Genomic DNA, 117,403 nt, shown 5'->3' with positions numbered 1-117,403 from the left:
ATTGCGTTTCCTACACATTTTTAAAGAGTGAGTTATACAGCACAGCTAAGAAGTTGCCTTAAGCACAATAATGATGTAATTGTCTAATTATATGCCCTCCTACTACTTATCAGCACTTAATCCACTGCCCTTTACATTAAGCACCAATTCCTATTACAAATGAACGCTATATAGAGTTCAGTGGTGTCTGTTTCCAAACTCTGTAGCACTTGAACCAATCATTATGTATTCTTGAACCAATCATTATGTATTCTTGAATCGATCATTATGTATTCTTTTTTTAAAGATTTATTATTTATTATATGTAAGTACACTATAGCTGTCTTCAGACACACCAGAAGAGGGCATCAGATCCCCTTACAGATGGTTGTGAGCCACCATGTGGTTGCTGGGAATTGAACTCAGGACCTCCGGAAGAGCAGTCAGTGCTCTTAACCACTGAGCCGTCTCTCCAGCCCCTCATTATGTATTCTTGAATCAAGCATTATGTATTCTTTGGTCTCTGGCTTTTTAAGGTCAACCATCATGTCACAAGGTCTTACTTACAGTTTGTCTCAGGTATTTGCTGGATAAACAACCACACACATACACTCTCCCTTCCTCCTCCCCTTCCTCTCCCTTCCTCCTCCCCTTTCTCTCCCTCTCCCCCTCTCTCTGTCCTAAGTCTTCCTGTGTTGCCTTGGCCCATCTGGAAATCGGTGTGTATATCAGGATGCCTCCAACTTGTCTGCCTCTACCTCCTGAGTTCCTTCTCCTCTCTACAGTATGTACCCCTTGGGAGAAGCATCCAGACTGTGTATTCCCTGTTAGATTTCCTTTGCTTAGATTGGTGTCTGGTACAGAGTGAGCTCTCAGTAGTTCAGTATTTATTGGTTATTAGACTAGTTGATTCCAGACCAAAAAATGGATCTATCTGCAACTCAGAGAAGTAGGTGGACAGAAAATATCAAGATAACAGCCCACCCACCTTGTTGTAAATATGTAGTTAAGTGTGTTTTGATGTGTGCTTTTCATGTTGTGTGTAGATATCAACAGCATCCTGTTCAGCCTTAAAAATGGTGGATGACAGACAGCTCCATTATTTGAAAAATGGATAAATGTGAAGGACATTATACTAATGAAACAAGCCAGGCCTGGAAAGAGGACACATGACTCATTTGTGCAATCTAAAAGTATTGAACTCAAGTAGAATAAGGGTTACCAGAGACTTGGGGTATAAGAGAGACATTGATCAAAGTGTACAGTGTTGGTTGGGTGAGAAGAGTAAATTTTAGTGATCTAGTCAACATAATGGTGAGTATAATTAACATGTGAATATTTACATCTATAATTTGAAATACAGTTTTGGATTTTTTATTTTATGCAGATTTATTATATTTTCATCAAAATTTCCAAAACTTTATTTTGACACAGCCATAAGCAATTCCTCAATTACTGAACACACTCCCCCATTGCGATGACCTCCAGGGAACGCTCTATGTTAACTAAGCAGGAAATGCATGGTCCCTGAATATAGCAGGTGCTTGTCCCGCTGATGATGAATACATTGAGATAGTTTATCATGGGAATAACTTTCAAGTATTTAGAGTAGCATATTTTCCTGTAGTTAGTGTGCACTTCGACACCCGATGTTTTCTTTTTAATTCATTTCAATATGCCTTATAAGGTCTTCTCTTAAATTTTTTATAGCCCAGAAATTATTCAGAAATGATGCTGATTTTCCACATATTTGGAATTTTTCTCAAAGAGTCGTGTTTCTGGTTTCTTATTTAATTCCATTTCTGTTAAAAGCATACTTTAAGTAAAATCAATTTTACTAAATGTAGGTGTGCCTTATAGCTTAGCATTTGATCTAACAGGGATTTCCTTTCCTCTCCTCTCCTCTCCTCTCCTCTCCTCTCCTCTCCTCTCCTCTCCTCTCCTCTCCTCTCCTCTCCTCTCCTCTCCTCTCCTCTCCCTTCCCTTCCCTTCCTCTTTCTTTCTTTCTTTCTTTCTTTCTTTCTTTCTTTCTTTCTTTCTTTCTTTCTTCCTTCCTTCCTTCCTTCCTTTCTTCCTTTCTTCCTTTCTTCCTTTCTTCCTTTCTTTCTTTCTTTTGAGACAGGGTTTCTCTGGGTAGCCCTGGCTGTCTTGGTAACCAGGCTTGGCAAACTCAGAGATCTGCTTGCTTCTGCCTCTCAAGTGCTGGGATTAAAGGCATATACTACCATGCCCAGCCAACTAATAAAACATGTTTCTTGTGTACTTGAAAACACAGATTCAGTGGTCAGCACCTATCAGTTAAGGTGATTGCATAATAGGTCTTCTAGAGCCTTTCTGACTTTGTGCTCAGAGTTTTAATCATTTACTGAGAGTGACATAAGGTTAAAATTTTCATTTAAATTTTCTTTTTCTTAAATTTTCAGATTTTGTTTAATGTATCATTTTTCATCGCTAGATGATTTTATATTTGTAATCATCATATCATTGCATATTCCTGATATTAAACATTTTATTGTTATGAAGTGTGTGTGTGTGTGTGTGTGTATCCACGTGTCAATGGGTAGGTAAACATGTAGAGGTCAGAAGACATCTTTGGACATCAGCCTCATGGACTGAACAAATACTGGATTTCACCCTCTTCACTATGAGACAGCCATTGTTGGACTATTCTGACCATAACCTGTAAGCAGTCTAATAACTCCTCTTTTTCTTTTTAGAGAATACTTTACTAGTTTTTGTAATCAAACCCACGTAGATAAGACCTTACATATTTAATACAGTGTGTTACCCCTGTACAAATGGAAAAAACTTAAGTTCAACATTTCTAGACCAATATGGCTGTTAATTTCTGTACAGTGCCAACTCAACACAGTAAACGGGGATACTTTTTTCCAAAGTTGACAGCACAGCTAAAGTTTCAAAAAATTCAAATTATATATCTGTATATATATATATATTTATATTTATATAAAAAGACCAATAATAGCAGTGTTATGCATCAACAGCAGCAACAGCTTTTCCAGGTTCTGCAGTCATCTGAACAAAACTGTAGAGACATCCAGCACACTCCATTAAAAAAAAAAAAGTAAAAAAACCAAAACCCGAGAAAACAGCACAGTTCTGTTACTCTTGTGGTACCTGGCACCATTTTTTTTTTAAATTAGCTTCTCAATCATCATCTAGAAAGAAAACATTCTGAGCAACATCATTAAAAACAGCTCTGATAAAGCACGGTCACTACTACGTATCATAAAGCAGGTACAAGCTATTTTACATCCACAGAGGTATGATACAGTACTGTCCTACATCTATAATACTAGAGGATACAATTTAAAAGGCATTATTTGAGACTTGATTCTACTTTTCCAGCAGAGGGCCCAAAGGATGATGTGACACAGCTTTGTAAAGAAACATACTCTAGACAGGATTTCCTTTCACTAGTGGCACAGTTCTAAGGATTCATTCTCTCCATGAATGTCAGCTAAAACCGTTATTAAAAAAATGAAATATCCCTAAAACAAAACCGTATAACCACCGGATTCACATGAAGATGACCTAGTGGAGACAAGCTGGACCTCACCTTACCAACAAGCTATCAAATCTGTTATGTTTAAACAGTGAGACCTCCAAGGAAGGAGATGCCAAGTAGTGCTTCAAAGCTTCGGACCACAATCAAACACAGCATCCTTTTCAACAGAAGCAGAAGCTCATCTGAATATGCTCAAGGATGCTGACATCAACATTTAATCATCTCCTCACTCATCCAGGAAGAAGGGGAGATCAGTTACTACTGTACTTTATTGTGTTCAACCAAATCACCATGTTATAAAAATAGCAAGCTGCCATAATAAAAAATAAGGCTCCTCTATCCAGCACCAGATAGCATCATTTTACTTTCAAGCCTAGAAATTGCACACTTGTATATAAACGAACCGAAGATGAGGATTGAGAGTTCATCTTGGTGGATTTTTCCTTTGATGAATATGAAGTGTCCTTCCTTATCTTTTTTGATGACTTTTAGTTGAAAATTGATTTTATCTGATATTAGAATGGCAACTCCAGCTTGCTTCTTCCGACCATTTGCTTGGAAAGTTGTTTTCCAGCCTTTCACTCTGAGGTAGTGTCTGTCTTTGTCTCTGAGGTGTGTTTCCTGTAGGCAGCAGAATGCAGGGTCCTCATTGCGTATCCAGTTTGTTAATCTATGTCTCTTTATTGGGGAGTTGAGGCCATTGATGTTGAGAGATATTAAGGAATAGTGATTATTGCTTCCTGTTATATTCATATTTGGATGTGAGGTTATGTTTGTGTGCTTTTCTTCTCTTTGTTTTGTTGCCAAGATGATTAGTTTCTTGCTTCTTCTAGGGTATAGCTTGCCTCCTTATGTTGGGCTTTACCCTTTATTATCCTTTGTAGTGCTGGATTTGTAGAAAGATATGTGTAAATTTGGTTTTGTCATGGAATATCTTGGTTTCTCCATCTATGTTAATTGAGAGTTTTGCAGGATACAGTAACCTGGGCTGGCATTTGTGTTCTCTTAGGGTCTGTATGACATCTGTCCAGGATCTTCTGGCCTTCATAGTTTCTGGCGAAAAGTCTGGTATGATTCTGATAGGTCTGCCTTTATATGTTACTTGACCTTTTTCCCTTACTGCTTTTAATATTCTTTCTTTATTTTGTGCGTTTGGTGTTTTGACAATTATGTGACGGGAGGTGTTTCTTTTCTGGTCCAATCTATTTGGAGTTCTGTAGGCTTCTTGTATGCCTATGGGTATCTCTTTTTTTTAGGTTAGGGAAGTTTTCTTCTATGATTTTGTTGAAGATATTTACTGGTCCTTTGAGCTGGGAGTCTTCACTCTCTTCTATACCTATTATCCTTAGGTTTGGTCTTCTCATTGAGTCCTGGATTTCCTGTATGTTTTGGACCAGTAGCTTTTTCTGCTTTACATTATCTTTGACAGTTGAGTCAATGATTTCTATGGAATCTTCTGCTCCCGAGATTCTCTCTTCCATCTCTTGTATTCTGTTGGTGAAGCTTGTATCTACAGCTCCTTGTCTTTTCTTTTGATTTTCTATGTCCAGGGTTGTTTCCATGTGTTCTTTCTTGATTGCTTCTATTTCCATTTTTAATTCCTTCAGCTGTTTGATTGTGTTTTCCTGGAATTGTTTCAGGGATTTTTGTGTCTCCTCTCTATGGGTTTCTACTTGTTTATTTATGTTTTCCTGGAATTCTTTCAGGCATTTTTGCAATTCCTCTCTGTAGGCTTCTACTTGTTCTCTAAGGGAGTTCTCCACGTCTTTCTTGAAGTCCTCCAGCATCATGATCAAATACGATTTTGAAACTAGATCTTGCTTTTCTGGTGTGTTTGGATATTCCATGTTTATTTTGGTGGGAGAATTGGGCTCCGATGATGCCATGTAGTCTTGGTTTCTGTTGCTTGGGTTCCTGCGCTTGCCTCTCGCCATCAGATTATCTCTAGTGTTACTTTGTTCTGCTATTTCTGACCGTGGCTAGACTGTCCTATAAGCCTGTGTGTCAGGAGTGCTGTAGACCTGTTTTCCTGTTTTCTTTCAGCCAGTTATGGGGACAGAGTGTTCTGCTTTCGGGCGTGTAGTTTTTCCTCTCTACAGGTCTTCAGCTGTTCCTGTGGGCCTGTGTCTTGAGTTCACCAGGCAGGTTTCTTGCAGGGGAAAAGTTGGTCCTACCTGTGGTTCCAAGGCTCAAGTTTGCTCGTGGGGTACTGCCTAAGTCCTCTCCGCGTCGGCAGCAACCGGGAAGATCTGCGCTGCTCTTTCCGGGAGCCTCCGTGCACCAGGGTTCCAGATGACGTTTGGTGTTTTCCTCTGGCGTCCGAGATGTGTGTGCAGAGAGCAGTCTCTTCTGGTTTCCCAGGCGTGTCTGCCTCTCTGAAGGTTTAGCTCTCCCTCCCACGGGATTTGGGTGCAGAGAACTGTTTATCCGGTCTGTTTCCTTCAGGTTCCGGCGGTGTCTCAGGCTCAGGGGTCCTGCCGCTCCTGGGCCCTCCCCTACGGGAACCCAGAGGCCTTATGCAGTTGCCTCTTGGGCCAGGGATGTGGGCAGGGGTGGGCAGTGTTGGTGGTCTCCTCCGCTCTGCAGCCTCAGGAGTGCCCACCTGACCAGGCGGTCGGGTCTCTCTCCCACGGGGTTTGGGAGCAGAGAGCTGCTGCGGGCCGGGATCCGCGGGTGTGGGACTTCCCTAATAACTCCTCTTTTAGTGTATATTCATTCTACAGGTTCTCTAGAGAATGGCGAGCTACTTATAGAGCACAAACAGTTGATTATAGCATTATTATTCCTTCTGGGAGTTTCTCTGATCAGAACATTTATTACTTCTCATTAAATGTAGTTACTGTTACAATTTTAATAACACTTGTCGCTTAAATTTTTATTACTTCTGTATGCTATGTTTTCATCTTTTCCTGATGCCTTTAATGCTTTTTTGTGTGTCAAGTAATTATAGTGTTAAGATTATATTTTCTGGGGGGTGGTGGTGGGGCAGACCTTTAATTCCAGCACTTGAGAGGCAGAGACAGGCAGGCCTGGTCTACATAGTGAGTTCCAGGATAGTCAGGGGTACATAGAAAAACTCTGTCTCAAAAAACAAAAACAAATAAAAATTATATTTTTTCAGTTGTCATTTTAATCTTTTCAAGCAACACAAAATTTGCCTGTGTTTTACAAGATGCACTATAACTTTTAGTTGCTTACTTTTTCCTAACATAAAATTGTATATATTTATGGCACAGGTGATGCTTTGATACCTGTCCACATGAGCAATGTTCAAAGTAGGCTCAAAGCATTCCATCTTCTCAGATATTATCACTCCTCCGCCTTGGGAATTACTTTACCACTTTAAATGGTATTTCCTCAGTTGCCGTCCCAGGCGTTAGCACATGTATCTTAGCTTATCAGAATCCACACTATAGTAGACTTAGAGTGTTAATATGAATTAAGTCCAATAAAAGTAACAATTTGTCCCAGCATAAGCTCTTTTCCTCCCACTTCTATCTCAGATCCAAGTGCAGCACTATGCATGTGGCTTCCTGTGTTTAAATATTTTAGAATAAATTTTAAAGAAAAGAGAAAATATATATCAGTGCAAACTTTTAGTCTGTCCACATACTGTTTATTTCCTGAATATTTGACTAGATCCACATCATTGCTGTCTTAAGGGGTCTTTTTTGTTTTGTTTTTGTTTGTTTTTGTTTTTAAAAGCCACAGGTGGTTCTGTGGAGGGAAACAATGTCCTAAGATGAAAGGAAAGCTTCCGTGGCCGGTGATTCCCTCAGAGGAGAGGGCAGGCAGAGGGTATGTAACCTATAACATACTAACCTACACTTATGCAAAAGGATAAGGGACATAACATTTTTTTCTTTTTTCTTTTTTCTTTTCTTTTTTTTTTTTTTTCGGAGCTGGGGACCGAACCCAGGGCCTTGCGATTGCTAGGCAAGCGCTCTACCACTGAGCTAAATCCCCAACCCCAGGGACGTAACATTTTAAGTCTGCCCAGCGCTTTCTCTTGTATTGCGGTGGTGAGTTTTAGAATTTCAGCTCTGAAGAGAGGGCAGTGACTATAAAAGGCTTGACAGGAATCCTGACCCTGACACAGATGTTTCCACAGTCCGGAGCGTCTCCCATGTGTAGCATCCTGTCTTAAAGAATCAGAGATTAGCACTCGTGGAAGCCAGTTGGAGCTGATTCAAATAGGCGTGGGACACCGTGGAGTTACCTTCTGTAGTGTTCCGCAAAGGAGTCCTACTTACAGTCCCTGAGAGTGGGTGGCAGGTTAGTTCAGGGAGAAGGACCATGAAAGGAGTCTGTTTCTCTTTGCAGACTGCAAATAGTGGAGTCAGGTGCCCTGTTAATTGAACTTTGATTTAAACACAGACACACAGACACAGACACACACACAGACACACACACACACACACACACACACACACACACCTGTGCAGAGGTGGTTTGTGAAAAGGGGGGAAAAGATGGAAGCAGATGTTTGAGGGGTGGGCAGGAGCAGGAGGGAGCTTGGTAGCTCCTTCTTAGTGCTCCATTGGAAGACGGGAAACACAGTGTAAGCCAGGAAACGAGTAACCACGCCCACCTGACTAATGTGTAGCCATGGGAGCAGTACCTCAGCCTGGAGATAGATGAAAACTCAGTCCTCTGTCACTGAATAGGAACCTGGTCTTAAATGACAGGTGAGTGGGGCCAAGAATTAGATAAGGTGAGGCACAAGTGGCCGAAAACCCCACCTGGTAACAGTTTGGTTGAGAACTAAGCATCCCCCTGCACTGGTCATTCCTGCAGCCGCCTCCAGGTCAGTTATTAGGGCTATATTCAGAATGAGAGGCGGCTGGGATCCCTTAGGGCGCGGTAAAGGTCTTTGTCTCCAATTGGTTTTTGATTGATCAATAAAGATACCATGATAAAGATGGGTGATCTTTGTAAGTGTACAACCATATGTGAAAGTAGACAGAGCTCAATATAGTACATCACAACTGGTCAAAGAACAGCAGAAAAGAGACCATGGAATGCCCTCACACAAATGAGACATCTGTATCACACCCCTTCTTACAAGACTCAGGGAACATCGTAGAAGTGACAGTATGGCATAAAGATTGGAAGAGCCACAGGTTAGGGTAGAACAGACCAAACAGCGTCTCCCAGATTTAGCAAGACCAATGCATTCATGAAAAAAAAAATGCACTCATGAACTTAGAGCAGCCATGTTTGCCTACACAAGATCAAGCCAGTCAATATTCTAGCTGCAAACCTTAACTGGGAAGCTATTGACAGCTTGGCTTTTCAGGTAGAGTCAGTTTTCCTTGAGGGCATGGCTCCTGGGAGGTAGACCACATTCTAATGGATGTCCCTACAGCCAGGAGTATATGAGCAATACAAATTAGACTCAGTGGGTTATTTAAGAAAGAAAAAGCACATGAAGTTGGGAGTAGGTAGAGGGATGGAGATGAATATGGAAAGAGCTAAGGGGAAGAGTGGGGATAAATATGACCAAAATACATTTTATATGTTCAAATTAATGAAGATATTATATTAATAAAAGTAACTTTAAGCACACTTGGTGTTAATAATTAGATAGGGGAGTTAGGCATTGGAGGATAGAAAATAAACCTTGCTGTCCTAGAAGTGCTGCATGTGGGCTCTGCTCTTCTATGTACTAGGTTCATCCAGTTCAAATTAAACTTCATTTAAAAGCAAAGCCATTCGTAAATGATTCAAGACCAAACACACTATCCCTAACACCTAGGACAGTGAAAATTGAATCAAGGTCTCTTAAAGAACAATAATTAGTTTCCCACTCATTGGGCTAAAGGATCTTTATTATTTGTTTTAAAGAGTAAAGTCAGTTTATTTCTAACAACTGACCTCTTCTGGAGAAAAGGGAAGACAAGAACTAAGAAGATGAAGATTCTGCTGGTGGATCTTTCATTTTCTCTGGTTTGTGATGACCAGGGACCTCTTCATCTATCATAACCCTTCATAGCACTACCTATCTGTGACGGGAAAGGCTGGGGATGGGAAGAATTCTATGTGTTTTTACACGAATTCTGGCATTTTTCTAGGTATCAGGTTTTGTAAGAATATATATATTCACCAAGAAATACAGCTTCCACCTCTATATTCTTTCTCCATCAGCAGGTAATCCAGGTGTAAAGCTAAGCCTAGGAACAGCGGGGCACAAAGTGATTGACAAAATTCCACTAGCAGGGACAAACTCTATGCCTAAACGGCTGGTGCTCCACTTAGCCGCTCACTCTGATTACACTTATGGCACCTCGGAGCCCCACCCACTACACAGCCTGGTCTCCAGAACTCCGGCTGGCTCAGACTGGAGTAGAGCTGCACTCTGAGCTCGCTCTGCAGGCTGGCTCTGACGGGTCTTGGAGAAACTCGAAGCCCCGCCTCCTAGGCTCAGACCTCGCACCGATTTAACTGGGAGTGGGACACCTCCAGGCTCCGCCTTTCGACCTCCGTTTCCTGTTCTGACTGGATCTGTGTATCCGAAGCCACGCCCCTCATCCTCGAAGGCTCCGCCTCCCGAGCGCCGTTTGGCCTTCGGCTTTAGAGCATCTCCAGGCCCCGCCTCCTGAGTGCCTCCTCTTCCTCACCTCAGCTCTGACCGCAGCGGAGTTTCGCAACCCAGCCCCGCCCCGTACCCGGGCACCCGCTGCCCACTGGGCACTGCAGGGCCCTCGGGGACTGGCTTCCGCGGGCGTCATGACGGCTGCCGTGTTCTTTGGTTGCGCCTTCATCGCCTTCGGGCCCGCGCTCTCCCTTTACGTCTTCACCATCGCCACTGATCCTTTGCGAGTCATCTTCCTCATCGCCGGGTGAGGTTAAGCCGAGTCCCGGACACCGCGGGTTCCCTCCCTCTCCTGGATTCCCACGAGCCCGGGATCCCCATCTCCCAGCGGCTCCAGCTTGTGGGATCGTCCAAGGGCTAAGAGAACCCGAGGCTCTTCTGTTCCTGGGAGGGTCTGAGAAGAGCAGGCCCGTAGGCTACGCGGGCGCCCCTTGGCTTCTGTGGGCTAAGTGTGGGAACTAGTAGATGCATTTGTGTATGGACCCTTTGTCTTTCCGTAGGAATCTCTCATTTCACCCAGTGCTCAGCGGCAGCGAAGAGTCGTTCTCGCTCTCTGCCGTTGAAGTCACCTGGGGATCAGATACCTATTCCCTGGCCCCCACCTCCACATCAATCCTCGGACTCAGAATGTCTGTGCAGGCTACTCAGTCTCAGGTTTTCTTTGTAGACACCCTGGGTATTGACTGGGGTGCAGTCCAGGATGAAAGCCCAAATAATACAAATATTCTGACCAGGTATGTCCTCCCAGGAGCTTGGTAAATATCAAACTCTGCCGGTGAATGCTGATCTTGGTCTCTTTGCACCTGCCAGAAGTTTGCAACTTCTGAACTTCCCACTATATTAATGCAGGCTTTAGGTATTTGTTTTCTTTCAGAAAAAGACACTGAGACTTGATGCCCCAGAGTGTGGGGAAGCCTGGTGGGGTGGGTGTTGTAGGGACAGGGGAGATGACATCCTCTTGGAGACAGGGTGGGGGTGGGTATGGGATGGGGAGCAATGGGGGTTAGGGGAGCAGATCAGGAGGGGGATGAAGCCTGGACTGTAAAAAAGGATTAAAAATAAAAATAAATAAATTTTAAAAAGCAGTATCTAACCAGTAAATGTATATTTTCTGGAGATTTTAAAGGATATGAGATTTGCAACCGACACTGGCTGTATATTTCTATAGCACACAGAGGTAAAGCATCTCTTAGGAAAAGTAGAAAAACCAAGCTCCTTTTAGTCAGCCCTTGGCAGATAGTATCCTAGTGTCACACATCAGGGTCACTGAATTGCTCTTGTTAAGCACACCTGACATTCCTCTTGGATGGACTATTTGTCTCACTAGGAGAAAAAGTTCAGGCCCAAAACACCACTTTATGAGAATTGTTTACTAAAAATAATTTGTAACTCAAGCAGGTTTTGATTTAAAGTCATTATTAAGCCTGTGCATTGCTAACTTGTGATCTTCTTTTTTTCTTATGCGTTCCAGTGCCTTCTTCTGGTTGGTGTCTCTGCTGCTTTCGTCTGTTTTCTGGTTCCTAGTGAGAGTCATCACTGACAACAGAGATGGACCAGTACAGAATTACCTGCTCATCTTTGGAGTGTTGCTCTCTGTCTGTATCCAAGAGCTGTTCAGGCTTGCATATTATAGGCTGTTAAAGTAAGTTAAGTGTTTGCTTTATATTCCCAGTTAAACTTGAATAATTTGTTGATTGCTACATTTTTAGTCTGAAAATACCAAGTGTTGAAACTTACAATCTGGTTTGCCTGCCTGCTCTCCCCCTCCTCCTTCTCTTTCCCTCCTCCGTCCTCCCAAACGTGTTTCTTGAGAACTTTCCCAGTGACAGACACTTGGTAGAAACTGAGGCACAAAGGTGATTAAGAGACAGAAACTCTGCCTGGTGGAGCTTATAATGGGAGGAAACAGGCAAGAAATGAGTGAACAGAAAAAATTTGTTATTGAGGAAAAATAACCCAGGGAAATAATTACTGGAACAATAAAGAGCTTTCTTCCCATTGGAACTCCATGTTTCCCTCCTACCGCCTCAAGGAAATTATTCTTATGGAGATTACACCTTGCATTATTTTGACTAGTACTGGGAAACAGAGGCTCATTTAAAATATAGTTTCAAGTCTGCAAATACATTTAAAAAAGCCTGAGTCATGAGCTTTTATTTTTGGGGTTAGGATGTAAGTGAATATATTTGATTTTATTTCTTATGCCATACTTTATTTATGCATCTATTTACTTGCCTAAAACACAACTGTCATTGCTTAACATTTATCCTCTGTAACTGCTGTGTTGTCTAAAACTGCTATATGACACCTGAAATATATGGATTTTTTAAAAAAACTTGGATTGAAAATTTTGCAACCTAATTCAGTTTTTATATAATAGCGATACAATAACTATTTTAGGAAAATACAGAAAAGTAAAAATCTAAGATAATCACTGCTACAGAGTGTATGTTTCTTTGTTTCTTTTACTACACCCATCCCTAGCACACCAGAGTCTTTGTGAGAGCTAGGGGAGAGCTCTACTACTGACCTATACACTCTACCCTACAAAGGGGTTTTTGTATAAAGAAGAGTCTCTCTGTTTTTTAAAATTTTGTAAAATGGTGTATTTAGGGGCTGGAGATGTAGCCTTGGGTTCCTAGCTACATAGTGATTTTGAAACCAGCCTAATTACATAAACCATCTCAAAAAACCAAAATAAAAAAAGAAACCAAAAGAATAAAAAGCCCAAATATCTTAAATATATAATTTCAAGAGTTGAGAACACTTCTTCATGTCATGTTACAGAGTTCCTGAGGAAATGTTATGATACTGACAGTTTGCTGTTAACACTAGGAAGTGAGAACGCACAAAACAGTTTCTGTGTTCCCAATGAACAGAATCGATGACAGGCTGTGTGGGATTCTCCTTCTCACTGCTAAAACTCTCTTGTTATATTTGTTACCAGATTCTAAGAACAAAACTTAAAGGTTCCAAGTTTTAAACCTTGTAAAACTACTTATAAATCACTTTCTTATCTATCTATCTATCTATCTATCTATCTATCTATCTATCTATCTATCTATCTATCTGTCACTGGCCTGGAACTTGATATCAAACTCAAATTTAGAGATCTATCTGCCAGTGCTTCTGAAATGCTGGGATTAAAGGCTGCACTATCACAACTGGCTCATTTACTCATTTTCAAGCATATATACATACATACATACATATATATATATAGAGAGAGAGAGAGACAGAGGCAGAGACACAGAGAGACAGAGAGAGACACAGAGACAGAAAGAGGCAGAGAGACAGAGAGAGATTGAAAATATATTCAATATTCATATATATATGGGAGATTATCAAGAGATTTGTATATAAAATAAATACAAAATTTTAGTTATTTTGTTATTGTTTGCTTTATTTTATTTTGAAACATAATCTCACATATCCCTAAATGACCTTCAACTCAGTATGTAGCTGAGAATAACCTTGAATTTCAGGCCTTCTTGCTTCCACCTCACAAGTGTTAGGATTTCAGTCACTTGCCACATGCCTGGGAACTTAATTCCTGATTGTAGGAAAGATGTGACCCAGATATTTGTGTGGCTGTCTTCACATTTCTCTGGAGTGGCAACCACTAAACTGTCCAATTTTTCCCAATAAAACAAATCTAGAGGAATGCTGTTAGTTTATGTTTATATAGTTTAATCATTAAATTTGGGAGGATTCTGTGCTTCTGAATGGGCAACACTGAAATAGCTATTTTTATAGTTCTTCTCACCTGCTTTTGTTTCAGCAAAAACTGATTCCAAAGTACTTTAATAAGCACACTTTACAGTAAATATAATTTAAATATCCCTTCAGCTGGCTTTTAAATGGCTGCAGAAGTTTTGGGTAACAGGTTTTAGTAACAGAGACAGTAATATAACGAACCACACCTAGCATTCCTAAAGTCTTCAGAGTGATGGTTGGGGACATAGGCAGACTTGGTAGGTTTGTGACCTGACAGTAACAGGAGTGTAGGTATGATCACTCTGGATTGATTTCTTTTATCCTATTCTAAAAACAGCATTTTATCATATAGCGTATTATAAAAAATGAAACTGCTTACGATCCTGAATCCTAATTCGGAATATGAAACAAAAATATAAAATATTTTAAAATCAGAAGACTGTATGATTAAGTACCAGCATGAAAATTTAACCATTCAGTGTATCAGCTACCTGCTTTAAGGGGGCAGCCTATAGGTGTCACACTGGGAAAATATGTGCTTGGTATGTGTAAGACATGGGTTCAGTTCCTGAGTCAAAAGAAAAAAGAATGCTACTAGAAGGGTGAGATTATAGATTGGACCAGAAAAGAAACACCTCCCGTCACATAATTGTCAAAACACCAAACGCACAAAATAAAGAAAGAATATTAAAAGCAGTAAGGGAAAAAGGTCAAGTAACATATAAAGGCAGACCTATCAGAATCACACCAGACTTTTCACCAGAAACTATGAAGGCCAGAAGATCCTGGACAGATGTCATACAGACCCTAAGAGAACACAAATGCCAGCCCAGGTTACTGTATCCTGCAAAACTCTCAATTAACATAGATGGAGAAACTAAGATATTCCATGACAAAACCAAATTTGCACAATATCTTTCTACAAATCCAGCACTACAAAGGATAATAAAGGGTAAAGCCCAACATAAGGAGGCAAGCTATACCCTAGAAGAAGCAAGAAACTAATCGTCTTGGCAACAAAACAAAGAGAAGAAAAGCACACAAACATAACCTCACATCCAAATATGAATATAACAGGAAGCAATAATCACTATTCCTTAATATCTCTCAACATCAATGGCCTCAACTCCCCAATAAAAAGACATAGATTAACAAACTGGATACGCAATGAGGACCCTGCATTCTGCTGCCTACAGGAAACACACCTCAGAGACAAAGACAGACACTACCTCAGAGTGAAAGGCTGGAAAACAACTTTCCAAGCAAATGGTCAGAAGAAGCAAGCTGGAGTAGCCATTCTAATATTAAATAAAATCAATTTTCAATTAAAAGTCATCAAAAAAGATAAGGAAGGACACTTCATATTCATCAAAGGAAAAATCCACCAAGATAAACTCTCAATCCTCATCTTCGATTGGTTTATATACAAGTGTGCAATTTCTAGGCTTGAAAGTAAAATGATGCTATCTGGTGCTGGATAGAGGAGCCTTATTTTTTATTATGGCAGCTTGCTATTTTTGTAACATGGTGATTTGGTTGAACACAATAAAGTACAGTAGTAACTGATCTCCCCCTCTTCCTGGATGAGTGAGGAGATGATTAAATGTTGATGTCAGCATCCATGAGCATATTCAGATGAGCTTCTGCTTCTGTTGAAAAGGATGCTGTGTTTGATTGTGGTCCGAAGCTTTGAAGCACTACTTGGCATCTCCTTCCTTGGAGGTCTCACTGTTTAAACATAACAGATTTGATAGCTTGTTGGTAAGGTGAGGTCCAGCTTGTCTCCACTAGGTCATCTTCATGTGAATCCGGTGGTTATACGGTTTTGTTCTAGGGATATTTCATTTTTTTAATAACGGTTTTAGCTGACATTCATGGAGAGAATGAATCCTTAGAACTGTGCCACTAGTGAAAGGAAATCCTGTCTAGAGTATGTTTCTTTACAAAGCTGTGTCACACCATCCTTTGGGTCCTCTGCTGGAAAAGTAGAATCAAGTCTCAAATAATGCCTTTTAAATTGTATCCTCTAGTATTATAGATGTAGGACAGTACTGTATCATACCTCTGTGGATGTAAAATAGCTTGTACCTGCTTTATGATACATAGTAGTGACCGTGCTTTATCAGAGCTGTTTTTAATGATGTTGCTCAGAATGTTTTCTTTCCAGATGATGATTGAGAAGCTAATTTAAAAAAAAATGGTGCCAGGTACCACAAGAGTAACAGAACTGTGCTGTTTTCTCGGGTTTTGTTTTTTTACTTTTTTTTTTTTTAATGGAGTATGCTGGATGTCTCTACAGTTTTGTTCAGATGACTGCAGAACCTGGAAAAGCTGTTGCTGCTGTTGATGCATAACACTGCTATTATTGGTCTTTTTATATAAATATAAATATATATATATACAGATATATAATTTGAATTTTTTGAAACTTTAGCTGTGCTGTCAACTTTGGAAAAAAGTATCCCCGTTTACTGTGTTGAGTTGGCACTGTACAGAAATTAACAGCCATATTGGTCTAGAAATGTTGAACTTAAGTTTTTTCCATTTGTACAGGGGTAACACACTGTATTAAATATGTAAGGTCTTATATACGTGGGTTTGATTACAAAAACTAATAAAGTATTCTCTAAATTAAAAAAAAAAGAAATCAATGAAAAAAATATTTTTGTAGGTTTAAATATTTTTTCATTTTTATTTATACTGTGGCATATATAGTAGATCACAGAACTCTGAGAAACAATATATTAACTTTTTCAACAACTAGTTTAGCAATTCAGCCAACACACATTGATATTAAAGTGCACATGTTAAATATGTATAATGAATAATGAGAAAATATTGGAATAATTATTTGTTAAACTATTTAGACAAATTATCTGTATATTTATATCATGTTTCAATATTTTAATTCTGTTCAAAGTTTTCCCATAGAAACTGCTATTTACATTGTATGTTCTTTTTTTCTTTTTTACTACCTATAAATCACTTTATTTTTTTTATCTTTATTAAAAAAAAAAAAAAGGAAAGACAAACCAAACAGACACGAACATAAGAAAGATATTTATAGGAAAGAGATGGGGTAGAAAGGGGCAGCAGGGAGATGAGACAAGATGCTTGCGTCAGAATATTTGGTGTATTATGTGTATGTGTGAAATTGTCAGAAAACAAATTTAATGAATAAAAACAAACGGGGTTGTGAAACCCCACCTAGAATCGTGTTGCAGAGAGATGGGAAAGGGAAGACAAACTACTCCTGTTGGCATGCCGTAGATGCTCCTGGAATGTTGAGTACATGAATAAAAACAAAACAAGAGAAAAAAAATAAAAAAAAAGAAGGGTGAGATTAATTTTGGATTTTCAGTGTGAAAGAGGGGAAGAGGAATGAGAGTAAGTATAGCCACAGAGGAAAATATAACAGAATGCCAATACAGTGGAGACAGAGACCTAAGACTTTGGGAAGTACAAAATTCAGAGAGGTAGATCCCTCAGGGTAATGAAATAAACATTCATTGGGCTCAAAAATTAGATCACTGATTTTATTCATATTAAACTCAATCCCTCTTGGCTTGCTGCTATTATTTTTAATTTTTCCTTTTATGGAAACATCAGCTAGATGGAGTTGGCGGAAATCTCACTTAAGTTCATTTTTTGAAAATGTGCTCAATCTGGGTGTGGTGGCACTTGCTTTTAATCCCAGCCTTTGGGAGGCAGAAGAAGGCAGACCTTATTGAATTTGAGATCAGTCTGGTCTCCATATTTAGTTATGGGACATCCAGGTCTAAGTAGAGAGACCCTGTCTCAAACAAAACAAACAACAGTAACAAAAGAGTATTGGGTCTGACTTAAATGGACTCTGGATTGAGAGTATAGCCTGATCTGAAGCCACATTAATATCTAGTTTTGAAGGGTCCTGTGACCTCCTTTCTATACTGCTTTTTTAAAAAGTAAAAACAGCAAAAAATATGTGTTTTTTTTTCTTTTAGAAAAGCCAATGAGGGTTTGAAAAGCATAAACCCTGAGGAGACAGCACCCTCGATGCGACTGTTGGCCTATGGTAAGTTAGACCCTGTGGTGTCATGATGAAAAATAATAAACGTGTTGGAGAGATGGCTCAGCAGTTAAGAGCACCTACTGCTCTTGCAGAGGACCTGAGTTCAGTTCCCAGCACCCACCCAGTGGCTCACAACCACCTCTAAGTCTATCTCTAAGGGATACAACACCTGCAGAGCCTGCACATGGTACACAAAAACTCATGCAGGCACCAGTGTGCATGTCTACACACACACACACACACACACACACACACACACACACGTAAGCATAGGTATGTAGCAGAGACACACACACACTCCCTCACTCACTGGATCTAGGCCTCTAGGTAGAGTTAGCCCAGTCTGTGTGCAGTCAGTTACTCCCTCACAGTTTGGCTATAATAAACCAAAGCCAGGCCTTCAGCACACAGTCCTCTTCTTCCTCTCTAGTCCCTTCTGTGCCTCTCCCCTGCTCATTATCTTCTCATGCTGTTCTGCACTTCCCTTACTCCTACTTTCTCACGCAGCCTCCCAGAGCTGACTGATGCTTCAGCAACAGTAGGTGGTGTTTCCTTCCCTTCTTCCTTCCAGTCCAAAGAACCAAATCCTCCTCACCCTTCCAGCAGCACCCTTCCTTTCTTCTGCTGTGGTAGCTAAGCCATGCCTTACACATGCTGAGAAAGCTGACCCTGTCCCCTGCAGTGAAGTAGGATTCCCCATGTCCCTGAAAATGAGATTTGAACTGAACTCATAACAGGAAAAGGGTTTACCGGTGTTTTTCTTCCTCTTTAGTTTCTGGCTTGGGCTTTGGAATCATGAGTGGAGTGTTTTCCTTTGTGAACACCCTGTCTAATGCCTTGGGGCCAGGCACAGTGGGCATTCATGGTGATTCTCCTCAGTTCTTCCTTAATTCAGGTATGTGTCATAGCTGTGCCCGTGCAGGGTTCTGCTCTAAAGGATCATTTACATTGGCTTCAGAATTCAACTGAATGATAATTTCTGTTAAACCGTTTTTAAAAAAAGATTTATTTTTTATTTATCTATTTATTTAATGTATATGAGTACTGCACTCAGACACACCAGAAGAGGGCACCACATCCCATTGCAGATGGTTGAGAGCCACCAGGTAGTTGCTGGGAATTGAACTCAGGACCTCTGGAAGAATAGCCAGTGCTTTTAAATGCTGAGCCATTTCTCCAGCCCTGTGTTAAGCCTTTTAAAGGTAAGATATTCTTAGGCACTCTAAGCGAAGGACCTATAAGTGGGGACAGGGGTTTGACTGGAATGCTTTAAGAATATTACAAGAGCTTATCGTGCATAAGAATTTATATATATGTGTGTGTGTGTGTGTGTGTGTGTGTGTGTGTGTGTGTAAAACATTAGCAGCTAACTTTTATGAGCTACCTTTTCTTTGCTTTGAGATTTTATATTATTTTTAATATAAGCCTGTAAGCCCCTGTTTTTCTTCTTGTTCAGTGCTAGGGACTCAGTATAAGACCCAAGCCCTAAATTCTAATCTTTGATTTATCTATAGCTTATTGCTATTTACAGGTAGGCAGTATGATATGATCTTTCAATTTAGAATGAAAAATAGTAAACAAATTGATGCATTAAAAATGACCAACTCTTTTCACATTACTTTTCATTCTCTAGCTGCTACAAATTATAGTACAATGACAAGTTTGTTTTATAATCAGAATATTATTTTATGTTTAGATCAATAGCAGTTTTATCATTGAAATAAGGGAACTCATATACCCATTTTTTATTCAATTAAATCAACGTTCACCCCCAGGCTAAAGGTCATTAGGAAACTTACCATCTTTAGGGAAATATGACCAAAAAATAAAGAGGTTCAGTAGCCTTTAATAGAATACAAAGGTTATATAGAGAAATGACCAATTTTTAAAAGCTGCAGTAGCTTAGAGCCATCTGTCTGCCATGCTGTCCCTGAGCCTGGTGACAGTCCTCAACCATTCTGTTTCCTTGATAGTTCCAATCTCAGCCTCTCCTGTGGACATCAGTGCTGTCAGCCTCTCAAGTGAATCCATTCTCCGTGCAGCCAGCAAGTTAATCTTCCCCGTTTGAAAGGTCTTGACTTTCTGAGGCCTACAGCATCCAGTTCAGACCCTGAGACTCCAGCTCGGACTTAAGGGAAAGTGTGTTAATAGGTCATGCTTAATGTTGCCTCCAACAGAGCAGCCTACCTTTGTAAATATTTCTAAACTGGGATATTTATGACATATAATTTAAGTGATAATCATGTCAAGTTTGTATAAAAGAATCAAATGTCGTTTTAATGGCTAATGTCTGTTAGAATCTAATAGAAATTAATAAGACAGCCTCTGTGTTACTTGTAAATTTTCTTATTCTTTACATCATTGTAGGAGCCCATTTCCTTCCATCCTCCTTTATTACTACAGATTTTTGTCCTCTAGATGGTGCTAACTCCCTTCAGCTGTTTTCAAGGCCAGCCTAAAATGAATCCCTAGGATAAGTAGATTTGTACCTAAAATGGTAATTAGAATAAGTAAGGAGTATGGGGTTGTTAATTAGCATCTCCATCTATGTCTCCCATAGTTAATAATGCACAACCCATGTGATACCTGTATATACATGGATTTTTATGTTACAGACAGGCATAGTTTATGAAGTACCCATATAGTATACTTACATGTATCTTACACATAAGTATAAGTTAGTTCCTTGTTATCTGTGGTTGTGGAGCAGGACAGCAGTAATTACACTCATTGCTCTTTCTTGGAAATGTTTTGTAGAGAAGGAAATATGGGATTGCGGTCCCAAGTTCAAGTCATATCCTGGATCATTAATTTAGTATTTGGTGAGAAGTGCTTTTGAATGTTTAAGTATGCAGTCTACAAATAATTATTAACAATTTCTTCATACCTTTTGACTGTAAAGACATACACCTAAGTACACAAAGCATAGTATAAATGTTACAGTGAGGAAGAGTAGTGTGACGCACAGACACTGTGCAGTTCTTTGCCTATGTCATATGTGCCTTTGATTAGTGTCATTAAGAAATGAAACTAGGCCTAGTATTATAACTATAACAAGACCTCTTATTGCTGAGCTATCTCTTTGCCCCATGTTTTTCTGTTCTCAATAAGAATAGAATAAAGCAAACTTTAGCATCAGAGTTTCTGAAGGACTTTTAGGATTTTGTATGTCGGGTTTAACGAGAAGGGTTTGCAATGGGAAGGGAAGGCAGATGCTGTTACAGGTTTTCACTCTAGCTGGGATTCCGTCTGTTAATAAGTGTCAAAGCAGTGTGCATGAGTGTAGATATTTGTATGAGGCAGGATAGTTTAGATATTCAGGCCCCCATTTCTTACCAGTTGTAGATGGAATAAATACTTCACAATGTTTTGCTATAGTAAATTTAGCTCCTGGTCAGTATTGGAATATTGAGACAAAAGCCCCATTTCTCAAAGTCCCTACAGTTTAGGATTAGACACCGGTCTACTCTACACCCAGTTGAGATGAGCAGTGTGAAAAGTTTGAAAGAGAGGTCAATATGGGGCACTAGGGAAAGGATCAGTCATGGGGATCCAGGGATCCCCAAGTACATCTTGAGAGCACTGACAAGAGCCTTCCATTTGAAGAGAAGACTTGAGGTGTGAGGGCAAAGCTGTGCATAGTTAAACTGTCAGTGTGTGGTCCTGATTGGTCAGGGTCTCCGTTCTGGTCCTGCAAGATGGTCTGAAGATGTCCTATGACTTGAGGGGATAAGCAAGTTCTCATGAGATAATTGCCCCTGATTCAGGAAAGCATGGGAATTTCCCCAAGCTGGGAAGTGCTCTCGCCAGTCAGCTCTTCTGTTCCTAGGATCCCAGATGAATGCACACTTAGGATGATGACTGAAGACGTTTAGGTGCCTTTGGGGGTCTGGAACAGGACATGTAAAGGCAGAAAGTAAGCTGCTTCAGTTACTCTTATCTTTATGCCTTTAACTTTGAAGGGCAATGAGTTAGGTTAGGGCTCCCTAGTTTTTAAGACAGACTCTTCTTGAATGATTATCATGCCCACTACAGGGGAAAACAGGTATCCAACAAGAATGGAGACACACGAGGTGGAGGCAGATATATTCATTCAGTTATCTGAGTAAGGAGTCCGTGCTTTTTTTTTTTTTTTTTTTTTTAAAGCAAAAACCAGTTTCTAAGTATCTGTTATATGGTGCTATAAAGCCAGCCAGAATGTAGGGGTGTTAGTAACATTACACTAATAAAACAGAAAGCTGAAGGTGGGGTAGCTGATCCTAACATGGCAATAGCCTCAGGGCTCAGACTCACCCATGTGAACAGGGCACTGAGAAAATCCTTGTTGGATAATGAAGGAAAGGAAGAAAAGAAATGTGGTAATAAGACAGGGTGAGAGGAAGGAAAATCTACAAGAGTAGAGAGAAATGGGTTTTACTCCATAGCCAAGTACCCAAGAATCTGGATAAACACGGTGACCTACGTTTACTTTCCTACCTGACACTATAGCTAAGGACCCAAGTCTGCAGAGTGGAGTGGGTCCATGTTAGAAGTGAAGGATGTGGAAATACAGAGTTAAACAACTTGTGTAAATCCACACAAGTGGGATTCTAAACCAGAGTTATCTGACTTTAAAGATACATACCCAGAATATTCATACTTGGCTGTCTCCACTCTCAGTAAATGTGTATCGAGTGCAACAAGAGTCGGAAGCCAGATGTAGTGGTTTATACCTGTAATGCCCATACTTGGGAGGCTGGGGCAGTGAGATTGCCATGAGCTCAATGCAGGTTGGTCTTGGGAACAGGATTCTTAAAAACAAATTTATGAAAACTATGGAGAAGAGTATGTATGTATCAGGGCAATATTTACTGAAAATGACATTGTGCTGGATCTTAAATTTTTTATTACATTTATGTGTGTGTGCATTTATGGATGTTCAAGGACAACTTATGAAAGTTGGTTTTCTCCTTCAAAAAAGAATATTCAGGTATGAAACATTGGCAGCAAACACCTTTACCTATTGAGCCATCCTCTAGACCCTGTGTTTCATCTTACAGCAAGTAGTAGGTGTGCTAGAATGGGGAGGGATGTATGTCTATGTATGTATATGTATACATATGTGTGCATGCATTCATAGATATATACATACACACTTACATACAAAGAAGGAGGGGAGGGGATGATATGATAGGGGAAAGAAGGAGAGAAGTCTTGTTTTTTGTTTCTTTGTATTTGAGAGTACTGTGTAGCCCAGGCTAGCCACAATCTTATTATGTACCTAAGGATGACTTTGAACTTCTAAGACACCTACTTCTGTTTCTATTCTCCCAATTGCTGCACAACTATGCCTGGCTTGAGTTCAGTGTTTCTGACATAAAGATACAGTTGAAGATTCATAGAGGATCTGCTGTTAAAGTCATTTGAGTCTAGACTGTACAGGGCCTTGAATGCTAGTCTGAGATGAGATGTCATGACAATGGAGGCAAAGTCAGTCCATCAGACTTCTTTTTTTTTAAAGATTTATTTATTCATTTATTATATATAAGTACACTGTAGTTGTCTTCAGATACACCAGAAGAGGAAATCGGATCTGTTTACAGATGGTAGTGAGCCACCATGTGGTTGCTGGGAATTGAACTCAGGACCTCTGGAAGAGCAGTCGGGTGCTTTTAACCGCTGAGCCATCTCTCCAGCCCATCAGACTTCTTGGTTCTTTTTTTTTTTTTTTTCGGAGCTGGGGATCGAACCCAGGGCCTTGTGCTTCCTAGGTAAGCGCTCTACCACTGAGCTAAATCCCCAGCCCAACCCCATCAGACTTCTTAATAGGAAGGATCAAGACATTCAGAATGTCTAGAATTTGGAAACAAGATCAGGGCCCATGAGGTCCAGAGGATACTTGTTGGAAGCTTGCAGGATAACACTGTTTTGGATAAGAACAGGTTGAAAAATGTCACCTGTAAGAGCATTTCCCAGGTAGCTGGGCTCTAGCTAACCCTGGGAGCACGTTTAGCCGATCTTAGCAGCCATGGCAGTGCCCAGAGAGAAGGGCAAGCAGAGGCTGCCAGCCAGATGCCAAATGCCTGTGACAGTGACTTCCCTTGACATTTGATTGACAGCTAGAAACACTATGATTTAAAAAGAATTCCCATTGTGTCAGGTTTTGCCTTGGTCTTTTTGACTCAGGTATATTTAAAAAAGCAAACGTAGCCCCTGGACTTCTTAAGTGGTCTCAGTGTCACACCATTGGCAGGCATCTGTCCTTAGGAACTGTCCTCTTCAGAATGATGGCTGGACTTGAATTAAATCCTTTTGGTATGGTCTGCCAGAGCCTGGCATGAAGACACTGTCACAGAGATGTGACAGCTTCCTGTCCTGTAGGCACAACAGTTATGTCTTTTAATGTTGTTTTGTGGTTGTCTTACTGCATGTGAATAACATACATGTTCACAGTGTGTTTGCTCTCAGTCAGCCCCGTGTTCCTGAGATGGTCCATGCCGAGGGTCATACACAGTAGCTCACTTTGTGAGCACACAGTGTTTTACTTATCCGTTGTGGTAAGGGTGGGCATTCTTCGTTATGGCTGCAGTGCTGGTGTAAATATTCTTGTATCTCCTCGTGCACACTTACGAGAATGCCTGCTTCTCGGGATTCTGAAACTTGACCATGCATCGGTTCTCTAGGAACCAGCTGTATTGAGGCTGGAGATATAGCTTAGTGCTTAAGAGCACTGGCTGTGCTTTTGGAGGACCCAGGTTCAATTTCCTGGACCCACAAATCAGCTCACAACTATCTATAATTCCATTCCCACAGATCCTGTGCCTTTGCCAGGCCTCTTCCGTCATTAGTCATATTCGCAGACACATATATAAGCAAACCACTTATATATATTTTTTAAATAGATTTTATACTAACCTCATTGCATACCTTAGGGATCTTCTTTGAAAACCAAATCCAAGTTGGCTTCTTGTCAAACAGGCCATATTCTAGAGGAATACCAGCCACAAAGGCTGGACCCCACTTCCAGCGAGACATGCGTCTTTGAGAGTTCACTTGGAGTTCTTCTCAAAGCCAGTTCTGTGCAGTGGTGGTCAGATTCTGTGACTGCAGCCAGGGGCCCCTCAGAGCTGGTAAACAGTAGTGGCGTTCGACTGGCCTTGGGGCCTGCTGTCTGCAGGCCTGGCCACTGACTGCTGACTTGTCTTTCAGCTTTCATGACGCTGGTTATCATAATGCTGCACGTGTTCTGGGGCATCGTGTTTTTTGACGGCTGTGAGAAGAATAAGTGGTACATCCTCCTCACAGTTCTCCTGACCCACCTGCTGGTGTCCACCCAGGTGAGTGTGGCGCTGTTTTCCCGGTGCTTACAGAGCTCAAGTGCAGACATCTGAGTGCTGGATTCCACCCCAGAGGAGGTACAGGCTCATGGGGACATGAGCACAAACCAGGAAAGCCCTGGAAGTGGACAGTGGGTCCTGCCAGTTGTAGTAGAGTGACAGTCACTGTCAATATGGGGTCTGTATCATTAGAGATTTTCCCATGCCTGTCCTTTAGTGGATGTATGGCCAAGCCTAAAATAGCTGGCATTGTGCTTGTGTTATGAAGCGTATCTGAAACAATTTTCCTTCATGACAAACCCCTTAAGATACAAATTTTAGTAAGTTTAAATGGTTACATGAAAATTACTTGAATTTGGCTGGTTAATCACTTCCCTCTTGTTGTTGTTGTGGATGCTGTAAAGCTTTCCTAACTGTTTATGTGCATGGTCTTTCCCCATATGTCTAAGTTTTGAGGCAGGGACCCAACTGACAGTTGGTGTGAGTATTCTGAGTGCTTGATACGAATTGCTAAAACATGCTCTGTAGGATGGTGACCCTTTCCACTGTCTGACCAGTAGCAGAAGTGTGGGTTCCACTCCTCCCTGACATCATAACAGTGCCAGTTCACAAAGTATAGTTTAAAACATGTGTCAGACTTATTTTTAAAGCAGTGTGTAGTGACCTGGATTTGACTGGTAATATGTCATTCAGATACATGACAGTTGTTAAACTGACCCTGCCATGACCCTTTGCACACTTTCCACACAGCACTGAAAGGTTTCCTTGGGCCAGGAGGTGGGTCAGCAAGTAAGAGTGCTTTAGACAAACTTGATGACTCGAGTTTGAGCCACAGAGTTCATTATGGAAGGTCAGATCCAATTCCCAAAAACTGTCCCCTGATCTCCACAGCTGCATCTTGACATGTGCATTTCATACTGCACAAATGATAATAATAACAAAACAACATTTTAAAAATGTCTCTACTGATGGACCCTTCCTCCTGCTTCTCCTGTCTGTCCATTTAGAGCTCCCTATCGTACTCTCTCCACTGGTCTTCTTGTCCTCCAATCCAACTAAGATGCAACCCCTTTGCCTCCTCCATGGTTATCCGTGCAGTATCTGTGGATACTAGAGTTGTCTTTAATGTGACGGCATCTTTGTAAAGCCAAGCAAGGACTTGTGTATCTTGCCGAGCCTGGGTTACAGAGTGAGATCCTATCTTAAAATACAAAATGAGGGAAGTGTTGTGTGTGGGGTAATCTGACACACACCTGGAAAGGACTGCGTTGACTGCTGCCCTAAGAGCACACTAGCCGGGAGCGGTCACCTCAGTCAGGAAAGGCAGGGAGGACTGGGATGTAAGAGCGGTGAAGCATGAGAAATGGCCGGATTCAGGAAACAGGAATCAACAGTGGAGCCATCAGTGCTTCCTGCAAGGTGGATGAAGCCTAGGAGAGGAAGAGGAGGCAGGGATGTGTTCAAGGTTTTTGGCCAGAAATACAAGAGCCAGTCTTCACATCCTCCTCCCGTTGAGTCCATCAGTTAGCCCCATGAGCTCATCTGATCTGCTTTTAGTCTGCACCACACCTGCCTAGATCACCACGTACTCTTCTCCTCAGCAGTGCAGGCTCCTCCTAACTCATCTCCTGACTCACCAGTCCCTCTCATCCTTTTTATGCAGTTTAAAGATCAAAGCCAATCATCATTATCCCAATCTAAACCCTCTACAAGACCCTGTATCACACACAGTAACATTCACATTGCTTAGCTGCTGGTTTCACAGTTGCCTGACCTCATCTGCTCGTCCATTCCTAAACTGTAATCCTTGTAAAAAAAATTATTAGGCACCAGATCTCAGTACAGATAGTTGTGACCCACCATGCGGTACCCAGCATGTAGTTGCCAGGGATTGAACTCAGGACCCCAGGGAAGATCAGCCAGTTCCCTTAACCACCTCTCCAGTCCTCTAAACTGTATTCCTGCTGGCTCTAGTGCTCACCTGTATCCAGCTCTGTCCTCACCTTTGCTCCTCCCATGGCCAGCCTGCACAGGGCTAGTTCATTCCCACTCTTATCTGTCTCAGGTTAAGTGCCACTTCCTCAGGGCCTCCATCATCCCTTAAGTAAATCACCTTGTTCTCATCCTAGCATTTGTCACAACTGCCACTATTCTGTCTTAGCATCAATCATGAATTGCAGTTAATTTATTTCATTATCATTACTTATGAGGTATATAAGTCCCATCACGGCGAAGCCTTGTCCTCAGTGATTTCGGTCACAGCGCCCTTTGGCACTCTGTCAGTCATGCTTTGGTGTTGGACATTGAATCCATAATAAACATGTGCTCTGCCAAGAGTTATGTTGCTGTTGGTGTTTATAATGAATAAACTTGTGGAATCCATAGACATTGCACAGCCAAAATCTGACTCTGTTTCCTCATGTTCCTTTGAATACTAATGGTTCATATTAAAGTAACCTAGGTGTACCTGACTTTCTTGTAAACTCTTAGAGCCAACTTAACACAGAAATGGATATAAGTTAGGCATATGCTCCATGTGCTTCCTGTTAAGTATCCCATTGGGTTCTGGCTAACAGCTGTCTTCTGGGTTGCCATTTGAGTCAATCAAAATGCAAGTTCACAGACCACTGTCTGCTTAGTAGATTGTTCTGTGCCTTTCTGAGACAGAGATGACATCCATCTCCTGTTTGTGAGACAGTCCAGCTATTGGAAGCATTGTGTATCTTCCTCTATCTCTGTTTATTCCACGTGTTTAAGGAACTTGTGCTTTTACCCAAACTGATTTATTTTTCCCTTGCAGACTTTACTAAGTCCTCACTATGAAGTGAATCTGGTGACAGCATATATAATCATGGTGCTCATGGGCATCTGGGCATTCTGTGTTGCTGGAGGCAGCCGCCGAAGCCTGAAACTCTGTCTGCTCTGCCAAGACAAGGACTTTCTTCTTTACAACCAGCGCTCCAGATAACCTCTGACGGTCAGCACCTCCAAACAGCAGCCTGTGTGCCAGAGGAAGGGCAGCTGGGCTCTGTTCTAAAATGACCCTTTTCTTCTGGAGCTTTGGAGCAGCAGAGCTTCTAGCCTGCAACTGTCCTGTGCTTTCATGCAGCAGCCTCTGGAAGAGCTGCAGTGTGGCCTGCAGCCTGGCTGCACATTTGAGGCATCTGGGGAAACAAAGCCTGATGCTTCTGGGCCTCCCCTCCAGACTCGAGTATCCCAGATGTGCAATACAGCTGAGTCACTGGGGTCCAATGGGAAGTTTCAGAGAACCCAAAGGCTGTTCTGTATTTGTCTCCTAAGCCAACCTCTGCTGAGCAAGTAAATTTCTGAAAACCTGGGTAGCCCTTGTCTTCTTATGCACTGACGTCACAGACTAAAGGGCTGTTCTGTCTGTGGATGGGTTTGCTGTCCTTCACCAGCATCATAGGCTGTGCCTTTAAATGCAGTAACCTACACCGACATTATAACTTAGCCACGGTAAGGTCCATAGATAACCTGTAGTTTTCTTGCTACTTTTTCCATTTTAAATTTTTCTTCCTCAGGTACTAAATTATTTATTTGAGTGTAAATCCAGGCTCTGAGGATTGGTTATATGCTGATTTCCTTGGAAGAAATTGGCAGTGCAATTTCTATGCATTCCAAAAGTTTATTCATTATATAATACTAATAGCAACATAGCCTCCTCAGTTTAAGCTGCTGTGTGTGCTGTCTGAAGCTGGCCTCGTCAAGGTAAAGCTCACCACTTTTTATCTCTGAGAAGCTGGGTAGGGAGATGAACCATATACCTCTGGAAGATCTTCTCTGGACTTTGTGAGAATGTAGCTCAACCACAAAGTAGTGTGACAATGACACTTCTCATTTCCTCCTGTGACACCAAACAGTGCCCTAATGGTACATGGTAAAATTGGCGATCGTCATTAAGCTGTCAGATTTCAAGCTGGCGTGTAACTTTTCATCTTCAGGGTTTGTCTGGGTTCTCCTTTCAGCGACACAAACAGCATTCTCTTTATAGGACTGTCAGAGGGCTTTGTTAGTCTTCCAGAGCAGTCCTCTGGCTTCCTCTGTAAGAGGAAATGCTACTGAGTTGTGAGCCTACTGTGGAAACTGTTCCCAGTCCAAGTGTTCTAGGAACTTAGAGTGTGAAGAAGAAATTTACCTCTACATGGAAGTGATGCCTTGGTGAACCCAGCACACATATGCACTTCCGTAAGAACCAGGGGCAGCAGAGAGAGGGCTTGACAGTGACACTGAAGATGAGCGTGACAGCACCATGGTGACAAGAAGATGGATGTGTTTGAAATGAGGATGCAGCCAATGTTTTGAGCTGACTAGAATCTTTTTTTTTTTTTTTCGGAGCTGGGGACCAAACCCAGGGCCTTGCGCTTCCTAGGCAAGCGCTCTACCACTGAGCTAAATCCCCAACCCCCGAGCTGACTAGAATCTTAACCAGGAACTAAGCCTTAATTATGAACTCCCACCATGCTTAAAATATGTGAGTGTCTCAGTGTAGAGTTGCAAGAGTAAGAAGCTTCTAGCAAGACTACAGACTTCCCGAGAAGCCACCGTGGTTACCTCCTTAAAGGCTACTTCAGCTCTAAGTCATGGCAGTGCCTTTGCTGGAGTTCGTAGATTTGTAGTTTTATATAAGAGTTTCCTTGGAGTAGAAAGACAAAGACATAGAAAGAAAAACAGCAAACTTCACTTTACAGAGCCAAAAACAAGTAGATGCCCACAGAGCTGGGATGTGTTTCTTCCTGAACATGGTATTTTCTCTTGTTAAACTAAGGAAGAAACACATATCATTGGTTATTACTGCTGTCTTATACACCTTGTATGTAGATATTTTGATAAAATGTTTGCTTGTCTGAGGTATGGAGAACCTGAGAATTTGACTGTTATTAAACTTGAGCTCTAAGCAAGTAATCTAAGCAAACCATGATATTACAAATGAGACAATTATAAAATCTCAATTAATAAAAGCTCAGATGAATGGCTGGGAAGATGGTTCACTGGTTTAGCACACATACTGTTCTTTCAGAGAACTCAAGTTCAGATCCCAGAACCTCCTTTGAGCAGCTCACCACCACTTCTAAGTACAGCTCCAGGAGCTCCAAGGCATCTGGCTCTCAACTGCAACTGTATTCACGTGCCTACACAGACCAGAGCATGCATACTCAACAACAATAGAACCATCACACATTGGAAGGGAATTTGCCTAGAGAAACTTAGTTGAGGAAATTATTGAGTAGTCCTTGGTTGCCTATAGTAGTTCTGATACTGTGAGTGTCGTTGTAGCTCAGGCAGAACTCTCTCAATAGCCTGCTTTGCACCTTACCTAGGAAGCCTGAGGGAGGAGGAGTCCTACACATACACACTGAAATGCTGCTCTTATTAATAATTGAAAAGGAGTAGCCTGGATGTTGTATGCTGTGCTTCGCACAGGTTTTCTGTGAAGAGAGAAAAGTGCACATAAAATTGACCTGGAATCTTGAACATTGTTTTAGCGCTTGTGTAACAGATATTCGTTGGCCATGTGAATATCAGGGACAGATTCAGTTGCGCTCTTATATAAGCCACGTTTATCTTTAGTTTGTTTGAACCAGTGCTCATTACTGGAGCTGCGTAAAGCCACCCGTCTGTTCTTTTGCTTGCCTAACTAGCAGTGTAGTAACAGTGACCTCTTCAGATGAAATGTGCTCAAAGGAGGTGAGGACAGTGTCTTCAGACTGCACAGAAGATGCCTTTTGTTCCCAGTAAATGTAAGTACTGTGAGAGAGGCTTTCTATACCTAGTTCTTGTTACATTAGCTTCAGCCCTGTATCAACACAGGTGTAAACAATAGATGTGAGCACTAAACCCTTGCTGGCGATTGTAGGCATGTGCCACCATGCCTAGCTAAAGGATATCATTACGATTACAATGTTTATTTTCTTAGTTTAACAGTAGGCTTTACTTTAGTCTTTTTTAATGTTTAGAGGAAATGAGCACGATCTCTGTGTATCATCTATAACGTTTTTATATGTTAAACCTTTATGACCTTCACTCTGTAGCAGCAGACCTTCCAGACCTGTGTTTTTTCCAATGGGCAGTAAAAACATTATTTAACATTTCATTCTTAATATCTCACTCATTTGGAGTAGACCATCCTTCAGTATCTGTTACTATAGTTACTGCCTTGCTTGAAACTTGGCTGTACATTCTGTTGTTTATTACTGATTAGTTATGAGACTTCCAAAGTGAAGTTCATTAGCTAATTTACAATCCATGAGGCATGTCTCATATCTCTGTATTCAGAATCAATTTGGCACAAAGATGTTCTTGAGGCTTCTTAAAGCCAAGTAAAGGGGAAAAAACCCTTAAGGATTTTGGAGTTTTACTTTGAAAACTCTCTAAGAAATTGTGAAAGAGTGAACTTACAAATCCTTACAGAGTAGTAGCTGAAGACAGAGGCAGGCAAAAACAGCATGATTTAGCTTCTACTTGGCAGCTTCAAATAGCTTAGTCTTGTCACTTTCCTCCCCTAGTGAGGAGATGAGGCAGCTAAGGGGTCATGTATGCCCTTTGCCCTCAGACAGGAGGGTCAGAAAACTGGGAGGACCTGTCATTGGAATCCATATGGTGAGAGTTGGCCCTTCTGAAGTGGGGCCGTTCCAGGTTTCTACTGATCATCTTCCTGGATGACCCAGCCTCTGGACCAATAGCTCTGAGCTACAGTACAGTATACTTTCAATACAGCTGAGGAGGTGCACACTCCTCATGTGTCAGCCCAGCGTCGGCTACCGCTTCACTGGCCCTTTCTCAATAAAGTCGTGAGTCTTGCTAGGTGTCACTTACTTGGGGTTTAGTTAGAATGGAGGTTTCCTGATGAACAGCCTCAGATGTGAGAATCTTCTACTAGAAAAATATAAATATTTTGTCTTCATCTTATCAAAAATTAGAATAGAAGAACTGTTCAGCTGACTTATTGATCTAGATTTGAGTAGAACACTTGTATTCCATTCAACACACATTTTAACATGTCCAATACTTTAAGGCTCAGTGACTTGTATATGATATTTGTTATTTAAGTATAAATCATGTAAAACTATACTTTAAAAAAGTATTTGTGTAAAATAAAAGGTGGAATGTCAGGTGCTTTCTTGGGGTTTGACTTTCACACACACTATTTAGACATGTTTAAAGGATGGAAGAAACAAGATATTATAGAGTCTTTTTGTCACTTTAGAACTTATAGTTAACCACATAGATTAAAACAGCTAAGTTTAGCCAGTCATGAAGTTCATACCTGTAATCCCAGGGCCTGTTAGGGTGAGTCACTTCAAACCAGCTTGAGCTACAGTGAGACCCTGCCTCAAAAGTCTGTAACTATTGTGTTAAGGAAATTATAGCATATGCTACTAATTATGAATAATATAGAAGACTTGAATACATATTATTTTAGATTTTAGGAGCATGACACTCACTGGGCAGTTTATATAGATACAAAATAACAGGTGCTGGCTAAGAACCATGGAGCAGGAACCCATGTGAGAGCTGGAAAGGGGAGCAGTTAGGAGGGAGGAAGGGAGGAAACCAGCGTGGGTGGTATGCTGGGAACAAGAGCAGAAGCTGTCAAATACTGCTGACTGATGAGTAAGAAGAGCAGGAGTGGATGGTATTATGTAGAGAGATGGAACTTGCTGGTGACCTTTATGGAAACAATTTCACCGTGGAGAAAAGGCTGATCACCTAAATGGAGCTGGTTCGAGAGAATGGGAGGACATGCCAGTCTCCTGGGTACAGTGCTGTAGAGGGGTGGGAGGAGAGCCTGAGGAGGATGGGGAGCCGCAGAGGCTGTAACTCTGTTGGAAATGTATTGTGATGGGAATAATTCAGTAGAAAGGGGAAAATGTTGACGTTGAAGAGAGAGGAAAACAGTTACCACATCAAAGTCCCTGGGAAGTGAGTAGAGAGGGATATATTTAGCATTAAAGGTTTATTAGATAAATACAGATGTTCAAAATCAAAAATTATGAAAAGCTAAAGGAAGAAGAAACAACATACCTAAGAACAAAAAAAGAAAATGGAACATTACTAGAGATCTAACATTAATAAAAAGAGAACACTGAGGTCAACTTAATGTCAATAAATTTAAAGTTTTAGTTGAGGGGCTGGAGACATGGCCCTTCAGTTAAGAACAGTGTACTGTTTTTCCAAAGAAACTACATTTTGTCCCCAACAATCATGCCTGGAAACTCAGATGGAACTCCAGCGTCAAAGGAATCCAGCACTTCCGCCTCATGGGCATCTGTGCTCACACGTGCTACACACAGACATATATACATGTGTATAATTACAAATAATATTTTTAAATTTTAGATTAAATGAATGAGGTGTAAGAAACACTCACAAGGCTTATTCAAAAAACAGAAAATCCGGGTTGGGAGAGGTAGCTTATTAAGATAGCACCTGCTCTCTTACGGAGGACACAGGTTCAGTTCCCAGCATTCACATATTGGTTCACAATTTTCTGTACTCCAATTCCAGGGGTTCTGACACCCTCTTCTTTCTTCTGAGGGTACTGAATGCATGTGGTACACATAAATGTATGCGAGCAAATACTCATACACAGTGAATAAAAATAAATATATATTTGACAAAAGGAAAGTATAAAAATCTGTGTCTTTCCAGACAGCTTTTTCTTGCCTTCTTTTCTATTTCCGTGTGTGTTTGGTAGGTACATGTGTTATGTGTGTGCACATGCTTGCATATTTTACGTGAGATCCATGCGTGTGAATGCTGAGGTTGGTGTCAGTAATCAGCCTTGGTTACTTTGTTCTCCCATCCTATTTATTAGACAGGGTCTCTAATCAAACACAATACTCGCTAATGTGGCTACTCTTTTTTAAAAAAATTATTTATTTATTTATCTATTTATTTTTACACTCTGGATTTTATCCCCCCCCGTCCATCCCACCCTTGAGAGTTCCTCATCCCGTACCTCCTCCCCACCTGCCCCTCTCCGAACCATGCCCCCATCTCCACGAGGATATCCCCACCCCACCAGACCTCTAAACTTTCTGTGGCCTCCAGTCTCTTGAAGATAGGAGGTGCATTTTCTCAGACTGAACCCAGACCCGGGAGTCCTCTGCTGTCTATGTGTTGGAGGCCTCATCTCAGCTGGTGTATGCTGCCTGGTTGGTGATCCAGTATCTAAGAGATCTCAGGCATCCAGGTTAATTGAGACTGCTAGTTCTCCTAGAGGGTTACCTTCCTTAGCTTCCTCCAGCTTTTCCCTAATTTAACCACAGGGGTCAGCAGCTTCTGTTCGTTGGTTGGGTGCACATATCTGCATCTGACTCTTAGTTGGGTCTTTTGGAAGGCAGTCATGGTAGATCTCTTTTCATGAATGCCCCATAACTTCAGTAATGGCGTAAGGTCTTGGGGTCTCCCCTTGAGCTGGATCCCACTTTGGGCCTGTCACTGGACCTTCTTTTCCTCAGGCTCTTCTCCATTTCCATCCCTTCATTTCTTTCAGACAGGAAGAATTGTGGGTCAGAGCTTTGACTGTGGGATAGCAACCCCATCCTTCACTTGATGCCCTGTCTTTCTGGAGAATACGGCTATTCTTGCTAAACAGCTTGCCCTGAGAGTCCCCTGTCTGTCTCCTGAGGTTGGAATTACAAGCAGGCCACCATGTCCACCTGGCATTTACATGGGTTCTGGGAATCTGAATGCCTGTCCCCACTCTTGTATACGTGCTTTAACCACTGCACAATCTTCCTAGTCCCCTTTCTTGCTTAATATTACTTTTCATTATCAGTCAAGAGCTAGAGGGGTTGGGGATTTAGCTCAGTGGTAGAGCGCTTGCCTAGCAAGCGGAAGGCCCTGGGTTCGGTCCCCAGCTCTGAAAAAAAGAAAAAAGAAAAAGAAAAAAAAAAGAGCTAGAGATCACCTGGTAAGTAGAACAACTATTCAGATGAGTTTCATGTTAAACTGTATTGGATTAGACTTTATTTAATGTTTGCTAATTATTTGTGCCAGAAATAGGGTTCCTTGGGTTTGTTGTCTGTTTGTGTCAGAAACTTGGGGTCCCTTTGGGTTACTCTTATTTTCCTGTCCTCTTGACTGTAGCCTCCATTTGTGATTATTTTAGAGACTGTCGTACAGCTTATTCTGCTGCAACACACCAATACTGGAGTTCTGTTGTTGCAGAAATGGGGGTCATGTCTTATAAGAGTGGTTTTCAAGCATCCTAATGCTTTAACCCTTTAATACAGTTCCTTGTGTTGTGGTGGCCTCCAGTCATAAAATTATCTTCTTGCTACTTCATAACTGTAATTTTGCTACTGTTATGAATCATAATGTAAATACCTGATATGCAGGATATCTGATATGTGACCCCCACAAAGGGTCAGAACCCATATGATAAAAACCACTGTCCTATAATCTTAAAATTATCAGCTTTTTAGTGAAATTCGTCCTAGGCTTTCTCTTATTTTTCTTCGTAATGGATAAGACAGAAGACTTAAAGGGGAGGGCAATTGGAGAAACCCTTTTATTCAGGTAACATGAGTCTCTGAGAAACATATTTTCCCGAAAGTCAGTAATGAGGGTAGAAGTATACACTTGCTCTACTCTTACATAGTATAGAACTTAAAGTTGTAGCTAGAGTAACAAAGCAAGAGAAGGAAAGGAAGAAATCCTGTACTTAAAAGCTCTTCAATCTGAAAACATTTTAAATAAAGTAGCAGAATAAAAAAAATCAACATACACAATCAGTACCTTTTCTACGTACCAATGGTGAACACACTTTGGAAGAAATTAGGAAAACAGTCCTATTGAGGATAGCCTAAAAAAAAATCCCTGAACCTAACCAATGGTGTGAAAGGCATCTATAATGAACACTTTAAAACCCTAGGAGGAAGTGGGGAGGAGGAGGAGGAGGAGGAGAGGAGAAGAGAAAATAAATAAATGAGCAAACCAATTAAGACAGTAGAAGGAAAGTTCCTCCATGTTCATGGATCAGAGAGTTAGCATCGTGAAGCCAGGTATGGTGGCACAGCGCTGTAATTCCAGCATTTTGGAGGCAGAGACAGGTCACTGCAAGTTTGAGGCTATCTTGGTCTATACAGCAAGTTCCAGGCAAGCCAAGGCTACAGAGTAAGATGCTTTCTTTTTAAAAATTAGTATATTACTGGAAATTATCTATAAATTCAGTGAAGTCCATTACAGTGTCACCAAATTAGAAAAATCATATGAAAGTGTTCTCCAAATTACCAAAGCAATCCTAGATAGAAAGATGGGGGTTTCACTGTGTCTGATTTCTCTTAGTGTAATTTTTTTTTTACTTATTCACTTTATGCACCACTCACTACTCTCTCCCACAATCCTTTCCCCCTCCCGCTCTCCTTCTCCTTTGAGTGGATGGAGTCCCCCTGAGTATCCCCTCCAACCCTGGCACTTTAAGTCTGTGAGACTAGGCTCTTCCTCTCCCATTGAGGCCAGACAAGGCAGCCCCGCTAATAGAACATATCTCACATACAGACAACAGCTTTTGGGATAAACCCCACTGCAGTTGTTCAGGACCCACATGAAAATCAAGCTGCACACCTGCTACACATAAGTGAGGAGGCCTAGGTCCAGCTTTTGTATGCTCTTTGGTTCAGACTCTGAAGACCCCAAGGGTCCAAGTTAGTTGACTCTGTTGCTCTTCCTGTACAGCTCCTATCCCCTTTGGGACCCAGAATACTTTCTATTCTTCCATAAGAGTCCCCAAGCACCATCCACTGTTTGGCTGTGGTGTCTGTTTCTGTCTGAGTCAGCTGCTAGGTGGAGCCTCTCAGAGGACAACTTCCTCCTGTCTACAAGCATGACAGAATATCATTAATAGTGTTAGGGATTGGTGCTTGCCCATGGGATGGGTCTCAAGTTGGGCCACTTATTGATTGGTCATTCCCTCAGTCTCTGCTCCCTCCCCCGTGACTGCATTACTTGTAGAAAGGATAAATTTTGGGTTGAAAGTTTGGTGGGCGGGTTGGTATCTCTATTGCTCCACTGGGGTTCCTGTTTGGACACAGGAGATGACCTCTTTAGGTTCCAGATCTCCAATGTGGTGAGTCACAGCTAAGGTTACCCCCATTGATTCTTGGGTTCCTCTCTTGTCCCAGGCCATGTCTCACCCTGGAGATGCCCCCCACCTCCTCACTCCATTCAGTTGCAGAGTTCCATTCACTTTCACACCATCTAGGCGTTTCTCCTGCCTTTCCCCACACCTAATCTTCCATTCCTCTCTCCATCTCCCCTCCTTTCCAGTTCCCTCCCTCCATCTGCCTCTTACTACTGTTTTATTCCCCCTTCTAAGTGAAATTCAAGCTTCCTTGCTTGGACCTTCCTTCTTGTTTGGCTTCTTTAGGTCTGTGGAGTATAACATGGTACCTCTTAATGGCTAATATCCACTTATAAGTGATACATATCATCAGTATCTTTTTGGGACTGGGTTATCTCACTCAGGATGATATTCTCAAGTTCCATCCATTTGCCTGCAAAATTCATGATGTCTTGGTTTTTAATAGCTAAATAGTATTCCATTGTGTAGATGAACCACGCTTTCTTTAGCCATTCTTCAGTTGAGGGGCATCTAGGTTGTTTGCAGTTTCTGGCTATTATGAATAAAGCTGCTATGAACATAGTTGAGCAGTTGTCCTTGAGGTATAATGGAGCATCTTTTGGGTATATGCCCAGGAGTGGTGTACCTGGGTCTTGAGGTAGGACTATTCCCAGTTTTCTGAGAAAACACCAAATTGATTTCCAAAGTGGTTATGCAAGTTTTCACTCCCACCAGCAATGGAGGAGTGTTCCCTTTGCTCCACACCCTTGCCAGCTTGTATTATTTTAGCCATTCTGCTGGGTGTGAGATGGGACCTCAGAATTGTTTTGATTTGCATTTCCCCATCACTAAGAACCTTGAACATTCCTTTACCATTCATCCATAGTAACAGGAACAGCGTGGCGCTGGCATCAGAACACTATGCCAGTAACATGCACACTGATAAAGGAAAGAGTACCCAGAATAAACCCAGAGCTGAAGCCAGCTAATTTCTGACAAAGATGTTTTGAAAAGCAAACATTGGAGAAAAAGATCCTCTTCAAATAAAGCCGAGAAAACAAAATGTCCACATATAAAAGAATGAAATTAGGATATCTCACTCTGTATAAAAATCAGTTCCAAGTGAGTCAGAGACCTATTCTCCATTCTTGGATATTCTCAAGTACGTCCTTAGGGCTTCCTTTATCTAGTTGTGCCATGAATACCTCCCACATTTTTATTCTCTTTTAGCTCCCAGTAGGAAGCATCTGACTTCAAGATCTTTCTCAAGTGTCATTTCCTGTGTGAAGCCTTACCTGGCTTTATTAGACTTAGAAAGGTAAGTGGCTTTCTCCACCATGATCCCTTACATGTTTCATTCTTAAATTGGGAGATAATTTACATTCAATAAATGATTTGTAACATATTATATGTACATAATGGCCCCCATGTACTCTTATACTCCTCTCCTGCCAAGATATAGAACATATCATTTCCCTAATGGTTGTTCTTCCTCCTTTAAGTCACTCCACACAGACACTAGTGACTCTCATACCCATCCTCAGAGATAAACTGTGCTCATTTGGGGCCATCAAGATGGCTCAGTGTCATGATGAAGGTGCTTGCCACACAAGCCTGGTGACTTGAATCCCATCCCTAGAACCCCTGTAAAAGTAGAAGTTGGACTTGTCCTCCAACTTTCACTGTGGCTTACCTGCCTCTTGCCCACATACGCTCAAATATATATACTTTTTTTTAATTTTCAAAAATGTCTTGTTCTTTTTTGAACTTTATCTAACTAGAATAACATGAACTATACTTCTGCCTCTGGATTCTTTTGCCCATCAATTTCCCAGGATTCATTTGTTTTAGTGAATATTGGTATTTGCAACTTTTTATTGCTGAATAGAATTTAGTTTTGTGTATATGCCATTATTGGGTTAGCCATCCTTCTGTTAATGGACAACATAGCATTATGTTCAGGTTACTACATGCTATAGTCAGTGGCTTTTGTCTTATGCTAGAATCCCCACTACTTATTCTACACTTAGCAGACAATTCATTAAAGTTTTGCTTTCAAATGAGATGGTATGTGAGGTAGTCAGTTGAAAACTGCTTTAACTGATACGAGGATACTATCTTCAATTCACCAGGAATTAAAAGGGAGTGGTAAGCTCCTGAACTGTATTTGTTAATGGCTCCATGGCCCTCTACAGAAAGGATTCAAATGGTTCTATGTTAGTTATGAGAAGAGACACTAAGACATGTGAGACCTGGTTTGATCAGATATGTTATATTACTTTATGTTATATTTTTCACTAGAAAAGTCTTTGTTAAAAAAAAAGTCTTTGTTTCTCCAAGTTGGCTGTCATCACTGAGTTGCTGTAGAAGCCTGAGTATGTCCTTGAGACCAAGGATACTGTGTTTGTTGTGCACATTGTAGGCAATTAAATGAGTTAATATTTGAAAGGGGTGAACTCAAATGGAAATGATGAATTTCACCTACAGTATTGAGAGGTCATAGCTGGCCAAGTGGCTAGAGATCTCACTCCCCATAGAAGGAGTCTAAGGGAGTGATATAGCCCTAGCCAAACCTCTTCTACTTGGTGACCAAGAGGAAAGAAAATGGTTTGCCATATGTGAGTCCCCTTCCCCTGATATTTATTGAATTATGTAAATGCTATAATAAAGCTTCTATTTAAAGTGTAAAATTTGTATATTCTTGACCTATATGGAGAAACCAAGATGATGAGCATGTTTACCAGCCACCTCCCATAAACTTGTATCCTTATATACATGTATATACGCACATACCACTCTGCCTCCCCAGGCAACCATTGACCTGTTTTCTGTCACTATGTTTTATTCTTTAGAATTCTCTCATATGAAATGATATCCATGTATTGACTGAGAAGCACACACTCACACTGCATGTGTGTTTACTGTTTTACTCTAGACCTGCCTTAAGAAGAGAGACAGGCCAACAAACGCAGCCTTGGGAATTTAGTTTTACTTAAATTAGAGGTAAAGATAATATCCTGGGAGCTGAGCCAGCTCCTCTGCCCACTGTAGTTGGCAATGTTGGCTCAGGCTGTACCTGAGTAGAAGTCAAAGTTTAATGCCATCAAACAGATTGGAGGCAGGAGGTTGTTAACTTTCCAGAAATCATTTAGTGCCTTCAGTCTCTGGGATCATTGCACGATCAAGGAAAGGATGCTGAATTCTATTACAAAAAAGTGCTTCCAGACCATAACGATGAATCTGGGTAGAAGTATCTGCTGGTAAGCCTGAAGGCCTGAGTTGGACTCACAAGACCAACATGGTTGGAAGGAGAAAAATGACTCCTGCAAGTTGTCCTCTGATATCTGCATGTACTCTATACCAACTTCCTGAACACAGGTATGTATACACACATATACATGCAGACGACAGACAGACAGACAGACAGACAGACAGACAGACAGACAGAGGCAGAGCCAGAGATCCAGGGAGACAGAATCAGAGAGCCAGAGACAGACAGAAAGATTGAAAGAGACAAAGAGAGAGAGAAAGAGAAACAGACACAGAGAAAGTAAGGTGCTTTCATGAAGCCTGAGGAGGGCCCCCTGGTTCTGCTGATGAAGACTGTGGTCGTCTGTCCAGCCAGATACTTGTTTCTCACTTAGGAGATGGAAGCAGTGCTCCACAGTTCCCTGGGTGATTGCATCGTGGAGTGAAAGTACACAGAAACGGTCAAGGCTGTTTAAGGCACTACAAACTGCTAGTTGGCCTACAGTCATACTGACACAATACAGTCAAATGCACAACATACAGGCAAGTGGATGTCACCTGGTAGCAAACACTTTAAGGTGAATCATTCAGTGAGCCAGGAATTTGGTCCTTGTTTGTGCTGAGTCAATAAGTAATGAAGGAGCATAAATGGAACAGGAGGTTCTCCCCATGGCACCCAGCCTCATGTCTACCTGAAACCTTTGCAACAATCAAATCTGAGTCATAAAAGCCACTATGAGCCCCTGGCTGGGTGACCTTCAGAGTGAATGGCAGCTCAGTGTTGGCCATACCCAGATCTACCCTGCAGATGGTGATAAGGATTGTGCCTTCTCTTCTTGCAGATGCCTCAGAGGTCTCCATTCCTCCTGGGAGTGAACCTTGTGGGGTTTATGACTCCCTGAAAGAGCACCATTCTCTAACATAGGACAGATCCATTGTGAATAATGCAGTCAACAGAGTTCATGTGTGCATTACTCTGCTAGAACCTGCCTCGTCAGCTGGCTGGCACCTAGAAATACCTTAGGTGAGATGACCCAACGACTTTAAGGAAATGGGAAGAGGGAGGGAGGGAAGAAGAAAGAGAGGCTGTGTTTTACTGAGGATAATCAGGTACCACCTACAGTAGATGACAGGCAGAAGCACTGGGACACCCTAGGTCCAAGTCACTCAACACTTGGACCCTCCAGGCAGTGTCAGGGTCAGGAGGGCTATGAAGCTGCTGATGCTATAAGGAACAAATAGGAGGGGAGGAGGAACCAAGGCCAAGGTCTGCTGCTAATCCGCTCATCTTAGCCTGATTTCCTTCTTCCTCCTGTCTTCTTCCCTCTATGTTGTCCTCTAAAATCTGTCTCCATCTTCATCCTCCAACCCCAAGTTGGACCACTAGACCTAATAATGCCCCCTGTGCAATAAAATATGGTACACATATAAAATATACAATAAATTTTTAAATTATATGAGAGTATAATTGAAATATCTCATTACAAGTGGGGATCACACATTGAAATGACATTATCTTAGGTCCTTTGGAGTATATAAGATTATTAAAATGTCACTAATTTCTTTATCCCCTTTTTGTGTGTATACCAGAAAGTCTAAAGCAGTGGTTCTCAGCTTTCCTAATCTTAAGACCCTTTAATACAGTTTCATATGTTGTGGTGACCCCCACACACAAAATTATTTTGTTACTACTTCATGACTGTAATTTTGCTGTTATGAATTATAATGTAAATATCTGATAGTATAAATCCCAAATAGGGTCACGACCTATAGGTTGAAAACCAGTGGTCTAAAGAGTGCTGCGTGGCAGTTATGTTATCTCTTTAGATGGTATATCAGTATATTCATAGTCTTTCTTTTCCATCCACTGTTCAAATCCACTGTGTAGCCAAGGCTGGTCTTGAGCTCTTGCTCCTCCTTACCTCAGCCACCGAAGGGTTGGTAACACAAGTAACCTATGCCTTTTTCTTCAAGGCAGCTTGGGTAGTTTTAACTGTATTCAGACAAGGGTATGATCAAGACGAGAAGGCCTTGAAGGCATTCTACCACGGGCAGCTTCCACCTGAATGCTTCTCTGGCTTAACCCAGATGAGTCTTGATTCTACAGAATGTGGGTAAGGGCTGCAGAGAGAGGAGTTGCTGCCTGAGGAAATGTCCTCCCACCGTCCTGCCTAGAGGAAGAGGAGCAAGTGCAAAGCATGAGCGTTTCAGGGAGCTCTGTGCCTTTCTCCCAACCTGTCTGCATCTCTGCAATGCAGAGCTATGCAACCGGGAAGGATGCCAAAGCAGAGACTAGAGAATGCCTGGGTTCTCAGTAAAGCAACTGTCAGTACTTCTAGTCTAAAGCTGGGGCAGCTGTCACCTCCCAGAGCATGTCACTCCTGGATAGTTCTCTAAATATCTCAAACATGATGGGACCTACCATAACCTGAATGGCACTGCCTCATCAGCAAAGTAGTATGTGAAATCTGAATTTAGAAAATAGGTTATTTGGGGGGAGGTGATAGCATGTTTTGCAAAGGATCCAAAATAAGGACATAGGCAGCCAAGAGAGGTTACTATCTACTATCTACTACTATCTACCTATTGCTTGTAGTATCGTCAGGGTAAGAAGAGACAGCCCTATCTCCTGTAGTCATAACCCTTTGGTTTGGGATACCTCCTCTCTTTCAAATCTAATATGGGTATGATACCAAAATCCATAAGAGGGTGTTAGATCGCCTGGAACTGGAGTCACAGGTGATTGTGAGCCACTGGACATGGCTGGTGGTAACCAAATCAGCTCTCTGCAAAAGCACCAAGTACTCTTGGCCTCCTGATACTTCTGTCTCAGACTCTCAATTACTAGGAAAGCAGGCATCCTGTGACTTGTTCTTCAAGCCCCAGCATATGCTGTTTCCCTCCGAAGTCCTCCTCTGTTTACTCTGGATTCCCCGGCCTCCCTAACAAGCAGCCACATGGCTCAGAGCTGCACACATCATACATCTTCATACTCCTTCATCCTAAGTGATTAAGCCCATCTATATTTTCATTTGCAGCCAGAGTCAATGAGCTGGATGCAAATGACAAGACCCTTTATTCTCGTCAGTTACTCATCACCAAGAATAATGCTTCATCCGCTGTTACCTCGGGAAAAAAATCAGTCAGATGTGAAAAATGTTTTTATTATAATCTCAAACTTTCAGTGTATATCTTCATTACAATCATTGGTACAATAAATATGGAAATGCTAAGCAGACAATTATCACAGTGGCCTATGGGCTGAGGGACAGGGACCCAGAGATACTGTTACCCCTGGTACTTCCTCAGGGCCAATCAGGAGGTCTTCAAAGAGTATAGAGAGGGAGAGGAATAGAAATATTAAGACTGTCAGTGCAGCAAATTTTAGAATGTCCATTAAAGCCATGGATATAGGATTTGCTATAATAGAAGACAGATACTAACAAAGAACAGAGAGACTCAAGTTTTCCTGTTAGAGGCAGAGGAAATATTACAGAAGCCAGTGCCTTCCTCAGGTCCCTGGTGTGTGCCCCCCGCCCACCCACGAATTGTGTAGGTCATCTCCACTTGCTATGTGCCCAGCCCTGTGCCAGCCCAGGCTCTCCCAGGCACCCACCTTGCACCTCACACAGCAGAGTTAAGGAGTGCAAGGCTGTGTATCATATACCACAGCACTGGTTTCCCTCAGTGGTGGCCAGGTGTCCCACAGAATGATTTTGAATCTGAAGAAAGCTGCATCTTCAGGAGTTAAAGGTTGACAGCGCTGATTCTTGGAGCACTCTTTCTGCCTCCCTGGCTTTGTTTCATCTCAGCCATGAGGATTGAGCGAGGACTGAATGCCTGGACCATGCTGAAGGGGAAAAGGGAAGGAGAAATGCCACTGTTTTTGCCTCCTAGCATCTCTCCTTTTCTGACCAATCCTCAGGCCAGCCATGATGACCTCGCTGTACTCTCACATAACTTGTCAGTGTATACACTTCTTTAAGACAGACTTGCTGCCCTGGACTGCTTTATGATAGCTTCTGGAGGACAATCCTGGACCAAGGTCAGGAAGCCACCTAAATTGGGTTGCTTCTTCTTGAGGCTTGCCCTCACTCTGATGACACCATCAGGCATGTTGGTCCCAAGGCTAGGGTGGCACCCAGACTCCAAGGAGTGCATGCACAGGTACTGCACACACAGCTGAGCCCCCATCTAATCACCTGTAACTTTGCCCAGTGAATTATGCTACAAAGACACAGGGCCGCCACTGTGAAACACTGTAATAGCAGAAGAGATTTTTATCAAGTCAGGAGGGAGGATAGAAGAAGAAAAAAATATATAAACCTGCTCTTCAAGAGGACATTCCATGCTGTCAAAACGAGACTAAATCAGAGAACTCCCTATGAACTGCAAGGAACTAGCAATCAGGGGCTGGTGGCTGAGACTTCTTTAGAGCCATGAACTGACTGCTCTCCACAGGGTTCTCACCTCGGTGGAAAGAACATGAAGAAGGGATTAAGCATTCCCAGAAACCATGGGACTGAGGGGAAGAACAGGGAGAATCTCAGAAACATTCTATTGGTTTCGGTACTTAAATACCAAGACCTGGTTTAGCTCTACACGGATAGCTTCCTGCTTTGATAATATGAAAATACATTTCACTAAACATTATTTAGACTTCCCCACAGCCAGAGGAGTAGACAGTCCTGACACCGAGTGGGTAGTAGGAAGATCAGACAAGGTAGAATGGACATTTGGGCAAAGGAGGCAAAACTGTCCAGTAGTCTTGATTCTGTCTGCTTCCCCTGAGTTCAAAACAGAGTAGATTATTCCAGGACAGAGGAAGTAATTCATTTCCAAATAACGGAGTGGAGTGTAAAGTGTAACTGTCCTCCTGAGGCCAAGTAGGTGATAGCATAGACTGTTTTCCCCTACACTGTATCTTGAGTCCAGTTCTGGCTCCAAAGGCAGACTCCTGGACAATGTATGCCTTCCCGTTCCCTCTGCTTCTCCTTTCTCTGTCTCCGTTTCATCCCCACTAAGGAATAAAACGTGAGCCTGCTTTGCTGTAAGGCATGGTCAATGTCTGTAACCCAAAAGATAGGACTGTAAAAATGTCCTGGTATATTATGGTTTTCATTTCTTTCTGATAATATGTACTTCCTGTCTCAGTTCTTCTCTGTAGGTGCGAGGTCAGGTTGGTGGGTCTGTCAGAGCAGAAGGAAATCCAAGGAAAACAACTGCTCCCTGAGGAAGGAAGCTGAGTTTCAAAAGTGTCACCTAAGCAAAGGGTGCATGTTGTAGTCTGGAAGGTTGGAGAATAACCTTCAGGACTCTGGAAATGTACCAGGAAGAACCAGGATGCTAGTGTTTTCCAAACCAGAATGGTCCACCAGCAAGTTAGGTTTTGTGACTCAGAATTCAGAATCTTTAGCCGTCTCACACAGCTGGAGAAGTCCACTCAAAACTCCTGCCCCCTAGTTCACTTCATCCCACTCACTGGTCATTCTGGGATGGATGTGACAGCAGAACAGGGGAGGCCCAGCTGGAAGCCTCACAAGAGTCTGGGGGAAGGGGATACAGGTGAGCTCAAGAGAACACCTTGAGGTATTTCAAGTGTCCAGAGAGCCAAAGTATGTAGTATCCAAAGCAAGGTCCTTCCTTGGATGTCTGAGACTGCCAGGGACCTCAGGCGTGGACCTCAGCCTCCTTCTTGATGGCTGGTTTATAAATGACTCCCTTGTTGTCACCTTTTTTGCTACAGGAACAATAAGAACACAAGTCTTGTTAGTCAAAAAAGAGAAAGCGAGCCAGAGAGCAGCCTGGCTCAGGTGTGGGATATAGGACTTTTACAAGTCAGATTCCTCTCTTGAGAAACTTTCCAGATCTTTGGTCTTGAGAGAGAATGGTATCACACTAAGCACTGACTAGAAGAGAACCTATTTGTTTTCTGTTCTCAAGGCATGGTCATACTAGACCTGCATTCTGAAGAAGGTCCTATTATTACCCCAACTCCACTTCAAAGTTCCAATGCCATAACTCCTAGAAACCTTCTTATTTTCCATAGCAGAAAAGACGAAATATGTCTTAGGAAAAACCAAGCACTGCAATAAAGCTATGGGCAAAAGGCATTTATAGCTAGTATGAGCAAGAGATCAGGGCTTTCTTCATTTTTCTTTACTGATTCATAGAAGAAAAACCAGATGTACAGATATTAGTGCTAAGACAAATACAAACTTATCTAAGGTCACACAGCTAATTAGTAATAGAGCCTAATTAGGAAGGGTCGCCTCCACACCTGAGCACAGTAACCCTTAAATGACCAGCATTTCATGCAAAGAACTAGGGCACTGGTGTTTGGAGAGCAGCACTCCTAGGATAGTGTCAGGTTACACAACTTTTTGCAAAGTTGTCTTGCCAGGTAGATCAATCATCATGGGCACATAAGGCATACATTCAGAATAGGAAGTCTGAATCCAAACCAACTCACCTCTTCTTCCTTTTGAAGAGCCAAACAGACACTGCCAGAACAATGGAGATCCCAAGGACACCAGCCAGGGCCACTGAAAGGATGATACCTGGTGAAGAGGCAGGGAACACATGTCATTCTCCTCCCTTCGCCTCACCTCATCCATCATAGCACTCGGGTGGGAAGCTATGTCCTAACTACACAGTTGTCCTCAGAACATTATCTGCGCCCCCCTCTGTTCTCAGCGCCTAGCCTCTGTCCTGTGTGGCTTACAGGGCACTGGGCTGCTGCACTTAAAGTGCTGTATGCAAACTGCAGTGGTTTCTAGCAGGGCTTCTCAAACTTGCACAATGTAGACTTTCCAAAAGGCCAGCCCTCAGAGACGTGTCTTGATCTACTGGACCTGGAACCCAGGAATCTGTATTTTATTTTCAACAATCTCCAGCTGATGCTGATGCTTGTGGTCTGTGAACCACACTGTGAGAAACCCTGTGCTACAGAATAAGATCTATATTTGCTCACTGGATGTAAGTTCTCTTGGAATGACTATCAATGTTGCCCCCAATTTCCATTGCAGTCCTAAACAACTAGCCCCATAGTGAAGGTCATATGGGCAGCCACCTGACCTTAACACTGGGCTTAGGTATGTTTTAACACAATGCCCTCCAATGTTAACCTACAGACTATTTTAGGTGGGATTTTTTGCATATACATCACACTCTGATTCAGTCTTTCATTAGAGAAACATTTGATTGGCAGTTCATTTTTTTAATTTGAGAGCAGCTTGAGGGGCACCAGAAGCCCAAGCGACAGCAGAGAAGCAGAGAAGATGGACTGAAAGTTTCACAGGCCCAGATCATACTGAAAATCATGGGGTCACCCAGTTGTAGCATGCACACTCAGGAGGCCACCTACCCAAACTCAGTCCTGTGTCGGTAAGCAGTCCTACTTAAAAGGGGGAGAGAAGATTGGAAGTTAATCTAGAGCCAGACCATGATGGATCTGACTGGTGCGCAGTAGTCTACCTTTTACTTTTGGTTGGTATTCCAGAAGTTATTCATATTGGGGGATGGTTATTCTTGGCTTAGGTTGATGGGGTGGGGGAAGTTCCCACCTAGGGATCCATACTGTTTCCTCTCCATCCTCTGTTCCTTTACCACAGTCACTTTCTTTGCTAGGACAAGACTTCAATTTTTAATCATGGTGGTCAAAAAGTCAAGTTGAAGATGCATAAGAATCAACCTACCTTGGCTGGTTGTTGTCTACTTCTCTGGTACTTGTACCCCCAGTACAGAGCCTGCCGTGAGCCTTCTCTTACTGCCACCTACTCTCTTACCATGGTTTGGTTCTTTTCTTTTCATTTCTGCTTGGCCTTACTGGACAAACTCCTCTATCTACCAACCTATCTTCTCTGCTTCAAGAGACTGGAGTATTACAACTTCCCCCAAGAGATCACTATTAGGGATAAGTAGGGTGAATTTAGAGTTCTGAGCAGGACCCAGCCATTGAAGGTAAAATCTCATAGCCTACTAGGGATCTCAGAAGACATAGTCCCCTGTAACTGCATCTTCCTGAGTAAATGGGAACCTAGTCACAGCTTCCCCGAGCCTACCCCCAATAGGGTCTCACTACTCTTCCCTCTTTCAGCCAGGGCCTTCATCCAGAGAAGTCTCTGTTTACACACATCTTCTTTTCTAGTGGTTTTCTGAAACTTAACAGAGTGAGTGTGTATTCACCCCCTGCCAGTCTCCCTGCCTCCCCCTGCCTCCCTGTCTCCCTGTTTATTTGTTCTACCACTGAAGTCCTGAGTGTGACAGGCAGTGGTAACCCAATCTGACACACAGAGATAGCTTACACCAGTAAAGCCCACCATAAGCCAGCCAAGACTCTAGGTGAGCCCTAGTGTGAGGTGGCAACAGAGGTAAGAATTCACCCTTGAGGCTTTCAACACACTAAGGCTTTCACAAGACCAGAGGCTGCAAGGTGAAGTTTCACTCACTTGCCTTCTCCTATCCTGTGGCCAAGTCCTGGCTGACTCAACAGGAACCAGGATACCTGTTCCTCTTCTGTACCACTCTACACCAAGTCTGCCAACCCCCTGAGATGAGCCAGACCCTGAGTGTCCTTGGCTACCTTGAGAGTAAACTGAGTAGTCAGGAGGGTGTCCTCACGGACAGGTGACTGCTCCTCTTCTGGCTACCACTATAGCTCTTAAGTAGTTCCTCTGCTCAGATAGCCTGCCAGGGGCTCCCTGGTAAACTGACCATGGGTAGCAATATATGGTTTGAGATAAACAGAGGGCAGGTTCCCACTAGGGGAGAATTTCATGCTTCTATAGCACTTACTGTGTGCTCCCACTGGCCTGAGGTTCAAGCACAGTACAATTTAGAATTTGAGTTTGCTGCTATTTTGTTTTTTTTTTTTTTCATGGCTTCTGGAGACCTTGTTTGTTTCTATCTTAAGCTCTGGTGTTTCTTCTCTAGCCCTGTGATGAAACACTTTTGTTCCTCAAACTCCAGAAACTCTTAGTGCCGAGCCAGCCATGTAAGACTGTCGCCAGCAAGCCACCTAGCTAGGTTGTCCAAGGTGGTCCATCTATTTCACAGTCACCAGAAATATGTGAAAGCCATACAGACCCAAAGAGCCAAATTCTCCTACCACATGGCTGAAGGAGGTGCCTGTGTGTTATGGTCTTGGGTTGCTGAGCAAAGCCCATGGAGAGCTAGGCTGTAGAGTGGAGCTTTTCTCCAGAGTGGCCAAGCTCGGTGGACTCTCTGTAGAAACAGTCCACCTTTCTTCGCTTGCTCTGTAGCACTTTGACAATGGCATTACTGAACCCAGTATTCCAACCCAAGTTCTCACTCCTGGGTATCCTCTTGTCAGGGATTAAATTGCCTCTCATTGGAAACAATGATGTGAGCTTAGACAGCAATGAAGACAAAGAAAGTTCCAGAGACTGTTATAGGTGAATTTTCAAATAAGACTTTTATGTTGCAAAAGCCAAAGCAGCTTGGCCATGCAGGCAAAGAACCTAAGGAACCTACGTGCCAAGGAAGAAAAACTCAGATAGCAGTGTCACCCCAACAATTCTACTTCCCATGATGCTCAAGACAGGAAGATGTGGTTAGAAATCCATCCTACCAATTTAGACAGCACCGACCAAGGTCTGCAGAGAAAAGTCATCTTGCTTAGTGAGCTTGAGGTCCACTGAAGCTAGAGCCAAAGTGCCTGCTAATTAAAGAGCCAGGGGGCTAGCCATTTCAGGGAGAAAAGTTGAGGCGATTTGAGAACTAGAGCCAGAGAGAGAAGACAGTGTTTCTCAGCAGTCTCAGCTTGGTGAGACCAACCTGTGGGTAACTAGAGTGCACGTAGCAAAGATGGTGTGGGGCAGACAGAGGTAGAGAAGGTTATGTTCAACTTAAACAAAGAAATGGGTTGTTTCCAAACAGGGATGATGACGGGTAGTTCCTAAAGAAGAACACTGAGACAGATGGGGGAAGTTGAGAGAGGCTTGCTCTCAGAGGTGACAGCCAGCTGAGGCAAACCTGGCAGAAAGGACTCCTGAGATAGTTTCTACAAGGATTCATGCTGAGAAAATAGGGGAGTGCTGCCTGTTCAGGGCCTCCATAGAGCACTGGGGAACCAGTCAGAGTGAGCAGAGATAGGGCAATATGACACGCAAAAGGAAATTGCGCACAGATACAGACAGCTGCATCGTCCAGGAAGGCAGGACACCTGGAGAAGGTCGGGTATTGCTTGACCCAAAGGCCTTGCTACCTGGACTGGCTGGCTCAGGAGCTGCATCTTCTGCCGGCATCTGGCTGCACTGAGGATGCTGGTTAACTGCTTTTGAGGTGTTCTGAAGCCTCAAGCACAAACACAGACAAGTCCACCCGAAGAGCAAGTGCTCACTTACACATCCTGGCACACCTGGAGGAACAGTCTGGTATTCTCTAGCTTTTTAAAGGATGCAATTTCTTCCTATTTCAAAGTCCAGTGAAAGCATGGACTGTTTTCATAGACGGCATGTTATGTAGGGATGATCTATACATAGACCAGTCTTCAGTGGCCTTCAATCTTACGGAATAAGCCAGGAGAGTTTAGGTTTACCAGGGGGGGTGAATAGTTAAGAACATGACATTGACTTGGAATGGTAACACGTGACTTATTGAGTGATGTTATAAGCCACAGTGCTAGTGTTCCCTTCAAATTGTACTTTGCTAAGGAAAATGTCCTCAGTGACCAAGCACACATTACTGTCTTTGGAGGGCATTTCTAACTCAGCACTGTTTTTAATCAACCATACGCAATCCAGTCAGAGAATGATTTCTGCAAAGAAATCTGCTCAGAATGCATCATTAGACAGATCATGGAGTAGCTGGATTATAAAACTGAGCTAGGAACGGAGGACTTTGTCTCCCAGATTGCAAGCATGGAGGCTACACTGCTCTGAGCCAGGTGTCATGCCAGCTCTTGTACTACGAGTGGCATTCAGTGGTCCAGGCTGTCTGGGCTTAAGTGGTGATGGGTAATAGGATGGGGAACTTATATCCCTGTCATTACAGAGCAACAAAAAGTATTGACATCGGTTGACAACTTCCTCCAGGCCTTTAAAAGTTGGTTGCAAGTTCTAGTCTTGAATTTCCCTTTCATGTGGTTTTATTTTAATATCGTTGGCAAGTTGAGAATAGAGCAAAGTTAAGACTTGAAATTCCACAACTGGCCAGGTTTATGGGTAAACCATTCTAGAGAGAAGATACTGGAGAGGAAAGGGAAAAGTAAATGGTCAATTATATTCTCTCAGCGAGCTTATAGCATACTGGGCGCAGTGCCAGGAATAAAGACTGAATGAGCCATGAGCCATCAGGCATCCTTTCCCTAAGGAGCCCATTGGGTGTGTATAATATTCTCTCTCTCTCTAGTTTTACTGTATTGTAATAAATACCTATTCAGTTATATGCCTCATACTTCAATCGAGGCAAATTAATGAGATGAAAGAGGTGGGTAAACCTCCTCCAGGGTGGTGCTCAGCGCTTCTGAGAAGGTGTGATTAAAATTGGATCTTAAAGAACTTTGAGAATGGGAGGGCCAGTGCAGACAAGAGAAATATTGTATGTGCCTGTCCTGCTTTAGGAGGCCCTGCAGTTTGGGGGGACTGAGGCTGAGAGGACAGGGATGGGGGCCCCAGAGAGCCAAGTGGGAGGATCAGCCAGGGTCCTTTTCCAGCTATTGTTCCTGCACGAAGCCTGCTCTGTGTCAGGGGCAGGAAGGACTGCACAGTGGGTTTGTTTAGTTCTGTTCTGTTCCGTTTCTGACTCCACAGTATATAACTCAGGCTGCACTAAGGAAACTCTTGGTGTGCCGGAAGGACCAGGGCTTCACTTCTTATCACTCCTGATGATTGCTGCTGACAGTTCAGACCCCTGATCCAGGTCTAGGAATCAGAAGGTAGGAATGTCTCTGATTTTTCATTGGTTACCTTGGAAGAATCGGTGCTACTTTTCCATCGAATACCTTTTATTTATAAATAGAAACTTGAAGAAACAGAAGGTCAACAACCATAGCACACAAGTTCTAGTCTCCAGAAAATTAATTAGCCATCTTAGCTGGGTGAGGTTTCTCTCTTTTGAAAGTTTTTATAAAACTATGCAGGTCTCTCTCTAAGTCAAGCAGGCTCTAATTATGTTACTCTGCAAATGGCCACTGGTTAGAGCCCCCCCCCCACTACATGTCCAGCAAGCTCGATAGTCCAGCACACGCACTCATCTGAACGCCCCTCAGCTGGCTCTAGAGTGGCATGCAGTTCCTCAGAGCAGGCCTACTAAAGACATGATTACAGAAACTTTTTGGCCTCCTTGTGCCTCTCCAGTTTCCTTTCCCCTAACAAGCTTAAAACAAGCTAGACAATATCAGTATTTGGGTCTCATTGGTCCTTAGCTTATTACCTGTCACCACTTGGATTCAGAGTTGGTGTCACTGACCAGGAAGAAATAAATCCACTTCTGGGCCCTGACCTGTGCTCTTGCCAGCATCCTCACTTAGGTTACCTGCTCTCAGGAAACCAGAAGTGGCTTTAGGTGAGTGTTCTCTCTAGTACCCCACCTTGAGGGCAAGCACAAGTTTTCCTTGGAAGAGGTGATTTTTCCAGGGCCTGCAGTTTCCCATCTAGAGTAGGGACTTTAGGGAGTCAAAAGAACCACCAGGCAAGAAAGACTCATACAAATAGGAAAGAGACAAAGGGTGACAGGGTCCTGCAGAAAGGTGCTTAGATGAAGGACTCTGTGGACTTCCCAAAGGAAGACCAGTTCTTCTTGCCACTTCTCCTAACCTTACCTAATTATATAAGAAGGGTATTCACCTTTGGGAACAAGGCTTCTCTTGGGTTGGTTTTTCAGGATCATAATGCACTAAAGACTACAGATGGCTCCGTGGTTGATTTTCCAGAGAAGTTGCGTTCAATTCCCAACACCCACATGGTGGCTCACAACCATCTGTAATTAGAGTTCCATTGACTCCAACACCCTACTCTGATCTCCTGGAGCACAAGGCATGTACATAGTACACAAACACACATGCCAGGAAAAATACCCATATACATATAAAATAAAAATCTAATTAAAATACATATCAGAGCATGTGATATTCAACTTTAGAATTCTATACTAATAGTGAGAAAACCAGTCCTAAACCTACAAAGTCATTGACCAATCCCTAGGGGATAGTGGTTCTCAATGGGGCCATTTTGATCCATCTCCCCTAGAGAACTGGCCAATGTCTAGAGACTTTTTTTTATCTCACAAATGAGAATATGCCCCTGGCATCTAGTAGGTGAGGATGGACACCTGTTAATGCCACAGGGCACAGGGAGGCACCCACTCCAAGAATTGCCCTGTCCTGTATGTCAATAGTGCCAGGGCTCAGAAACCCCACCCTAGAGCTATAGTTTAGCTAAAGTACAGGCCCCTTGCAGGCAGATTCCAAGCTTCCTTTATAAGCATATTCTAGGAAAATATATTCTAGGAAAATAGCAGAGGTGAGTTAAATGGGTCAGTCCTATTTGTTTCAATTAATTTGATTAAATCTCAGAACACACACACACACACACACACACACACACACACACACACACACACACACACACACACTTTCTCCCCTAGAGATTTTCTTTAGATTACTTTCTGTTCCTGGAAAATACTTAGACTCCTTAGCTCTCATTAACTTCCAAAGGAAATTCTGAATATAATAGACACGAGTTGTAAACAGCCTACATGGAAAAATCTGCAAAGAATTGAAACCAAATCACTGTCGTGTGCTTAAGCAGGCTCACACTATAAACCAGACCTGCCCTAGGCTGGTTGTGAGAGGCGTTGTGAATCCAGAGGCGTTGTGAATCTGTGGGCAGAGGGGTGGGAACCGAGCCTCCTAGGGGCCTCTTCTTCACCTTGCCTCAGGGAAGTAGCCTTGGCTGCCTATGTTTTGGAGGATGAGGAAGGGAAGTACTTTGGCCAAGTTTCTATAACCAGTGTCTAAGTGACCAAGTTTGCCTTGAACTATCACAGATTCTCCAAGGAGAAAGCTGAGTCTAGCTTCACAAAGCAGCAGCTCTGACCAAGCCGTGCAGGAGGGTCTGTGGCAAAGCTGCATTTGGGCTTTGATCTTAATGGCTAAAGCCAGGAATTACTTTTCAAGCTTCTGTCTAGAGCCTTCTCAATCTACTCCAGCCAGACCTTGCAGGATCTACCAAAGCACCCAGCTACAAACCTGCCTGTATGGTCCAGTCTACAAGCAGCTACTTAGACCTGAGCCCATCTAGGAAGATGGCTAATTAGCACCAGTGCCACAGTCCGTCGGTTCAAGGAGGATTACTTTTAGTTGTCATAATCAAATTCCTGCACAGTTTCTTCTGATCCTTTGTAACTGCCCCCATACTCTGACCCTGCAATGTAAAGTTAGGATTGGCAGTTATTAGTTTCCATATTTAATATGCTGGCACTGAAAGGATGTCAGAGCAAGACTCTAGCCCAGCGTCCTGTAATCAAGGAAACCCAGGTCAAAGAAGGGTATGTTTTATTCACATCATACAGTTGGGAGAAAACAGAGCAACACCTTAAATGGAGGTCTCCTGACTTCAGGGATAGTAATATATTACCCCTTTTCCAAGAATATATACAGACTACTTCAGAAAACAGCTCATACATAAGCAAAATCTTGCCTGGTCTCTGTGGACAATGGTCTTCATTTCCAGGTTTTTAAGTTAAGAACTAAAGTAGTTCCATACCAAGTATGGTGCCTCATGTCTACAACTCCAACCTCTTGAGAGATTGAGGCAAGAGAACCACAAGGTCAAGGCCAGCCTGGACTTTCACAGTCAGTTGGGAGGCAGCCTGAAATACATGAGACCTTGTCTCAAGAACACAGAGAACCGAAGTAGTTTTGCTCAACCCTAAGTACTACACAGTTCACTTAGAAGAATGGGAAAGGAGAACACTGTGCCCAGAACAGAACAAATGAGAGCATCGCAGGCATTCAAGTCATTCTCTAGAAAACCCGTGGATTGTCACTGCCTTGCACATTCCCAGGTTACAGGAAGGGCCACCCTGTTTCTGGGCTGTTTCAGATTCAGAAACTGGAAAGAAGGGGAGTGACCTGAAGCAAGCATTATCTGAGAGGAGAACACGAGACACACATCTTCAGGCATGAGGGTAACCCACAGAGATAGCCTAGAGACACAATGCTGGCCGTGTCGATGGGTCAGTTCAGAAGGGCAGATTTCTTTTTTTTTTTTTTTTTTTTTTGGTTCTTTTTTTCGGAGCTGGGGACCGAACCCAGGGCCTTGCGCTTCCTAGGTAAGCGCTCTACCACTGAGCTAAATCCCCAGCCCCAGAAGGGCAGATTTCTAATACCTTCTGGCAGCAGTCTTCATTGGCTCATGTCTAAGCTGAGCATGTGACAGTTATAATCTCACATAGTAAAGCAACAACAACAACAACAACAACAACGTCAGGTGAGAGGAGGGCATGGCCCCTCTAACAGATGAGCCTATGAATTGCTTTAAAATACCAACATCTGGCCTATTGCTCCATGAGGAGATGACGATGGTACTTCTGCAGCCCTGCACTGCTTCTGACCATCCAAGATCCCCAAACCTGGCACAGCTCAGGAAGGTGTGGTGAGAAAGTGACCTCAGAAGTTTGAAGATGGATGTGGATGGCAACAGTTCTCCTTATCCCCTCACCCCACCCTTTCAGTGTTTGACAGAGGCACTGAGCAAGTGAAATGTTAATTCTCCCTTAATAGTTACAGTTACAGACTTAGGAGGAATAATGAGCCCCTAGCAGTTGCAATAAATGAAACTATTAAGCTTTATTCAACTTGGAACTCGTTTGTTAGTGCAAGCTCAAGATAGAAAAAAAATATGGCCGTGAACCAGAGAGCTTCCTTGCATAATGGGTCCTGCTACGACATTCGATTTTGAGCTGCTGTGGCTGTGAACATGGGTTATATCCTTGACCTTATAAAGGAGCATACATGAATGTGTGTCGTGTAGCATGTAATCACCTTGCTAGACTGAGGGCAGGGTGTATGTAGCCCTTGATGCAAGAGAATCTAGGGTGAGAAGTTGAAGTCTCTCCTGGTAACAAAGGATTCCACATGTCTTAGAATAAGGGATTATTCTTAGAGCAAAGAAGTCCCTCAAAACATCTCATCTCCACCTGTGGGTGACTCCCAGACTTAATAAGGGCTCTGGTCCATGTACCTCAAGGTCATGGTCTGAACTTCTCTCCAAAGTCTTGAGGACATGGAGAACACTGAGGGGAGACTACAGTATTCCATACACCAAAGATCTTGGATGTGTTCTGGTTCCTTGGCAGCCAGGGGCTCAGCCAGTCTCCAAAGGACACTGCTTCCTTGGTAGGAAACAGACATCTGGTGCACATTGCCTCTCCCTTTCCCCAACACCTTCCTCACCTTGTCGGAAGGAGATATACACCAGCCTCTCATCAAACTTCTGGACTTGCCGGAAGTTGTTGACCATTTCTCTGGGGGAAGGATCATCCATGTGTGTGAAATACAGAGCTGTCTCCAAAGCTAGCAGCTGAGGAGAAAAATGGAAACAGGTCTCATGAGCAGATGATGCTCGCTGGACTGGCCTACTGGAGAGAGGACTTGGGGGAACCCTCTAGAATCTCCCCATGAGGTGCTTGGCAGAAAGTATTTGAAAACAATGGGAAAGCCAAAGAAGAACTTCATTCTGAGGGTCTCACTAGGTACTGCTGGGTTGGGCTGGGTGCTTCCCTGCTGTCAAGGTTACTGATGACTCCAGAGAGCCCCCCAGTGAAAGCGGAAGAGAAGGGGCTCTCCTTAGCTTCCCACCAAGACCACATTCCTTTCATGACCCTAAATTGGAACCCAACTCTTAAAGCAGTTGGGGTGTGGGTGGGCTTGTTTTTATGGTCAAATCAGAATAAAATGACAGAGGGAAGAGGCCCTCTGGTGATCAGGCTGCTGGCTCCCTGGCGTTTTCACACCCCCGTGAATATGATACAGTCTGTTTCTATGGCAGCTCCTGGGTTGGCTACTGCTGCTTCCCCACACATTTCACCTCTGATTCAGCTCATCCCCTCTCCTGTCCACCCACCAGCTGCCATTTATCAAGGCTTCTGAGCTCAGAAGCTCATAGTACAGAGCAGATGTTTGACAGTGAGGGCTGGCTAGGATGATGGGTGGGTGATTACTGTGCAGCACCGTCCACCTCCCTACACTCTTCTTCATGACTTCAAGTTGTGGGGTAGCAGGATGAGCAGTGACTCAGCTCAGAAGTCAGGTGAGAACTTCTAAGCCTGCCTTCCAACATGAGCAGCTTAGAGATGGTACCTGGCTCCCCCGCTTGCATGGCTAGATTGAGCTTAAAGGCAGGGAGCCTCTTACCTCTGCAGTACCACGGCCCATGGGTTAGCCTGGTATAATCTTCATTCTGCTCCACCAAAGGAGCCAGATTCTCTCTCCTACAAGGACAGCAAATGCCACCCAGCCGCTGAGGGGTATATTAGCAAACACAGCCTTGCAGCTCTCTTTAAAGAGCTGTGGGAAGTGCGCTCATTTTCCTAGCTTGATGTTTAGCTCCTCTTAGAGCTTAGTCTGTAATTTCTATAGCATTTCAGTAGCAGGTCCAATCTGGAGAAGTTCTGAAGAGATGCTAATGGAACTCTGAGGAAATCAAGTCTTTGATTAGAACAGCTGATGGCAGGGAACAAGATGTCATACAGATTCTAGCTTGTTACCTGCTCCTGGGAAATCTGCACAGGGTTTCGGAAAACTGTCCAGAGCACAGTAGGGTAGCAAGGAGGTGTAGTCAGGGACCCTTCATAGCGGTAATACTCGCCAGGGCTCTCAGGCAGAAGTTCTTCAATGTTGAAGCCTGGGATGAGCACTTGTTGGCCTGGGGAGACATGCTGGGTGTGAGGGCATCAGCCTAACTCCTGAGAGAAAAGGCACAGCTAGGCACGGCAGCAGAGCGTAAACCTTCAGAGTCACATCCCATGAATGTGCTCTTTTCTGGGCCACCTGACCAGTGTCCCAACATGGCCTGGCAACTTGCTGCTCTTAATGCCGTGAACACCAGTAGCACCTACCCCTTATGCTGTTATTCTCAAGATGACACAGGGATAATCACATTCTGTGTAACGGTGAACGAATAAGTAGCCAACGCTGCTTACCTTTATACTTGACGTGTTGAAGATGACTAAAGATCTTGTCATAGGACGGATTGACAGAGCCTATCTGCAACAGACATCAGACAGGTTGAGCCGGGACAGAGTAAGATAGGCTCAGTCCACATTGACAGTTGCCATCAGAGTGGATGCCTTCCCTGAGGATCTGCCTCACAAAGAAAAGTTAGGATAGTGTTCTTGACCCTTGGCATCAAATGACAGCTAGTTTTAGCTTAAGACGCCAGGTTTGATTGTCCCGGTATATAAGGTATGTTCCTGGTTATCTGATATGAGCCTGGTAGACTACAACCAGTGCATTTAACCTGAAACTTAGAAGAACTTTGAGTTCACAAAAGCCAAACCAAATAAGTTAGCACACTGGGAAATGGGAACATGTTGCCTCATTGGAGGAAAACAAAGCAAGCTGATTAGAAGTCATTCCTTTCTTAGCCCCCCACCCACACCAAGTTTTTAAGATAAAAATTTTATATATAGCCCATGCTGACCCCAAATTCTCGGCAGTCCTCCTGCCTTGACCTCTAACCTGCTAGGATGACAGGCATGTCACCACACCAGGCTCAATCCTCACTTTCCAAGATTAAATAATTCATTCCAGAATGGCGTTTGGATGCTAGGTGTTGTATGTGTGGTAGACACATGTGATGTGATGGCTCAGCATGGATCCCTATACCCCACAGGCCCTCCCCAGTGCCATACCATGCAGCAGGGCTAGAGATGGGGGCTCATATTTCTAATGTCACAAAAGGCATGTCTTGTTCAGCTGCCTTGATATAGAAAAAGCTTCCTTTGAGAAAAGAGAAGAAGCTTCATGGGGAACATACCCTGCTCTAGAGGCCAGGCAGGGCCACCCAGGAACGCTCACTACAGGCTGCTGTGCACAGAACACATGCCTGGTCCTGACACCTTCTCTGCTCAGACTTTATGTCAGAAGCCCTCTAAACACACCATACCTCAATAAGAACAGCAAGGACAGCGAGCCCTTCTGACTTGTCACTGGCACTGCCGAAGTCGGAGTACAGGTCTGAGTTATAATGGACGATGTGCAGCTGCAATAGGAGAGAAGGTACCTATGAGGGAACAAGTGACTCACGGGAACCTTCTGTTTCTGTAGAAGACTTGAACTAACCAGAAAGATGGACATCTGTCTCTCGCCTCTCCCAAAGAACTCATCCCCTACCCTTACCATCCCTCCCTAGCTTTCTCTTTTCCTCCAGTCCTTTATAATCTCAAGCCAGGGCACAACCGATCTTATTCACTGGACCTCTCATGTCTGCTAAGGCACCTGGAAAGTAGCAGAGATACAGTAGGCACGAATGGGTGGGTGGGTCTTTATGTTAACTGTTAAAAAGCTGGGCACTTTGGAGCTCTTCTCCCTTCAGTTTTTTTTTTCCTGGAGCCTGGGGTCAAGTGGTCTCCTATAACTTGGTATCTCTGTAGTTGATCTGGAAGCAGTAGGGGTGGGGAAGGAAACCAGTTGCCGGCTACAACTTAATCATAATTGATAATGCACAAAACACTGGCGTTTATCCCTCAGGCAGATGAAATCATAGCATGGCTTTTACCAACTTAGATTTGTTTGTTTGTTTGTTTGAGACAAGGTTTCTCTATATAGCGTTGACTATCTTGGAACTCACTTTGTAGACCAGGCTAGCCTCCATCTTGAAGAGATCTGCCTGTCTCTACCTCCAGAGTGCTGAGATTAAAAGGGTTCGCCACGATTGCCTGACCTTATCAGCCAGATTTTAAGTCTATAAAACAAGACTTTTTAAAGATAAATCTTCTCAAAATAAAATCCTAAACACTGACATTTTTAATCAGATCAGAAACTAATTATTAAGGCAAAGAGAAGTTTTCGAGATGTCCTAGATTTAGAAAACCTAGGCACATATTATGGTCATTGTTATTATATATTCTGTAATGTTTAAACCTGACTTTTGATCCTAAAGACCGTGTCACCTAGCCTTTGGAAGACTTTGTAGTGGGTAACTCTTCATGCAAACACGTGCACTTTTACCCCATGCCCCAGAACTATTGCATATCGAGATTTTATCTGGATATCTTTTTTTCCTAGTCACTCATCATCTCTCTCTTTAAAGGAAATTCAGCATAAGGTCTATTTTTAATGTCATTATGTGGCCTCTACTGTTTTCCATTTCATTCTTTTTCTGTGTTTGGCTGTTTTGCCCACATGCCCCCTCTTTCTGTGTACCATGTGCATGCCTAGTTCCAGTGTAAGTCGGAAGAGGCTCCTGGTTGGAGTTACAGAAGGTTATGAACTGACAGGTGAGGGCTGGGAATTGAACCAGCGTCATTTTGGGGGTGGCGGGCAGAATCTTACTGTATACCTTAAGTTGGCCTTGAGTTTGAAGTCCTCCTGCCTCAGCCTTTTGAGTGCTAGGAATTAAGGAATACAGTACCACACCTGACTTTCATGGTATTTCTTCTAAGTGATCATCTGTTAAGGCTTCTTTGGGGCTCTTAACTCACTGTCTTTCCATATAAAAGATGGCCTATCACATGGCCCACACCAGTTTGGAATGGTTTGGAGAAACAGAGAGATGTCTATTTCTCTAAATTACCCAAGATCCTTATTGCTTGACTTTGACCCTGTGATCTGCTTCTGCTTTTAATGTATTCAAACTAATTAAAAAAGAGGTAAAAATTAATCCAGGGCAGTGGGAGTTCCCTGGTGAGGGGCTTCTGAAAGACTCTTCTGTAGCCCCCAGCCCTTAGAACCACTACTTCAAAAAGATTCCATACACAGACCTGGCCAGTTAGGGGCACCTGATGCTTTTTCTTGAGTATTAGCACTCAGGACCATCAGCCTTGTCTAATGATTAGCTTAAGAGTAGAGAATGTAACAATTGGTAATATTTTAAAAGATTTTCTTATTTTTTTTCGTGTCAAACCAGGAGAGGAAGAGAGGAAGAGAGAGAGGGAGGGAGGGAGAGAGAGAGAGAGAGAGACAGAGACAGAGACAGAGACAGAGACAGAGAGACAGAGGAAGAGTGGAAGAGTGGAAGAGTGGAAGAGCGGAAGGAAGAGTGAGAGTGAGGAAGAAGAGTGAGAGAAAAAGATTTTATTTTTATTTTAGTTAGGCATAGTGGTGCATACCTTCAGTTCCCGCATTCAAGAGGCAGAAGCAGGAGGATCTCTGTGAGTTCAAGGCCAGCCTGGCCCACATAGTAAGATCCGGGTCAGTGAGGGCTACATAGTAAGATTCTGTCTCAAATGTTATAAAGATTGTGTGTGCATGTGTGTGTGTGCGTGTGTGTGTGCATGTGACTGCGGTGTCTGAGGAGGCCAGAAGAAGGCATTAGATCCCCTGGAGTTAGACTTACAGGCTGTTGTGAGCTCCCAACATGGATTCTGGAAATCAAACTCATGTTGTCTGTAAGAGCAGTATGCTGTCTTAATTGCTGAGCCATCTCCCCAGCACCCTGGAAATATTTTTAAATGCACAAACTCTCCAAGCCTACATCCTAGCTGCCACTTTGTTCTCCCAGGGGGAAGCAGAAGCCTCAACACTGCAATTAACTTGCAAGAAATTGCAGTTCTTGAGCTCCAAGGAAGGAAGGGTCTACTCCGAAATACGTGCATCTCCAATCATTCCGTTCTGCTGGGCCCGAATCACATCCCCTCCACACTCGTACCAGACCTATAATTAGCTTGAGACGTTAAGCAGTTCAGCAGTTGTGAACGGAGGAGAGAATGGTTGTGTCATTACTTACCCTGGGACCTGCTGGCCGATCAGCAGCGTTCACCTCTTCCTACTTATTTCCCTGTTTACACTCAGAGCCACATCCCCAGCTCAGACCTCTCGCCATCCCACCCCGTCATGTGCCCGTGGTACAGCAGGAACATTCTCCCTGACTTCTCACTCTCTTTCTGGGATTTTAGGTTAGAACCTCAAGGTGGCATGACACAGTGCTGTGCCCAAACCATTTTCAGAGAATCTCTAATCATCATGGTGCCCTCCACATCTTAATGCCAGTCACCCCCTAACCTATGGCAAACTGCAAGAGTAGCCCAGGTCAGAGTCCTCATATTCCCAAGTCCAATGATGAGGGAAAGGCGTTTGTAAGCACGCACGATGTGTGGAAACTGAGAAGCACGGAGGAGCAGATATGAGTAAGCAATGAGCTGTGGCAGCCAGGCACGCTGTGAGGTCTTCATCCGCACAAAGCGGGGGTTGTCTAGATGCATCCCACCAGGAATCTGCAAGGCCAGCCTTCTCAACAGCATCATACAGTGAAAGGAACAGGCAAACTCAGCGTGGCCCAACAAAGGAAGGGACAAAGACCCGGATAAGTGCAGGGGAGGGAGACCTTCCCGTGCTGTAGACAGAATAGTGGAGACAAAGGCTGTGAAGACTGCTCCATCCCAGTGGCTGTGGAAGGGGGACCCAGTGCTAGGTTCTCTCTGCCATACTGCCATTCACTCACCTCAGCAGCAAAGTGCTTCCCACTCACAGTGTGTTCAGAGCCATGGGGGTCATTGCGGTTCCCCCAGTGCAAGTGCAGCTGCTCCGCTCTGTACTGGTGAGGCTGGAGTCCCTGGATGTACATGTCTGAGTTCAGATTCAGTCTCACTGTGAGGAATAGAGAAGCAGCCTTCAGAGCCCTGGCCAGATCGCCCTGTTAGAAAGCAGGCCCACAGGCAGCCACTGCACAGGCACGGGTGGCTGCAGGAGCTAGGAGCAGACCAGAGCCATGGCACTTGGCCTCTTTCCCTAGTGCAACTCTAGTGACACCAACACCTTCACAGATCTCCCTGCAGAGCACCAACTCTAAGCCGATGGTGGGTGTTTTTACTTTTCCATGGATCAGGCTCCTGTCGGATACTGGAGCCTTCAGTGAAGAACTCTTCAGATTGGAGAATTACAGTGACAAGTGCTATTTAAGAAGCACTTACTGTACAACAGATTCTGATATACCAAGTCTGCAGATCTCTTCCAAATGACAACTCAAGGAAGTTAAAATTCTTACCCAGTCTGATGACTCACTAGTACCTGTGACGCCTAATCTTGATTGTCAGCTTAACTACATCTGGAATCAACTAAAACTTAAGCAGTTGAGCACTCCGGTGAGCATACTCTTGGTTGGATTATTAGATTGGAAAAACTTCCTTTGAACCTGGGCCGTGTGTGTGCGTGCGTGCGTGTGTGTGTGTGTGTGTGTGTGTGTGTGTGTGTGTGTGTGTGTGTGTGTGTCCAAGTCATGATTCAAATCCAGTCTGTCTGACTCTTAGTTTGTGATAACCCAGAATTCACCCTGGAAGTTTAGCCAATGAGCCATTAGGATCAGACCAATCTGTTCCCTCTCCCTCCCACAAGAGACATGGTTTTGAGATGTGCTGTCCACAAAGAATCACTGGAGCCAGGGCTTCCAACAAACTCCTACCCCCCCCCCCGCCACACACACACACACACGCACACACACACACAGTAGGTCAGGGATGTCTCACAGTCTCTTCCCAACCCCTTCTCCTGGGTGCTTCAGAGGATCCCCTCCTGGTCAGATGTCCAAGGAGACTCAGACCTGTCTCTTGAGGTCTCTCCCTTACCTGAATGGCCATCATTGGTTAGGTTCAATAGCTTTTCAACAGACACATTGTAACCTTGGAACTGGAGTGGTGCAAGGCTGGCATCATATTGAAGGATGTCACTGTGTAGGTCTATCGGGGACTGCAGGAGACCCCCACATGACGGGTACTTCTTGGACCAGTTCTTTTCCCCAGCAGGACCTAGGAGAGACTCAAGCTCAGTTTTCCACCAAGAATTTTTTTTTTATCTTCTATCATCTTCTAATCTGTCTACACAACAGTTCCTTATTACTTCTTTCCTTTTTCTTTGCATAGACAGCTGCACTATTCTGTAAGAGGCGAGTGTATGTGCTGGCCCCCTGACCTCCTTGTGGACCTCATCTAAGAGTGGTGAGGGTCTGAAGAAATACTCAACACCTTTGTTCATTGTAACCGCCATGAGGAAGAAGGGTCAGTCCTAGTCTTAAAGGTAAACTATTCAAGACCTAGAGATAGCAGCTTACAGACTTAGGCCTAGCAAACACATCAAAACCATCTGCCATTAAAGTGCTGTGGAGGATAAAAGACTAGAGTAACCCAGGACAGAAACTAGAGCCCCCCACCCAACCTCCACTTTATTCTCATTTTGACACAATACATATTCCCGCAACATGAAAACTGGTGTCATCCAACAGTACACCTCCTGACTGTTTAACATCTACTGTGATCCAGGAATTACCTAGGTCTTGAGGCCTCCATGTTGAACACTAAGGAGACATTATCCTAGTGGGGAAAATTTGATGAATCTAACTGTACGTCTTTGAGGCTGATCGATTCACAGTGTGAGGTTCCTGATAGGAAACCCTGGGGATACAGATTCCTGATATCTACATCTATGGTGCAATCTCAAAGGGATAATTGAAAACATTGCGTAATTATAGGCCTCAGACCACAAAGCCAAGCACGGCAGGGTTTTAACCAGAGGGAGCCTGGTAATACTGCAATTGAATTATTGTAATAAAACTGACAAGTCCTCAGTGAGGAGAAACAGGCTTAAAACTAAAAAGCATCAAGGCCCATGCTCTTGCTAAATATGGGCTAGCAGTTGCTCCTCTGTGAATGGAAATAAACATTCCATGATCAGATAAACCAGTGGTTCTCAACCTGTGGAACAAGGCACCTTCAGGGTCACCTAAGACCATCAGAAAACACAGATGTTTACATTACCATTCATAATAGTATCAAAATTACAGTTATGAAATAGCAATGGAAATAATTATATGGCTGGGGGACACCACAACATGAGGATCACCACTAAAGGCTCTCGGCATTAAGAAAGTTGAGAACCACTGAAAACTATGCTACTCCCTCAGGGGAAAAATCTTGAAAGAATGTAAATCTGTGTTTAAAAGATTATCTCCCATGGAAATTAAATGGGTTTTGAGGCTACTAGCAGACATTCCCCTAAAAGAACTGAGATCCTGGGAGACTATAAGGAGGAAATTGTCTAAACTGTGTCCCATGTAGACTCTATAAGAAGTTAAAGCCACATTAGGTATTTGGGGGCAAGAAAAATAAGTATAGTAAAGACAGCAGAGTCAGTGTGGGCAAAGCCTTCAGGAGAAACCGAAGTGAGAACACTGGACCAGGAATGCCCAGAGAACAAGACTGCAGTACCAACTGTCTCTCTGCCTTGGTGAGTGGCCATGGCCAGGTCATGTTCGCTCATGGAGCTACTGCCAACCTAGGTAGAAATGGCAGCGTCGGACACTGTGTTCTGGAGCGTCCCTTCTGGTGCCTGAGATCCGCGATTTAAGCACCTTCCCCTCTGCACCAGGCAAGTTGGAACGACTTACTGAGGCTCGTTCAAGTCCATGCAGCTCCAATGCATCTGCTAAGACGCCCAGTGGGAACCAGCTTTGGAAGTGAAGGCACAGGATGCCAGTGTCCCTGGGCTGCCTGGGGTGTAGACACCACCTGGCCCGGTCCTGACCTCTGTTGTTGGCACCAGTCGCAGGCCTGTATGGCAACAGGGTCTAGAAGGACCCTTTCCATCCCTCCCCCTTCTTTCACCATCAGCAGCACGGTTTGCTCCTTTTAAAATCTATAACGTTGACACAGCCAAGGGGAGACGATGAAAGTATCTTGTAGATGAAACACTGAGATGAATGAAGTGCCCTCAGGTAGACTAAGGCTTACTATCAGTTACCTGGCATGGATCACAGAGCTCTGCTGCCTTCTCTCTCTGGGTATTTCTCTGGGAGATTCTGTGCATCTGTTTCCTCCTCTCCCCCACATTCTCCTTGGAGGCAAGGAGTGTCTCGCTCATCCCCACATTTCCTACAGTGCCTGGCACACAGCAGGTCCTCACATGTTCACTAATTCTCCCACCTGTTTCCGGCTCATTTTTCTCTAAGGGTACCTGATTACCTGTTTGAAGTCCCCACATGCTGTTTTTCTCTTCAAAGAAGAATTAGAGCTAGTTATGGTGGTACGTATCCAGAACTTAGTGCCACTTCAGTTTTTCTCCCCCACTATGTGTGTGTGTGTGTGTGTGTGTGTGTGTGTGTGTGTGTGTGTGTGTGTGTGCGCATGTGCAGGTGCATACATACTGTAGGCTGGCTGGCCTGTGAGCTTCTGGGGAGACCTCTTTTCTCTGCCTTCCATCACAGGATAGATTTGTTGGGATTACAGGTGTGTGCCACGTATCATGGGTCCCGGGATATGAACTTGGCTCCTCAGGCTTTCACAGTTAGCACATTTACCCACTGGACCATCTTGCCGGTCCCCTGCAATCCTAGTACTTATGAGATGGATGCAAGAGGACCAAGAACTCAAAGCCAGCCCTGGCTACATAGTGAGTCTAAGAGTAGTTTGGCTAAATGAGATCCTGTGTTTAAAAAAAAGAATATTTGAAAATGAGATCACTTGTTCAGGTTCAGAATCTCCCTTTCAGCTTTCAAGTTCATCTGTGTGAGGATTGGTTCTGGAAGGCTGGGACTCCCTGCTGAAGAGGAGACCTGCTTTCCGTCCTATGCTGTGGGATGTGGCCTGGTTACTATGACTTCACAGAGTTCATAGACACCGCCGCCACCACCACCACCACCACCACTTATGGCCCTTGCACAGCTGGGGACGCTACCATTCAGCCTCATGACTTTCTGGCTTGAGAGAGAGATACATGGCTAGGTATCTATCTACCCAACCAATATCAAATACGACAGTAGAGACTCTGCCATTGCCCTCCAGTTTCTGTCCAGACCACGTGACTTGCAACCACACTAATCCTGGGAGGGTCACTGAAAGCTATAAGTTCTCAATGGAGTCTCAGCTTTCACAGTCTTTTTTTTTTTTTAAACCTGAGACAATGTCTCATGTGTCTCAGGCTGACCTTGTGCCTCTGCCCCCATCACTCCAGTGCTGGGATTACAGGCGTGCATCATCATGCCTGGTTTATGTGGTGCTATGGATCAATCGTTCTCCCAACCAAGCTACACACTCAGCACCAGCTTTCAGACTCCTGACAAGTGCTCTTTGCCAGAGAGCAGCTCCTCTAAACACTGGCCATTGCTTTAGGTTTCCACAGTACCTCTTCCATTGGTGGGACTCCCATCCCCATCCCCCACCCCATGATCATGAAGGAGAGAACGTGTATGTCCCAAAGCTTGTTTTCCCAAGTAAAAGCAAGGCATTGTTTCTTTATAGTTCACGAATTTCCCTCCTGGTAGCAAAAAATGGGCAGATCTTTGTTTTGAACTATAACATGGCACAGCTCAAAATGTCTCTTATGACTTCTGACTGGGAATTGTGAGGCCCAGGATACAGGACCTACATTATCTGAGGACAAGATTACTTGTGTAGGGAAAATTTCAAATATATACAACAGGAGAGAGCAATAAGCAAAGTGAACTCCGTGTCACCTAGCTGTGGTGTGACAATTTATGAGTTCAGCCAGTCCTGTTTCATCTTCTCTGTCTTGTCTGCTTGGACAACTCTGAAACAATCCAGGTTGATCTCCTCTGCCTGTGTCTCCGTAAGCTTCCCTAGCCATGAGAGCTCAAAACAAAAGCTCAATACTACTGTGGCCCCTGCAGAGTTAAGTTAGAGTTTAATATTACCAAATCCAATCAGCATTCAGTTTTAGAACCAGATCATTTCTTTTTTTGTCAAGGAAGCAAAGTAGGAGTTTATGAAGAAATGGTGCTAACAGATTTATGTGTGGGTGTTAGGGGACAGAGAAAGGCACTCGGGAAAAGGGTGGCACAGATACAGGTACACACTTCCAGAGCAACTGGTATTTAAGTGTCTTAATATCAGCCCCAGATACATTGGTGGCTTCTGAAATCACATTATTCGAAGGGTTTCTAAGAGATTTTCTTTCTTCTTTTAGTAAATGTGATCATTGGGTGGGTTCTAAAAGTACTGGGCATTATAAGCTGGTAGGATTAAACACAGAGTTCATAAGGGACTATGGAATCTTTCCTAGGTCTAAGTAACAAAGAAGTCCAGACATGCTTTCACTATAAGCAGGGTTCATACTCATGCTTGTAAGATTCTTGTAAGAAAGCTTATAAGAAAGTTACGACTGGGAGAGGGTGAGGTTAAAGCCAAAGGTCACGAGCCAGTGAGCAGCTCTGTGGGGAAAGAGCTTGATGACAAGCCTGATGACCTGAGTTTGATTCCTGGAACCCCCATAAAGCTGGAAGCAGAGAACTGACTCTACACATGTGCACATCATGCACCACGTGATAGTTTTTCAAATCCAAAGGTCATATATTATTAGGCTTTAAGGGTAGTTTATTGCTTTTAAAGTTTTATATATTGTGTATGTATACACACCTGCTGTTCATGCCTGTGTGTGTGAACATGTGTCACGGAATGCATGGGTAGTCAGTTCTCTCCTTCCACCATGTGGGTCCCAGGGACTGCACTCAGGTCAGCAGGCTTGTTAGCAAGTACCTTTACCTCACAAGCTCTTCATTCTTCTTAGCGTTCTCTTAAACTATTATTATTATTATTATTAGCAGTCTGGTGATTAAACCTATGGCCACATGCATGCAAGTCAAGTTCACTTATGACAGATCTGCAGCCCTTGCCTCTGCTATTTTAACACTCTTATTTGCAGTGTCCCTATAGAGAAGAGAATATGTCTCTACATTTACAGTGAATTCTAGTAATGCTAAAATTCTTGGCTCTCAGCTGAAAAAAGGTTTCAACCAGTCTACAGAGAGGGTTTTTTTCTCATCCTTTTGATCTCCCAACTTCCCCATTTCCCCATCTTTCTATCCAGTCTCTTGAGATTTTGGCCCCTTATTTTTAGGGTTTGATGATAAGATTTTTGAAACTCCTTCACTATTGAACAGGAATACATCCTGCTAGATCCTGCTTATCCAGAACCTAAAGTCTAGACCTGCCTTCCCTGAGGGGGAGGACATGAGACAGTCTTGGCCTGGAGGATCCTCATCCTATGGAACTCAGTAATGCTTCAGGGTCATCTCAGGTAGGCCCCTAACAGCAGTGGCAGTGGGAGACATAGCCTTCTTCTGCATCCTGTAGGAGCATGAGTTCTTTAAAGATATCTACTCAGGTGAAACTACGGGGTTTTGACTGAACAAAGTTATTTCACTGTGAATCAGGAAGCGAAGTTGGAGTTGACAATGAAACAGTTTTAAAAGATAATCCAAGTATGGATGTCAGGAGGAGGGAGAAGGACACTTAGGGAGAGGATGCATATATTCAAGACCTTGGTGCAGACTTCATGGGAGAGTTACAAGTTTTTTTTTCTTCTTTTTTCTTTTTTTCAGAGCTGGGGACCGAACCCAGGGCCTTGCCTAGCAAGCGCTCTACCACTGAGCTAAATCCCCAACCCCGAGTTATAAGTTTTTAAGTTTTTGTTTTTTTGTAAGTTTTAGAATTCAATAAGGTCCACACATCACAGGAATCATGTTCAGCCCAGATCACAGTTTGATTGTATAGGGGGTCCTGTCAGAAAACATCTCCAACAGTCAAAATCTCAGTCAAGTGAGCCCTGCATCCTCTCCCTCACCCAGGTGAGCCCTGCATCCTCTGCTCTCAGTTACTTGAGTCACAGGTTCCCATGGCCACCTCCTCCATTGTAGGCTAGACCCTTGCCATATCATCTTGCAAAGGCCCTCCCTCCACAGGCTGCCCAGGCTCCCCCTTCCTTGTCACGCACGGTGCCAGCTTCCCTCTCCTGCCTTAATCAGATTAATGACATTCTCCTGCTGTAACCAGTCTGATCTAGTGGTGGTGGCCTTGCTCCTGTGGCTGGTCCTTCCAAATACTTCTCCCTTATCCCCAGTGTTCCTCCCCATTCCCCACCAAGACAAAGCAGAAACTAGCTGTTTTTCACATTTTTAAAGTGTCCCAGCCTGTCAAAGTTTTCAAAAGCCCTTGCTTTTTCCAAGAACACATTTCTTTCTCCTGTGCAACCTTCCTTCCCTGATCTCTGTTGCCATGGAAGTATATCTGAGTCTCCCCATTAAAGAACAGAACATCTTTCTTGTAATCACCCTTCTTTTTTCATTCCTTTTTGGGCTGAATTTTTAAAACGAGCTTAAGAGACAGTTTACTGTATCTATGATTTGTAACTACCATTACATGCTCCTAGGGAATGGCCTTCAAAGGTCTGAGACTGTGGGAGAGCTCCAGTCTGGAGGTAGCCTCAGGCTACTCAGGTGCAGAAAGGATTGAGTCATTGCCCTTGTGGGAACCTCTAAGCTGGCTGAGAAGTTCCGCCAAGGTAAAGCAGACACTGGCCTTGGCAAAATTTGAACTGGACTTTGAAACACAGATAAGCTCTGAAAAGATGCAGATTTTCAGCACAGGGTGTTTGTGACATTTGTGGGCACAGCATTTTCAGAAGTTGGAAAAGTAGACCTGACCGGGAGTCAGAAAGTGGGAGGGGACAAGTTCCAGCCTGTAAGATCAGAATCCATCCTGGGCTGAAGAAGGCACCCAGTGAGGGATTGCTGCATGCTGCAGACCAGAACACAGCAGCCTGCCTGAAAAAGGCACCTAGGTAATGGAAACCCCAACCAGATAGTCTGAGATTCTGTAGGCCGCCAAGGTGATGGGAGAGGAGGATCCGTTATGGAGAAACAGCAGTCTGGTGTCTGTCGCTCTGAGATGGACCCAGCCAGACCAAGCCTAAAACGAAGATGTGACTTCTAACCCTGCACTCACCTTAGCTGCTTTCTAAAAATAGACATTGTGTCTTTGCTTTCTTGTCCTCAGCTTAGTTTTGTGTGTTTTATTTGAGACAGGGTCTCACTAACCTTGGCTAGCCTGGAACTCAAAATTTACACCAGACTGGTCTCAAACTTGAGGCAGGCAGTGTCTGACTCCAGGGCTGGGGTTTCAGGTCATGCACAATCACATTCAACTCACATGTCTTGTTTTGAATTTTAATTACAGAAAAATTTAAGCATTAACAAAAGTAAAGACACGTTGTATGGGCTGGAGGTGAAGCAATATGGGAGATGGTTTGCCTCAGTCCTCAGCACTACATAAATCCAGGCATCAGTACATGCCTGTAATATCAGGACTCAGGAGATAAAACAAGAGTTCAAGGCCAGCCTAGGTTACATGAGGCTATATGAGACGGGGTGGGGTGTTATATAGTGTATAAAGACCATGAACCATCTTTTCATGACTTCAATAGTTTGAACTGTACCCCAACTTCCTCTATTCCCTCCCCTAACTATAGAAGAAAATCTATAAATCCTGGCTACCTTTGTGCCACCTTAACAGAAGCTACAGTCATTTGGGAAGAGGGAACGTCAAGAGAGAAAATGTTCCCACCATATTGGCCCTTGGGGCATTTTCTTGATTATTGACCGATATGGGAGTGCCTGCCTCACTGTGAGTGGTGTCACCCATGTTCAGTCGTGGTCCTAATTTGTATAAGAAAGCAGGCTGAACAAGCCATGGGGAGTAAGCCAATAAGTGGCATTCCATGACTACTTCTTCAGTTTCTGCCAATGGTTCCTGTCTTGAGTTCTGGCCCAGATTCCCTTCAGTGACAGAGTGTAACCTGGGAGTTCTAAGCTGAAGCAAACCCTTTCCTCCCCAAGCTTTTGGTTATAGTATTTTATCAGAGCAATAGAAAATTTAACTGAAACTGAAACCGATATCTATGTATCATTAAAGATAGGATTCTTTAAACCATAAGCTCATTTCCCATGTAAAACCCGTTTATAATTCATTAGTATAATTAAATACCCAGTGAGTTTTCGGCTTTCCCTGTTCATCTCATAGAGTGATTTAAGAGCTTGTTTGTATCCTCAGTGCTCACAGGGCATCTATGCATCCAGTGTGCAGACGCACCATTGCTCTAGGCGAATAATTCATGCAAGGGATTGAAGGATAATTTTATAACCTGCTTGCAGACATGATGTCTGGGTAAAAAAAATGTCTGAGTTAAGTAATTTCTTATGTTTATATACCTTATACAACCACATTATAGAATATATCATGATAATAAAAGCATGAACCATGTAATTACCCATAAGACTTGTTTATAGTTTCTCACTGACTGTCCTATGTGCTCAAGCTTAATAACAATTTTTATGATATTTAATTATGTGTATATGTGGGGGTGGGTGGGTATGTACATGTGAGTGCAGTGTCCACAGAGGCCAGAAGAAGAAGCTGGATCCCTTGAAACTGGAGTTAAAGGCTGTTGTGAGCATGTGTCATGGTTGCTGGGAATCAAACTCGAGTCCCCTGTAAGGACCTTTAAAAACTGATCCAATTCCCCAACCCCACAGTTTTAAAGAAAATATATTTTGTTTGTGACTTTACAGGACATTATAGAGTTTGGAGTGACAACAATAATAAAAAATAATGTGGTTTTGAGGTTGGTCTTTGGGGTCTCTTTTTTTTTAATTGATTTTTTTTTCAGTTTTGCCTTCTGTCCGCAACTTTTGGTCACACTCTCTGAAGTCAATGCCCTATGTGTTTGTGTGAATGCTTAAGGCAGGCAGCTGCCTGGCAATTGGCTCCAGGCCATGTCTCTTCAGACTGGCTACAAAAACAGATCAGAACTTGCCTGTGTGGCAAAGTTGATACTCTAGATGTTGGTGACCTTTTGCCAACCAACAGTCATATTTTCCACTCAGTGAAAATGTGTAGGTTTTGGTTAGTCCTTCAAGGATGTGGCTAGTTTGTTGTATTTGGAGATCTAGGGAGAATAAAACCGTGCCTAGTCCTAGTACGTAAGTGTGCACGCAAATGATCAGTGGTTGTGGACAAACCACAAATTCATACTTAACAAGATAGATTGTAGTTACAATAAAAACAGAGGGTTCAGAGGCTGGGGTGGAAGCTCATTTGGTAAAGTATTTGTCCTGCAAACATGACCTGAGTTTGATCCTCAGAACCCACACAACAGCTAGATATGCATGCACTTGCAATCACAGTGCTGGAGAGGCTGAGACAGGAGGATCCCTGGGGCACATTAGCCAACCAGCCAAGTCTAAAACTGGCAAGCCCTGGTCCTAGTAAGAGACCATCTATCAAAAATAAGATGACAGCTCTGGAGGAACAGCACTCAAGGTCAACCTCTGGCTTACACAGATAGACACACACACACACACACACACACACACACACACACACACATGCATACACACACATACACATGCACATCTGAGTAACCATACTCAATGAAGGAGAAAATTCACATACTGAATGAAGGAGAAAAATCTCTAATTAATATCCTTTTGAACTGCTACTTAATTTTGAAGTTCATATCTTCATTTCTTCACAAAGGGGCCATCTGTATGCCAGATGCTATAGCCAGGGTTGATATGACAAAGCAGGTCTACTTCTTGTCCTTGTAGGGTTACATTCCAGGGATCGAGACCAAGAATGAGTTGCACGTAAGGAACTTCTGCAATTGCTGTTGTGAAGGAACTGAACAAGGCTGTGATGGAGGAAACGGAGAGACCTCACACTGTACCTGGCACAGGCATACTTCCTTAAGGAGATGCCTTCAAAGTTGAGACTTAAAAGATGAGATGAGGGGCTGGAGAGATGGCTCAGTGGTTAAAAGCACTGATTGCTCTTCCAGAGGTCCTGAGTTCAATTCCCAGCAACCACATGGTGGCTCACAACCATCTGTAATGAGGTCTAATGCCCTCTTCTGGTGTGTCCGAAGAGAGTGACAGTGTACTCACATACATAAAATAAACAAATAAATCTTTTTTTTTTAAAAAGATGAGATGAAATGACCCACAACAAAGATGGAGGAACAGCCGTCCAGATAGGGATCCTGGGGAGCCTACAGGCCTGCTAAGCTAATAGCTGTGGTGTGTCAGTTGTACAGGAGACCTGCACTCAGAGAGAACCTGGGCCCACTAGGCTCCTTGCCACAGAATAAGCTGCTCTGTGGGGAGGCTGAGCAGGGTTATTGGATGCCGACTGGCATGTGCTCTTTCACAGGCTGAGGAAGTCTTCCCCTCAGGAGTCCGGTACCCACCCATGTAGGGAGAGACTATCTATTACTCCTGATTCTGTGGCTGGAACTACAGAAAATGCAGCTAAGCCCCCAGAATCCCATTCAGAAGGAAGGGTCCTTCTGTTCCCTCTAAAACCAACTCAAAACCACCTATCTCTAGGATGTCATTCAGATATAGAGGCACATTTTAAAAATATAGTTAAAGTACATTTAAGTTCCTGGCTTCTCACAACAAATCTAGGCACACCTTGGCTGGACTTGGCCTGCTTTCCTGTCGATCAAGTGGTCAGACGCAAGCATAAAGGCAAGATTCAGCCAGAGGGAAGGAAGCTGCCTGGACCACAGGTTAATAATTGATGGCTGAGGCCTTCTGATTGTGTTATTTACTAACAGAGGTCAAGGAATCACACTGGCCTGGAAACTGGAAACTTTCACTTTGTTAATGTTATAGATGAATCAGGCCTTGGCTGGAACAGAGAGCAAAGGCTAATGGGCCAGGGTGACTCCTTACTTATAAGCATTGAAGGACGCTGCCCCAGCAGGCCACTCTTTCTCTTGGATTTTACATTATAGATCAATCAAAATAGACAGAATGTTCTAAAGATGCCTAAGTTGTCCTTTGTATCCGGAGTTTATCTTTATCGTGTCCATTAATTTATGTAGATTTAAGAGGCAGAATCAGCTTGGGCCTTGTAAAGTCCACCCTAAGCCTGTCTGCCGTCATTTCTGTTCCAGCCATGGTGGGAGGGGCTGATGGTGCAGGTTGGGAGGGTGAGCCCGGGGTTGTCAATCAGTTCTGCCAGCCACTGCAAGCCTCATCCTCCTGCTCTTCCACCCACCATCCCACCTGCCTATAACCCTCTCCAATGTTCCTTTCCAATATGGCAGGGGTAAGGGGCAAAGGGCTCCATAGTATTCACACTCTGACCTTAAGGCTTTTTGTCAGGTTCTTTCTGGAGGGAAGCTCTCTATAGTGAGGAGGGTGGGGTTTCCAAGATGCCAAAGGTAAATATCTATTTGCTTTTGCTTCTCCATCTTGGCGACCGTCTTGGCAGGCCCTCAGGCCCTCTTGTCTTAGAGTCTTTTGATCACAGAGAAGCCACACCACCTCCATACTCTCACCTTTCCTTTAAATTCCAGTGCGCTAAACTTCTTGCAGCTCCCCAGAATATCTACCTGCTCACACTCTAAGGCAGATCTAAATACTTGCGCTCCTCTGTGCTATTCAGGGCCTTCTCTGTACTCTTCATTCCTTCAGCAACTACACTTAGCCAAAGAAATGCTGGTCTTTCTATCCCAATAGTCAAGTGGTACTTAGACTACTCCTCAAAGAAACATCATCTTCTTCATGGTCTTCCTCATTATCGCCATCATCATCTCCCTAGAGTCCCTTCAAAATGTATATTCTAACTGGGGCTGTAGCTCAGTTGGGAGAGCAGTTGCCTAGCATGCAAGATGCCCCAGATTCCAATCTCAGCACCAGATAAAGTACAGTGGAGCATATTAGTAATTCCAGCTCTCAGGAGGTAGAGTCAAGAGGATCTGAAGTTCAAGGTCACCTTGAGCTAAACGGCAAGGATACAAGGAAAGCAAGAAAACAATGCAGGCTCTCAGGCCCCCTGCTAGACCTACTGAACCAGACTTTGGAGGTGGGCATAGGGCCTGTTCCTGAATATCACCTTCCCAAGGGATCCTGGTGCTTGCCAACGTCTAAGACAAGCTTAGCTAGTTGTGTGTGTGTGGGGGGGGGGGGGAGGGAGGGAGAGGGAGAGGGAGAGGGAGAGGGAGAGGGAGAGGGAGAGGGAGAGAGAGAGAGAGAGAGAGAGAGAGAGAGAGAGAGAGAGAGAGATTCCTGCAAAAAGAGCCTGGACATTCTGAAATGTTCAAATAGTTCTTGAGTACAGAAACTGCAGTAACTACGAGCTAGTGCCAATTGCTAGCCTACCCTGATGATGAAAACAAGCAGCGGCCTGTGCAAGCCCAGTGCACGATGTTCTTGCTGGTTCTCTTTGACTCACTGACATGGGAACTGGACTACGTGCAAAACTGCTGAATCCACAGCAGCCTGTGGCCACTAGCCTGGCTAGACAACAGTATTATTCATAAAACCAAATGGTGGAAATAACCCATATCTATCAACAGGGAAATGAATAAGCAAGACGGTGGCATAGACATACAATGGAATATTACCCAGCCATAAAGGATGCATCTTATTCCAAGAACCCAACCCACAGGGTGCCCGAGGGCTTGGGTATGCCTCTGTGTCTTCACAATAGTCACCCCAGAGCCAAACACACAACAGATGCTTCTAGACTCTTACTCCAGGATTGGTTCCCATGGTCTAGACTCAGAAGAGCGGTCACCACGCTTAAGTGGGAGCTTTTTTTTTTTTTTTTTTTTTTTTCCGGAGCTGGGGACCGAACCCAGGGCCTTGCTCTACCACTAAGCTAAATCCCCAAACCCAAGTGGGAGCTTCTTACAACACAGACAACTGAGTCTTTCTGAAACTCAGTGTTTTTGGTTCTTTTTTTTTTTCGGTGCTGGGGACCGAACCCAGGGCCTTGCGCTTCCTAGGCAAGCGCTCTACCACTGAGCTAAATCCCCAACCCCGAAACTCAGTGTTTTTGATACTGTAGTTTGGAGACAGAACCTTGAACTCTCCATGTCCAACACATCCCCCTGTAGTGCTGATGTTGCTGGGCTAGGTGCCACATTTTCAAACCACTGGCCTAAAGCAGTATTTCTCAACCTTTGCCACACACAGGGATCTCCGTGAGCTTCCAATCTTGCCTGTGAGATTTTGCTTTACTGGTCTCGAGCTGCCCCAGTGATCCTAATATTTAGCTAAAGTTAGAAGAGCTGGTGGAGGCCCTTGTCTGATCAAAGGCCTTATGATTGGAGCCAGGGCTGTGTTTTTCTCTTGGGTCAAGGCGAGGTTTCTATTGTGTTTTATAGCACTAACCAAAAACAAAATTTTTGAGACAAGGTCTCATATAGCCCAGGCTAGCCTCAAACTCTCATGTAGTTTAAGAATGACCTTGAGGGCTAGAGAGATGACTCAGCCAATGAGAACACTGGCTGCTCTTCCAGAGGACTCAGGTTCAATTTCCAGCACCCACATGGTGGCTCACCGCTGTCTGTAATTCCAATTTTAGAGATTCCAATACCTCCATACAGGCAAAACACTAATGCACTATAAATAAATAAAGTTTTAAAAAGTGACCTTGCACTTCTGGATTCAGAGTCCATGGTGCTCATAGTCACATAGAATCCATTGACTTTGAATTTCTGATGATCCTGCCTTTGCCTCTGGAGTGCTGGACTACAGACATGTAAAACTATATTAGGTTTGATGTGGTGCTAGGGACTGAACCCAGGACTTCATGCATGCTAGGCAAGCACTCTACCACATGAGCTACAGCCCCAGTCCCCCTTCTAAAACATTTTAAACATTACATTTACTAATTTATTTGTGTGTTGGAGGAGTCAGTATAACTCGCAAGAATCAGTTCTCTCCTACCAGCACGTGGGTCTCAGGAATTGAGCTTGGGTGTCCAGGTTTGGTGGCAATTACCTTTAACTGCTGGCCCATCTCACCAGCCCCCTCAGCCCCATTTTGTAACTATTCTTTTTGTGTGTCGTAATAGACAAAGAATAAAATATTCATAGAAGTGTGAAACCATCAACTCTGTTTCGTTCTAGAACATTTTCCTCAGCCCCCCAAAGGTTTCCCCAAACATAATCAATAGTTTCTATCCATTCTCCCTCCTTCCAGTCCCGGGGTAACCACTAATCCACTTATTCTGTATTTAATGTAAATGCAGTCCCATGGTATATGATTCCGGAGTGGCTTCTTTAATTTAGCATCATGTTTTCAAGACTTGACCCTAAAGCATGTGTTCACACTTCGCTCCTCTTTACAGCTGAGTACTATGTCTCTCTGGGTATATGCTACAGTTTACTTAGCCATTCATAAGGCCAATCTTATTGTAATTTAAGTATTCAACTCTATTATGTTGCCTTTGTCCTTTCGTGTAAAGTAGCTGTTGGCTAAAGTAAAACCTCGGTGGTGTCCTCCCTCTTGCATTTCAGAAAGCAAGCCATGAATGGACTTAGAAAGCAGTTAGCAGGAGAAGGCTGGGGGTCAAGAAGGCTATTATTCACAACAAGCTCCTGGGTAAGAAGAGAAACCTTGAAGTATTAGGAGCTACAGGGCTATAACAATGTTCCTGGCACAGAAAGGAGACTGTGGGAGAGTAAACACTGCGGGTGTAGGCAGCTCCCTGGCGGGCTGCTTCCCTGGCAGACACTTGTAAATGTCACAGGTGCTTCTCTTCAGGGGTGCAGCTGCCTGCCTGCTGACAGAAGCACTCGCTCTCCCTCCCTCTCTTCATCCCCCTTCTCAGGGGCTCATCTGTTATATACCAGAGGCTGGGGATGGGGCCACAGCTTGACTGGCATTTGCACAGGAGTTCAAGGAAACTTGGACTATCTAAATTGAATGTCACTTTGGACTGATGACCAGTTGTGGATTTTCCATGTCTGTCCACTAGGTGAGAACCTCGCCTTTGTTCTGGTCTGGCTTCTCTCTGCTCTGAATGTTACAAGAACTGTCCGCCTACTGCCTTCTGCATCCTCCCCTGCTATTCAGGGGGAATAGTGACCATGGCTGCTCACTGTGCTCAATCCCATGTCCACAGACCACTGAGTCCAAATGCTCTTTCTTCTGCCTTCGTTTTCTTCTGCAGACTTCACCCTTTCCATGCTCCATCTTGCAGCCCCTGCTACTTTTCTTTCTCTTCCTGTTTTATGCCACTGTGTGGCCCAACCTGGCTCCTAACTCTTTGCCCTCCTGCCTCTGCCTCCCAAGTGCTGAGATCACAGGTATGTGTCATTCTCAGCAGCCCTGCAGCTCCAGCTGTTTCTAAAACTGTTTTCTAAAGCTGTTTTCAGGACATGGCTTTGTCTGGTCTGTGTTGTCACCTCACATCTCTTGTTCTTCTGAATCTCTGTGAGGTGGCCTGTCTCTTGTCCTTTGGTTGTGAGCCTAGCCTTTAATGACTGAGCCATCTCTTCAGCCCAGGCTGCCTGTCTCTTAATATGAGCCCTGTGGTGGCTTCTTCTTTGGCTTTTCTTCTAATGCTCTCCTCTGAGATGATCTATACCCTTCTTATACCATGTCATTCCCAGGGGTCAAATTCAGGCTGAGCTATTTTGCTGCAATATCTGTCTACTTCTCCTTAACTACCAATCCTCTTTGGGCAAGGCTCTGCCTCTGATCCCCCCTATATACCACCGAATGATCAGCACCCCCAGAGAAAATTGGTAAGAAGCAGGGGAGTGATACGTGAGTCAGTGAACACGCAGTATCCAAATACCCCCTCTGAAGTGGAGTCGGGTACAGAGATGAAGGCGCTAACAGGCTGGCACAGGGTGTCGGATTCGTAAGCATGTTCATATCCTAGGGCAGCCTTCCCGGTACTATGGGAGAGGAATTTTGAAACCCCTCTGGGCTAGGGAGTCGGCTCAGTCAGTAAAGTGCTTGCTGTTTGAGCACGAGGACCTGAGTTCAGATCCCTAAGGCCAACATAAATGACGGGCTTATGATGCCCTAGTCCTGAGTTGGGGCAGACAGGCCGCTCCCTGGAACTCCTTGTGCAGCCAGGCTAGCTGAATCTGTGAGTTCTGAGTTTAGTAAGAGATTCTGCCTCAGACAGACAGACAGACGGACCAGTTACATAGATACATAGATGGACAGATGCAATAATTAATACATACATACACACATACATACATACGTATGTACATAGAAAGTGATGGAGAAAAACACCCAGTGCTAACCTCTGACTTCTACACACACATACATGTAGGTCAAAACACAGACAGACAGACAGACAGACAGACAGACCAGTTACATAGATACATAGATGGACAGATGCAATAATTAATACATACATACACACATACATACACACATACATACACACATACATACATACGTATGTACATAGAAAGTGATGGAGAAAAACACCCAGTGCTAACCTCTGACTTCTACACACACATACATGTAGGTCAAAACACACACACACACACACACACACACACACACACACACACGCAAAACTCTTCTCTTAGCTAAGCTGTAGTTCATGACTGAGTGCTTGTATAGGGTATACAAGGCTTTGAGGTCAATCCCCTGCCTAAGAGGAGAAGGAAGGAAAGAGGAAGTGGAGGGGAGTGGGAAGAAGCATCTTAGTAACACAGGGGCAGAAGCTATCCAGGTTCTCAGGCTATGTGGAGCATCAGCTGTAGAGTCGAGCCGAGCCCCAGTACTCTATGGAATGAAGCAACAGGACCAATCAGACACACGCACAGTGTCTACGTGCCCTTGCACAGAACCCTGCTTTTCTAAACGTGAACTTAATCTGCTCTGGACCCAATTAACCAAATAACTGTGGAGTTATTTTAGACTAAGCCAAGTGATTTTCAGTTGGAGCAATTTGCCCCTCAGGGAACATTTGGCAATGTGTAGAGATATTACACATCTCTATCTGTTAGTTGTCTATCACAAGTAGAGGCATGCTGTCAGCATCTGCTGGACAGGAGCCAGGCATGCTGGGAAACATCCTGCAAGGCACAGGACCACTCTATGACAGAAAGATCCCACCACAAAGCTCAGTCATGCAGAATCTCAGAAGCCCTGAACTAGAGGATTGTTCCTGCCCCATCAGGGAACACGGAAGAAGGGACCAAATAACACCCACAGAGAACATTTTCTTGATGGGAATGGCAGCTGTCACTGTCAGTCATCATGGGCAGAAACATGGAGTAGGGGCTTCAAGGATGAGAGGACATAGGCACAGAGACTGCAGCCCACGAAGGCAAGACTGTCTGTAAGAGGATGACACTGTCCCTGCCATCTGAAAAGACAGGACACAATGGTCATCCTCAGGGAACGCAGACAACCTGTGTCTATTCTGGATTCCCCTCCACACCTTTTCTTTTCTTTTGAGAGAGGGGCGGGGGAGATCATATGTATCCACACTATGGTTTGAGTGGAGATATCAGAAGACAGTGTGCAGGAGTTAGTTTTCTATTTAAGTTTTCTTAAACTCCAAGACCTACTAGATTTAGAGTTCTTTCAACAAAGCCATGATTCACTAAGCACTGACTATGCCCCAGGCAACTCTTTGATAAGGCATTGACTAAGTTTTCCCACAAGAAAGCTAGACCAGAAGGATTTCCAGCTTTACAGGTTACACAGTCTCTGTTGAGATTCAGTTCTGCTGTTGTGGCACAAAAGCAGCCACGGGGAATATGCAGGTAAAAGACCAAGGCATGCCCTTATGCAACTTAATTCACAAGAACCGTGGAGGGCTGGACCACAGCTCTGAGTTATTTCTATCTGCATAGCTACCCTGTGACATAGGCACCTGCTGTCTTGGGAGACAAGGTAAATGAACTCAGAAAAATGGAATAAGATGGTTTGCTGGATAGTTTTATGTCAAGGTGACATAAGCTGAAGTCATTTGAGAGCAGAGAACCTCAATCAAGAAAATGCCTCCATAAGATCCAGCTATATGGCATTTTCTTAATTACTGATTAGTGGTGGGGGGGCATCCCTGGACTGCTGTTCTTCTGGATTCTATTTAAGAAAAAATGGCTGAGCAAGCCATGAGGAGCAAGATAGCACAGAAAGAAATCCTCATGACTTTCTTCAATGATAAGCAGTAATATGAATGCGTACGCCAGAGAAACCCTTTCCTCTCCAACCTGCTTTTTGGCGATCACAGCAATAAAGACCTTAACTGAGACATATGGCTACTCACATGGCCTGTTACTAATGAGGCTGAGCTGGGACCTGTGGGAGCCCTTGTTCTCCATCATAGCAACCTCTCAACACACTGGACAGTGGTCAGTGGAAGTTAGAAGATAAAGCCTACGGGATAGGCAAGAACTGGAGGGGGAAACCAGAAATGGAGGGGGTTGTGACAGCATAAAACATCCCCGTAAGCAGTCCCTGGGGAACCCAGAACTGAGAACAGGTGGGGACTGGCTGGGATGCAGCTAGGCTAGTAGAACACTCACAGGGAGCCCTGCGTTCAGTCCTCAGCGCCACAGAAAACCAGATGGGACTGCACACCCCTGTGATCTCAAGACATAGGAATCAAGACAGGATCGGGAGTTCAAGGTCATCCTTGACTACCTAGCATGTTAAAGGACCTGGACTTGAGACCCTGTCTCAAACAAACAAATAAACAAACACAAAGACATGAACTTTCTGCCTTTCCCCAGAGTGGATTTGGAGCTAAAGTAAACTTGGATTGGACTCTGAATGCTGATCCAGAACTTAGTAGCTTTCACAATGGGGAAGTCCTTTCTGATAGATAACCTATAGCTCGTGTGCGTGTGTGTGTCTGTGTGTGTGTAACTACCTCAATTATCCCTTTATGGAAAAAACGGTGTTTTGCCAGTTCTCCTCCTTAATAATGTTCCTTTATAGACTAGTTCTAGCAGTCTTTTCCACAGCTGTGAAGTGCAGTGGAGAAACCAAAGGCATCTCCTAGAGCAGTCACTCACAGCTGCAGTAGCTGTGAGACCTGGGGTACCTTGCTTTGATTCACAGAGCCTCACTTGCAGAATTTAGGGAGCAGCAGCCATCACATAGGGCAGCTGTGGGGTATTGGTGTCATTTCTGGACGGTCTAAACAAGGTGAGCTATTTTACTGGAGCGCAGCTCATTCAGAGCTGAAGCATCTTGGTCCCTCCCAGATTTAGGGCCTGCTTTCCAACCTTTCACAGTAGCGTCTCCCTTTTACTTCACCTAAAACACATCCAGGGCTCCTGGCCTAGTGTACAGTGGCTTTGTATTTCATTCAGACTGGTGTCTCCTTTGAAACCCTACCACCCTCGATCAAATGTCATGGTCTCCTCAGTGCCTTTTCTGAATCCCAGAGCTGTGTCCATAGGTAGATGTTTCCTGAATCACCACCACCCACCTCTGGAGCCAATCACAAGATCCGGGACCCTGGGCAGCCCCCATGGGGAGGGAGGATAACTGCCTCAGCACATGGTCACATCCCCTCTGAGTAACTCACCTCCTGGGCATGCGTGGTCCCTCACTGGCACATCACCACTCACAGGCCCCAGAACACTACTCTGGACACAGCAAGATCCAGATCACCAGCTGCCACTGAGGGAAAAGTCTTCATCAATGGTCACCAAGGTCATGTTTAGACTGTGCAGAATGACGGTTAGAAGGCTGCTGCTCCCTGCATTCTGCAGGCGGAGCTCTGAGAATCAAAGCAAGGTACCCCAGGTCTCACAGCTAGTGCAGTTGTGCGTGGCTGCCCCGGGAGATGGTTTCATGAAGCAGAAACCTGTCCTTCCTGTGGCAGTTAGGTGCCAGGACCACTCTCAACCCCTGTGGTCTTCTACCAGATATCCATTTAGAGATGAGACCCTTCCTGCCTCCTCCTTGCTAATGGACCCATTACACCAACAAGTCTATCAAAAGTGGGGACTCTCAGGGAACTTGCCAGCGAAGGAGTGGCTTTAAGATGGAGCCAAACAATATGTGGAGGCCAAAATATGAGCTCAGTAACAAACTGGGAGACCAGCCCCCCTAAGTAGATGAAGGTGTCAGGAGAGATGAAGGTGTCAGGAGAGCAGAGGTCATGTGTGAACAAGGGTGGATGTGCTGCACCTCTCTTCCTGCCATTTCTGCATGTAGCTCTTCTCACGTCCTGCAGGGCCTGCTCTCCATCCCTTTTGAGGCCTGCAAGCCAGAGCCACCCCTGGTTGGCTCCTTCACTCAGGCACATCCTCCACTGTGCTCTCAAGCCAGCCACAGTACCTTTACCACCATCTGTGGCAGTCCTAAGGCCTCAGAAAAGGGCACTGGCTCGGGACGGCTCCCAGGGAAAGCTGTATCTCTTCCCCAGGTGCTGAGAGTGGCAGCGGTGACCTAGAGGCCGCTAATTTCTCCTCCAAGCAATCACACCGGTCTGACCCACGTTTCCCACGAGCACGCGGCGATGAGCTCTGCCAAATGCTTGTTTATATCAACAGGCCTATTGTGTTTCCCTTAACCACCAAGCCTTTTATCCCGTGGAGGGGAAGAAAAGCGAGTTAATTTGACGTGATTCGTCTCTGACACGTCCACATTGTCTACTTTTTTTCTTTCAATCCCTGCGTTTCCTCTGTGGCATGATGTGCCATGCAGGAGCACAATCTCTGGCGTAAAGCCGAGCGCCTGGGGAAGTGATTCAGGTGAGAGTCAGGAGGCCTAGGTCTGGGTGTGCGAGGCCCCTTTGCTCTGCTTAGCCACCTGCCAACCGTTTCTTGGCCTTGTTTGTAAAGGGGATGAGGTTTGAATAGCTCCATCTGCACCCCCTCTTCCCCGTGCTACCTTAGGACCCTTCCAAGCAAGAGTGACAGTCAGCCTGCGTGAGTACTCAGTGACGCTGAGCGGAGCAGGCCGGCTCCACTGGGAGCTGTCCGTATGGCTCTAAACCGTTCCAGCAGGTCCATGTCCACGTTGCCGGTCCTGTGATCTGGAACCCACTCCACTTTTCCTCACATTCCTCCAGTCTCCCTTCCCAGCCTTTCCCTCCCAATCCATTCTTCATCTCACTGCCAAGATAATCCTTCTCAAAGCTTCCCCCTCACATGAGTATTCTACTTAGAACATCTGGTAGCAGCTTCCTGCTGCCTCCCTAGCAGGCTGAAGGCTCCTCTCTCTCCCCAAGTATCTTCTTTCTTCACTGAGGTTCTGGGTCACTTTCATAACATGCCAGCCTCCTCGCTGAGCCATTGTGCTCTGTCCCCAGTGCTCTTCCCTGACTCTTAAATGACCTTCAGATCTCAGCTCATGCTGCCTCAAGGAACTGCTCCAATCCAGTGGTTCTCGACTTGTGGGTCGTGACCTCTTTGGGAGTCAAATGACCCTTTCACAGGGGTCACATATCAGATATCCTGCATATCAGATATCTACTTCACGATTCGTAACAGTGGAAAATTACAGTTATGAAGTAGCAAATCATTTTATGGTTGGGGCTCACCCTAACAGGAGGAACTGTATGAAAGGGCTGCAGTGTTAGGAAGGTTGAGAACGACTCCCCATATCCTTTCCTTAAGACTCTACGAGAGAGTTCTGCTCAGTGCTTTAAGAACCAGTTACCTCCTGAGTCTCCAGACTGTCAGTCCCATAACAGAGTTCAGTCTTGATGCCTGTCTGTGTCCTCAACCCGATGTTTGCCACTTACTATTCACTCAGTAAATATTTGCAGCGTGATGTAAACTAATCCTCTCGGGTGTATTAAAACCTGATTATTACATGGTAGCCAGCTCATTGCTGTAGTAATTTCTTAAAATCAAACAAAAATCAGCTGGGGGCATAGCTCAGGTGCTCAGGTGCTTAACCAGCATGAACAAAGTCCTAGGTTCAATCCCCAGCACCACATAAAACTAGGTGTGGTGGCACACCCCTGTGATCCCTGCTCTTGGAAGATGGAAACAGGATCAAAAATTCAAGGTCACTCTCAGGTATAAATCGAGTTTGAGGCCAGCCTGGGACATGTTAGTCCCTATCTCAAATAAATAAATAAAAATAGGCATTTGTTCAAGCTGGAGCTACAGTTTGTCTCTGGTCTTCCTGGTAACCAAAGCCAAGAAGGGAAACAGTGACTTGCATAACTGCTTCAGATCTGCTACAAAACATCTCTGTCACACAAGGGAAAGTATCACCTCTTTTTCTTTCTCCATTCCACTTGCAGTTTCAAGGGAGGGGCTACTCCAAAAGAGCCCTGGGACTCATTGGCTAATGTCACCCTTGGGTACAGTAAGCAAAGCCCACTCTCATCGTGACTGAGGCGCCTCTGCAGGAATCTGCACGTGTCCCTATGAGAACTGCACGGGTCTTCCCCATTCTACCCAGAGGTCCTGCAGCAGACTGAATCACCAATTAAGGATTGCAAAAGCATTGTAAAAGGTAAGGCGAGCTAAACAGAACCATCTGACTTAAGAGTTATCTTAGAGTTCTGCCAATCCTGAGTCAACCTTTATAGACACAAGGAGGGGAGGTGGCAGCCAAGATTTGTTCCTTCCTGGTTGGCATAAGCTTGCCCTGTAAAGGGATACTTCTGTAAACTAAAAGGACACATCAATTACATTGCTAAAACTTTTCCTTGCTTACCCAGCACTGCCTGAGCGTGTGAGCTATGGAGTGATGGAAGGCTGGGCAGAGCTATAGTCAAGACTGAGTGAGTCCCTGTCTGTCCTAGATGCTGGAGCAGAGCGTGTGCAGCCATCACCTCTCCCATCCTTTGACTCCCCCCACCCCCCGCTTGTTTTCACTACTTATTGAAACCACTCATTTCAGTTCCTCTCTCCATATTCCTGGCATCTGGATCATGGTTTCTCGGTAAAACTTTGTGAAACAGCCACCATACTTTCATGGTTCTCGATGTCACTGGTGAATGGATCTCTCACCAAAGACTCAATGGGTTGTGCAAGCCTCTCAGCCCAGCACTCAGTAAGCTGAGGCAGAAGACCCACATGCTTCCAGATATCCTGGGACACATAGTGAGACTCTTGTCCCAAAGAGATCTATCTTGGTTTCAGGAGTGCTAAAATGTGGGGAAGGGAGATAATCAGGAACCAATAGAATCCGGTCTCTGACTATGGCAGGTGCACCTACTCTATCTACGTCCCACAGTGCTGCCCTGGAAAAATCTAGTTGTGTGGCTCCTTCACTGCAGGGCGGCCTGGCAGAGGAAAGTAAGTGACTAGGAAAGAGGGCCTGTCTCCTTTAGCCTGTGGGCGTTTCCCTAAAGCGTTGTGCGAACCATTTTCTTCACTGCTCTTATGCTCTGGATTTGACATGTCTTCCAAAGACTCATGTGTTGAAGGTCTGGTCCCAGTTGCTATGTATGGTTATGGAGAGGTGATTGACTCACCTGGACAATAATTTCATAAATCTGGGAATCCCTGAGGGTATTGATAGCTTAATGAGCCATCAGAGGTGGGAATGACTGGTGGAAGAAGGCTACTGAGGAGGGGTCTGTGAAGGAGCTACATGGATGTTCCTGCCTCTCTGCTCCCTGGCTGTAATGAGATGAGTAGCCCTGCCCCAGTCCACCGTCTCCACCATGTTACCACAATGTCCTGCCTCACTCAGGGCCAGGGTAATGACGACAGCTGGTGAAAGCTGTGTAACCATGAGGGAAATAAAAAACTTTTCTCTTTGCCAGGTACAGTATTTTGTGCCCTTAATCTTAATGCTTAAGAAGCAGAGGCAACGGGACCCCTGTGACCCAAGGCCAGCCTCATCTAAACGGCAAGCCCAATGCCAACCAGTGCTACACGGTGAGACCCTTTCTTTAAAAAAACTTTCTCCCCTTAGGCATTTTGTCACAGTGACACATTCATTCAAAAATGTGTGCTTTCTGGCTTTCTGGAGTGTGCGCACACACACACACACACACACACACACACACACACACACACACACACACACCACCTTTGAATTCAGCTCTTTTACCAATTTAGAGGTCTCTTTGAGTCAAGTGCATAGGGAGCCATACGTGCTCTCTAGCCATGAAGGTCTTGTGTGGATGTAGACAGATGCAGCTCAGAATCCCAACAGCCTTATGCCAAGTTAATTTTCCTTTTTAGGCTCAGGCACCCAGGATAGGCCTGCTTCCTGGGAAATTGGTGTTTGGATGAAGTGACCTTGGCTGGACAGACAGATACATGGTGTCTAAGTACCAAGAAAGCACAGGAAATTAGACCCAGCTTCACACTGATCTGAAGGACAAAGCCAGAAAAAGCACCACTTGGCTGGGGGTGGGTTTGGGGGCTCTTGTGTGTTTTGTCTAATTCTTCCCTTCTCAAAAAGAGATATCCTTTGTTTAGTCAGAATATAAGAGGATATCTACAGTTGAGAGAGAGAGAGAGAGAGAGAGAGAGAGAGAGAGAGAGAGAGAGAGAGACCACATGGGTACGTTGGGTACTCCAGTGTCATCAGATACTGACATAGACAGATGAGTGGCTTTTAGTTTTGAGCCAGCCTCTTTCCATGAAATGTCTTCTTTGGTCCTCACCACAGCCCTATGAAAGCCCAGGGTAGTTCTCAAACTTGAGTAGACACTAGACTCATATAAAGGGCTTGTAAAATGATGGCTGGCGGGGCTGGGGATTTAGCTCAGTGGTAGAGCGCTTACCTAGGAAGCGCAAGGCCCTGGGTTCGATCCCCAGCTCCGAAAAAAAGAACCAAAAAAAAAAAAAAAATGATGGCTGGCCTACCGAGACTTCCTGTTTGGTGGGTGGGCCTGGGGCGGGGCCTAGAATCTTCATATCTAACCGTCTCACTGATGCTGATGGTGTTGGCCCAAGGACTGTGCTTTGAGACATGCCGAGGTAAACGTTGTCTCTCCCTGTTTTATAGCTACAGACTGAGGAACAGAGCAGCCAAGTTACTTCTAACACCAGCCATCCAGAAAGTAACCTAGTGGATATGCCCAACGTCTGTCAGCTTTTGGAGTCTCCCCACGTCTACATCCCAGTTTACAGCCAACTGTAGGAATGACTACTGCCACCTCTGTCTTCTCACTAGGCTGGTAAGGCCATCTGCAGTCACAAAGACGCAGGGCACAGTTAAACCCCAATTCTGCAACCCAGGAACGATGAGGACCATTGCAAGCGGGCAGACCACACCGCATCCCAACAGACCCTGCATGTCATACCTTTAATTAGCAGTCACTGGGACTGCAGCCCAGATGTAATAAATGAGAGTGGGTCAGATGGCTGGCCTCAGGAAAGGTCCCCGGACACAGGACAAGGTTCAGTTCTCTAATAGGAAAAACACGCCTGGCCTTTCCCAGCTCTCTGAAGAGTACTTTGGGCCTCTTATTCATGCTCAGGATGGTAGCTGTGGGACACTGGAGAAAGACATGCACCCCCTTAATTAAATCTGCCTTGTAATTGCGTGTGCCCAGCTGCCATTTTCTGCCCTTCCTTGGGTTTCAACAGACCTGCTCTTATTACTGCAGTTTGGGGGAGGGACACAGGGGTCTCCATCTCTGCTTTAGGGTACAAAGTAACATTTGCTTCCCAGCTCCTTTCCTGGGCTCGGTTTCTGGGTTTTAACATCTAAGAAGGGCTTAAAGAGTGTGCAGGGCCCCAGGGCACGTGTGTTGGCAGCAACTTTGTATTCCAGCAGAGGCAGGCAGAGGGCAGGTGGAGGCAGGGCCGGAGAGACATGAGGGGTGTGAGTGTGGTGTCTGCCGCTATGGAGGATCCCATGTGATTTCCTCACGCTCATGTGTGTCCACATGGATGTAGAAGCCAGAGTTAGTCTCCGTGGTCCTTCTTTAGACTCTGTCAAGATTGGTTTTTGAGACAACTGGCTAACCCTGGAAGCTGGGGTTAGCCAGTTAGGCTAGGCTAGCTGGCCAGGAAGCCTCATGGATGGGCCTGTCTCTGTCTCCTCAGCACTTGGGTTACAAATGTGTCACTATTCCCAGCTCTTCTGTGGTTGCTGAACATGGAACTCAGGCCTTCCTGTTTGTATGGGAAGTACTTTACTGAGTGAGCTACCTCCCCAGCCCCGGAAGGTAGGTCTTTAGGAAGGAGAATCCATTGCGTGGGAGGAGCGGGATAGGCATAGAGAATGGCAGTACTGAGAATGCACCGCAGTGCCTGGGGCACACCAAATCTTCCCCAAGCCAAAGCTGCCCCAGCTATCACTGAGCTGGGCAGGAAGAGCTGTGTTCTACTGCAGCCAAACATCACTGGCTAACACAGCCAGGACCCCATTGATCCCAAATGACATGTCCAATGGAGAGGCTAACCTCACAGATGCTCGGGGGGCGATGACTTGGAAAGGGGTGGGACGCTCCAGGGGAAGCTTTGGTACCTACATTTCCCAACGTTATGATGAAGGCCCATTTAGTTGCCTGAGTCTCTTTCTAAGCTAAAATCTGCAGACAACCACCTGGTACCACTGGAGATCATGACTCTTCTCTGCTCTTGCCTCATTACTCCCAATACTGGCATTCCTGTTTGGTTACTCCATTGTTTCAAACACACCGGAGGGTGTGTGTGTGTGTGTGTGTGTGTGTATGTATATGTGTGTGTATATGTGTGTGTATGTGTGTGTATGTGTGTATGTGTGTATGTGTGTGTATGTGTGTGTATGTGTGTGTATGTGTGTGTATATGTGTGTATGTGTGTATGCATAAGTATGTGTGTGTATGTGTGTGTGAATGTATGTCTAAGTGTGTCCATGCATATGCTCATACACATACCATACCCCATGTGTAGAGGTCTGAAGACACCTTGCAGGAGTGGGTTCTCTCATTCCACTGTGTGGGTCACACCTGAGCAAAGTTAGGCTGTCAGACTTGGCCACAGGCACCTTTGCCCACGGAGCCATCTCTCCAGTCCACAGTGGGATTTTTGCTGTTGTTTTTTAACATAAGGCTAGCAAAACCTGCCTACCAGAGAAAAATGACTCTACCAGCTATCTGTACATTTTCACCTTTTGCACTGAATCTAATGTATTTACAAGCAAGTGCATGTTTCATAAGCCAACAGCTTGGTGGATTCTCATAAACTGTTCACAGTACACATGCCAAGGAACTGTGTATACTCAGCTACCTCTGATGCCACTTTCCAGTCACCTCCTCCTCACTGCCCACAGGACATCCACTCCTTGACTTGCAGCCCCAGGTTTGCCTTAGCAGGCTGGAGTTTGTCCTCTGCTCACATGACAGCCTGACTTGCAGGTCAGTCACTCGGCAGTTGAGCAGGTAAAGTACCCAGCTCTACGGGGAGGGCTGGGCACTGGCTTAAAGTGGAGGTGGGCAGGAGACCGGCTCCATCCCCTTGCCTCTCTCATGACCAAGTCTCAAAAGTTCTAAAGCCAGCGCAGGAACAGAGAAGGGGCAGGACCTGGGCCATCTTGGCTGGAAGATGATCCTGTTTCTGGAGATCCACGCTGAGGTCAACATGGCAGCTCAGTGCCAGGGACAGCAGAAAAAGAAATTCCCATATACTTCTAGAAGTCCAGCGGGAAGCCTGGAGCAAGGTGATTTAGTGTAGCTGTGTGCTGGGTTCTGGACCCTGGAGAAACCAGCACATGGCACTGGTTGGGCTTGTGGTGTTCTGTTCAGCCCTTCCTGCTGGGAAACCACTTCTTTCCAACCCCAGTGCTGAGCCTGCTGTCTACCTGTGTGACTCTGGGTACAGGTGCCAACTGCCAGCTGCCGGCCTGGACCTGTTGCCTCCTGAGCTGCCCTCATTCTGTCCCCCAGTACACATCTGCACTGAGGGATGACTGTGCACCCCTAATTGAAGCCAGCTTTGGGCTGGGTTTGTAGCCCAGGGGTAGAGTACAAGCACAAAGCCCCAGGTTTAATCCCAGTGACACATAAATTGGACATGGTAACACACGCCTGTAATCCCACCTCTCAGGGGGTAGAGGCAGGAGAGTCAGAATTCAGTCATCTTCTACTACATTGTGAGCTTTGGGGGCCAGCCTGGGCTAAGAAGAGACCCTGTCTCAAAACACCAAAAGCAAAAACAGAGTCTAGATTTTCCAATGTTCTCATCACTTATTATCAGAGTTTGTCCTTCATCACGGAGCTGTTCTAACTGCACAGTGCAGATGGCAGGGCTCTGCCCAGGGCAAGTAGTCAGGAAGAAGAGTCCTAGGCCGGGCCTCATGGCTACTCAAAGAAGCCCTTCCTGTAACAATGCTCACAACAGCTACAGTTGATATGACTGTTCCCTGTTCCCTCCTCATTTTGCTGAAGGCTGGGGGCGGGGGGCTATGACAGAGACCCAGAGAACCCTGTAGAGACATGACTTGTGTGTGAGATGCCAGCAGAAGCAGTGGGGGCAAGCTAGCGCTAACTCTCTGGCTAGAAGGACCTTGGGTCCTTTCATATGGCTCAGTGGGCAGTGCTCATCTCGATTCTAGACAGGCGACTCTCAACCTTCTTGATGCCGTGACCCGTTAATGCTGTTCCTCATGTTGTGGGGACCCCCCAACCATAAAACTATTTTCACTGCTACTTCATAACTTAATTTTGCCACTGTTACGAATCTAATGTAAATATCTGATATCCACGATATCTGATATGCAACCCCTGTGAAAGAGTTGTTTGAACCCCCAAGGGGTCATAACCCACAGGTTGAGAGCCTCTGTTCTAGAGGCCTTGTGTTAGGTCCTCAGCACAGCAAATGTACATAAATAAATAAATCTACATCTTGGGGAATGTCTTTAAAAATACAGGTTTCTCCTTGCATTCAGGCTGAACCCAGAAACTGCATTTTCAGAGAGCATTCCAGAAGATTCTAGTGTAGCTGATCCCATGACATAGTCTGAGGAACACTGATCTATACAACCCCATCCTTAGGTTGCAGATGGGAAAAATGAAACCTAGAGGAACTCCAATGGCTTACTGAGAGTCACAGAATCCATTTACACATCCTCCATTGTGGTATACACAAATGCACACGCGGGCACACGTGCAGGGAACACACAGAACCTGACTGAGGGACTCTTCCATAGGCAGACTCTCGCCCTGACCTGTTTTTGTAAGGTGAGTGTGAAGACAGGGGACAGAACAGAGTTTTCTCAAGAGTCCAGCACTTATCTTCTTTCTATCGGCCCAAGTGTCTTCTTCCTAAAACCCAGATGTGCTCCCTCCCCTGCCCACTACATGCAAAACAAGACAGAACTTCCTGGCCTCCTCTGCCTGACCCATTCTTTCTGACCTCCAAACCCATGACTCTTCTACAAAGCCTTCTCCACGTGCTTCCTTCCGATTTCAGGTGCTTGGCCTCCCGTCTCTGCCCGCGTGATGCCCTTGGCACCTGGGCCAACAGCACTTCTCTCACCTTGCCCAGTCCTCCTGTTCTTTTAAGGCTGATGTAGGAATGTGGTTCCTTCAGGAAGTCTCTTTACCTTCCAGCCCTGGGTCTCTCCTCTGACAATCAGAGCACTGGACCATTCATTTGCAATCTGCGCTTACTACCTATTATGTTCTGCTTTGAACTATGAACTTTAGTAATTTCCAGCTACACAGCTCAGCATACCCTTCTAATTACCCACCCACCTAGTAACGTGCCTTGCACGTAATAAGTACATAAAGGATGTTAGTAATAGTGGAGCTATGCAGTGCTGGGGGGCGGGGTGCCGAATGCCTGGGGGCTTGGCCTGGGAGAAGGTAGTTTTTGGTTCAGTGACTTTCCTATGTTTCCTGGCTACCCAAGCATTCCAGAGGTAATCTTTGCACACCAAGGTCAGACTCCCCTTCAGTATGCTTCTACTCTCATAATCAACTTTCCTGACTGTCACCACCCATAGACATTGAGTCTCCTGGCTTCAACATTGGCAGAACACCTCTGCTTTCTTCATCTGACAGGGTCAGGGAGGTCATTTCTATGCTGCATCTTGTGCAGTGGACTCTGTCCATATCAAAATATCACTAACTTTCCTACACTGGTCAGAAGGCCAGGTGCCTGTCTTTCTGTTCCCACTCCAGCCAGTGGTGAGATTGCCAGTTCACTGCCATGATGTAGCCCTGCCAACTTTCTTACAGGCTGGCCAAACCGGCTAACATGTTCTTAACCGAGCCCCCAGAAGCCCTGGGCCATATTTCACACAGGACGAGCCTCACTGAAGACTGACCATTATCTCTGCATCCACGACCTGCTTACAACATGGCCACAAGATGTTAATTTCAGAATCACTGACAGCTTAAGTTATAGGTCCTGAGCCAAACTTTCAGAAGGGAGCCCTTTCTTCTTTGTTTGTTGAAGTACACATGACCTGTGAGAAGGAAGGGCTCCCTCCTGCCAGGGCCCCTGCAGCTGGAGGTCTGGGAGAAATCTTTACTGGAATTTGGAAGTCTTAATCCTGAGTCTCACAGTTCAAGTGCCTAGAGCAGGTTTTCTACTTGGGGAAAACTTCAGAATATAGCTCTCCTCCTAACAACCCCAGCCCGGCCATTTCCAATCACCCACATACCCCAAATAACCTCCATCAAGCCTCTGTCTTTCTTATTAAGATATTCACCTCCATAGATGATAGATAGATAGATAGATAGATAGATAGATAGATAGATAGATAGATACATAGATAGATAGATACATAGATACATAGATACAGAGATACAGAGATACAGAGATACAGAGATACATAGACAGACAGACAGACAGACAGACAGAGGCCTTGTGTTAGGTCCTCGGCACAGCAAAAGTACATAAATAAATAAATAAATCTATACCTTTGGGAATGTCTTTAAAAATACAGGTTTCTCAGGTTTCTCCTTGCATTCAGGCTGAACCCAGAAGCCTGCATTTTCAGAAAGCATTCAAGAAGATTCTAGTGTAGCCCATGCTACATTAGACATAGTCTGAGGAATACTGATCTATAGAACCCCATCCTCAAGTTGCAGATAGGGAAAATAAAACCTAGAGGGGCCCAAAGGGCTTACTGGGAGTCACAGAATCCATGCACACATCCTCCATTGTGGTATATACAAGCACACATATGCACACATATGCACACACGCACACCACACACGCACACACACACTCACACACATTTAGAATCTCTACTTACCAATGTAGGTCCACTTGGATCCTGTAAAGAACAGAGGGAAACAGATAAGTACAATACAACAGAGCTGAAGCAGGTGAAGAAGAAACTCCACATCTAGTTTTGAAATGGGCGAGGCTGAAGAGGAAGTCAGTGCCCCAAATAAGAACTTCTGACTTAGAGCCAGAACCATGTCTCCTCGGAGCTGTGCTCCACACAGAGCTCAGGATGGGGAGTTTATGGGGGTGGTTGTAGACCCAGTAAGGGGCTTCTGGAATAGATGCTATCCCTAGACATATTAGAAACCAAACATAGGGGCTGGGGATTTAGCTCAGTGGTAGAGCGCTTACCTAGGAAGCGCAAGGCCCTGGGATCGGTCCCCAGCTCCGGAAAAAAAAAAAAAAAAAAGGAAAAAGAAAACCAAACATTATTAACTGGACAGGGAATTCCAAGTGACTTGAAACTCCAAAGGTAATCAATGTGTTGGTTTAGTGGAATCTCTCTCATTCTCTCTCTCTCTCTCTCTCTCTCTCTCTCTCTCTCTCTCTCTCTCTCTCTCTTGCTCTCGCTCTCGCCCTCTCACCCTCTCTTCCCTCTTCTGGTAGATATCTTGGGTATGAGTGATAGGGCTCCTCACAATGGACCAAACACTCTTGCGTTCTATCTTCTCCCATGCTGGAAACACTATTTAGCATCTTGCTTTTTTTCCATTCAACACCATATCCTGGAGAACTTTTTACATCAGTACCCAGGGAGCAGAAATGGAAGGTGTTTTCCTCCAAGAGAGCTGCCATCCTCATCTGAGTCTCAATGCCAGCCCTAGCAGGAATATGGAGGAGAAATCCTGCCAGGAATATAACCCGAGCCACCCACCACCTCCCACTCTCCACCTTTCACAGTGCACAGGTCCCACATCAAGTGATATTTTTAAGCAGTTGTTGCAGGACTCTGCTCTTGTCGCCCGGCCTGCCCACCTTCACCCTCCCTCTGGAAGAACACTGAACCCCCAAGCTGAGATGTGTCTCCCTGTACACTGGGGGACTCCTGAGCAACTTTTGCTGTCGTCTCTGAGTGTCTCTGGTTGGGAGGAATAGCTGGAAGAGTAAAGACCTGGCTCCCCTTTGTTTCTCGATAAAATGTGGTGTCAAAGATCTGATCACCCTCTGTGAGCAGGACTGTCCTACTCAAGCCAATGGTGGCTTCTACATTGTGGTTTTTTTTTTAATTTTTAATTTTTTTCCCCAGAGCTGAGGACTAAATGCAGGGCCTTGTACTTGCTAGGCAAGCGCTCTACCACTTAGCTAAATCCCCATCCCCCTCAATGGTGGCTTCTAAAAGCTGAAAGAGAACCTTGCTTTTTCATTTCTGTCTTTCCAATGCTGGTATCACCTCTTTTTTCCCCCTCCATTGCTGCTATTACTGCCTTGTTTCATTTCTTTGCCTCTGTGTTAATTTCATTTTTTAATTTTCAGACTTAATTGATAATTTTGATCAAATGACATCTGGACACAGTTTAGAGTCAGACAGTTCTGCGAAGCTTCTTAACAAATATCACTGCCCCTCCCCCAGTCACTTGCCATTTAATTACTTCCCAGGGTGGTTTTAGACTCTTTTAAATGATTCTTTGAGTATTTTCTCCATACCTTTTGAAAATATATTCATATTGTCCCCATTTGGGTTTTGTACACTCAAGCGCCATTTACTGACTTCCTACCATAGAAGAGGAGAATGTAGTTTTCAGGTGATGTCAGGTGACCTGTCATAGATAGACCATATGCCTGCTACAAGTCTCGGCATGTTTATCACTCATGTACCATGTTCCCATGAATTTCAGGAGCTTTCTAAGGGGGGGGGGTGTGTGTGTCAAGCTCTTCCTAGAATAGAACCATTACCTTTCAAAAAAGAAAGTTGAATTTGGGCAGCTCAGCAGTGCCTGTTGGAACTTGCAAACTCGGTTGGCACCGGGCAAGGAGATGCCCTGAGGAGAGGGCATTTATCAAAGTCAGGCCAGAGGTCCAGGGTCCTGCCCTGCCTCCTTCCTGTCATGGGTGCTAGCAGCTCCAGGAGCTGATGACACTGCATTCAGGCAGCATGACCTTGCCTAGCTCTCCACCTTCAGTTCAGGCAGAGCAGGCTCAATGGAGTTCACTGAATCAGCCCTCAGCCATTGCAACAAAGAACACCATGCGGTCTCCAAAAACCTTTCAGCTTCACCTTGTGCTTCTCCTACTCCTGGACTGGGGGCTCTTGTGGGGGGGGCAACTTGGGCAAATTTCAACCCCCAAGTGCCAGGCAGAGCACACTTTGACCCCTTACTCAGCTAACCCTCCAGCCCCAATCTTGTATTAACTGTCTTCTGTCCTCCTCAGTGAGTTTTGTTTGGCTTCATCCCCTGAGGCAGTCAAGAAAGCTGCCCAATAAATATCAGTATAAAAGCTTAGAACCTAGAAGTGGCTAAAACTGCTCAGCGTGAGTGAGAGTAGACTGCAAGCTCCCTCTTACCCAGTTTGGAGAATGAGTTGGACATGATGGGGTGGGGTTGGGGGAGAATGGTTAGCCCCAAACTTGTAAAAAAAAAAAAAGAGCAATAGAGAGTCCTTCTCTCCTCTGTGTGAGGTGCTTGGTGCTAACACAACTTCTGGTGAACTTCAGTCTCCATAGATTTCTTGAGAGTTAACAGTTAGCCAAAGTTAGCAGTTTTCAAAATCGATCCCCACTTTTTTGGGACTTCTCCCACATTCTGCTTCTTCCTGACTGCATGGGGAAGGTGACAGTAGGCAGACCCTGCCAGCCAGTGGACGAAGATTCAGTAAAGGGATCATTGCATGTTACCCACAGAGTCCAGGGAAAGGAGTGCAGAGCTCTGATCCTGCTGGGCAGGAGCAATGCTCTCCCTGCTGCCTCACCAGAGGCAATCATTTACAGCCATTACGGTCACTCTTGTTCCCTTCTATGGCAACCCAAGAGCTGTACACCCACAAGTATCGCCACAGTGTGGGGTCCACTGGCACAAGCAGGACCCAGTCCCCACCTTCTCCTAAGGAAAGTGGCTGGGGGAGAGGCAGGCTAAAGCTTGCCTTCCTTTTCTTAGTCCAAAGGAGTTAATTATCCAGGCTTTGGACACGAGCCCACAATTCAGGCTCCTCTTCCCACCTCAACCTGACACCGTACTCAGCACCCTTACCCTTTGGGTTTCAGCCCCTTGCTACAATTAGAAATAAGGCACGTGCACTCACATGTAGGTTCCGTGTAGTAGAGTTCTCCAGGGGAAAGACAATGATTAACGGTGGACTACATTATCCCCCTGACAGGGAGGTGAAGCCTACTGGTTAACTGCCTCAGAGTTCTGAAGATCAGCCAGACCCCCCTTCTTGCGGACCACAGCACACAGGAAGACAGATAGTCCTTTCTCAGCCCTCTGCACGTGGTTCCGGGATCCTGGCTAACAAGTTTCCAAGCCCATCTCCAGAGGTAGTAGTGCTCAGAAAAGAGGCAAATGAGTAACTACAACTGTGCTCCAAGCATCTTTAAAAAGGCAACGTGCCTCCAACTAACCTCAGCGAACAGTGCGTCTCAAAGGATCCCAAAGCTAGCATCCTTTCTTGAAAATGTGCTAGGCACACAGCAACTTCCCCGCTCGCTCAGTAGTGATTTTACCTTGCTAGAGCCTGGCAGAAATCCTTCTGCCCGGGTAAGGCTGAGTGCACAGAACTCATTTTTTTTTTAAGCAAGCAGAAACTTTACCGTTGAGTGGGGCTGAGCTGGAAGGTTGCTCCTTAAGGATCACCAATAGGAGGACGACAGTAGCGTGCAGGCTGCAGTGAGGCATCTTTGTCCCGGCGACTCAAAGCTGCCGCTGGCTCTAAGCTGTGGGGCGCTCTGTTCCGCTCCGAGCTGGCAGCGGCACACCAGCACAGCGTGCACGTAGCCTGGGACCAAAGCGTGCACGTCGGTTGTGTCGACTCGTGGCCGCCTCTAGGCTGCTTTTTATGTGGCGACTCAACCCTAAACATGATGTCATCATGCAGGAGGGCGGGGCAGAACGCCCAGCCTACCCGAGGGCAGGAGCCCCAGGTCCAAGGTGAGTTACAGTCCTGACTTAAGTGGTCCTCAATGGCCCACAGCTTTCTTCTGGGCCACGGGTTACCTGGGGGAGCCAGTTCTCCCAGGGAGGTATGGAAGTCAGGGACCCATACACCACTCACTTCCCTAGATGTGACTGTGGTCTGTCACCGCCCTTACTTGAAAGCCCCAGCATAGGATGCTGTTTGGGTCAAAGCCTCATTCAGAGCCAGAATGCTTCTGCCTGCTCTGGACCGGATAGGCAAGTAGCTGCGAATTGCACAGTGCATCCAGATTAAGCTCTTCTCAATGAAACCACAAAGAGACTTCGAATAAGAAACTGAGATAAAGACATTCACAAGAATGAATAGCATTTCCCCTATGAGGAGACAGGAAGACAGGCACACTCCTTGTGCAAATTCACAGGATTGGTCCATCCTCAGTAGGAAGCTGCTGGAGAAGGTGCCTGCCCGCTCGGAAGTAGTGGTGAAAGCAAAGGATTTGTTTCATTACTGAGTGGAAAGCGTCTGAGACCAGGCAGGTGTTGTGGTGTTGTGTGGATCAGTGGCCAAGCGGGTTCCAATGCTGGTTTACCCCCTGTGGCTAGTGCCCACTCTTCTCTCACCTCTGCCTGCTTTGTAATATGCATACTTAGGCTCTACACAAGAGCACGTTGTTCTGATCACTTTCATGTCGAGCCCATGTGGAGCTGAGTCTTATTGGCCTCCTGCTCTGTTGTCCCCCACACTTATTTCCTATATCTTCTGTTTGTTATTCCCACCCCTGAGATGGTTTCTGCTTCCCTGGCCCCTCCATGTGTCTCTATACCACCTCAGGTGTGGGTCTGGGTTTCCTGCTCCTAGTATCCCTGTCCTCCTACTGCCTACACATATGGACAGTATATAACTTCTAAGTTTGTAACTTGGCCCATCATGCCCTCTTCTCTGGGCCAAGGCAACCAGCCCAGCCTTCCCTGTTCCCCTGTCTGTTCTGACACTTAACCTATATAGATTCAAGTTGGCCTTGGTGACCAAAGAAGACATTTGTTCACCTACAACTTGGAGAGACTGGGCAGCCGAGAACCACCAGGAAGCAGGTGCCACCTGTATTTCAAGGAGTGTTACCATTCTGTCCCTAACAGCTCGGCTATTGTATGGGTAATAAAGGGCTTGAAATCTCTTCAAGGAAGTTGTTACAATGACAATTTTGTCACAAGCATTTCCAGACCACAATAAGCTTAAGGGTGACCTTTTCTCTGAGATAAATGGCCTTGAGTGAGCTCTGGGGTGTCCTAGCAGCACTATGGCTAAAAGCTGAAGTGAATGGAGAGCAGAGGCCCAGAGAGACGCCTGCATGTCAGAGGTGCAGATTCTGGGGCCAGAGAGTGGAGCCTTGACTGGTTCAAGGCCAACTGGACCATACCCGCCACTGGCCTGTGCCACTCCCACGCCAGGTGTTTTTTCAGCATGTCGGAAAGTGCCCGGTTCAGCTTCTCCTCAAATGTTCGCTTTAAAAGGTTCCCTGAAGATGGAGAGAAAAAAGGAGGAAACGATGGAGTTAGTAAAACAGTAAGACCAGATCATAAACTAGGAGTCACAGAGAGAAAGCTTGTGATGTTCCTAACACGTCTCCATCGGACAGCTGGCTAATTGGTAAAGAATGTTTAACAAAAGGGACTCAAGAACATAAGCTGAAACTTGGTGTGGTGGGTTATACCCGAAGTCCCAACACATGGGAAGCTGAGGCAGGGGGATCTCTGAACTACATAGTGAAACCCTGTGTTAACAAGAAAAGGGCAGAATAATATGGGAGAAGATAAGAAAGAGATGGCTCGGAGGGTGAAGCTGCTTGCTGGGAAAACCTAGTTGCCTGAGTTGATCCTTAGATCCCACAGTAGAGTCTAAGGAAGGAGAGAACTGACTCCTTCAAGTTGTCCTCTGACCTCAACATGTATCCTGTATGCCAAAGCATGCTTGCCTCTTAGCCCCACAGTGACAATGGTGGTGGCGGCGGCGGTGGTGGTGGTGGTGGTGGTGATGGTGATGATGATGATGATGATGATGATATTTTTAAAAAGAAAGGGTCAGGATTAGTGGCACATGCCTTTAATCCTTGCGCTCATGAAGCAGGAGAAGGTGGATCTCTGTGAGTTTAAGACTAGCCTGGTCTACATAGTGAGCTCCAGACCAGCTAAAGCTATATGCTGAGACTCTGTCAAAAGAGAGAGAGAGGGGGGGGGGGGAGGGAGAGAGAGAGGCTGAGACTGGCAGAGAGAATTGCCATAAAGAGTTAGCGTGAATCTGAGGGAAACAATACTTGTAAAGAATCAGAAACAAGAGCAGCAAATTGAAATGGGTAGGATGAACAGACTTCACAAGCCACCCCTCACCGGTCTGCAGTCCCAACTCTGCATATCTTTTCCCTGTTTTCTGAAACGAATGTAGCTTTACAAGTGAGGAACAGCTTTGACATCATCAGGCAGGGTTGTTGCCAGCCAAAGAACAGCCCGCTACTCATCGACTTGGGGTGAAGCAATTGTGGCACCTGGCCATCAAACAGGTCCAGGGAACTGCGCTTGGTTAGGATGCTGTATCTAACCAGGCCTGAAGGCCAGGCTAGAGACTGAAGGAGCCGAGGAGAGTGGAGGAGAGGACACCAATTGGCTGTCTAGAGGTCTGGACTGAGGCAGCTATGGCCCCCGCTTCATGCCAATGGTCCTGTGTGTGAGAGGAGTAAGCCTGGGCCCCTGACAGAACCCATATATGGCTAGAAGGAGAGACAAGCCAGTGGAATGGTTTCTGCTCACCCATTCATTCATTCAGTGGAAATATTTTTGTCCATTCGTTCATTCACCTTCTGTGTGGCAGGAACTGTTAGGTAAGCATGTTCTCGGAGGGCACACAGGCAGAAGGCAAAGGCTCACATACATGACATGGACTGTAATTGGAGTGGTGCGATGGAAGGTAGGTGTGTGACCCAGAAGGCCTCATTCTGTCCTGGGTGCTGACAGCAGACATCGTCAGTGTGGAATCAGATCCCATGACTTCATGAACTTTCGGGACTAACAGCAACTGCCAGGGTCCTCTTTGCCAAGGCAGCTGCCGCTGGCATTGGCTGTTCCATGAGTCTTTCAGACAGAATTGCTAGATGTTGAGACTTCATTCCTTCCATTAAACGCGAATGTAGACGTCAGAGAGGAGGATATGAACACGTGTGCAGCCCAAGGAAGTCAGAAGAGGGTGATGGAGGCCTTGGAACTGGAGCATCCCATTTGGTTGCTAGGAACGTCCTCCCCGAGAGCAGCACATGATTTTAACCACTCTCCAACCCCAAGAATTCCATTTCCTAAGGTAGAGATGAGCTCCACAGGGAGTGTCGCTTAGCGGGGAATTCACCTTTGTATGGAGCCAAAGGAAGGGCTGTGTGGAGGGAAACTAACGTTTATTGATTGTCTGCCGTGTGGCTCTTTAATCGCCTGCAGGGTAGGTAGCATTAGGTTTTAGGAATCTGAGGCTTGAAGATCAATCCTTTCTTAACGCAGATTTACGAGACTTTATTCTTGACCCAGATAATTCTATCTCAAGAGCAAGGCAGGCTTTTCTATGGCTATTCTTCCTTTTGGATTCCTCTGAGATGTGGATTCTCTGATTTTCTAGATGGTGTAGTTCTGTATTTTCTGATTAGAGGCAAGGTGCGTCGATTCCACCAATCCATTCTCAGCAGAGGACGAGGCTGCGTCTCCTCTCCAAGCCCCATAGGCAGAGATGGAGACAGAGTGCCTCTTGAGGAGCAAGCATCTGATGGAGTGTGACAGAAGGAACTTGAGACTCGGGCTCTGACTCCACAGTTCTCCAGCAAAGGAGGAGAACCTGAGCCCTCTGCACAGCTCCTTGTTCTGTTAATGAGCTGTGCTTCAGCCAGAAAAGAAGGGGGGAGGAAGAAGAGGGAGAGGGAGGGGGAGGGGCAGGAGGAAAGAAGAAGGAAAAGAAGACTAAGCTGTCTGTACCTGGGCCGAGGCAACCTCTGTGTGCAAAGCCGTGCAGCTCATTGATACAGATGTGAAAATGCAATGACTTTTACAGCGTTGTGCACAGCATGCAGCCAGGGCATGGATTCATAGCCTCTGTGTGAACTGCAACTACTCTACTCAGTTTCAGGCAGGATCAGTGAGAGGACAGTGTGACCCGGAGGAAATGGTGCCAAACTCCTGGCTCTGCCAGGAACCTGCCCTGGATCCTTCACACGCCTCTCGCCCTGGGTCTGCTCCAGTTTCTGACCTCTTAGCTGGGACAAGAATGTCTAATCCCACACAGGTTTGGGCCCATATGTATGAAAATGCTTTGGAAAATAATCAAATACATTCTCTCTCTCTCTCTCTCTCTCTCTCTCTCTCTCTCTCTCTCTCTCTCTCTGTGTGTGTGTGTGTGTGTGTGTGTGTGTGTGTGTGTGTGTGTGTGTGTGTGTGTGTCTTCTCTCTGGTATTGCTCCTTAAGAGCAAGCTTGAAATAAAAGGAAGTTTGTAGAATCTCAGCCTTAATTTTCTAATCTAGGAAAATGAAAACTGGATTCCGGTGTGGAAACTCTCAGCCCATTGCTGCCTCACGTTACCATGGTGAGGCTGGCTCAGTTACTTGTCCATGGACTCCTTCAGCTGCTACTCCTTGTGAATGTGGAATAATGGCTGTTAATCAGTCTTTATAAAAAAAAACTGCATAATTAATTTAAAAACTACAAAGTTCACAATTCTACATACAAGATGATTTATCATTTTAAGAGAACGAATCTTGATGCAATGCACCTTACCTCATTCTAGGTATGTAGGAAATCATGGTTAGCCAACATGAGGGGGGCTTGGAAGATAGAAGATAGAAGGCATAGCTTGGATTTCTTGCAGCCACCTCTCCCTGCACACCTGCTGGCTGGATCCACCCTCCTCTAACCACAGGAGTCTCAGATCCTGTTCTTGGAATCAGTCCAAAGCATGTCCTCTCTTCACAGTGCAGGGACAGCTCCCACTCATGAAGCTTGTAAGTGAAACATAAATCAAACCCAGCCAGCAGCTTCCACTGAGTCAGACAGACAGAAAGGCACAGGGGAGAAAGAGCTTGGGTCTGCATCTCCACAGCACTCCCTGTCCTACATGGCCTTGGGCAAGCAGCCTCTGTCTGAGGAGTGGGGACAGTACTCCCCGTAATGCCAGCACACAGGAGTCTGCAGCAGGAAGAGCACACGTTCACAGCGAAACACTACTTCAAAAACTCAAAATGATAACAATAATTTAAAATATCAAAGATATAAGGGCTATAAAAAGTATACCCCACAGAGCCATAGAGAAGTAATATAATAAACTAGGCATGTTTAAATATGGCACAGGGGCACACTTAACACTGCATAAATGTAGCTCTCTTAAAGGGTCTTGCATGGCTGAAGGAGGAAGAAGCCAGCCCTTTTGTCCCATAATTCCATACTTGATACGGGCAACCTCACCAACTTCCATGGGCCCTCATGGATGAACAGGCAAAAACTTCCAGATACAGTTTTCCCCATGATTCTACACATTGGCTCCTCCAAAACCATATCTGACAGGCTGGAGGGATGGCTCAGCGGTTAAGAGCACTGACTGCTCTTCCAGAGGTTCTGAGTTCAACTCCCAGCAACCACATGGTGGCTCACAACCATCTGTAATGAGATCCAATGCCCTCTTCTGGTGTGTCTGAAGACAGTGACAATGTACTCACATTAAATAAATAAATTAAAAAAACCATATCTGACATTATCCATCACAAACCTAATCTCTCTACTGAAGGAAGAAACCTTCCAAACCACAGGTACTGTACCACAGGGAAAGTCTGATGTAGAGAACTCAGAGCTGCTGCCACATTGGCTCAGAAGAAGCTGGAAATTTCCTCTACACTGTAGTGTACAAGTTTCCTCTTCCTCTCTAGTTGTCTACAACTCCAGGAGGTCATGATCTGCCCCCTCATTTCAGGCACTTCCAAAGAAAACTGACTGGTACCTGTCAGTTACTTGCACGTCAGCTTAAACCACCCCTACTAGTGGGTTGGCTGAGCATGCATACTATTTTTCTTCTTCTCTTTTGACTGGAATTGATACACTAAGCTGGGCCACCTTAGACACTGCGGCCTAATAGTGCTCAGGGCTAAGAGCCTGGGGGCAGAAGTTAATGTGGCTGGCTTTGTGACATGGATAGACAAAGATGTGTAGAGTGAGCTTGTCCCTGGACCATGAAATTGAGTTGCCTCTCTGGCCAGCAGCCAGCCTTGCTGATCTACTTTCCTCCCAAGCCCTGTGTCGGCTAAAGATTTAGCTGGTGGTTGGTAGGGCATCATAGTTCTCTCCTGTGAGATGGCTTGACCAATGAACTATGACACCTCCCAAGGAGACATGCCGTACTGAGACCATTGGAACAGCTAAATGCATCATGAAGGAACTGCTTTACCCCCCTCCACTCGAAGATTTGGGGATTCTGTGGCAGTAATTAAATGACTAGAATGGAATTACTGGCTAAGCATTATGGCTTGGCCCTGTAACCTCAGTACTGAGAGATAAAGGCAGGAGAATTAGGAGTTCAAGGCCAGTATTGGCTACACAGAGAGTTTGAGTCCAACCTGGGCTCCATGGAATCCCGTCAAGACAAACAAGAAGCAGATGTCTGATTACTAATGTCTACACTGTAACAGTGATGTACAAAGTTTGGTTCTGATGTTGTATGTCTCTGCTTACTATCCAGTTTTTTGTGAGTGGCAGAAACAATGGCATGATATAGCCAGAGTTCCCAAAGACTATTAAAAGGATCAGAAATTTTGAGTCTTACCAACTTGGACTCTGAAAATTTTATTTCCTCTGGGGCCTGGGGTGTCTGACCTCAGTCACACTATCTTTATGATAGTGACTCTGCTACTCTATCTAGTGAAAACGTGTAAAAAAAATCTTTTCTAATACGGAGGAAGACCACCATAATTCCTAATTACAAAGTTGATTGACACCTGCAACCAGAGATTTGCTAGTGGAGGCATCAGGCATGCTTTGGAAACAAGAGTGCCTGGACCCGCCTCACCTCTGAAAACCAAATTAAACCAAATTAGCACAGCCCCGACTCAGGGAGTAAGTCAGACACAGTGAACGATGGAAATCCCATGCTGTTTTCTCCTTACTGTTTGCATGCACAGCCTAGACGAGCCTTGGGAGCATCCATTTTCTGCTTCCTGAGTACTAGATTGCAGGCATGCAGCATCGTGCCCTGCTCACAACAGTCTCATGTGACCAGTTGCCCCTCAAAGGGAACTGGTAGAGGAAGAGAGCAGAGAAGCTGTGGAAGGAGCTAGCCTCATTTGTATGTAGCCTTGTCTGAGCAAAAGAGGAGGTGCCGGCAATGGAAGGTAATTCCAGAGCCATCCACTGGAGGGGAGTGGTGAGCAACATGCTATTGGGCAAAGCCTCCTTGGGAGAGACAGGAAACAACTTCGCATGTTGACCTGCAACAATGAAATAACTCAGCCACGTGAGTTATTTACATGTAACGTTTTAAAGACCGAGAAAGTCCAATGATCCATCCTACGTGTCATTCAGTCAGTCTTCATTTTTCTACATCTTGTTCTCTTTCTTGTCCATGTCAATAAAAAAACTCTCCTGATAACTTTGGGGCAAATATGTTGTCTCACATGTAGTACATTGCTACAAGAACTAACATTGAGGAGTGGAGACATGTTTTCAGTAGTTAAGAGCATCAACTGCTCCTGCAAAGTATCCAGCTTGGTTCACCTCACCCACATGACTGTTCACAACTTCCTATAATTCCAGCTACAGGGTATCCAATGCCCTCTTCTGGCCTTCAAGGGCACTGCATGCATATGGTGTATCCATGCAGGCAAACACTCGTACACATAAAAATAAAACTCACTTGGGAGGCAGGGGCAGGTAGCCAGGCTGCTCAACATAGCAAATTCCAGGTCACCCAGGGTTACACAGTGAGACCACAAAAAAAAAAGTCCCAAAATACACACACACACACACACACACACACACACACTGGATTCCTTAATTTGTCTTAAGTTCATGTTTACTTATGGTGGTACTAGGAGTTAGGGACCAAACATAATTCTTCTATATAGTGAGCCAGTTCCCCTGTACTATCTATGTGGTAGCATCCCTTCCTGTTGATTTGCTACACATCAGTTGTACACACACACACACACACATAAATTTTTAGCACTTTCTTACCTTTGCTCTATGTAAATGTTTTATTATGTATCTGTGCTGGCTGGCCTTTCATGTCCCTCTTTCTCAACTGTATGTCTGCAGTCATCAGTATCATGGAAAAAGTGGCTTCCTTACTCTTTATAGTCAGTGGGAGTGTGTATCATGGACTTACTCATGATAGCACAGACCATGGACATCTACATGGTCTCTGGTGTCAACATGGTCTCCTGTGGCAGTGCATACCATGGACATCAACATGGTCTCTGGTGTCAACATGGTCTCCTGTGGCAGTGCATACCATGGACATCAACATGGCCCTCTGCCACTGCACAGGCCACAGATACCATCCTACCCCTTGACAATAGCTTAGGTCAAAGATATCAACATGGCCCTCTGTGGCAGCACAGACCACAGACATCTGGACACCCAGATATCCCTCAGTGGCAATGCTGGCCACAGATATCAATACAGATCCCAGCTGCAGTAGGGCTGTGCACCCAGACATGGCCCTTAGCAGTGGCATAGGCTATAGACATCAACATGGGCTATAGATATCAACATGCCTCAGATGGATACCCAAGCCACTCATGGCAGCATGGCCCTCAGCACGGTCCACAAACATCAGCACAGCCTCAGGTGGCAGCCCAGACCAACAGCATCTATATGGCCTTTAGTGGTAACTTGGATAGGGACATCAGCACCGAGCCTTGCTGCTGTAGCACCACTGACACCACATGAACCTCAGGCTTCAACATGGTGGAGGGCATCAAGCCACAGATATCAAGCGGCTTCCAGGACAGCATGGACCATAGAGGTCTTTTGAGGAGATCTGATCCAGAATATGCACCGTCTTCATATTGGACTTCTGTTGTTACTCAGAACCAGGGCAGTTGTGCATGTGGCCGGGCAGCATGTTCCGGGGCTGAGTTGGAGTGCAAGCTCCAAGCTGCTGCTCACCACTGTGTTTACCTAACTCAACAACTCCGTGTCCCCTGTACACAGCAGGCTTCTCTCACACCTACCACTTCCACCATGTCTCCATCAAATATTCATTTCCTAGGGCACTGGGAAACTGAAATGTGTCACATGATTAGTTTGTTAGGGGTTTTTGTTTTGTTTTGTCCTTTGTCTTTTGTTTTTGTCATTTCACCCACAGTTTTGCATGCTGTGGTGGTTTGAATATGCTTGGCCCAGAAAATGGCACTGTTAGGAGGTGTGGCCTTGTTGAAGTAGGTGTGGTCACTGGAGGAAGTGTGTCACTGTGGGCTTTAAGACCCTCATCCTAGCTGCCTGGAAGCTAGTCTTCTCCTGTTTGCCTTTGGAACAAGATATTGAACTCTCAAGCTCCTCCTGCACCATGCCTGCCTGGATGCTGTCATGCTCCTGCCTTGATGAAAATGTGCTGAACTTCTGAACCTGGAAGCCAGCCTGTAGCCCAACTAAATGCTGTTCTTATAAGAGTTGCCTTGGTCATGGTGTCTGTTCACAGCAGTAAAACCCTAACTGAGACACATGCAGATATTCGAGTCATTAGTCTACTTGAAGGTTCCTGGTCTCTGAAGCACCATGAGTACTGGCCATTGCCGAGACTCATCTCAGATACTCTGCTGTTACCCAGAGTCAGGGTGATCTTGCAGTCAGGCAGGGAGTCCAGAGGAAGGTTCTGTGTGAGCTCCTGATCGTGTCACAGCTCTGCCACCCCAAGGCTTGACAGGTTCGACCCCTGTGTTCTAGGCTGCGGGCAGCTCTGCTACCCCACACTCTCCACTCTCTCTGGCTTCCAGCAGGGCCAGCCACACAGACCAGAGCTGAACTGGTTCCATGCTGGGAGCTGGCTGGTGGGTCAGGGCCAGCCTTATTCAGCAATGACATGGTTCTGCAGGGGCTCCAGGGAACTGCATACCTCCGTGTCACAGGACTCCTCAGGAGGGACTTTGGTGCTTACGGCCTGCTGACTGAGAGAGCAGAGGGCATAGCAGAGGGCTCTCTTCTGCCGTCTTTCCTTCCAGTTTTGTGAGTTCGCATTTTAAAACTATCTTCCCACAAGACTTACTCTTTTTTTCTTTAGTTGTTCCAGAGCTAATGGAAACCATGCAGACTCCTTTTCTGCCACTGTGTCATCCCTCAGAGTCTTCACACACACCCTCACACAGACAACTATAAAAATGTAACCTTCTGGGTCTGTGTTTGTTGTTTGATGGGGTTTCAGGTCTCTCAGATTCCTGCTTTTCTTTTTTCCTAGAATTTATTTATTTTTTGGTTTTTATCAAGACAGGGTTTCTCTGTGTAGCCCTGAACATTCTGCAACAGGCTGGCCTCAAATTCAGAAATCCACCTGCCTCTGCCTCCTGAGGGCTGGGATCAAAGGCATGCAATGCCACTGCCCAGTCTTTCTGGAATTTTTTTTTTCTTTTTTTCGGAGCTGGGGACCTTGCGCTCACTAGGCAAGTGCTCTACCACTGAGCTAAGTCCCCAACCCCTTCTTTCTGGAATTTTTAATTAAGTTGATTTTAGGTGTGTTATGGTTCTGTTGCTCATGTGAAAATTGTCTTATTTTCTGTTCTGCTTTTCTGTTAAAGATTGCTGGTAAAGAAGAATATGACTGATTTCCCCCTCCCATTTTTAGTTAAAATATAATTACATTGCTCCCATTCTTCCATTTCTCCTTCCAAACCCTCCCATGCTCCATTCTCAAACTGACAGCCTCTTTTTCTTTCATTATTATTGTCACACACACACACACACACACACGCACATGCACACACACACACACACAAGCACACACACATGTGCGCATACACACACATGCATACACACACACCTGCACATGTGCACACACACACACAAGCACACTCACGAAGACAGTTATATAAATAGAACCTGCTGGGTCCCTTCTGTTCTGGGCTGACCACTTTGTGCTGGAGAACCATCAGGGGCCTCGTGCCTGGGAGAAGGTAATTCCCCTTCTCTCATCACCATCTGTGGCTCCTTCTCTAGGTTGCGGACCCCATGAGATCGTCCCTCCTCCACATAAGCATGTCTATTGATGTTGCCTTTGTCCGGGTCTTTCTTGTGCGGTCTTACAGCAGACTTCCTGCTATTCTGGCTTGTACAGTCTTTCTGCCCCTTCTTCTGTGATGTTCCTGAGCCTTCAATGTAGAAGCTGTACTACAGATGTACCCTTTGGGGCTGGCCTCCCCCAGACTCATGGGTCCTTAAGTGCCTAGTTGTAGCTTTCTGCAGTGGTCCTGCTTGTTGTGGAGAGAAGCTGTTTTGGAGATGGGTAATAGAGCTCTACTGCTTTCTGTGAGCAGAACTGTCCCTGGCACTTGCTGAACATGAATATTCAAAGATTTTCCTGTTTCTTCTGTAGTGTGTATAGTTTCTTCTGTAGTCAGTCTCAAACCCTGGACACGTGGCTAATTGAGGTACCTCTTAACCTATCAAAGCTGGCATGTTGATAGATTATTACAGTATCCGTAAAATAAGGGCAGTTTGTCATTTCTTTTTAATTCCATATACCCATTGCCTCTTTTTTGTTGTTGTTGTTGTTGTTTTATAACACTGCCCAGGGTCTCCAGCACATGGCTGAGTAAAATCGGTTTCCACCTCTATAGCATTCCCAAAATCACATGACCCAGCCAGTAGACCATTTTGTCCTGAGTCAGCTGTGTACTTGCCCTCTATCTCTACCATCTACATCCCCTAGTGGGGGTTCGGTCTGCTGCTGTGTATTGTAATGCTAAATTCTGTACCAAAAGGTCTGGGCCTACAGTGACGTCTCCTGTTTATAAGCTTTTGTTGTGCAAACCTTGTTCCTTGATTTGAAACTATTAGTTAAATAAAACTGGCTCCAGCCAATTACTGGAGGAATTAGAGGTAGGTGGGTTTGGAGTGACCTGGTTGGAGGAGAGAGAGGAGAAGAGGAGGAAGCCGCTATGAGGGGATTTGGATGGTGAGCACACGGCCAGGAGAAACAGCAAGTATCTGGGGTACACCAATGGGGAGGTAGCCAGGCCAGCAGTTAGAAGAGTAGATGAGGGGTGACCCCCAGTAACTGTCAAAGCCAAATAAAATAACCATAGTCTGAATCTCACTTAGGTGTAAGCTAGTTTGGGATAAACTTAGAGTGGCGTACTTTTCTTTTAAGATTTATTTTATTTTTATGTTTATGATATTTTGCTTGTTTGTATGTATGTATGTTTGTATGTATATATGTATATGTGTATGTATGTTTGTATGTATGTATGTTTGTATGTATGTATGTTTGTATGTATATATGTATATGTGTATGTATGTTTGTATGTATGTATGTTTGTATGTATGTATGTATATGTGTATGTATGTTTGTATGTATGTATGTTTGTATGTATATATGTATATGTGTATGTATGTTTGTATGTATGTTTACCACAGGTATACCTGGTACTTCCAGAGGTTACACTAAGCATGTTAGATCCCCTGGAGCTGGAGTTTCAGATGGTCGTGAGCCATCATGTGGGTGCTGGGAAACAAACCAAGGCTTTCTGCAAGAGCAACAAAGTGCTCTTAACAGCTGAGCCATCTCCCCAGCCCCAAAGTTTCATTGTTTCAGATTTATTTTATTTTATTTAAGACAGGTTCTCAAAATGTAGCCCTGATTGGCCTAGAACACTCCTTGGAAAACAGGCTGGCCTCAAACTTACAGAGATCCACCAGCCTCTGCCTTCCAAGCACTGGGATTAAAAGTGTTTGTCACCAAGCCAGGTCCCTCTATTCACCAACTCATCTTCAAGCTCCGAGCTATGATGCCTCCTCAGACTCATCCCATTAGTAAAAACTGCCAGACAGAGCCCTAATCTGTCAGGCTTCCTTATTGTCTGTTGTTAATTGTTTATCTGACCTGTTACATGGCAACCTCCAGAAGAGCGAAGACTGCTTGATTGGTATCTCTAATCTCTAATTCAGTTAGCATATAATAGTTGCTCAATAAATGTTTGATCATCACAGAAAATATTGGAGCTCACCAATTAAAAAAAAAAAAACAAACAAGTTACGAATAAGGATAAATTAATCCCTGGGCTAATCCTGGTTTCAGGATGACTTGGGTGAAATTTATAAAACCGGTGTTCCAGTTAACATTTAGCAATATGCAAGCAAGAATGAGAACACACACTGTACCTCTCTAATCACTCTTATCTGATTAGGTTCTTCAGCTACCATGGCAACAACCACTTAGCCCGGGCAACACGGAGCAATATTTGCAGTAGTGCGTTCGAGGAGTCTGGCACACAGGCGTAGTTATTAGCAGTTAGCTAACAGCCAGACACGCCTGGGCCTCTAGCCTTAAATACCTTTCTTAGCTGCATCCTTAGTGTGCTCATACACAGCCCACAAAATGAACCTAGGGAAAACTGTGAAACAAATGGCCATGTCGTTTGAAATTCTTACCTTTAATTTCTTTCCCCATCTGTGTGTTGTGTGTGGAGAGACCTCGTGTGCATGTGACGACCAGAGGCCCACCCTCAGGGGTTCTTTATCCCCTTCTACTGTGTGAGTCCTGTGTATCGGGGCCTTGGCAAGTGCCTCCATCCACTAATATCCTGCAAGCCCATAAGAAGAAATTTATATATTTTGTATATTAAATCTTGTATGTTAAATCTTGCCCCCTCTTGTTGCTCTTCTGTGCCTTAAGACACCATGGTGAGGCCACTGTGTGAAACCTGCTTGAAGAATGATATGTCCCTGCACAGTTAGACCATCTCAACCAGGTCTCCACAGCCAGCCAGCAGCCAGGGCCCAGGGTCAAGAGTAAGGCCACCATCTAAACAGAGATGTGCCTCTCCAGCCTGGATCCGAATTGTTAATAACCATGCTCGCTGATTGAAGTCCCCGAGCTACAGGCTGGTTTGTTATGCAGTGAGGCCTAACTAGTATTTTCCTGCAGGAAACCTAGTCAAGTCTGACTCTAGGATCCTGGTCCCCAAGTTCTTACAGTTACTGTTACTCACCTCTTCAAAGATCAGATTTAGACATGCAAAATTTAAGGATATTATTCTGGATTTTAGATTTGATCAAGCATCACCTTCAATTTCTCAAGGGCAAAGATGTCAATAGGAATTCCTGGAGAGAAGCCAGGTAGATGAAGACTGACAGGCTGATTAGAACTGCAGGAACGTAGCAGGCTTGGAATGTTACAGATCCGGAGGCCCGTCAACCTTATCTCTGCCTAGATTAGCAGAGAATAGCCATTCCTTCCCTACCTCTGTGCCACAGCTAGTATCCTGTGGCTAATAGATTAAAAGAAAAAAGAAACGCCTTTGGAGTCTTTTAATTTAGCAGACCCCTAGCTTCTACCAACTCAAAAGCTAAGAATGTCATCAGATAGTCTAGGGGCTATAGGAGAGCTTCCCCCGTCTTCCTGTAAGTAGACGTTCCCACCGAAGTATTTTTAAATTGTCTTGATTTATGGCTTTCTTTGTCCTGCTAGTGTAAAACTTCATGAAACTTCTTCCAAGTTGAGAACATAGAACCTGGGGTAACCTGTCTCCGTATTTCCTGGTTCTTGGCCACTTAAATTTAGCTCCAGACTAAACTATCTTTTACTCCCTTGGAGGTGAGAGCTGTGTTTTGTTTTTGTTTGTTTGTTTGTTTTGTTTTTGTGTGTGCGTTGTCCAATGTCATGACTTGATTTTTCTAGCTTTCCAAGTACATTGCTTCATTTTTAGATTTATGCACAGTGGGGGTTATTTTCTGAAAAGGGCTAAAATTTAGTGTTTCTTACAAAAATAGAAGGGGAACCTACACTGTAGTCTCTGAACCTCTCAAAAAGAGAACAGGGCAAAGGTATTTCTAGTCAGAAGGTCTTAGACAAACTTTCCTTAAGAGAGAGAACAGAGCAAGGCAGGAATACAGCTCAATTGGTAGAGGGCCTGCCTAGGATGCCTGAAGCCCTGAGTCCAGCCAGCACCCCTTAAATTTGGCATGCTGGCTCATGTCAGCAATCTCCAGGCAGGGGTACATGTAGGCTAGTACAGGAGTACATAAGGCAAGTGAGCCAAGGGGAGAGGAGGAAGAGAGGAAGAGAAAGATAGAGAGGGTGGGAGGAGGGAGGAAGAGAGCAAGCAGATGGACTGTACTTTAATCTTTGGTCCCCGAGCCCAGAGCCTTGCAGAGTTAATCCGCTGCTGCGCTTGGGGGGACTTGAGCCACACAGAGGTTCATGTGATCAGTGGCCTCCTGCAGTTGTGCAATGTGTAACTCCTGCTCTGTGGGTGTGGCCAGTGCCAGGCACGTGGTAGGTAGTTAATAATGAGTGAGTGAGTGTCTGTCTCTGAACCAGCAGAGTTCCAACTGGGAACAGCATGAAGCAAATTAGACTATCTCCATTGAGTGGTCTCCCAGAGCACAAACCACCTTGTCTTCCATGAGACAAAATGAGAAAAATACCTCAAGTCGTATAGAGAGATGAACACCAACTCAGAGAGATTCTCACCACATTTTGCAAGCTAAAAGCAATTCAATTCAAATAAATAAATAAATACTCATTTTGGTTAATAGTGACACCTAGTGGTATGTAAAACTGTGGGGTTTCCTTGCCATAAATGGTTTTGTTTTACATGTTAGGCACAGGAGTGTTTTGTATCACAGCAGGATTGGCAGTTGAGGCCAGAGACCGTTTAGTCCCAGGTAGATCAGTGCCCCAGCAGGAACCTTCCAGAAGATCCCAGCATAGTACTACAGGTGGAAGACCCTCCCCGCCAGTGAGACCTGGACCAATCAAAATAGATGCTCTTGGCCATCTGCGCCCTTCAACATTGTCTCACCACACACACACACACACACACACACACACACACACACACACACACACACACACACACTCCTTTCCTTCTCTTCATGTCCTCCTCCTCAGGATGCTTCCTCAGAAAACGTGGCAAGCACACAACTACAATACCCAACATGGGAATCACTATCCCCCACACAGCTAGGTAGAAGTTATAAATAATTTAAACAAATAAGATGTAAAAGTCCAGTCCCTCTGTCTCACTAGGCAGATCTCCAGTGCACGTGTAATGGCGGCATACCCACTGGAGTGCGGAGAGGATGTCTGGTGTAATGGCGGCATACCCACTGGAGTGCGGAGAGGATGTCTGGTGTAATGGCGGCATACCCACTGGAGTGCGGAGAGGATGTCTGGCGTGCCCTCACTTTACCATCTCCTCTGGGGAAGCACCCTCTCCTGATCTCGTCCTTCACAACTCCTGTCCTCAAGTGGCCACTCTTGAGTCTGCCTGACCCCTCCACGCCTTCCTCCCTGCCTGCTTTCCCCAGTTCATTGGTTAGTTTTCTGCTTGCTGTATATTATTATGTAAACTCATTAAGGTGACCGTGCCACAGCGAGCACACACTGTATAATCATACTGGACAGTTTATCCAGGACAGTGATTCACAGAATCTTGTTTTCCAAGCATCAGAACACATCAAAATATTTTTATACTCAACGCATCAACACAGCATTTAAAACAATTACACCACAGATGTTTTTTTCTTTTTTAATCCATAGATTTCTGCCTTTTTATCTGGCCTTGCAATAAAGTAACTTTAAGAGTGAAACAATACTCCTTTTTATTTAAAAAGAACTGAAAGTATATTATTTCACACAAGGAATAACTTTGAAATGTTACACAGAAGAACCATAAGAGATTTGGACTTCACTAGAATAGATAGTTATTTGGGTTTTGTTGAACAACTTTTATTCAGTTTGTACTGAATGTGTGTAGCTTCATTTTTTAAAGGAGATCTATTCATTTATTTATCATGTATACAGTGTTCTGTCTGCATGCATGCCTGCAGAAGAGGGCATCAGATCTCATTACAGATGGTGGTGAGCCATGTGGGTGCTGGGAATTGAACTTACGACCTCCAGAAGAGCAGCAGCCTATGCCCTCAACCTCAGAGCCATCTCTCCAGACCAAACGTGTAGCTTCTTAAATTTAAAAAATGAATTATAAACTAATTTCAAAACTAAGAGGAATACATGAAAATTAAACTCACAACTCTGAGAGGATCAAACAAAAAAATTCTAGGAATTTGGACTCTCAGGGAAAGAAGTATCGTTTTTTAAATTTGTTTTTTGTTTGTTTTGAAAGACAGGATCTCACTTATATTGCCCAGTCTAACATCCAGCTCTGGACTCAGTGAAATATCCCACTCCAACTCCAAGCACCTGTAAGTGCAGAGAAGCCTGACTGTTGTGGGAGGTGATGTATCTAAGATGTACAAGGATGTGCACTTTACCTGTGATCTGATGGCATTTGCCAAGGATGGGAAAGCCAGAAGAACCCACCTGACTCTTCGCAGGAAGTTTATTAGGAAGAGAGCCTACTTGTGAGCCCCTCAGGGATGGCCCCCACTTCTGACAGGACCTCAGAAGACACCAAGAGTTCAGTGGACCTTCCCCTTGAGGGACACACAGAGTCCCTTCTCTTTGGACAAGAATTTAAGGAATGAAACTTTTCCTCAGTGCTCCAGTTATGCTTCAAGAATCTTCTGGGATCCAGGCATGAGTGGTACACACCTTTAATCCCAGCACTAGAGAGGCAGAGGTAGATGATCTCTGAGGTCAAGGAGAAAAAAAAAAAAAAAAGAAGAGAAAAGAAATTCAGGGATGACCAGAAAACAAACTGGAAGCTTTTGGAGTTCATTCCAGTCCAAAGGCATTTGAGCTTTTGATTTATATATTCCTGGAAGTATTTGTTAAGGGTCTGGATAGAATCATCATATAAGGGAAGTATTAGTTGTACTACTGAACT

General features: G+C 44.6%; 2 protein-coding genes and 1 long non-coding RNA gene across 18 annotated transcripts; 2 read left to right on the top strand and 1 right to left on the bottom strand.

Annotated features, from left to right (window-relative positions):
- Positions 1-10,172: 10,172 nt before the first annotated feature.
- On the top strand, positions 10,173-32,317 carry Aph1bl2 (aph-1 homolog B, gamma secretase subunit like 2). 4 transcript variants are annotated; one of them, XR_015627013.1, is made up of 7 exons: positions 10,173-10,350; positions 11,575-11,745; positions 17,804-17,874; positions 18,644-18,766; positions 18,914-19,073; positions 25,060-25,187; positions 27,988-28,525. XR_015627013.1 is itself a non-coding variant. In NM_001409174.1 (6 exon segments), coding segments are annotated over 6 exon segments (774 nt in total). In that variant the 5' UTR covers positions 10,174-10,237; the 3' UTR covers positions 28,156-32,317.
- An 11,350-nt stretch (positions 32,318-43,667) lies between these two features.
- On the bottom strand, positions 43,668-99,287 carry Ca12 (carbonic anhydrase 12). 12 transcript variants are annotated; one of them, XM_087562810.1, is made up of 12 exons: positions 98,564-98,724; positions 95,678-95,711; positions 95,352-95,372; positions 64,273-64,452; positions 63,153-63,298; positions 59,658-59,753; positions 58,693-58,756; positions 58,258-58,415; positions 56,945-57,071; positions 47,891-47,920; positions 46,997-47,084; positions 43,668-46,264 (listed from the first exon to the last, which is right to left on the bottom strand). In XM_087562810.1, the coding sequence occupies exons 5-12, from the start codon at positions 63,273-63,275 to the stop codon at positions 46,195-46,197; spliced, it is 756 nt and encodes a 251-aa protein (XP_087418936.1). In that variant the 5' UTR covers positions 63,276-63,298; positions 64,273-64,452; positions 95,352-95,372; positions 95,678-95,711; positions 98,564-98,724; the 3' UTR covers positions 43,668-46,194. The 12 variants fall into 12 exon arrangements, with proteins under 12 accessions (XP_087418936.1, XP_087418937.1, XP_087418933.1 ...); XM_087562811.1 differs by lacking the exon at positions 98,564-98,724 and adding an exon at positions 96,971-97,037; XM_087562807.1 differs by lacking the exons at positions 95,678-95,711; positions 98,564-98,724 and adding an exon at positions 99,072-99,287 and having other exon boundaries at positions 47,891-47,923.
- On the top strand, positions 83,999-89,703 carry LOC120094191 (uncharacterized). Of its 2 annotated transcripts, none has more exons than XR_015627793.1 (4): positions 83,999-84,023; positions 86,491-86,705; positions 87,967-88,081; positions 89,163-89,703. It is a non-coding gene; the product is annotated as an uncharacterized LOC120094191 (long non-coding RNA). The 2 variants fall into 2 exon arrangements; XR_015627792.1 differs by having other exon boundaries at positions 84,009-84,985.
- Positions 99,288-117,403: the final 18,116 nt, after the last annotated feature.

Source organism: Rattus norvegicus, chromosome 8 (assembly GCF_021556685.1).
Source record: "Rattus norvegicus strain SHRSP/BbbUtx chromosome 8, alternate assembly SHRSP_T2T, whole genome shotgun sequence".
NCBI lineage: Eukaryota > Metazoa > Chordata > Mammalia > Rodentia > Muridae > Rattus > Rattus norvegicus.
The sequence above is the reverse complement of the archived record's forward strand: the minus strand, read 5'-3'. Positions and strand labels throughout refer to the sequence as shown.

Excerpts from the sequence above, each read along its gene's own strand:
- Aph1bl2 (XM_087563883.1), top strand. The coding sequence starts at position 10,238 with ATGACGGCTGCCGTGTTCTTTGGTTGCGCCTTCATCGCCTTCGGGCCC. Across the intron at positions 10,351-11,574 it reads GTCATCTTCCTCATCGCCGG|TGCCTTCTTCTGGTTGGTGT; the intron begins GTGAGGTTAAGC and ends TATGCGTTCCAG. Across the intron at positions 17,875-25,059 it reads GATGCGACTGTTGGCCTATG|CTTTCATGACGCTGGTTATC; the intron begins GTAAGTTAGACC and ends CTTGTCTTTCAG.
- Ca12 (XM_087562803.1), bottom strand. The coding sequence starts at position 95,834 with ATGAGAGAGATTCCACTAAACCAACACATTGATTACCTTTGGAGTTTC. Across the intron at positions 63,299-64,272 it reads AACCAATGATGGCCATTCAG|TGAGACTGAATCTGAACTCA; the intron begins GTAAGGGAGAGA and ends TATTCCTCACAG. Across the intron at positions 59,754-63,152 it reads GGAAGCACTTTGCTGCTGAG|CTGCACATCGTCCATTATAA; the intron begins GTGAGTGAATGG and ends CTCCTATTGCAG.